The sequence below is a fragment of the Monodelphis domestica genome, chromosome 5 (assembly GCF_027887165.1).
Source record: "Monodelphis domestica isolate mMonDom1 chromosome 5, mMonDom1.pri, whole genome shotgun sequence".
NCBI lineage: Eukaryota > Metazoa > Chordata > Mammalia > Didelphimorphia > Didelphidae > Monodelphis > Monodelphis domestica.
The window spans coordinates 37,529,098-37,661,790 of NC_077231.1; the positions used below are offsets into that span (position 1 = coordinate 37,529,098).

The 132,693-nt window shown below is 42.4% G+C and overlaps 3 protein-coding genes and 1 long non-coding RNA gene across 7 annotated transcripts; 3 read left to right on the plus strand and 1 right to left on the minus strand.

Annotated features, from left to right (window-relative positions):
* The first annotated feature begins 41,992 nt into the window (after positions 1 to 41,992).
* On the plus strand, positions 41,993 to 48,975 carry RND1 (Rho family GTPase 1). Its single transcript, XM_056798348.1, has 5 exons — positions 41,993 to 42,239; positions 42,923 to 43,010; positions 45,641 to 45,750; positions 47,101 to 47,235; positions 47,850 to 48,975. Exons 1-5 carry the CDS (start codon positions 42,120 to 42,122, stop codon positions 48,093 to 48,095), a joined length of 699 nt encoding a protein of 232 aa, XP_056654326.1. The 5' UTR covers positions 41,993 to 42,119; the 3' UTR covers positions 48,096 to 48,975.
* Positions 48,976 to 58,672: 9,697 nt separating this feature from the next.
* Positions 58,673 to 77,941, plus strand: DDX23 (DEAD-box helicase 23). 2 transcript variants are annotated; one of them, XM_007506522.3, is made up of 17 exons: positions 58,673 to 58,869; positions 67,180 to 67,388; positions 68,450 to 68,554; positions 69,920 to 70,013; positions 70,101 to 70,166; positions 71,144 to 71,282; positions 71,495 to 71,628; positions 71,734 to 71,846; positions 72,052 to 72,195; positions 72,270 to 72,495; positions 72,739 to 72,884; positions 74,027 to 74,204; positions 74,661 to 74,903; positions 75,290 to 75,441; positions 75,759 to 75,867; positions 76,444 to 76,618; positions 77,077 to 77,941. In XM_007506522.3, exons 2-17 carry the CDS (start codon positions 67,180 to 67,182, stop codon positions 77,298 to 77,300), a joined length of 2,457 nt encoding a protein of 818 aa, XP_007506584.1. In that variant the 5' UTR covers positions 58,673 to 58,869; the 3' UTR covers positions 77,301 to 77,941. The 2 variants fall into 2 exon arrangements, with proteins under 2 accessions (XP_007506584.1, XP_001381629.1); XM_001381592.5 differs by lacking the exon at positions 58,673 to 58,869 and adding an exon at positions 58,955 to 59,122.
* Positions 77,942 to 79,124: 1,183 nt separating this feature from the next.
* Positions 79,125 to 99,878, minus strand: CACNB3 (calcium voltage-gated channel auxiliary subunit beta 3). Of its 3 annotated transcripts, none has more exons than XM_056798349.1 (13): positions 99,757 to 99,878; positions 85,531 to 85,653; positions 85,261 to 85,383; positions 83,674 to 83,789; positions 83,495 to 83,553; positions 83,213 to 83,232; positions 82,738 to 82,818; positions 82,433 to 82,491; positions 82,151 to 82,260; positions 81,570 to 81,721; positions 81,171 to 81,266; positions 80,772 to 80,921; positions 79,125 to 80,414 (listed from the first exon to the last, which is right to left on the minus strand). In XM_056798349.1, exons 1-13 carry the CDS (start codon positions 99,760 to 99,762, stop codon positions 80,100 to 80,102), a joined length of 1,410 nt encoding a protein of 469 aa, XP_056654327.1. In that variant the 5' UTR covers positions 99,763 to 99,878; the 3' UTR covers positions 79,125 to 80,099. The 3 variants fall into 3 exon arrangements, with proteins under 3 accessions (XP_056654327.1, XP_007506583.1, XP_001364465.1); XM_007506521.2 differs by lacking the exon at positions 99,757 to 99,878 and adding an exon at positions 98,156 to 98,593; XM_001364428.4 differs by lacking the exon at positions 99,757 to 99,878 and adding an exon at positions 92,253 to 92,559.
* Positions 92,551 to 107,204, plus strand: LOC107650500 (uncharacterized). The gene is made up of 4 exons (XR_008912076.1): positions 92,551 to 92,682; positions 93,141 to 93,257; positions 97,691 to 97,814; positions 106,542 to 107,204. It is a non-coding gene; the product is annotated as an uncharacterized LOC107650500 (long non-coding RNA).
* Positions 107,205 to 132,693: the final 25,489 nt, after the last annotated feature.

Below are 132,693 nucleotides of genomic sequence, written 5' to 3' on the forward strand. Positions count from 1 at the left end.
TTCTTGTAACCAAGGAATAATGTTCTAAATTGTCTAAATAACATTTTCAAAAAAAAAATATGTAGCCTCCAGGCAGATTATTTCCCTTCCAGAATACTCCTAATCTTTTCCTATTCATCACAATCACCACTACCACCAGAGCATCATTGGAGTGGTGACTAGATTTAGCCAAAGATCAAGCACAGGGCGAAATCTTCCTCACTCGAAATGCCTCCCTTCTAAATGTTATTTCTAATATTTCTAATTTCCTAGAGCAACCAGGTGATGTTAGGTTCTGATTCTGACATGCCTTGTTGGCTTGTACCTTATGGTGTTCCCTCAAGAGAGAAGCAAAGAGCCTGGACACTATCCCAAATTCCCTTAAAGGTACTGGAGAACCCTGAGGAAAGGAGTGGAATGTACTATACCTGGTCTTGGAGCAGAAGAGGCCAGAGTAATCCAATGTTTCATTTATAGTTTTTTCCCCAGATTACATGTAAAAATAGTTTCTATCATTTCTAAAGAATTTTGAGCCTCAAATGTTCTCCCTCCTTCTCTTCCCACCCCCTATCCCTGACTGGCTCAGATGGTAAAAATTCTAATAATGATTTTACATGTACAATCATGTAAGACACATTTCAATATTAATCCTTTTGTAGAAGGAAACTGAAAAAAATTAAGGAAGAAATTGAAAAAAGTTTGCTTTGGGCTGGATTTAGACTCCATCAGATGTTTCTTTGGAAGCAGATGGCATTTGAAACTTTTTAAATTTTATTTTTCTTCAATTATATGTAATAACAGTTTCCAACATTTTTCACAGATGGCATTTTTTAATCATGAATCCTTTGGGGTTGTTTTGGATCATTGTATTGTTGAGAATTGCTAGGTTATTCAGAGTTGTCCATTGTACAGTATTGCTGTCATTGTGCTTAGTGTTCTCCTGGTTCTGCTTACTTCACACTGCTTCAGTTTGTGTTGTCTTTCCAGGATTTTCTTAGTTCTTCCTGCTCATCATTTCTTACAGAATAATAATATATTCCATTTTAACCATATGTTATATACTCAGCCATTCCCCAATTCATGAGTGTCCCCTCACTGTCCAGTTCTTTGCCCCAACATCAATAGTTGCTTTAAATATTTTGAACATATAAATCCTTCCCCTTTTCCCTTTTTTATCTATTTGGGATACAAACCTAGTAATGGTATTACTAGGTCAAAGAGTATGTACTGTTTTATAGCTCTTTGAGTAAAGGTCCAAATTGCTCTCCAGAATGGTTGAATCAGTTCCCAACTGAGGAGTATATTACAACAGTATGTTAGTGTCTCAATTTTCCTCATTTTATAGATGAAGATAATAACTTTTCTTCTCCAAGTTTTGTCATTTTCCTTTTCTCTCATAACAGCCAATCTGATAAGTGTGAGATGGTACTTCAGAGTTGTTTTAATTTTCATTTCTTTTTTTAAATAGTGATTTAGAGCATTTTCCCCACATGACTATAGAGAGCTTTACTTTCCATTTTTCAATTGAGGAGTTACTTGTATTCTTTTAGATATAACTCATTTCTCTATGTATTTGAGAAATAAGGCCTTTTTTTTTAGAGGCACTTATAAAAAATACTTTTTACCATTATGATTATTGTGTATTACTCTCCATTCTATTTCCCCCTGTTTAGCCTCTGACCACCACATCCCCATTTGCCCTCTTTTTTATCACCTCCCCAACCTTTCTCTCATCCCCTTCCTTTCCTGTTTTCTAGTAGGGTTAGATTTATTACTATGTCCAATTGGCTGTATATGTTTTTCCCTCTTTGAGACAATTCTAATGAGTAAAATTCAAATGCTTCCCTCTCCACCTCCCCATCTTCCCCTCTACTGTAAAGTTCTTTCATGTTTTTTTTATATGAGATGATATCCCCATTCTATTTTTCCCTTCCCCTTTTTCCCAATGCATTTTTTTCATGCCTTAATTTTATTTTATTTTTTAAATATCATCCCATCATTTTCAACTCACATCCTTGCCTTCTGTTTATGTATACTACTTCTAACAGCCCTAATAATGATAAAGTTCTTGGGAGTTAAAAAAAATCATCTTGCCCTATAGGTAATAACTTTATTGAAGGTCTTTTGATTTCTCTTTCCTATTTAACTTTTTATGCTTGAGTCTTGATTTTGAGAGTCAATTCTTCCATTCTAGTGTGTTTTTTTTCCATCAAGAATGTTTGAAAGTCCTCTATTTAATTGATTATGATGTTTTGCTGAAGCTTTGACTTCTTGGTTAAAGCCCTAGTCCTTTTGCCATCTGAAATATCACATTTCTGGCCCTCTGATCCTTTCATGTAGAAGCTGTTAAATCTTGTATTATTGAACTGTGGCTTGATGTTATTTGAAAGATTTCATTTTGACTGCTTGCAATGTTTTCTCCTTGACCTGAGATTTGGCTTGACCTAGAATATGACTATAATATTCCTGGGAGTTATCATTTGGGATCTCTTTTGGGAGGTGATTAGTGGATTCTTTCCATTTATATTTTACCTTCTGGTTCTAGAATATTAGGGCAGTTTTCTATGATAACTTCTTGACAGATGATTATCTAAGCTCTTTAAGATTTTTAATCCTGGATTTCAAGTAGTCCAGTAATCCTTAGATTATCTCTCCTGGATTTATTTTCCAGGAGAGTTTTTTTCCCCTCATATTTCATATTTTCTTCAATTTCTTTGTTATTTTGATTGTTTGATTTTTTTTTGATGTCTCATGAAATCATTAGCTTCCATTTGTCCAATTCTATCTTTTAAGGCATCTTGAGTGAGTTTTTGTACTAGCCAATTCTACTTTGTAAAGAGTTCTTTTTCTCAGCAAATTTTTGGATCTCTTTTTCCATATTGCCAATTCTGCTTCACTTCAGTGACTTTTTGTATATCTTTTTCCACTTGGCCAATTCTGCCTTTTAAAAAGTTCTTCTCTTCAATGGATTTTTGTGTCTCTTTTACCAAGTTGACCTATTATGATTGTTTTAAGGTATTATTTTCTTCAGTATTTTTTGGGTCTCCTTTACCAAGCTGTTGGTTCTTTTTTCCATGATTTTCCTGTATCACTCTCATCTCTTTCCCCAATTTTTCTTCTACCTCTCTTATTTGATTTTTTAAATCCTCCATTAATTCTTCTGGGGCTTGAGACCAATTTATATTTTTCTTGGAGGCATTGGATGTAGCAGTATTGACTTTGTTATCTTCTTTTGAATTTGTATTTTGATCTTTCCTGTCACCAGAATTACTTTCTATATTGAGTTTTTTTGTTGCTGTTATTTGCCCATTTTCTAGCCTTTTTTCCTTTCTTTTAACTTAAAAAACTGTTTAAGTTTGGCTCTGATCCTGTGGTAAAAGCACAGTTTCAAGCTTCAGGTTCTTTATGCAGCTGCCTTCAGAGCTAGCTCTGGGGAATCTATAAATTTTCAGTTCTTTCTAAGTGGTATGATCTAAGGAGAGTTATGATTAATATTATCCTGGTCTGTGAGCAACCAGAAGCACTGTTTTCTGCCTTGGAACTGTGACCTGAGTCCCCTACTCCCTTGCAGCCACATATGTGCTAATGCTTCTCCTAACGTTGAGTCTACATCCTAGGACTGCAACATAGATCTGTATATGGGCAATGCAACAAGATTATTGCAACCGTAGCTAGCAAAAGGACCTTTGTATCTCCAGCTGAGCAGTCGTCCAATCTTCTTTACCGTCTGTGACTGAGAGTTCTAGACGTAATTCAACTGCTTCATTGCTGAGCCTGCTTTGGTATGTTGCTTCATGCTCCACTTCTACCCTGGTACAATAGATTTTTCATATTGGCCTTTTAAATTGTTTGGGGCTGAAAAATTATTTCACCCTGTCTTTTGTGCTCCAGAATTTGCTTTGAAGTCTTATATCATAGTCATTTGGAATAATTTTGTATTGATTAGATGGGTCTGTGTACCTTTGTTGCCATCTTGTCTCCACCCCTTACATTTACATTTAGCAAAAGGAATGTTTGTTATTATTATTGTTATTGTTATTTGACTCATAGATTCATTTATCAAAGATCTGGGGCCACTGAATAGTCAGATTGGCTTTTACAAAAGAATATTTACTTCAAACAATATAATAATAAAGCTTACTTCCCCAATATGTGGGGCTTACCCCCACCCTGAGCATCTGGGGAGAAGAGAGAGAATAAACATTTATATATAATGTGACATACATTTTTAAACAAATATTATTTCATTTTTTCTTCATAGTAACCCCTGATATAAGTGTTATTATTATCACCATTTTGTAGCTAGGAAACTGAGGCAAACAGAGGTTAATTGACTTTCCTAGAGTCACACAACTAGTAAATGTCAAAGGCCAGATTTGAACTCAAGCCTTCCTAACTCCAAACTTAACACTATCACTATACCACCAGTTAGCTGCCTAGAGCACATAGAGCATAGTCCCAAGTTCAAAACCCATTCAGAAAAAAAGTTCCAAGGATTCCCAGATATCCTGGCTTCTCTGAACTTTCCTGCCAGGCTGATTGGCTGTAAGCCTGGAAGTTGCAGGGTCACCAAGTATGGATAACCTTGGCCTTTGAAATTGAGAAGGACAAATGAAACAGAACAAGAGAAATGCCCTTGAGAGAGATAGAAGGTAGCTCCCTTCTCGGTTCTATTCATAACATCTGTGCTGTGGGTCTCAGGAAAGAGAGAGACTCTCTCAATCTGTCCAGTTTTTTAAATGCAACCAATTTTTAAAAATTAAAGGAGCAGCTAGGTAGCTTGGTGGATTGAGAGCCAGGCCTAAAGATGAGAAGTCCTGGATTCAAATCTGGCCTCAGATACTTCCTACCTATGTGACCCTTGACAAGTCACTTAACCCCAATTGCCTAGCTCTTACCACTCTTTTGCCTTGAAACAAGTATTGATTCTAAGACAGAAGGTAAAAGGTAAAATAAAAAAAAATTAAACCAGGATATACAGGAATCCCTAGGAACAGGTCCCTATTCAAGGAGACAAACACACCCAGATTAAGAATAATAGAATAAACTCTTTCTTCTTTTCACAACTTCCCCAGCCATGCCCAGTTTTAAAAATATTTTATTTTTTCCAGTTATGTGTAAAAACAATTTTTAATATTCATTTTTTAAAATTTTGAATTCAAAAATCTTTCCCTTCTTTCTTCTTTTTGCTCCTCCCTAAAACACCAAGCAATTTGATATAGGTTGTACGTGTACAATCATGCAAATCTCTAACCCTATTTCCATATTGAAAATGTGAAAGAAAACACAGACAAGTGAAAAATAGTAGGTTTCAATATCCATTCAGACTCCATCAGTTCTTTCTCTGGGATGTGGATAGCATTTTTCATCATGAGTCCTTTGGAATTGTCTTGGATCTTTGCATTGCTGAATATAGCTCAGACATTCAGAATTGATCATCATTCAATATTGCTATTACTGTGTACAATGTTCTCCTGGTTCTGGTCACTTCACTTTTCATCAGTTCATGTAAATCTTTCCAGGTTTTCCTGAAATCTTCTTGCTCATCATTTCTTATGGCACAATAGTATTCCATTGCAATCATATACCACAACTTGTTCAGCCATTCTGCAATTTTTTAAATATATTTTATTTGATCATTTCCAAGCATTATTCGTTAAAGACATAGATCATTTTCTTTTCCTCCCCCCCACCCCCCATAGCCGACGTGTAAGTCCACTGGGCATTAGATGTTTTCTTGATTTGAACCCATTGCTTTGTTGATAGTATTTGCATTAGAGTGTTCATTCTGCAATTTATAACTAGTAAAAGGATATAAACAGGCAGCATTCAGAAGAAATCAAAGCTATCTATAGTCATCTGAAAAAAAATTCTAAATTACTATTTATTAAAAATGCATATTAAGAGAACTCTAAGGTACCATATAATACCTATCAGTTGACTAAAATGACAGAAAAGGGAAATGATAAATAGTGGAGGAGATGTGGGAAAATTGAAACACTAATAAACTACTGGTGGACTTGTAAACTAATCCAACCACCCTCAGCAATTTAGACCTATGCCCTAAGGGCTACAAAACTGTGCATCTAGAATTACCACTATTAGGTCTTGATCCCAAAGATATTAAGAAAAGGACCTATTTGTACAGAAATGTTTATAATAGCTCCTTTTGTGGTGTCAAAGAATTGGTAATTGAGGAGCTGTCCATGCCCAATTTTGGACAAGAATTAAAAGACAGACTCGACCAGAGTATTTCCCAGATTAGTAAATGGTAAGGGTGGCCAAATACAGATATAAGAGATCTGGAGAAGCTCTAAAATGTGTGTGTGTGTGTGTGTGTGTGTTTACATATCCAGACAACTAGCAGAACTCTCTGCTTGGAGTCAGAATGACCTGAATTCAAATCTAGCCTCAGACACTGACATGGAAAGGGGACAAGAAACTTGCCCAGGATCCCACAGCTAGCAAGTACATGAAGTCAAATTTGAAGCCATGCTTTCCTAACTTCATGCCCAATGCCCTATGCACTGTGCCTCCAGTTGCCTGGTTTTGGCACCTGCCCTCTGAATAAAACCCTGGTCTTGGATTTAAGTCCTGGTCTACAGCCAGAAGCTGGATGCAGCTTTGGTGCCAAGTTCCCTCCACTGCCCCATCTACAGTTTTGCTCTGTTTTCTGGGGCTTTTCTCTTAGTAGGACTGGCTGTGTCCATTTTCCTGAGCCGCCACCTGCCAAAAGTCTGCAGCTTCAGACCTGCCCAGGTAGTTTTCTAGCTTGACCTAGATAGGGCTGGGTTCAGTCTGATCTTTGGGAGCATCTCCAGACCCAGCTCACGGCAGCAGCACCTGCTCGCCTGTGTGGTCTGTGAGCTCACCAGAGATGGCGATTTCCTAGAGGGGTCCCAGGTCCCAGACATGCTGGATGAGCCTCATTTTCTCATGTCGTCTCCTGGAAGTTTCAGTCCCTCGGGCTCTCTTTGCTTCAGATGCTACCTCCTTGTTTTGGGATAGAAGGGCTGATTGATGCTTCTTGGGTGTCAGTTTGGGGGCAGTTTTTCTTCATTATAAATAGGTGTTCTTCAGGGATTTGGATCTCCTTAGAACCCTTCATACCATAACCTTTACTGCAAATCTAGCTGATTCTGAGTCTATGGCTCTGGGGGTGGGTTGTTAGATATATGCACATATATAGAGATAAAAAGCACCAAGTGGTGCTGGCCAGCAAAGGAGGCTGAGCTGTCAATCGCCCCTTTTCTTGGCCTAAAAGCCTCCCTGCCTCCTCCTCCTCTTTCATGAAATCTGGCTTTCTTTTTATAACAAGCATTAGGTGCACACACAGAATACCTCTGACAGTATCTACCCACATGGAAAGCCTTGAGAACATGCGCGCAGGAGAACAGCGCCTTGAAGAGATGGCAGAAGAAGAGTAAACATTCTATAATTAACCATCTGCTGAACAGGGGGCTCTTGGATTGGCTGGAAAAACATTCAGAGTGCTTTGAGTCAGCCTCGCCACTTTCCCTTCAGCTGTGCCCTGGTGCCTCGGCTCCTCTGCTCAAGGGGTTTTGTGACAGGCAGGGCTGCCAGGGGAGCACCCTTGGGAGCCTCCTTCCCTCTGAGGCCATGTAGAACTCTGAACCTAAGTCTGGATCCTTAATCTTTCTCAGCATGTGTGTGTGTGTGTGTAGGTAAAGGGAGGGCTTCATCCTACATCCCTGAGTTTCACAGCCAGTTTATATTACTGCCCCAAGGAACAAAAAGTGGACACCCAACCCACTGGTAATCAGTATAATGGGAACTAGCATTTATATATCATTTTAAGGTTTACAAGGAATTTTACAGATATTTCACTTGAGGTAAGTACTATTATTATCTCTATTTTACAGACGAGGAAACCAAGGAAACAAAGTAAAGTGACTTTTCCAGAGTCATACAGCTAGTAAGTTTCTGAAGGCAGATTTGAATTTAAGTCTTTTTGACTCCAGGTCCAGCTCTCTGTTCACTGTGGTACCTAGCTTCCTCTACCTGAGGAAAGGGTCATCTTAGCCCCAATGCTGCCTTTGGACATGGATTTGGTGGAATCGATGCTATGTAACAATTAAGCTTGAAACCAACCTTTCCAGAGAAAGGTGAGATAGAGGAGAATGTATCCCTAAACTATATGTAGACAGGGGAAATGTTTTATACTCCTGTTATGATTATATCTTCTAAGTAACTATTTATGGGGCAGCCAGGTGACTCATGGAATAGAGAGTCAAACCTAGATACAAGAGGTCCCGGGTTCAAATCTGACCTTAGATCCTTCCTAAGCTGTGTGACCATGGGCAAGTCACTTAACCCCACTTGCCTAACCATTACCACTCATCTGTCTTTGTATTGATTCTAAAACAGGAGGTAAGAGTTTCTTTTTTAAGTGACTATCTCTTTATAAAAGTTAATCAGTATTAAGTGTTTAAGTGGAATTGAGGCACTCATCACTGAATCTAGGTAGCCATGGAGAAAATACAGGCAGTGTGGATGGACTTAAACTGAGAGCGTTGGAGAGGAAATACCCCCAAACCCTTCAGACCATCCCCTAGAAAACCGAGGAACGATGTATCCAACCGCACTTAGAGTGGGGCCAAGGGGCACCCAAGCTACATGTCCAAACCCAGTGCACCAAAATGGTAGCCCCCACCTCCACTACCATCACATTCACTTGTTCAACCGTTTGGGGACTTCTCCTGTTTCTTTAAATTTCTCATCAGCAGGATCAGAGATGTTGCACACTGTGAGGAGCTAGCCAAGGCCAGCCATGCAGAGGAGCCTCGTGTCCAACATCAAGGCCACGCCTGTTAGAGAACTTTTTCAGGACAGTCCCTAAGAAATAGATAAGAAGCAAAGCCTGCAGTTTCTGGATTTTGAGTTGCTCTGATCACATATGCCTCAGGACTGTAGTATTTTTTTAAACCCTTACCTTCTGCCTTAGAATCAATACTGTGTATTGGTTCCAAGGCAGAAGAGTGGTTAGGGCTAGGCAATTGGGGTTAAGTGACTTGCCCAGGGTCACACAGCTGGGACATGTCTGAGGCCAGTTTTGAACCCAGGACCTCCTGTCTCTAGGCCTGGCTGTCAATCCCCTGAGCCACCCAGCTGTCCCCAGGACTGTAGTATTTTAAGGAGGTACCTGATTCTCTTCCATGGACACTGTGCATCAATGGGAGAATAAAACCCAGGCTTACGGGGTAGAATCTGCACAATTATTCTTATTTTATCTTTTTAGCAAATACCTTATTAACAATTAAATTAGTCAGCTGGCTAATTTGTTCATGGAAAGCACACTAGTGGGAGGCCAGAAGCTACGTACGCAGGATTAGCCTTAGAATCCTTATAGTAGCCTCCTCCTTCTCCGGGGAACCCTAACCTGCCCAGCACGGGTGCAGCTTGGGAGGAAGTGAGCCCACAGAGAGAGATCCTGAAGAAGAATCCATGTATGCATACACATATAAATATATCTGTATACACATACTGCGTGCGTGTATATGCACACACATACAGTAGGATACAAAAACGAAATGGACAAAGTAAAATAATTGAACATTAACATACAATACATTTAAAATGTTCAATGTGTAATATGTCCACTCATTTTGCTGCAATCACTTTTTTTATTTAAACCCTTTTCTTCCATCTTAGAATTAATACATGGGGGCAGCTGGGTAGCTCAGTGGATTAAGAGCCAGTCCTAGAGACGGGAGGTCCTAAGTTCAAATCTGGCCTCAGCCACTTCCTAGCTGTGTGACCCTGGGCAAGTCACTTGACCCCCATTGCCTAGCCCTTACCACTCTTCTGCCTTGGAGCCAATACACAGTATTGACTCCAAGAAGGAAGGTAAGGGTTTAATAAAAAAAAAAAAAAAGAATTAATACAAATAGAGTTTCCAAGGCAGAGTAGCAAGGGCTAGGCAAGAGGAGTTATACTATCCACACAACTAGGAAGTTATCTGAGGCCAGATTTGAACCTGGGACCTGCCTTCTCCAGGGAAGGACCTCAATCCATTGAGCCATCTAGCTGTCCCAATCACTTAAAAAAATCAATTCTTATTTGTATTCTTTTATAGTTATCCATAGGAACCCTCCTTTTTCCCCTCCCATAGTCATCTCCTATGACAAATAGTATTATTTAGAGAAGAAAAAAAAACACAAAATAATGGATACCCTGGAAAAATTCAGAAACAAGTGCACTGTATAACACCTGTGAACCTCCCAACCCCATGAATATGTCCTCTTATAGCTCTCCATTTGAATCCTGCTTGATCTTTATAATTTTGTCATGTTTACTTTGATTCGGGATATTATTCTGTCTATTTACATTGTTGTAGTGACTGTATATGTTGTTTTGTTGGCTCCACTTACTTCATTCTGCATTGGTTTATATAGATCTTTCTAATTGCTCTGGATTCATCATATCTATCATTACTTACAGCACCGTAGTATTTCCTTACATCCATGTACCACAGTATGTTTAGTCATTCCCCAGTTGATGAGCATCTATTGTTTCCAGTTGTAAGCTATCACCAACACGAGCTGCTCTAAATATTTGGAATATAGAAGGACTTTCTTCTTATCAGTGTTTCCTTGGGGTATAACAGGAAGGGAGCCTCTGGTTCAAAGGCTATGGACAGCCTCAACACTTTATTTAAATGATTTCAAGTTGATTTCGAAAGTGTCTGTTCCGTTTCACAGCTCCACCAACAATGTGTTAGTGGTTGCCATAACTCTTTAATCATGATTTGGCATTGAGCTCACCAGATTTTGAAACACGTCCTTTAGTTTTTCATCATGAAACGACACAATACATTGACTATTAAGCATACCTTTGACAAGCAATCCATTTTCCTGATTCCAACCTTTATTATACTGCATAGTTTTTCTTTGGGGATTAAATCAAGATAGTTCCCAGACCACTTAAACATATTTCTCTCTATCTCTTGGGTAAAAATTTTAAGCTTTCATGACTTGTGGCACTATGCAAAGTTTATGCAGAATTCTATCTCCATTGGAAGATGTTGGAACAATTTTACTTTCCAGTGTATCAATAGATTTCTCAAACTTCTTTATTTCCTCCATGAGGACAAGATTTCCAAATCCATTGGAAATAACCTCTACTCCCAAAGGATGCTTGAGAGTGAATGGATGGCTTATAATCCATTGAAGATACTTAGAATCTGCAGACTCAGCTAGACTTCTGACAATAATTTTCTTTTTTAATGTAATTCTAATTAAAAAAAACAACAACATGTTTTTCCATGGTTACCTGATTCTCCCCAGTCCTGGAATTGACAAGCAATTCCACTGGGTTATACATGTATTATCACTCAATACCTATTTCCATACTATTCATTTTTGTAATAATCTTATAAAATCAAAACCCCACATCATATACCCATATAAACAAGTGACAAATCATATATTTTCTTCTGCATTTCTACTCCCACAGTTTTTTCTCTCAATGTGGTTATCCACATTATTCTTGATGTTTTCATTTTCAATAGCTCTTTCTTTGGGCTTTGGTGCAACTAATTTGGATTCATTGTATTCTTAAATGATCCTTGAAATAGTTGATTTACTCATAGAGATAGCCACTGCCATATCTCTGGGTGCTGCTCTTTCAGCACTACAATTTTCGCATATTTCCTAGAAATAATATCTATTCTTAAAAACTACTGAATTAAAAGCCCTAAAAGAGAGCAATGAAATACAGATCTAGGTTATGGAACACAGCATTCAATTGACAGAGAACTAAATGTGAGGAAATCAACTCTATCCAGTTTTTTCTATTCAATGTGAAATATTGAGTCAGCCTAGTGTTAGTAGAAGTACAAATGCTTGACCCCCCCCCCATATCAAAATTATTGCTTCGAGATGGTACAATATTTTGAGTGCAGAGCCTGGAATCAAGATCTTAGTTCAAATCCAGCCTCAGACACTTCCTAGCTGAGCAAGTCTCTTAAAATCTGGATGATTCAAAATGGTAAAAGGGGATAATAAAAGCAGCTACCTTGCATGGCTTGTTGTGAGGATCAAATGAGATAATATTTGTAAGAAGCACTTAGCAGAGTGCCTACCATAAAACAGATGGTTCTCCTCTTCCTCCTTCCCTTGCCCAAGTAGTAGATCTATACACATACACATATGTTTATACACATATATGCTCCAATGGACCTTCTCACAGCGATTATAGATACTATTACTCCATTTTGAAGCAGGGATTTTGGAAGAGAAGCCGTAATTTTGGGGAAACTGTTAGCTGGCATAGCTGGAAAAAAAGCTGTTTGAGGTAAAAAAGATAAGTCTGAGAAAAGTTCCTTCCTGAGAAACTGATCTTAATTCTTCTTCTCTGGAGAAGATATGCTTGGAGAATAGAGAGTAAAAAGAATTCTTGAGCAACTTTGACAGCTCTAAGAGAGAGCTGAGTGATAGGGCTCTCTTTCCAGAGAAAAGATGTTTGGAGTTGTAGCTGATGGTTAGATCTAGCTGTGAGGATTTTTACTGTGATACATTGCTGAAGTATTTAAATATGGTTTTGTATGTATTGTTTGTTATGGTCTTAATATATTATAATGCCAGTAATATTAATGTTTATTTAAGCCTACAAGACTGGGTGTGTGTCTTTAGAAACACTTTTTTTTTGAGGTAAAAAAATTTCTCCAGTTTATTCAAATAAACTAAGATAGGTGTCTGAAGTAGGTTTTGTTCTAGGTCCTCACCCTCTCCCCCTTTCCAAGTCTTAGTTGTTTTTCAGAGTTGTTTGCAGGGTAAAGAAGTACAGGTAGGATGGTAGAACAATGGAAAACAATTAAAAAGAAAATTGTTAAGTAGATGAAGGGGAGAATTCAGAGACAAGTAGTCGCAAATAATATAAACCCTGTTTTGGGGGCAGCTGGGTAGCACAGTGGATTGAGAACCAGTCCTAGAGACGGGAGGTCCTAGGTTCAAATCTGGCTTCAGCCACTTCCCAGCTGTGTGACCCTGGGCAAGTCACTTGACCCCCATTGCCTAGCCCTTACCACTCTTCTGCCTTGGAGCCAATACACAGTATTGACTCCAAGACAGAAGGTAAGGGTTTAATTTTAAAAAAAATATATAAACCCTGTTTTGATAGTTACCTGAAATGACTCCAAAGTGATTATAAAATAAAGTATTTTGGGGAAAGAAAATCATTGTTTTTTATTTTTTTAATTTTATGTTATTTTTTATGTTAATTTTTATGGTTGGACTGAATATGTAATTGATCACCAGGGATTAAATTTCTAAATCCCAAAAATGAATTACTAAAGTAAAATGGAATTTATGGTAGTTTATTTTTACAATAGAGGGAAGATATTAAGGAAGAGAGAAAAGATGAGAGAGAGAGAGAGAGAGAGAGAGAGAGAGAGAGAGAGAGAGAGAGAGAGAGAGAGAATGAGAGCTTCCTCTGAGCCAGGTAGAAATTCTAAGGCCCCAGCCAGGGAAAAGGTATCTTAAGACAATGGGTCTTTCCCAGAGGCTCACGCTTCCAGAAAGGGCAAGGAAAGAAGTCAGCCTTTACACTCACCATGTTGTCAGTTCAATAAGCAAATTCTTTTATCAGCCTCAACTCCAGTAGGCTCCACTCCAAGTCTGTCTCTTTCAAACTCCAAATGTCCCTCTTCACTTCAAGTAACTCTCTTCACTCAAAGTGTTTCTTCATTCTAAGAGACTCTCTTTGCTCTAAGCGAGTCTATCCTCTGTGTGTCTCTGTTTCCACTTTTAAAGACTTTTTCTCTTGTGTTACTTCCCCTAAATTTTATATCTACCAATCACAGCTGATGCTCCACTCCAGGACTGCCCACTCTTTCACACGCTCTTTTCACCTGTGGATCACAGACCTCCCACTCAATGTATGAAATGGGTGTTTACACCTTTTTGTGGTTAAAATCCAAAATAGATAGATCTCCATACTCAACTTTAAGTACTGTTTATACTTTGGGAATTAAATCTAAAAATAGAAAAGGGATTACAATTTAATCTTCACAATCATGGAAGAGCTAAGTACCTTCATTGTTACAATCAGGGGAGCGCCAAATCCAATCTTCCCAATGTCCTGGCAAGACACTCACCATTCATGTGAGCTGCATCTATCAATACCCAGGACAAGCCTTTTTTCCCCCCATAGTTACATCATTCACATTGTCTCCCTCTCCTCTTCCCTCCCCCATCCCAGAGTTGACAAACAACTTTACTTGGTTATACATATATTTTCACTCAAAATCTATTTTCATATTATTAATTTTTGTAATAGAGTAATCTTTGAAAACCAAAGTCCCAAAACATATACCCATATAAACACATGAGAGATCACATGTTTTCTTCTGCATTTCTAGTTCCACAGTTCTTTTTCTAGATGTGGATAGCATTCTTTCTCATAAGCAGGACAAATCTTTTTGAGAGACTTAGAGAGAGATAAGAAAAGCCAACAAAAATAATTTCCAACTTCACATCTCACATCCTTAATCAATGTTTTTCCATATCCTTTGATGATTTTAGTAAAGGTTATTGGCATTTTAGGGAAAGGGGCAGTTAGGTATGGAGGTGGATAGTGCTAGACCTGACGTCTGAACACTCAAAATTCTGAATTCAAATCTGGTCTTATATGCTTACTAGCTGTATGCTCCTGGAAAAGTTGCTGTTTGCCTCAGTTTGCTCTTCTATAAAATGAGCTGGAGAAGGAAATGAAAAACCAGTCCAGTATCTTTGCCAAGAAAGCCCCACATTAAGTCACAAATAGTCAGACCTGACTGAAATGACTGAACAAGAATAAAACAAACAAACAAACAAAAAACCTAGCATTATTGTGGCCCAAATGAGGATTCTTTGCTAAATCAGAAATCCAAGTTCCTTCAGGGAGAATTGAAGAGCTCAGAGCTATTTGATTAATTAACATCAGAGTTTGTGCATTTCTATTACTTTGTGTGGCAATACTGAACATACCCCTTGATTGCCTATAAGGTGAGAGCTGAGATATGGTGTGGGTGTTAACTAGTGTACTTTACAATACAGGCCACCTGACTTCATGATAGGTTATAAAATATGTATGTGTATGTATTTTGTATGTATGCCCATATGTATGTGTTTTTATTTGACTACACCTGTAATTTCATTAGTATAGAGAGCTCCAGGTGAGGAACTTCTTCCATCAGTTATCCAGCACCATTAGCTAGCTCTCTTTCCTTTAATGGGTATACTTTTTGGGAAGGTGGTTTACTTCTTATTCATACCTAAATCCTCTGCAATCTGATTTCTACCTCATCTCTTAACTAAAACTGCTCTTTCTAAAGTCGTCATTGGTCTCTTAATTGCCAAGTCCAATAGCCTTATCCTTATCAATCCTTATTCTTCTTGAGCTCTCTGCAGCCTTTTACACTGCCAACCACTCTCTTCTACTTATTATCCTTAATGCCCTCTTCTCTCTAGGTTTTCCTGACACTGCTTATCTTTTGCTTCTCCTCCTAGTTGTGTAACTGATTCTTCTCATTCTCCTGAAGATCAGCTAGGTCTTTATGCAAATCACACTTACTAACTGGGTATCCCACAGGGCTCTGCCCTGAGCCCTTTTCTCTTCTCCCTTTATACTATTTCATTTGATGATCTCATCAACACTCATGGATTAAATAATCATTTCTATGATTTACTTGTCCATACCTAACATCTCTCCTGATCTCCAGACACGCATTTACAGTTGCCTCTTGGACATCTCAAAATGGATGTTCCACAGACAAATTCAACATATCCAAAACTGAATTCATTATCTTTTCCCTCAAAACCCTTCCCTTTTATTAATTTCTCTATTTTCTCCCAGTCACTCAGGCTCTAAACCTAGATGTTACCTTTGATTGATACCTCTCTCTCATATATACCACCTTCTTCTCTCTTCTAAAACTGTTGAAGTCTCATCGCCTCATGCCTGGACTATTGCAATAACCTGGTTGGTCTCCTGGTCTAGCCTCCATCCAGATGGAACTGATTTCTCTAAGTAGAAGTTTGACCATATTTGACCTCTACCACCCTAATTCAATCAATTCCAGTGGCTCCTTGTTGCTTAACGAATCAAATATAAAATCCTCTATTAGACTTTTAAAACTTTCTATAACCCAACCCCATTCCACCTTTTCAGCCTCCTTCTTTCTTACATTCCCTCCCCTCCATACTCTTTAAGCCAATGATACTGACCCCCTTGCTATTCTCTATCTCCCATCTCAGCATTATTGCTTGCTGGGCTCCACTGCCTGGAATTTGCACCCTCCTCAGAACTCCCTGGCTTTCTTCAAGCCTCTACTTACTTTTTATAAGAAGCCTTTCCAAATTTCCCTGAATGTTAGTGTCTTCTCTCTGGTCAGTTTATCCTGTTTTTAGCTTGTTTTAACCTGCCCATTTCAGTCTGGTGGCAACAGCCAAAACACAGAACAACCTGCCTAGCTCATTCCAGCAACACAGCAGAAAGGCCAGCCCAGTCAAATAACAGTTACCCAGAGACCAAGCAAGTGATTTATTCAATCAAGGTCAGCAACAACAAAACCCATTGAAAAGCCAACTCAACAGCTGAATGGCTTGTTATGAGAATGTGAGCTTGGAGGCACCTTAATGGTTCAGTGGATTGAGAGCCAAGCCTAGAGACAGAAGGCCCTAGATTCAAATTTGTGAAGTCTTCCTTAGCTATGTGACCCTAGGCAAGTCACTTAACCTCATTGCCTAGCCCTTACTGCCCTTCTGCCTTGGAACTAATATGCATTAGTTCTAAAAGATTCCAAGAAGGAAGGTAACGGTTAAAAAAAAAAAAAGAATATGAACTCCTTGAGATCAAGGACTAGTTTTTCTTTCCTTATATCACAAGCCCTTAACATAGGACCTGGAACACAGTGAGTATTTGATAAGTATTTGTTGATTGATTCACAGTTTGGTCTTACCCAAAAATGGACTGGCTCATCCATTAGAGATAGCAAGCCCAGCTAAATTATCCAGCACTTTGCTGATACAAAAAACTACAAACAATTTTTCAGTGCCCTCAAGACTGTCTATGGGCCATTAAAACCCACCACCACTCCCTTGCTATCCTCTGACGGTGACACTCTCATAAAAGATAAAAAAGGCATCAGCAACAGGTGGAAAGAAGACTTCAGTCAGCTTCTCAACCGACCCTCTTCAGTCGACCAAAGCGCCCTTGACCAGATCCCCCAAAACCACACCATTGAACAACTTGACATCCCTCCTTCAATAGAGGAAGTCCAAAAAGCCATTAAACAAATGAGTGCAGGCAAGGCACCCGGTAAAGACGGGATCCCAACCAAGGTGTACAAGGCCTTAAATGGAAAGGAGATTCAGGCATTCCACATAGTGCTGACCAGCATATGGGAAGAGGAAGACATGCCCCCAGAACTCAGAGATGCCTCCATCGTAGCCCTATACAAGAACAAAGGCTCACGAGCAGCCTGTGACAACTACAGAGGCATCTCACTACTCTCCACTGCCGGAAAGATCCTCGCCCGTGTTATACTCAACAGACTCCTGTCATCTGTTTCAGAGCAGAACCTGCCTGAATCACAATGTGGCTTCCGACCAGATCGCAGCACCATCGACATGGTCTTCACAGTGAGGCAAATGCAGGAAAAATGCCTTGAGCAGAACCTGAGTCTCTACATTGTCTTCATAGACCTGACAAAGGCGTTCGACACAGTGAACAGGGACGCATTGTGGGTGATCCTCAGCAAGCTCGGCTGCCCAGCAAAATTTGTCAAACTGATCCAGCTCTTTCATGTCGACATGACAGGGGAAGTCCTATCTGGTGGAGAGACTTCCGATCGCTTCAACATCTCCAATAGTGTGAAACAAGGCTGTGTCCTCGCTCCGGTACTATTCAACCTACACTTCACCCAAGTATTACGACATGCTGTGATGGATCTAGACCTGGGCGTCTACATCAAATACTGACTGGATGGCTCACTATTCGACCTTCGCCGCCTGACTGCAAAAACAAAGACAACAGAGAGACTCATCCTGGAAGCTCTCTTCGCAGATGACTGTGCTCTCATGGCCCACTAAGAAAACCATCTCCAAACCATTGTGGACAGGTTCTCCACCACAACAAAACTGTTTGGCCTGACTCTCAGCCTCAGCAAAACAGAGGTGCTGTTCCAACCTGCACCAGGGAGGCCAACGAACCAGCCATGCATTACAATCGATGGCACGCAGCTTTCTAACGTCAACACTTTCGAGTACCTGGGCAGCACCATCGCCAACGACGGGTCCCTAGACCACGAGATTAATGTTAGGATCCAAAAGGCCAGCCAGGCACTCGGACGGCTGCGCTGCAAAGTCCTCCAACACAGTGGTGTAAGCACTGCGACGAAGCTCAAAGTGTACAACGCAGTGGTCCTCAGCTCGCTCCTGTATGGTTGCGAGACATGGACACTGTACCGGAAGCACATGAAACAGCTGGAGCAATTCCACCAAAGCTCCCTCCGGTCAATCATGAGGACCCGATGGCAGGACCGAATCACCAACCAGGAAGTCCTCGACAGAGCCAACTCCACCAGCATCGAAGTCCTGGTCCTCAAAGCCCAGCTACGATGGTCTGGACACGTCATCCGCATGGACCCACAGCGAATACCAAGACAGGTATTCTACGGTGAACTGTCAGCTGGACTCAGGAAACAAGGCTGGCCAAAGAAAAAATTCAAGGATCAGCTAAAGTCCAACTTGAAGTGGGCTGGCATGACACCAAAGCAACTAGAACTCGCTGCCTCTGACAGAAGCAGCTGGCGAACCCACATTCACCATGCCGCCACCACCTTTGAAGATGAGCGACGTCGAAGTCTTGCCGCTGTGCGTGAACGCCGACACCAGACCTCACCCGCACCTCCCGTAACAACTGGCGTCCCATGCCCCATGTGCCACAAACTGTGCGCCTCAGCCTTTGGACTTCAAAGTCACATGAGGGTACATCAAGATGATAACGCACAAAGACAATTGTCATTCTCGGTCACCGAGAGACTACTACTATTCATCCATTAGAGATAGCAAGCCCAGCTAAATTATCCACCCAATGTGGTGTAGCCTTGCAAGAGGCCAGCCTGGCTGAACTGTGCAGTGCTGGGCTGGGTAGGGCTCAGACCAGCTAGTCCAATACATCTGAAACTAACACCATATCCTAGAGTGAACTTTATGAGGAACTTCCAGAAAAAAGAAAAGACTTCAAGGACCCGCAGTGCCAGGGTTATGAGTTACCCTTCCCAGTGAAAAGAGGTTCAGAGGGAAATACAGCCAAGTGAGATGGCTTTAGAGCTCGTGCAATGGAGATTCTTAGCTTCATGCATAATTCTCTTTTTCTTTACTTCTTTACATAAGGAAATGTTCATGTTTGTTGACATTTATCAAGTTCAAAATAGTAAATAAATTTAAATGGTTAAAGAACAAGCAAACACATTAGTTCATATGAATCTAAAAGTCACACTAAAAACAGACACCACATATAGGGAAACTGAGGCTCAGAGCAAATAACTTATTTAAGGTCACATATCTAGAAGGAGTCAAAAGTACAATTTGAACCACATCTTTCCTAATTTTGAGTCCAGCTCTCTTGCCTTTGTACCACACCAATTCTACAGCATATCAAGAAAACAATCAACAACTATTTAAATGCCTACTATTTGCTAGGGACGGACTATGGTGCTAGAAATACAAGCACAAAGAATAAAATGATCCTTACAATGAGCTTCTGTTCTCATGGACATAATGTACTTTGTTATAAAAACAATTTTTATATAGCTCCTGAATTGATTAATTTATGAAAGTATAAATTGGGGACAGGCATGCCTGGTTCTTCGGGTATTCACCAGGAAAGACCACAACTGGCAGTAGGAAATAGGGTGGCAGTCACACTTTAATTAATCATACAGGGAATGGGGCCATAACAGCAGAGCAGAGACAAGTGACAAAAAGGGTGCTGAAGCGGACAGCATGGGGACAGGGGATGGGATGGTAAAGAAAGGCAGGTGGTGTGAGGCAGAGAATGGGGAGGGAGAAAAGCAGAGAGAATCACTCACACACCACAGATTAGAGTTGGGATCACTAACCAGCATAGACCTAATGGAGATGGAAGAATGCTGGGAGGGGGAAGTAGGAGATTGGGATCTCATTTTTATAGTTTTTAGGGGGGAACAGACCAAGTTTTACCCATGCCTCCTTAGCATGAATTCATCAACATATCCAAGTCATCTCAGTTATTGGTAAAAATGTAAGGTTAATACATTCGTATCATTTCAAAATGATAATCACTTTTTGGTGTTCTGTTGTTCTTCCTATGGATGTCTAGAACTTGTCCAAGATTTATACATTATAGGACCAAAAGACCCTGGCAATGGAGTCTAGATGTCTTCCCCTGATTCTGCACATATTTTCAGGATGTTATTTTTGGCTAATATGTCATAAAAATTATAAATTATGCTCCTTTGATCCTTGGGACAGTGCCCCTTTGCAATCATATTTCATGCCATTATCTCTTAATACTGCCCAGAAGGTTCAGGAAGATTACTCAGGAGGGCCACAAAAAGATACAATTTTAACCGAGTTGCCATTTTGCCTGAAACAGCACATCAGGGACTTAGTGTTAACTTTGGGGAGTATAGCCAAGACATCCAATTGGATAAGGATAAAAGTATTCCTGGATCGACTTTATTAATTTTATTTACTCATGATCAACATTTCCTGGCTAGTTGTAAATTCCAGAACAGATTCCCCTATTGTTTACTGATCAATTTACAAAAAGGCCTGCAGTAAATTTTCCCCCTCTGCTATCTTTGAGATATATATGTATATATAATAGATATAAGTAAAAAGTTAATAAATACTTCCATATATACATATACGCAACACCCACAAAACACAAGGTAGTGGGGAGGGAAGGCACTAGCAGTGGGGAATATTAACACAGGTTTCAGTACAAGATGGTGCCAGAGCTTTATCTTAAAGGAAGAAAGAGATTCTGTGAGTAAGAGGTAAGAGACTTGTAGGATGATCACTGCAAAGGCATAATCACTGGTAGAGCATCCTGGGTGAGGGCAATTTGGCTGGATCACAGAACGCAGAAGAAGGAATAATACCCAATGAGACTGGAAATATAGTTTGGAAATACAGGTTGAAGAGAGCATTCAAAACTAAACAGAAGAGGGGGCAGCTGGGTAGCTCAGTGGATTGAGAGCCAGGCCTAGAGACGGGAGGTCCTAGGTTCAAATCCGGCTTCAGCCACTTCCTAGCTGTGTGACCCTGGGCAAGTCACTTGACCCCCATTGCCTACCCTTACCACTCTTCTGCCTTGGAGTCAATACTGTGTATTGGCTCCAAGATGGAAGGTAAGGGTTTAAAAAAAAAAACTAAACAGAAGAGCTTATATTTTATCGAGGAGTCACTAGAGTTGTTTAAGTAATGGAATCACATGGTCACATCTACACGTAAGAAAAATTATTTTGGCTGTAATGTATAGGATGAACTAGAGTGTAAAGAAGAGGCAAGGGGACCAGTTAGGAGACTTGTGCAATAATTTAGATGAGAGGTCACGCAGGACCGAACCAATGAGTTCCAATGAGTAGAGAGAAGGGATCAGACGCAAAAGATATTTTAAAGGTAGTAATAGCAAGATTCAGAAACTAGTTGAATACATGGAGTGAAGGAGAGTGAGGGGTCCAGGAGAATGCCAAGTCTGGGAGGCTAGAAGGGTGGGGGCACCTTCAGCAGAAATAGAGAAGTTTGGATGAGGGGAGGAATTAGGAGAAAAAGATAATGAGTTCAGCTTTAGAGCTGAGTTTAAGATATCTCCAGAACATAAATTTGAAATAGAAACTCAGGAGAGAGAATGGGGTTGGATTTTTAGAATCATCTTCATAGAGATGATTGGATAAGTGAAGAAGGCTTAGGGCAGGTCCTTGGAGAACATTCACAGTTAGGGGAAGTAATGTGACCAACAAAGGAAACTGAGGAGTGGTCAAACAGATAGGGAGAGAGTAGATTCACAAACCACAAAGAGAAGAGAATATTCCAGAGAGGCTGGTCGTCAGTGTTAAATATAGGTGTTAAATCAAGAAAGATCAGGATTGAGAATATCATCAGATGTGGCAAGAGATCACCAGTAACTTTTGGAAATGATGGTTTAAACTGAGGTCAGAAATCAAAATGCAAAGTGTTAGGGGGTTAGTGGGAGGAGAAGAAATGGAAGCAATGGTATAGATAACTTTTTCCAAGAGTTTGGCTGAGAAAGGGAAGAAAAATAATAATATGATTACTTGAGAGGGTGCTAGAGTCTAGCCCCATCATAGAACTCATAGATACAGACGCCCCTATTCTGCTGTTGTAAGTAAGAATGGCCAGGACTGTTAATATAGGAATGTTAATGGGGGGATATTGGATATAGTATCTTTTTTTAAACCCTCACCTTCCGTCTTGGAATCGATACTGTGTATTAGTTCCATGACAGAAGAGTGGTAAGGGCTAGGCAATGGGAGTTAAGTGACTTGCCCAGGGTCACATGGCTGAGACGTGTCTGAGGCCAGTTTTGAACGTAGGACTACTGTCTCTAGGCCTGGCTCTCAATCTGCTCAGCTCCCCAGCTCCCCTGGATACAGTATCTTTTTACTATTTGTAGTCAATCAGGCAGATGCCTAATAGCTTGCAGCCACTGAAGCTCCATGTAATTATTTTGGGACTACAAAAGGATAACTACTGGAGACAGATGTAAAAAACAACAACCCTATTTAATTAATAGAGAAAGGTAGGGGCATCTGGGAGGCTGGGCAAGTCACTTGACCCCCATTGCCTAGCCCTTACCACTCTTCTGCCTTGGAGCCAATACACAGTATTGATGCCAAGACGGAAGGTAAGGGTTTAAAAAAAAATTTTTTTTAAATAAATAAATAGGGAAAAGTAATGAAGGTTGAAGATTGGGATTGATTCCCTAGTCTTAAAGGGATCTAAGCTTTTTCCCACACCACTAGTCTGCAAAGGCTAGCTTCTTGCTCGAGAAACTAGAGACTCCTTAAAGCTGGCCCCATCATAGAATTCATAGATACAGACGCCCCTATTCTGCTGTTGTAAGTAAGAATGGCCAGGACTGTTAATATAGGAATGTTAATGGGGGGATATTGGATATAGTATCTTTTTTTAAACCCTCACCTTCCGTCTTGGAATTGATACTGTGTATTAGTTCCATGACAGAAGAGTGGTAAGGGCTAGGCAATGGGAGTTAAGTGACTTGCCCAGGGTCACATGGCTGAGACGTGTCTGAGGCCAGTTTCTCAAGGTCTATACTAAATAAGCTATGCCAATTACTAATCCTCTCAGTTATATAAGTAAGTTTACTGTCTCCTTAGATCTCTTTCAGATTTAAATCAGTTTGTTATTCACTCTCTCTGCCAACTGCCAACCCTTCAGGATCTAGCTAGGCTTTTTGGCCAAGCCATTGCTTGGCCTCTCAGCAGCCATACAGAGGAAAAACAGACTCTCTCTCTTTCTCTTTTTCTTTGATTTCCCCCACAAAATTTCCAGAAACTCTAACCTGTTCTCCTCCTTCACCTGCCACTGGTTTTTTCAGTGTTTCAGAGAACAGAAACACCAGCCTCCTCCTAGAGAAAAAACCTCCAGGAAACCATTGGCAGTTGGAAACCCAACTGACTCAGGCTACCCAGAATTCCAACAGGCAGCCTTCCCAAGATTCTGTCTGGTCTTAAAGAAACCTTACCCCACTATTCCTTACCCAGTCCTTAGCTGCTAAGATCCCAATTACACCAACTGGTCCTCATTAGCCCTATGGCTTAATTAATCCTAATATTTTCCCCCTTGATACCCATTTGAAGGACTTGTCATTTGAAAGACTTGTCTTTCCAAATGGATCTTAGTAAACATGCTATCTTAATCTATACCTAAACCTATTCTATTCCTTAAATATAGTCCTTATCTTAACCATATTCTGTTTTATCTCTATACTAGACTTATCCTAACTATACTATACCTATTCTATACTACCCTATGCTAAAGATAGGAAATAGAAATTCAAGAAACAGACATTAAAGACATTAAAGAAAATCCTTGCACAATTGCAAGTCAAAACATTACAATTATAAAAATTTCAAAATGGAAACATTTGCAATAACACAGTAACACAATAACAAACTGTAGCATATACTGTTACAGAAAGCAAAATTCTATCTAAAATAATTCAAAATGCATCTTATAAATACTATGGAAGAAAATTCAAGCCAAACTTTTAACTAAGCTAATACTGGAAAACAAGAACTATCTACAGGTAAAACTAAAAAATAACTTGTAATACTAAGAAAATAAAAAACTTTATAAGAAACTTATTACATATATACAAATATTTATACTATTTACATATTATGTAATACTATTTACATATTCCTTCAAACTCACCTATTAGCAAAATATAAAGTCCCCCTTGAAGAGGATATAAAACCTTGAAGATTTACTTTACTAAGGATATAAATTTTCCTTTGATGTAACTTTACAGGAATATATGAAATCCTCCTCTGAGATAAGAATTGTACCCTAAAATCTAATTGTTATACCTATTGCAATATTTCAAGTATATTTAAATACCTTTTATTTATTATTATTACTATAAATTCTAAGTCCTAAGTTATATAGTGTTGCAAATTATGTTATGAGCTATTCCTATATGACTAATCATTTTTAAACTAGACAATTTTTCCTATAAAATTTTTTATTGATTATAGCAATGTGTTTTTAGTGTTATGTAAATCAATGCATTATTCTTACAATAGTATCTATAGCTAGTCCATTGTTCTTCTATTGTTGTTGTGCAGTAGTTCTTCTCACCTTGATCGTTGTCTCCTCATTCTTGATCAACCTCTTCACCTGCGGACATCTTCAACTGATATTCAATTCTTCACCTGCTGTCACCTTCTTGACATGCACACAGTGAATCCAAGATGTCTTCTCCTCACAGTGGGTGCTTGATAAGAACCTTCCCAAGCTGGTTATATTGCATTTGTTCTGCTAAAAAGTTTTTGATATATATGGAATCACCTGGGTGTATGTTGTATAGTGTGAAATCAATTGGTCTTATTTACACTAATGTCCCCATTTCTTATACTTCTTTGACCCTTAGGTATTCAACTATTTTTACATTTCTTCCCAGCATAGATGTAAAAACTGGAGTAAATGTTTTTGATTGCATAGGGGTGTGTCCATATAGCATTTCATATGGTGAAATGTGTAAGTCACCTCTAGGCCTAGTTCTTAAATAGAATAAAGCTAATGGTAGTACATCAATCCATTTTAGATGAGTTTCTGTGCACAGATTTCTAATCATTGATTTAATTTCTCAATCCATTCTTTCAACCTGGTCAGAACTCTCAGGATAGTAAGGGACATGGAACTTTGATGCTATTCCTAAATTTTCCTAAATTTGTTTTAATACTGAGTCTGTAAAATGTTCACCTTTATCTGAATCTATCTTCCCTGCTATACCAAATCTAGGTAGAATCTCCCTTAACAGTACTTTTGCTGCAAAGCTTGATGTGTTTTTGTTGGATGGAAAAACTTTTGGCCATCTTGTTAGCTGATTCACAATTACCAAGCAGTATTTGTAATTCCCTGCTTTAGTCATGTTAATGTAATCTATCTGTAAGTTTTCAAATGGTGTATAAGCTAGAGGCCATCCCCCCAAAGCTTTTTGTTTAAATGTGTGCTGGTTATACTGCTGGCAAATTGAACAAGATGAACAGACCTTTGAAGCAATGCCGGTAATACCACGTGCAACCCACATTTTCTTCACTGTATCTATTATTGCCTGTGTACCAAAGCAACCTTTTGTATGTATGGCTTGGCAGATTTTATTATAAAATGTTCTGGGGAGAATAGGCTTTCCTACTGAGGCAATCCATACACCACTGTGTTGGTGGGCTTTAAATTTTTGTTTTCACTTCTGGACCTTTTTCTCTATGTATGCTTTTTCTAAATGTTTCAGTAATTACAGAGAGGTTTAATATGAGTTCAAGATCTTGTTCTGCAGAAAATTTAGCTGTGACATCCACTCTATGATTTTCTCATGTGACAAAATCATTATTGTGAGTATGAGTTTTGCAATTGACTATAGCAAGTTGTTTAGGAGGCTGCAAAGCTTACAACAGTTCATGAATTATTTCTGCATTGGCAATAGTTCCTCCAGCAGATGTTAAGAATCCATGCTGAAGCCATAAAAAACCAATTGTGTGGTATATGCCAAATGCACATTTTGAGTCAGTGTATATTGTTGTAGTCTGATCTTTTGAAATAACACAAGCTTGTTTTAATGCAATTAATTCTGCTGCTTAGGCACTCAAATTTCTAGGCAACAAAGCAAACCATAGAGTTTCAAATTCAGTCACTAATGCTGCACTGGTGTATATTGTGCCTTCCCTCATATAGGAAGAGTCATCAGTAAGCAAAATTAAATCAGGGTTGGTTAGGGGTGTGTCAGAGAGATGTTCTCAAGATCTTTCTGCTAGCTGAACTATTGTCTCACAGTCATGTGTGAGGTACTACTCTTCTTGTGTAGGTAAATCAGGTAACAAAGTTGCAGGATTTAAACTGTTATATCTTTTCAGTGTAATATCGTCATTACCCAGTAAAGTGATCTTATACTTTGTTAGCCACTGGTCTGAAAAGACTTGAGTTCTGTGTCTTAACATTAACACTTCAACTTCATGTGGACACATGACAGTCAAAGGCATCCTAACACAAAGTCAGCTGCTTTTGTCACTAACAAGGCTGTTTCTGTAACACCCCAGAGACATGGGGGTGAATCTAATTGGGATGAATAATAAGCTATAAGCCATTGGAGTGGCCCTAAACATTGGGTGAGGACACCAGATACTATACCTCTCCTTTTGTGTACACGTAGGACAAAAGGTTTTTTTGTATCCAGGAATTCCAGGAGCAGGTGCAGATAAAATAACTTCTTTTAATTTAGTGGTGGCTTGCAAATGTTCTGGTGTTAACTTCAGTAGCTCTTTAACAATATCTCTAGTTAGCTCAGTTAATGGCTTTGTAATCTCCCCATATCCTGGAATCCACTGCCTGCAAAATCCTGTGGTACCCAATATTGCTCCTAAATACTGCAATCTAGTTTTCTCCTATCCTACCTCACAATGCAGGGATCCATCACCAAAATAACCTGGAAAATAGATCAAGGAGAGATATTAGCAACAATGATGTCAAAAATTGAAGACCTCTCAAATTTTAAGAAATGCAAAGTATTAGGACAGCTAGATAGCATAATGGATAGAGAGGCAGGCCTGAAGATGGGAAGTCTTGGATTCAAATATGTCCTCAGATATTTCCTAGCCCTGTTACTGTTGGCAAGTACTTAACTCCAATTGCCTAGCCCTTGCCACTCTTCTATATTAAAACAGGTAATAACATAGAAGGTAAGGGTTAAAAAAAAAAAGAAATATGGAATAGAACAGAAAGAAGTTTAGATGGAAGCCCAGACAAGTAGGACACTTTTGAAAGGAATTTATGGAATTGATTATATACTTACTTTTGTTCAAGATTTTTCTGGTTATTGTGTTTCTCTATGAGACTAGCTCCTTAATGAGCAAAGTATCATCAGTCTTGCTTCTCTGAATTCTTCTGGTCTCATGGACTCTGCTAGTCTCACAGTCTCAAGGCCAGTTCATCCCTCTCAGTTTCAGTCTGCTTAGCTATGTTAGCTAAATCTCTAACTGATAAGGACAGACTTTTAGTTCTTTAATCATAATCTTTAAGCATAGCCACCATACCCAGCTAACAAAACAGACAGAGTGCCCCTAGGGTAAGATTGAGTCTTTGCTTTTCAAAAGCTTATGTCTGAGCTGGAGTGCAAAGCCTTAAATTACAAATTACTTAGTTTAAGCTTCAAGCAATCTAAAGTATTCCTAAAATTCTCTCCAGTTTAAAATGAATTTGATTCAGAACCAAAGATAGAATGAGGCAAAGTCAGTGTTCTCCATCCATCTACCCTTATTCCTGGTTTTATTGTCCACCTCTGTCAGTAAGAAAGCCTGAGTTCTTTGGTACTTTATTTTTGTCAACAAAAATCTCAGTTTTTCTACTCTAAAATTTGGTGCCTAAAGTTGAACATTATAAACATATACAGATGTGGTCTGGCAAATAAATGCAGAGTACAGTGGGACTATTGCCCTTCCTAGAATTGGATGCTATGTCTCACTGAAAAAAATCAGTGTAACATCACATTCTGTTTGGAGGAGTCAGATCTACCATACTCAGAACTTTCAGTTCATTACCAGCTACTGTATAATCATATCATCTCCCATCTTGTACTTCTGAAAATGATTTTTTTCACTCAAGTGTAAGACTTTGCATCTTTCCCAATTGTTTTTTTTAATCTCATCATATCTGAACCAACATTCTTAACATGTAGCAGTCTTTTGGGATCCTGATTGTGCTAGTTTTCTTTCCTAACTCTGTATCATCTGCAAATTCAATAAACATGCCTTTATCTAAGACCCTGATAAAAAAGAAAACTTCCCAGGACCTTCTAGAGATCGCTGGGGTACTCCACTAGACTCGGTGGTATACTCCTTGAGTCCAAGGATGGTTTCTTCTTTACCTTTGCATCTACTCCCCATTGTCCTTAACAAATGAATATTGAATGAATTATTAGGGGGATCCATAAGGCAGAAATATTTGGAAATGAATTATGATAGTGATATAGGGCTATATCTCAATGTCCTTAATGAAGTTTGGGGAAATAGAAACTCAGAAAACCTAAATAGTGAGAGGGACACTAGATAATCCCTTCCTCTGAATATTATCTTCTGCTGCCATATAAATCCAGCCATTAAAGATTCACTGTTTTGGGTCTTCCATGGTTTTGTAGAGTGCCTTATTGAAATGCAAAAAACCTGGGTTATTTCTTTGGCAGGGGACTGTGACCACTAATTTGTCCAGGCTCAGAGCAGTGCAGACATAGCAGTGCCAGTCATGGGTAGCCAGCCATTGCTTTAAAAGTTGGTGCTTAAATGGGTTCAAATCAAGAAAACATGTAATGCTCAGTGGATTTACGCGTCGGCTATGGGGGGTGGGAAGAGGAAAAGAAAATGATCTATATCTTTAATGAATAATGCTTGGAAATGATCAAATAAAATATAATTTTAAAAAAGTTGGTACTTAATAAATATTTAATAATTGATCAATAAAGGATATTGTCTTAAATTGGAATCTTTGCATGAAGCAAACAGCAATTTAGAAAAACTTTATGCTCCTCACTCCCTGGTGATTATGTACTGATTTCCCTTCAGCTTTAGAGTACCCCTCTGGTTTCCCTTCCATGACTCCTGATGAGCTTTCTTCGTTTTTTTACTCCAGTGAACTATTTCGTTTGACTTCTGCTAGGCATTTAGTTTCTAGGACAATGGTCTTACTCCCCCCTTCTTCCCAACAGGTGTGCCCTCTATCTGGGCCTATTAATCACCCTTAATCATAGGCTTAGTCACATAAGGGCAGGGACTTTACAAAGCTAAGAGTAAAGTCTAAATTTCTGGCTAAGACTAAAGGTCATAAAGGAGACCAGCTATATATATCTCTCTCTCTCAGGTTATTCCAGCAAATATCTAAAAAGGAGACCAGATAGAGCAATGTTCAAGAAAATTGGAGAAACGTAAAGAATCTGATCCAAGACTGAACAAAAAGATTGTCAAAAGCCTAACGGTGCTAAGAGAAGGGTCATGTCAGGAAAACTAGCTTGAGAACTGCTGCAAAAACAAAAAACCCAAACCCTGAAACTGTGGGTATCTGAACACCGATACTGGAGGACGGGGGAAGATGAGAGGTGGAGAGAATGTCATGTCATCACAAGCTCTTATAATCTCTAAGTATACTTATTCTGATAGCAGTTAACCAGCATGATTTCAGTCCCGGCTTGTCAGAATTGAATGAAAAAGATCTATTATGGTCCAGACACAGGGCTTAGTTATATACTCTTCAGAGCACTAAGAACCACCAATCCAGTGCCTAGAGTGCCAGGAGCTTGGGTGGAGTGGGGGGGAATGGGGGGGAGGGGGCTGCGATCAGCATCAATGAAATGACTGACCAAGATTCCAGGGAACCAATAATGAGGCATGTGGATGGAGGTAATGAACTTTGCTACTGAAGTAATGGAATTATTATTGCTGTTATTGAGGAGGATGCTGTGATAAAATGCTTTGTTTGATGATCACAAAAGTATCTTTCAGCTCTCCTCACTGAAGGAAAACCAGGAGTGACTTCCCTTCTCTGGGCCAGTATATGTTTGTTTGGAGACTAAATCTTTATAGAAAAAAATCTATTTATTTATATTTAACAAATATAAACGTAAGGATTAATAACAAGGAAAGCCTTAACACTAAAGGGAACTGTGTCCACCCACTTTCCTCTTCTGTTTCTTGAACTGAACTGCTTAGCACTTACTTACAAAAACCCCAAACGCCATCTGATTAAAACCTAACTAGAATCCTCATTAATAGTAGCTTAATTAGTAAAGGGGTCTCAGAGTCAGCTAGCCCAGTCTCCATGACTAACTGCCTGAGGGCAACTCTGAAGTGGCTCCCAAAGTTCAGGCCAAACAGTCTTTGATCTTTCTCCTCCAAAAGAGTTCTCCACCACAGCAGTGATGGCAGCTTCTTCTCCATGGTGACAACACAGGGTCAAGGTCAGGCAAGTGGAAACCTTTGACATAGGTTTGATTTCTCTCTCTCCTCTAGCCACGCGAGGACAAGGCTCCACCAACTAGAGACCAAGTCGGAGCTGTCAGCTGACCAGCTGTCAGATTGGATCCGCTTCTCTCCTTCCAAGTTCTCACCTCATGCACAGAATTCCATCTCGCCTGCAGTCTCTGAAACACCTTTCTTAACGTTATCTTATCTTATCAACACTGAATCAATGTTTCTTATTCCATTCCTTCAGGACAGAAAAGCAGTTTTGTCCATGATGAAGAAAATATTCCAGTGCAAAGAACTCCACTAAAAACCATATACAATACTGCTAAAATTGCTGTAAGAGCTATGACATTCTTGAAAGCCCAAAAATAAGGGCGTGCAGTCTTTATGAACAACTGACCTTGCAAAACCCGAGTAAAATCCCTCAAGCTTTGAAATGCAAGCCCAGGAGTCCAGAAGAACCTAGAAAGGTAAATGTTTTAGTAACTAACATTTAGGGGCTAAAGGATGATCAAGGGCTTATATTCTAATGGGGGAGGAGGCACAACTGTCCCTCCGAAATCTCACTGTCCACAAGGATCACAGAGACACAGGGGCAAGGTGTAGTTCTGCTCTGTTTTGTTGATTTGAAGAAAGGAAAGGGGGAAAGGGGAAAGGAGTCCACTACAAAAGATGAGGAAGAAGAGGAGTGAATGAAATGAATATTTCTCATAATTGGGATGGGTAAGAAGAGTTTACAATTATAGAAGAAAGGGTAAGGGGGTAGGCATTAATGAACCCCATTTTTTATTTATCTACACACACATACAGAGACTGGCTTACAGATATTATTAGAAATAATGTTGCAATGAATGTTGCAAAAAAGAACGACCAGAAATGTTACTATAGAAGTGTGTGTGTGTGTGTGTGTGTGTGTGTGTGTGTGTGTGTGTGTGTGTGTGTTAGGGAGAGGGGAGTTGGATACATTATCTTTTTCCTGCTTATAGTCAGGCAGGCAGCTGAGAGTAACAATACTTGGAGGCAGTTTGTAAAACTAAAACTCTATTTAATATGTATTAAGGAAAAGGTTTGAGGAAAGGTAAGGAAAAGTAATGAAGGTTGAGGATTAGGATTGATTCCCTAAATCTAAAAGGTGATCTAAACGTTTACCCACTCCCACAGGAGCCTGGTTTTTTTCAGTGTTCCAGGGAACAGAAACACCAGCCTTCTAGGAAGAAAAAAAAAAAACCCTCCAGGAGACCCCCTGCTGTGCAAGTTGGTAGTTGGAAAACCCAACTGACTCAAGTTACCCAGAATTCCAACAGGCAACCTTCCCAAGATTCTGTCTGGCCTTAAAGAAATCGTACCCACTCTTCTTTTCCCAGTCCTTAGCTGCTAGGATCCCAATTACTCCAATGGTAATTGGTCCTCATTAGCCCTATGGCTTAATTAATGCTAATGATATACTAAACTCAAAAGTCAGGGATGGGCAAAAGGGTTTACAAAGGGAGATAGGTAGGAAATAGATAAGAAATAGTCATAAAGAAACTTTATCACTTTAGAGAATGAACCATATAGGAAGGATTAAAAGGAGAGAAAGAAAATAAAAGAATCAGAAATCAAGGTCTGGCCTTGGATTTTTTTTTTTGTTTTATTTTATGGTTTTAAGAAAGAACAGGAAGAGAAGTAGAAACATCTCTCTCTCTCTCTCTCTCTCTCTCTCTCTCTCTCTCTCTCTCTCTCTCTCTCTCTCTCTCTCTCTCTCTCTTCCTCTTTCTCAACTATTACTTCCTGTCCTGGTAATAACTCAAAGATAAAAGGGCAAGAACTAGGCAAATGGAGTTAAGTGACTTGCCCAAGGACACACAGCTAAGAAATTTCCAAGGCCAAATTTGAACCCAGGTATTCCTGATCCCTCTATCTACTGTGCCACTTAGCTGCCCCTAGAAACAATATTTCAATAACAGATGAATATTGTTGATCAGTTCTGTATTTGATCTTCTTTGACAGGAAGTAGGGTGGAGACAGGATGAGGTACAAGAGAATATCATGTGGGGAAATACAAAATGAATAATTAGAATTATGAACATTAATGGGAACTCTCTTTCCCTCTCTTTTGAAACTCTCAACACTGCAACCATTGCCAATTTTTTGTATTTGTAATCAGGAAGGAGTTGACACATCAGAGACAGAAAAACAGTCAAACTATGGCTTCACAAGCCACATGTAAGCCCAGATGGAGAATGTTTGAAGCCTTTGTCCCTCTTCCCCTCTCCCTCCCAGGCCTGTAGTCTGGAGGATCTGGGTTCAAATCTGGCCTCAAACAATTCCTAGCTGTATGATGCTGGGCAAGTCATTTAACCCCAATTGCCTAGCCTTGGCCTTTTTATGTTAAGAGTTGTTACTAAGACAAAAAGTAAGGGCTGAAAAAAAAATTTTTTACATTAAAATAAAACCAACAACTAACATTATGGCAACTGGTCTCATCACTTCCTGGCAAATAGAGGAAGAAATGAAACAGTGTGAGATTTCATACTCTTTGGCTCAAAATCACTACCAACTACTGTAATCATTAAGTTAAAAGATGCTTGCTCCTTGGAAGGAAAGCTATGGAAAATCAGGACAGCGTACTAGAAAACAGAGACATCATTTTACTTGACAAAGATACATTTAGTGAAAACTATGGTTTTTCAAGTAGCATGACCATGAGAGTTGAACTACAAGGAAAACTGAGCACCACAGAATGGATGCTTTTGAATTGTGGTGCTAAAGAAGACTTTTGAGAGTCCCTTCGACAGTAAGGCAGTCAAATCTGTCAATACTTAAATTAATTCATTGGAAGGACAAGTACTGAAGCTGAAGCTTAACTACTATGGCGACATAAGAAGAAGATAGGACACATTGAAAAAGACTGATGTTGGGGAAAATGGAAGGCAAAAGAAGAAGGGGGTAGCAGAGGATAAGATAGATAGTGTCATAGAAGCTATGAACATGAGATTGGACAGACTTTGGGAGGAATGAAGGGCCTGCCTTGTTATAGTCCATGGGGTCATGAAGTATTGGACTTGTTAGATTTAAATTAGTTTTGAGCATTAAATAGTTGTAGATAAGAGAGTGGGAGCCATAAACTGTGATAATTGAAATGTTTGGGAGCAAGGGAAATATATAACAATTATGACCACTGAAATATGTTTTCTACTGTGTCTTGGTTTTATATAAATATAAGATGGTCGCCAGGGAATATATTCCCAATTTATGAATATGCCCAAGCCAACTGGGTTTTATAGAGAAATTTAATGTATAATACACTGATTAATCAATAGAAAAAGAGAGAAAGTAAGAAAGGAATAAGAATGAAGGGTCTCAAGCCAATAAGGCCTAGACCTCAGTCCTAAGAGATAAATCAGTCAGTTGGTTTTATCACTCACCCAAGATCTCTCTAGGTAAGGCTTCTCATGCCAACCTCAGGCTCCACCTTCAAGAGAGCCTCCCTTCAAGAAATGTTTCCAGAGAATTCTCCTCCTGACTCCTCCTGTGATCACCTTCTACAGCCTCCTTCAAGACCTCTCCAGCAGCTCTCCCTCCAGGACCTCTCTCCTCTCACACCTCCTTCAGAGCAAAAACTCTCCTCCTCTCAGTCCTCAGACCTGCTATCTTTAAGGAAACCATCTAAGTTCCCTCCCCTCAGTTCTCACATCTACCAATCACTGTCGATGTCTCCCCTGTGCCAATGGTGGCTCTAGCTTAACCCAGGACTGCCCATGTCTGTTGAAGGTCATATTCTCAAATAATTAAATCTTGATCTTTGCTGCAGCCCTTCCTAAATCCTGTTACTCTGAGTAGGGTGGAGATTGTAGTTTCCAAGACCTGGTTCTGTCATTCCAAGTATCTCTATTGTATCAATTCTAAAATCAATCATGACTCAAAGAACTTCCTGTTCTATGCTTAAGCATAGGTCAAAGCCCTTTCCATTGTTTAGCAAAAGGTTTCTGTCCTAAAGTAGTCTTAAGTAGGAAGGAGAAGGATTCTCCCATGCCAAGGAGTTTCACATTCCAATAGAGTTCTTACTATCAGTAGGAAATTTTTTCAAGTATGAAATTTCCCAATGGGGAAATTTCCAACATTCATAAGTCTAAGAAATTTTAAGGTTTACAGACTTCATGAAGTGTTTAGATGACTAAACAACAACAGAAGATGACAGAAAAGGAAGATGATAAGTCCTGGAAAGGATGTGGGAAAATAGGTATACTAATGCACTGTTGGTGGAGCTATAAACAAGTTCAACCATTCTGGAAAACAATATGGAACTTTGCTCAAAAAATTATAAAACTATCCCTACCCTTTGACCCATAAATACCACTACTAGGTTCATATCCCAAAGAGATAAAAGAAAAAAGGAGAAAGACCCATATGTACAAAAAAATCTATAATGGTTCTTTTTTGTGGTGGCAAAGAATTAGAAATTAAGGAGATGCCCATCAATCAGGGATAAGTCATGGTATATGAATGTGATAGAATAATATTGTTCTGAAAGAAATGTCAAAGAGAATGGTTTCAGAAAAATCTAAGACCTGTGTGAACTTATGCAAAGTGAAGTGAATAGAACCAGAAGAACAATCTACATAATAACAGTAATATAGCAAAAATAATCAACACTGAACGACTTAATAACCCTAATCAACATAATCACCCATCCTAATTCCAAAGGAATGATCATAAAATATACCATTCATCACTAGAAAAAGAACTAACACACTCAGATAGCAAATTTTAAAATGTTTATTCTCTTTCTCATTCTTATTTTGTTTTTTTAAACATAGCTAATGAAAAAATTTATTTTGTATGATGATATTTATTTGTAACAGGGTTGAGAAAGAGATAAGGGAAGGAGAGAATTTGAAACTTTAAAAAGACAATTTGAAAAAGTCTCTGTGCTTTAAAAGAAATACACATAATTTAATTTAAAAACAAAATATATGGCACCTTATTGCCTTTAGGATCAAATATAAAATCCTCTGCCTAAAATTCAAAGCCTTTTATAACTTGTCCCCCACCCCTTACTTTTCTAGCCTTCTTATACTTTACTCACTCCCATATCTTTTTTGATTCTTCCTTGTTGAAATAAAACAATCCATCTCTTAATTCTAGGCATTCTCTCTGTCTCTCATGCCTAGAATTCTCTCCTCCTTTTCTCTGCCTCTTGGCTTCCCTTGCTTCCTTTACATCCCAACTTCTATACATCCTGTCTTCTATAGAAGTGTTTCCTGATTCTTCTGAATTCTAGTGCCTTTCTTCTAATTATCTCTGACTTACCCATTATATATTGTTTGTAGATAGTTGTTTGAATGCCGATTCTCCCTTTAAACTGAGAGTTCCTTGAGAGTAAGGGTTGTCTTTTGTTGTTCTTTATATTCTCAAAATTTCACACTGTACCTAGCACAGAGTAGGTGCTTAACAAATGTTTATTGGCTGATGGATGACTAACTGAAGGGGACACATGATAAGCAGGACAGTGTTAAAATTACTATTAAATTTAACATGTGCTTTTCAAAAAGCTACTTGATATAAAGACTTGTGGTTTCATATACAGTCATCCATTTCTGTTCTTTATATGTAGAAATGTTTGTGTTGACATTTATCAACTTCATAATGAAGTATTATGTTGCAAGCTCTACTGTGGAGATGAACAATTCAAGTAGTCTATCTCAGAATTCAGCAGCTGGTGACATGTTGGAACTTAGATTTTTGGGATTTTGTAGGCCTTTGAGAAAAGAGAAGCCAGAAACTGGAATAACTAATCACTTATGGGGAGAAAGGCAGGCAATGCCCATCAGGTTGCCCAATCTCTGGCTGCTAGCTCTTCTCTTTGAATAGGAATCAGAAGACTCCCCCACACTCAAGAATTAGTGAGCAATATTCAGAGGGAAGTGTGCATTTTCCTAAACTTGCCTGTTAAAGCAGTATTATCTGAAAACTCATCAATCTCTTAAGTTGTTAGGCAATTTCCTCCCTCAAGGAAAGTCAAGATGATGGAGCAAGGGGAAGTATTTTAGCCTAGTTCACCAGTACAACTTCTCCTCAATGACCTAGAATATTCATCAAAATTAACTCTGCTCAGAAAAGGTCAGGAAAAGTCAAGAAAAAGTCACAATAAATCATTCTTCCATCCCAGGGGAGCTTGGGGAGACAAATAGAGGAGTCTACAGACACCAGCATTGTGGTATGACCATGAGCCTACAGTAATGGGAACAAAATGGGCCAACATGAAACACTAGGGCAGGAAGCATGGGGTGGGGAGGAGTGATATCAGAGGATCTCAGAACTAGTTCTAGGTGCCAGAATGGGTACCATCTGATAGCTTTGTTGTCAACTATACAGTTCTGGATCGCAGATCCAGGTTAGAAAGGAGTGAACAAAGAGTATGGGCCTTTGCCATGTAATGAACAAGAAACAGATTCCAAAAAATGTAGCTGTGTGGCTCTGATCCCAAGGAGCAGATTAGGAATTCTGTTCTAGTCTGTGATCCAACATGTAAGCCTATAGTGAAATAATCAGGATAGGAGTCCTAGTCCAAAGGGAAGCCAACAAGTCAGTCATTTTGAATCTGCAGAACCATAACACCCCTATACACACACACCTGCCATCTGACTAACAGTGACTGAATCCAGCAGCAATTTACCAAAACTCAACTATATACAAGACTATCTAACCTGGGTCAGGAACTAGCAGAGTTCAGTCCACACAGTGAAGATACTTTCCTCCAGATCATACCCTTCTGGGAGCATTGCAAACTTGTGACCCCCAGACTGAACTTTGAAAGCAGCAGAAAAACATAAAAAAACAGGAGCTGAGGGTAGACAGTCTCCCAAGAAGTATACAGGACCCAGCACTAACATAGTCCAATGTTAAGAAGTAAGCTAGAAGTATGAGCAAAGTAAAAAGCACCTGACCCTGAAGAGCTTCTATGGTAAGAAAGTTGTGCAACATTCAAACACAGAAGAAAATGACTTGAAAACAAAGTCTCAAAGAAAAGTGCAGATTGGACACAAGTCTAATATGACTTCCTAGAAAAGTTAAAGAATGTATTTTTTTTAAAGAGAAAGATAATTATTTGAAAACCAAATGAAAGCTGTAGAAGAAAGTTATTAAAAGAGAATTCACAGCTTTGAAAAAGAGGTACAAACCTTATGGAAGAAAATAACTTCTTGAAAATTAGAACTGACCAAATGGAAGCTAATGACTTCAGAAAGTGACAATGTCCTCTCCCTTTGGGAGAAGATGGAACTCAGGAGGAAAAACTGATTGGACTTTTGTAGCTACTAGTTGATTTCTATCCATTATTCACCATCCTTTTATAGCTATTATTTTGGCTCTTTCATTTATAGAATAAAGTCTGAAAACCTCTAATCCTTGTTGGTGTGATTAATTACAGTATCAGTCAGTCAGCAACAAGTATTTATTAAGCAGTTACTGTATATCAGGTAACTGTGCAAAGCCCTAGAGATATGAAGAAAGGCTAAAGCTTCCTCAGAGGGGAGAGAAGCTTTAAGGTAGGAAGATAGAGACAGGATAGAAGTTTTAGATACCAGGAGGGGGACGACGGAGTCAAATTAGAGATATGAGGTGGCAGGAATGAGTCTTTATTAATTATCCATAAGCCACAGCCAAGCTTTGATCAAAGGACCCTTCCAAAGGCTTTTACCAGTCCAGAGATCCACATTTAATACCACACAGGTCGGAGAGATGAAAGAGAGACAGAGAAGGTTTAAAGATGGAGCTTGGCCAGAGGCCACGCTCCTGCCAGGACAGCCATCAGCTAGCCTGAAAGAGAGAGAGAGAGAGAGAGGCGGAGCTTGCTGGGCTATATATAATCTTTGATATGCAAATATACACAGTACATAGGGATGATTCTCATTGGTTAATGACAAGGTATAGGTGTGGTTTCTCTTAACCAGGTGAGCACAAAGAAACCTGTGTTCCCCCCTAACCTGGGAGAAGCTGGGGTCAAAGGTCAAAGGCTTTCCCAGCCACATACAATACTGAGCATGCTCAAAACTGAGCATGCTCTCTTCTAAGGCAATCTGTACATACCAACTGTTCCCCTTGCCCATAGCTAGGGGTGGACTGCTACAAAGGCAAAACTAGTTCCTGTCCTCATGGGCCTCACATTCTATAAACATAAATAAATAGGTGCATGTATATGTCATATATAGGCATATTATGTATGTATATGCATATATATTAAATGGACCGTACTCTTGGAGGGAAGGTATTAACAGTGAAATGAACCAAGAAAGGCTTCCTGGGGAGGATGGGATTTCAGCTGAGTGTTAAAGGAAACCAGGAAAGCCAGGTGGTAGAGATGAAGAAGGAGAGCATTTCAGGCATAAGGGAGAGCAGTGAGAAGACAGAATTAGGAGATGGAGTGCTATGTGTAAGGAACATCAAGTAGGCTAGAGCTGATAGATGATAGGTTGACTGGAAGTAAGTCCAATTTCAGAAGACAGGAACTGTAAGAACAAATCAGGTTACAACAAACTTCAAGTGCCAAACAAATGCTAGAGGTAATGTGTTAAATATTACGTATATTTGGTCCTGAAGGTAATAGGAAGCCCGAGAATTTTACTGAGCAAGTCAGACCTGAATTTTTGGAAAAATCACTTTGGCAGCTGACTGGAAGATGAATGAAAATAGAGAGAGACTTGAGGGTTCTGCTTCAATGAGAAGATTATTAAAAGACCAAGTGTGTGCTGATGAGGTGTCCGGGGTAGTAGCTTTGTGAATAGAGAGAAGGGGACATATACTAGAGATGCTATGAAAATAGAAATAAGACTCAACAATAGATAGGGAATGTTTTGGATTTTTAAAATAGAGATGTTTCCATTGAGGTTGAGACCTAGCAAAGGAGGAAGAACAGAGGCTAATTCTATTCAGAAGTCACAAACTCAGTGGAGGCACATTGAATAGCACCCCCTCAGTAAGCATGTTTCCATAATCAGGAGAGATTTCCATAAGCATAGAGAGATTAATAACTTAAATTTAAATTGATTCTCTCCCCACACCCAACAGGCCTAGAGGTAAGCTTTTGAGGCAACATCAAGCTAAGGCAGGAAAAGGTGGCAGCTGTGCTACCTGTGGGATTCATACACCACCTCCCTCCAAATAAGAAACATCTCCATTCAAATATGTAATGATCCTATACAAAGGCTGGGTGTGGCTATCTCTCAGTGCTTTCTCCTTTAAAACATTCTACTTGGGAAATCTTTACAACTTTTCAATTTTAAAATAATAATTAAAATGTTTTTAAATGAATAGTAATGATCAAAAATGATTTAAAATTCAGGAATATACTTTACAAAATAAAGGCGTATTTTTTCCCAAGGATAACTAAAGCTCAAAATTAAAATGTTAGCAAATTAGAATCTACAAGTTTTCAAATCTGATTGAAGTTTCTTCTTATGATATTAACATCTAAGTTCAGATGTTAATATTTAAGATGTCAGTCAAATTTATCATCAGTTTCAAAAAGTAAAGTCCCATAGAAGTGGGACACAGAATCTGTACAGAACAGATAAGCTGTGCCTTGATGGAAGCTGGGATTTTTCCCTATTTCACAATTTTTCATAGGCTCAATTTTAAAGCTGATAATCAGGACTTTAGAGATCAGATGCTCTTACTTTCCCATTTTCCATCACTTAGCAAAATGCCTGGCACATAGCAGGCACTTCAATGTTTGATGAATTGAATTGCAGATGAGTAAACTGTGAGTTGTATGAGGTCACAAAGCAAATTAATGGCACAGTTGGGTCTAGGGTTCAGGTCTCCTGATATACAACCCTCCTCAATGGCATGACTCATTTATTTAGCCTTTGTAAAAGCTCATGATAATTTAAAGGATCTTTTCAATCAAGCTGTTTCCATAGGAAGGTTGAGTAAGGAAGATTTGACTGATTCCTTCCATGTCTAGAGCTTATGACAGAACAGTGTTTGGGGTAAGGTTCATGAATCACCTTGGTGACTTTTGGCCTATAACTCCTGACTCTCTGAAGTCCTTGGCTCAGGCTTCAGTCAGACTTTATTCAAACAACGTCACCTTGATTTCTGTGGGAACTTTTCAATTGAACTTGGCCCTGACTCAGACAGGAAGTTGAGAGTAGTATGTTAGAACAAACATGGTGTGCAGTGAGGACTGCTTGTTACAGGTGGGAGATTCATTTTTTGTAGCTACAGAATCTCAGAATCGGAATGGACCAAAAGAAAAAAATCCATTCCAGCCTGTACCTAAACAGGAATCTCCTCTTAGTAGGATGGCCGTCTGGTAGAGAGAACCCGGGTTTGAATCCTGAATAGCTTTGATCCTGACTAACAGTTACTTAAGTTCTCTGAATATCAATTTATTTATCTATCAAAGGAGGGGATGGGAGCCTAAAATCTTTAATGTTGATCTTTAAAATCTCTTGCACCCGATTTTATGTTCTAATTCAGGATATCCCTGATAATCGTTCAGCTTCCTTTTGAAGATTTCTGGACTTTCCCCCCATCTTTCCTGACCTTCCTCTCCCCTCCCCCCAAATCATTTGTGTTGTTTTCTCAAATGTGTCTTTTTAGTTTCTCATTGTTGTGTGTGTGCAGTTTTTTGGGGGGGAAGATCGGGGTACGGAGGGGGGATGATCCTATGATTTTCATTAATACTGGGAATTTCCAATGAGGAAACTCCTTGTGCCAGCTTAGTTCGTCATGTTTGGTAACTTGTTTTTGATAGTTTGTTGCCCGGAGCAATTGGGAGATTAAGTTGTGAGATGGTGTGTTTTCCACCGGTGATTCCAGGAGGGCTTCCTGGAGAAAGAAAAAAAAGCTGGGGAAGAAGCGAGGGGATAAGAAGCGGAGCCACGTGGAGAAGGACTAAGGGTTGTTTTGCAAGTCGTCTCTTCTACCTCTGGGGCAAATTTCAGTACTTTCAAAAGTCCAGCTTAATAACTTCCTGCCTTCCGGGCTGGCTCGTTCACTTGCTTCCCATCAATACCTGGGTTCATCTCCTTCCCTTTCCCCCCACTCGTATGTAAATACAAACCGAAGCCCGGGAATCCCCTCTTTGGGGGACCGGGAGGTTGCAGCTTTAAGGAGAAAAAGAGGTGGAGGGGGAGGAAAGGCTCTGACTCAGCTCCCTCTGCCATTGGTTACTGGCAGGACGGAGAAAGGGGAAATCTCGTTTCAGGGATTGGCTCTGAGGGGGACCACCTCCTCCCATGATTGGCTGAGCCGTCGGGATATAAGGTGGTCATACCAGCCTCTCCATCAGTTGGAGGGAGGCCGGGGAGTGGTTTGGGGTTTATTCGGAGCTCTTGCTGGAGGGTTCCCCTCTCCCTGTTCGATCTGTGTCCCGGTGGAAGCCGAAGAGACCATGAAGGAGAGACGGCCCCCCCAGCCAGCTGTGGCCAGATGTAAACTCGTCCTGGTAGGGGATGTGCAGTGTGGGAAGACAGCGATGTTACAGGTGCTAGCTAAGGACTGCTACCCAGAGGTGAGCTGACTGATGGAGAGAGCGCCCACCAACCCCTCCCTCCCCGGCCAGCCCGACCGGAGCCCCGGTGCCTTCTGGCCCCAGCCACGACCCACTTACCACCGGGTGCTGAGACGAGGTCCCCCTGAGACCTGTCCAGCTGCTGTCATCCCGCAGGTCTCATTCTTGTGCTCTTCATCATCAGTCCTCCTTGCCTAGAGGAGCCTCTGCATTGCCCCTTTCGCACCCCTCCTCCTTTCCCCAGGGCCGAAGGAATTTTTTTTTTTCAGTTTCCCAAGCGAGACTTTCCTCTTGTCTGTAACCCACCCTTTCCTTTCCTAGGGCTCTGCTTATGAGCAGTGCCTCAGCCAGGCATACTGTTGTCTCCGGCTTCTACTGTTCCCTCCTAGCGGAGGTAATTGTATTCAGCCCGGTGATGGGGAAGAGAGAATTGGGCTCCCACCCTAAAATGGGGAAATGGAATGAAGGAGAATAAGTGCATTTGTCTTTCGCCCTAGACTAAGGGCTGCTCTGAAGAGTATGCCTTTCACCTGGGATTCCCTTGCCTCCCACATCACCTGACATTACAGGGAGGTGGGAGAGTGAGTGGCACTGCCCATAGAGGCTCAGCTAAGGACTGGGAAGCAAAAGAGCCTTGGGCAAGGGTACAAGGGTGGCTGTTTCTTCCCTTTCTCATCCCCCAGACTTATGTGCCTACTGTATTTGAGAATTATACCGCCTGCCTGGAGACAGAGGAACAAAGGGTGGAGCTCAGTCTCTGGGACACCTCAGGTAAGAATGCTGATTCCATATGTTCTGTCCCTACCTGTAGCAGCTGTTTTCTCCCTGGAGATGGCCTTCCCTTTAGTGGAGTTAGGGAATGGAGAGAAAAGGGATGTTCGTTTTGGCTTCAGAGTCATGCCAGTTGGATGGTCTGAGGAATACAAAGTTGGCAAACCTCAGAGAGTTCTAGGACTGAGAATCAGCTAATTGACAGTGCCTGTGTTGGTGCTATAGGCTGAGCAGGCTAGACATAGAAGGTCAAGGGTTGTAGCATTTGGATGTGGCATTGCTGGGGCCCCTCTCCCCTCCTCCCTATCAAACTCAATGAAACAAATAGAATTAATTCCTTTAGGAGACAGTTAAGAATAAAAGGAAGGGAATTAGCTTGTTGGGGGTGAGAGGTAAGAATTATATGAAAGAAGTAGGTTAGGAATGTAACTGGGAGTGTGTGTGTGTGTGTGTGTGTGTGTGTGTGTGTGTTTTGTGTCTGGTTTATTGTTTTTCCCATACTCCATTTCAAGGATGGCAGCAGTAACACAGCATTAGCTACTGCAGTTCATGGGTGAGGAAATGTATTATCTGGTATTTGGGAGGATGAGGAAATGGTAAACATTTAATGTACAGAACTCTTTTCTGTGGCAAATGGAGGGAAGGGAGGGGATGGCTCTAAAGATGCAACTTACTGGAGGGGGGGGGGAGACAAAAACAGACACCCTGTTTTCCCAGAATGTGGAGAAATGACGTCTTTGCAGCCCCATCACAGATTCTAAGAGCCATGGCCTCTGCGCTAGAAAAGCCTTTGCTTTGCTTCTGACCATCCTAAACCTCCAAATGACTCAATGGCTGTTTTCTTTTTCCAAATTGGGCCTAGAGCCATTATCCAGGATTAAAAACAAGGAATAGGGAAGAAACAAATCTTTTTGCCTCCTTCCCCCATGCCTCCCCCCCAAGTGCTTTTCAGGTGGAGTTTAAAGGGGAACTCTGTCAGACAGTCTCCTGTTACAGAAATATAATGCCCTACTCACCCAAAGCCCTATTGTTTGGTCTCTCCCCGGGAGCTCCTGGGAGAAGAGGAATAAATGGGAAAAGTGGCAGGTGGTCCAGATAGGGAGCCTGGCACTGCCCTATACTCCCAGCTGACCTGAAATGCAGAGGGGCTGCAGGTCTGGATTATGTATCTCAGCACCTTCTCTCACACCCCTCTGACTGCAGCTCTAGTATCCTCATAGAGAGCAGGGGAGCAATGGGAAAAAAGGGTTTTCATCCTTTCCCTACCAAGTCCTGAAAAAAAAAAAATTCCTCCCTTCCCAACAGTCCTCACACTCCCCTTCTCAGCTAGGTATCCATCAGGAAGGAGGAAGAAAATAGAGAGGGCTGTGGGACAGGGAGCATCCATGTTGAGGAAGGGGTTTGAAGCAAAGACTTGTTCCACTGATTTCCTTGTCAGATCTGGAGGAGGGGGTCTGACTGAAGCCAAAATGGAGGCAGTGCTTTCAATCCTGCTCCCCCCCCCATTCCCTTTGTGCTATAATATTCTCTCTTTCCCTATGCTGCAATGATATGACCCTACCTCAAAAGGAGGCGGTGGTGCAGGGGAGAGAGTTGTCGTCCTTTCTCCCCTTTTTCTCAGCTCCTGTCATAAGCTTGGATTCCCCCCAGTTTCCATGGTAATTGCGGGTGCAGGGAGAAAGGCTGCTTGCTATTCTCAGCACGGAGTGTCTGGGTTCCAAAGCTGATACTGTTCCTCCTCCTGGGGAGGAAATGGGTAGGCTGGCCTGATCCCATCGGTCTCCCATGCTGGACCACCCAGACTAACAGCTAACCCCCTTTCCCTGGGACCTCTTCCCTGCCATCCACATCTGGGCAGCTGTTGGCATTATTAAGTGTCACATAGGTCCTGGCGATTTATCTTATCCATTTCTGGAGATGGGGATTTTAGAAGTTGGGGACAGAGGTACTGGAGACTTGGGGCTTTCCTTCCTTCCCTCTCCCCCTTCATGCCGTAATTCCTCCAGCTTTGACCCCGTGGCAGGGGAGCTTGGCAGCTTGTTATGTAACCAGTAGAGTCATTTCCTAAGGGGGGAGACACTGGAACTGGAGGGAAGGTGAAGAGGATGAGCACTGAGGAGACTAGAAATAGATCTGGGCCCTTTATGAGCCCTAGGTTTGGCGACATGTTGGCCTATGAAGAAACTGGCTGGATTTTAGCAGCACTTCTACTGTTGAAACTAAAGGAGCCCCAGATGGGGTCAGATTTCTTTATTTCTCTCCCCCTCCTTTCATCTCTTCTTATACTCTAGGTTCTATTGGATTTGGGGGACAAAGGCTATTGATCTTCCCCTCATTTGTCTCCCTCCCCCCCTTCTGCCTTTACATTTTTACAAAGGACTAGCTTAACTGCTCAGGAAAGACCAGGGGGAGGGGAGCAGACCGGCATATGGGGGCCAAGAAAATGTGTGCCTGGTGGGCTTTTCACTATAGAAAGGGAAAGGATTTTATTTTTTCTTGTTGACTACATCTAAGTAGAAGAGGTCTTTGCTCTGATGCTGGCTGGGATCATGGTGGCAAAGGCAGGGACAGCAATTACCTAAATTCACCGACCCCTCTTCTTCCTTCTCCTATTCCCCTTCCTACTCCAGGTTCTCCCTACTATGACAATGTCCGTCCACTGTGCTACAGCGATTCAGATGCAGTATTGCTATGCTTTGACGTCAGCCGGCCTGAGACTCTGGACAGCGCACTCAAAAAGGTGAGCGAGACTCCAAGAACCCTGGGATATTTGGGCTGAAAGGAACCGGAGAGGTCTTCCAAGCCAGCCCCCTTCATTTAGAGATGAGGCAGGGAGACCCAGATTAGTAAAATGCCTTGCCCAAAGATGGATGTTGCCATGAACATCTAGGTCTCTTGATGGTTAATCTAGGATTCTTCTCCCCTTAAAGACCTAGCAAACTGCTGTCAGTCGGAGCAGGGAATGTTGTAAGAAACCTGAGAAACTTCTCAGTAAGGGGGGCACAGGATAGGCAATAAAATCGTATTCATAGGTACCATTTTGGAAGCAGTTTGAAACCAGGTCACCCTGGAACTGAGGGCCCCTGACTGACATAGACTTAATCTGCTACCGAAGGGCTTTTTTTTCTTTTGCCAAGGAAGTACAGATTACTTACTGCCTTGCAAGGTCCCTTGGGAACTTGCTTGTTCTGACTTCAGGGTTCTTTCCTTGGGTGCTTGGCTTGTTGACAAGAGGGAGAAGATATACATCTCCATTCCCTGGAGAAAGGGAGGGAAGGAGAGAGAGGGAGAGAGATGAGAGAGGGAGAGAGAGAAATCAGAGAGGGAGAGGGAGAGAGAGAGAGATGAGAGAGGGAGAGAGATGAGAGAGGGAGAGAGAGAAATCAGAGAGGGAGAGGGAGAGAGAGAGATGAGAGAGGGAGAGAGAGGAAGGGAGAGAAGGAGAGAGAGAGAGGAAAGGGGAGAGAGAGAAGGAGAGAGAGAGAGGAAGGGAAAGGGGGGGAAGGGAGAGAGAGGAAAAGAGGGAGAGGTCACAGAGATGAACTTTCTCTGATAAGGGAGTCACAGAATCCATCCTTGCCTGGGTCATAAGATCTCTATTTCCTGTGATGTCGATTATAATTCCACTGGCCTTGTTCAGGTTGTTCCTCTTTTCCCCCATTTCTCTGTCCCTACTTCCCACTCCCATCACCTCTGTTTTCTCCAGGGAACACTAGAACCCAGTGCCCTTGATATGGAGAAAGAGGGGGGAGAGTGAGTCATGGTGGTAGGCCTGTGAGTCCAATATTCCATGGGCCCCCCCGGAGGACTGAGGAGGAGGGGGGAAGCAGGCCTCCTGGATAACCATTTCAGTGGCACGTAGGTAATAGGCCATGTTTAGCCACATGGAGATAATGGAAAGTCTGATGGAGAACAGGACAGCCAATGAACTTGGTGTGATATAAATCTCCCATGAGGAATTCTCCTGGTTCTGGTTCTGGTTCATTCCTTAGTGATGTCTGTCCTCAGCATAAAGCCTGGCATATACTAAGTGCTTAATAAATACATGTTCCCTTCCCTTCCTGTCCTCTCTGTCTACCTGGTCCTTCAGTGGAAGATGGAGATTCTAGATTACTGTCCCAGCACCCGAGTGCTGCTCATTGGCTGCAAGACGGACTTGAGGACAGACCTGAGCACACTGATGGAGCTGTCCCACCAGAAGCAAGCGCCCATCTCCCATGAACAGGTGTGTGTTGGAGGGGGGGGGGGGGGTTGTAACTTGCAGTAAGAGGCTACCTGGGATAGCTGATGAACATAGCAGTCCTGGGAACAGCGTGACCCCTCACAGGATGACTTTACCCACTGCCTTTAGAAACATAATATAATAGTGTTACTATGTTATATAATGACGTATTATAAGTTACATTTTATTATAATATAATATAGCAACATTATATTACAATAAATCTATTTATTTTATGTTATAGACATATTTATAAATCATAATAAATGCAGTGATTTATGAATTATAGATATGATATATTATATTAGCATATTAAATTATATTAGCATATAATTCCATTTTATATGTATGTAATATATTATCATGATATGTAATATAGTATATATAAATTTATAACATATATAATATATAATAATAATAATATAAATAATGGGTGGAAAGTGATGGGGTAGCTACAGTCCACAAAGCAGTCACCCACATGGGCGATTCACATGTTTAGTGTAAACAAATTTTACCAGAAAACAGCCGAGCTGTTCTTTTGTGGTGTCAGAAACCTGGAATCTGGACCAGGAAGACATTGAGGGTAAATCAAATGAAGGTGGTTCATGTCTCCGCAGGGATGTGCCACAGCCAAGCAGCTCGGTGCCCAGATTTACCTGGAATGCTCAGCTTTCACTTCAGAAAAGAGCGTCCACAGCATCTTCCGGACAGCGTCGATGGTGTGTCTGAACAAGGGCAGCCCTCTGCCGCCCAAGAGCCCCTCGCGCAGCCTCTCCAAACGGCTCCTGCACCTCCCCAGTAGATCTGAACTCATCTCTTCTACCTTCAAGAAGGAAAAGGCCAAAAGCTGCTCCATCATGTGAAGGGGAGGTCTGGGGTGGGGGTGACCTCCATTTCCTCCCACTTCCTCTCCTGGGGAGAGGAGGCATGGGGAGAGGGAGGATGAGACATTTTAGGACACCAGACATGAGTTTTTTCAGATAGCCATGGTGAGGGCTTAGAGAGTGATGGGGATGGCACGGGCCCAGGACGAGGATCTGATCCAGAGGGAGAATCATCACACCCCAGGCCAGGCAGTAGAGTCGTGGAGAGGGGCCGGCATGCTCCTGGGCCTCCTGCCCAGGAGGAAGGACGTGCGAGGGGGTGGGGGGTGCAGGAGGTTCTCTGGCCTCATGGGCCCAGGGTCAGGTGCCTCCATCCTCAGCATCTTCCATGCAATGTTTCCATGCTGTCTGGGAGGCAGATGGGGAAAGCCGGGCCCCCCTGGCCCCCGTTCCCCTCCCAGGAGCCAGCTGGGGAGCGGGGATGCCTCGGTGAGTAGCGGAGGGATCTGCCCCGGCAGCTTAGCTCGGGGACTTCCTCCCTTAAGTCAGAAGGGCTAAAGTTTAGACAGAGCCCCCGAGGAGGAACCTCATCTCTTTGCACAGCCCATGTCTCATCTAGAGGTGACATTCAACATCCACACGCTTCTCACCCAAGTCCCTAGGGTCCGAGGGAGAAGCCCTGACCCCTTTCTCCTGCCAGAGCATGAGGCGGGGGCTCGCTGCCAGGGGCAGGGGCAGGTGGGGGCACAAGTTTTCTCAGTCCTCTGCAGGGGCAGCACGGGTGGAATTTGTTTTCTGGACTTTTGTCTTTGGAGGTGGTTGGTTTGGGGGGAGGGAAGGAGGAGTGTTTCAATCTGTTACATGTTCCATGTTTAAAGAAAACTTATTTATTATTGAAAATATAACATATGAAATCAGACTCCGTTTTCTTGGTTACTTTCTTTTCCCTTTAATAATCTTCCCATTCTCCTTGCTATTTCCCTTAGAAAAGGGAAGTAGCTGGTCTAGGGGCCTTCCTTAGATATTTTCTAACTCCACCTTTTTTCTTTTTAAACTCTTACCTTCTGTCTTAGAATCAGTATTAAATAGCAGTTCCAGAGTGGAGGAGGGAGAAAAGGGATAAACTCCTGGAGTTATGTGACTTATCCAGGGTCACACAGCGAGGAAGTGTCAGAGGCCACATTTAAACCCAGAATCTCTCATCTCCAAGACTGACTATCCACTAAGCGCCCTTCCCTAACTCAATCTTATTTAAAAATTCATCTTCTTTTTCTCTCTTCCCAACTCCAGTCCTTCCTGGCAAGAATTATTGCACTGGCAGAAGTCTGGCATTTTTTCCTCCCCTTGGAAAATTGTTGGTATCCATCACTCTTCCTCTTCATTTCCTCCTCTTGACTCCATGGTTTCCTTTAAGTCCCAGCTAAAATCACACATTCTACAGGAAGCTTTCCCCACCTCCTCTTAATTCTAGTGGCTTCCCTCTGGTAATGACTTAGAGCTTGTTTGCTTGTTGCCTCCCCATTAGGTGGGTGAGGGCAGGGTCTAGCTTCTCCCTCTTTTTGTCACCAATCCTTTTGCATCCAATAATTCATTCAATGAACACATATTAAGGGCTTTCTATATGCCAAACACTCCAGTGTTTCCCACAATGACTAGCATCTAGCATAGGTTTAACCAATATTTTTGACTGACCTAGGGACATTATTGTTATTTTTTAAAATTATTATTGAAGGAGCTCAGAACAGAAGGAAACCACAGCCCAGCCATAAGTGTAAGGGCCCAAACACCTTCATCTAAGTCGAATTCTTGGTGCGGATGGAGAATGAAGAGAGTGATTGTTCATTCTGATCTCTCTAAGTGATAGAAAGAGGGAAGTGAAAGCTCTTCCCTGCACTTATCCTAGTGATCAGAAACCAGAAACCCAGACCTTCCCTGAGCATCAGTGCAGAGGAGAAATGGGCATGTGGCAGTTTGTTTATTTTTTAAGCCCTATTTTCTCTCTCAGACTTGATGTTGAATATTGGTTCCAAGGCAGAAGAGCGGCAAGAGCTAGGCAAGGGGGACTAAGTGACTTGTCCTGGGTCACCCAGCTAGGAAGTGTCTGAGTCTTCAGGTCTGACACTATCCACTGAACCACCCGGCCATCCCTATTTGGGGGCTGTTGCTGCTGAAATGAGCAGGATCCCTGTGTTCCAGACCAGCCATTTACTCCCACTTTCCCCTAAAAAGCATGGTCCAATAAAGACCATGAGGGAGAATGTTGCTTTCCCCCCTCTTTATTTCAACCCTGCCTCTCTCATCCCTCATCCTCCCTGGGCTGGCTCCCTTGGCCCCCTCCATCCCACCTCCAAGCTCTTACTAACCTCCAGGCGCCTGTGGCCAGGGTCTAGTTTGGGTTTTTTGTTTTGTTTTTGGTCTAACCACCTCATTGGGATGAAAAGGGAGGGGCCCTCTGCTGGTTACCAGGTTAATTACACCCCCCCAGCCACCCTTTTGGATGGACAGTTATGCAAGGTTTGGCTGCCCTAAAAGTGGCTTCAAAGAGAAAAAGATAATCCAGAGGAATAGCTGCCTAGTGAAAGAAACCTTGGTTCAAATCCTGCCTCAGCTTTTAACTTGCTGCATTACCGTGAGCAAGTCACTTCTTATTATTTCTTAAAATCCTTACTTCTGTCTTAGAGTCAATACTGTGTATTGGTTCCCAGACAGAAGAGCAGTAAGGGCTAGGCAATGGGGGTCAAGTGACTTGCCCAGGGTCACACAGCTAAGAAGTGTCTGAGACCAGACTTGAACCTGGTGTCAGTCACTTAATCCCAATTGCCTGACCTTTGCCACTCTTCAGTCTTAGAATTGAAACTAAGAAAGAAGGTTATGGGTTTCAAAGAAAAAAAGAAAACCCCAAATGAAGTCATGGAGAGAGTGGATGAGAGGATCACAGACTGCATTTCAAGGACTTGTTGAAAAAACATCATGCAGAAAGAGGATGGAATTCTGCTGTCAATGGTGGATGGGGCTAGAACCTCTAGCCAAGAAAGGCAGATCTGCAGTTGGAAACTGGGTTCTTTCTCTTTTGAACAAGAAGAGAGAAGGAGCATCCTGCTGAGCTCAACCTTCGTGGTCCCTCAGTTATATGAAAAATCAGATTAGTCAACATCTTTTCAGTAGTGGCTAGAGACTTTTTCCCTGTGGGGAACAGAAGAGACTATCCACCCAAGAAGATCTTCAATTGACTCTAGATCAGGAAAATCCAATGGCTTGGCTACAATTTCTCCAGGTCCCCAGACCCGAGCCCTAAACCTCTGGGGGGAATTTAGGATAAAAAGTAATTAGGGATTTCCTAATTTTCCTACCATTCCCAAATACTCCAAAGAATAAATAGATTTGGTTAATCCAGAAGAGACTGATCATCCTTTCCATCTGATGTTCTAGGAGAAACCAGGACAACCATCTATTAGGGAAGGAAACCAAAAACCAGAGTTTCAAAGCAAATTTTTCCTTCTTACCTTTCAGCTCTGGACCTTGAACAAAACCTCTCCTCTTCCCTTATTGTAGTCTTACCTAAGAGAGGAAGTAGTGCTTTCTTTTATCTGTCCCCTCTCTCTCTTGGACCTTTCTAACTTTGATTCCTGACCCTCCCCCCTCCATAGTACAAGAGTTAGGCAGGACTAAAACGACTGAACAAGAAATAATAAAGTGATTAATCATTGCATAATTACATGCCTTTTAAAAAAATTTTCCTTTCCATCTTAAATGCAACATTAAGAATTAGTTCCAAAGCAGAAGATCAGTAAGGGCTAGCAATTGGGGTTAAGGGATTTGTCCAAGGTCGCAAAGCTAGGTCACAAAGTTTCTGAGGCCAGATTTGAATCCAAGTCTTCTGGACTTCAGACCTGGTACTCTATCCACTGTGCTACCAAGATGCCCCATCTGGGGTTTTCTTGGCAAAGATACTGAAGAGGCTTGCCATTTCCTTCTCCAGCTCATTTTACAGATGAAGAAATGAAGTAAAAAGGGTTCAGTTCAGATTTGAACTTGGGTCTTCTTGTCTCTAAGCCCAGCCTTCTATCTACTGTGCCACTAAGCTGCCTCACTCATTTTAGGATCGTATATTTTAAGTTGGAAAGGATCTAGTCCCAAGACTCATTCTTTTGATAAGGAAACTGGGACCCAGAACATTTAAGTGCCTTGACTAAGGTCACACAAGTAGTGAGGCTCAAAAGGAAGGTTAAAACCAGGTTCCATGACATGGTAAACACTCTTTCTACAAGGCAATGCTGAACTTAGAATATAGGTAGATGAATTTTTTATTGCTGCTCTTTTTTGTATTGGCAAAGAATTGAAATTGAGGGGATGCCCATCCACTGAGGAAGGGCTGAACAAATTGTGGTACGTGGGGGTGATGGAATACTATTGTGCTGTAAGGAATGCTGAATAGGATGATTTCAGAAAGAGCTGGAAAGACCTACATGAACTGATGCAGAGTGAAGTAAGCAGAACCAGAAGAACATTATACACAGTAACAGCAATATCGTGGAATGATCAACTTTGCTACTCTAAACAAGGCAGCGATCCAGGACAATTCTGAGGGATTTAGAACAAAGAATGCTCTTCACCTCCAGAGAAAGAACTGTGGGAGTCAGACTACAGATGAAAGTATGCGACTTTTCAGTTGGTTATCTGGGTTTATGTTTTGGGATTTTGGTTTTATGAGATTACTCACAAAATTGATCAAAATGGGAAAAAATAAAATAAATGAAATTTAAAAAAAAAGAATATGGGTACACCTAAATGTGAAAGTGTCCAGCTGCTCAGTTCTGAAGTCCCTGTGTCTTTGTCAGTTTTCAGTAAAATATGCATTCCCTGAAGCCAAAAATCGTCTTCTTTGGTTTTTGATTTGTTTTGGTCTTTTTGCCTCGCATCCAGTATGCATTGCACATGTGAATAAATTCATTTTTAATTGAAATAACTGTGGAATGGTATAACTATTATAGTGATGCAAAAAAAAAAACCCAACTAAGTCGAACTGATTGCTATTTCTCGATGTTCAGAATGTATTAAGTGCTTTAATCTTGGAGCCTGCTATTTCTTCTCTAGCGGCTGTTCCCTAAGTTGCAGTTAAACAGCAACTATTTATCAAGGGCCTAATTAATGAATTAATGTGCTTAGAACTAAGCTAGATAGAGGAAGGAGGGTAAATAGAAAAGTAGGCTCTATGGTAAAAGTCAAGTTCCCATCAATCCAGTGGGAATTTACATACTAGGGGGAAAATAAGCCTCTACCACAACATAAATAGTTAAGGAGAGGAGAAGTGAAATTTCATAAAAGCTGAAGAAAAAGAAAACACAACAATTTTCTCTTAGGTGGGAAAGAAGAAAAAGTAGGTTTTCTTTTTAAATTTTCTTTTTAAACCTATACCTTCTGAAACAGAAGAGTTTACTACTCTTTACTACAAGGCAACAGGAGTTAAATGACTTGCTCAGGATCACACAACTAGGAAATGTCAGAGGTCACATTTGAACCCAGGACCTTCCAACTCCAGGCCTGACTCTTTCCACTGAGCCACCTAAGCTGCCCCGTCGACCCCGATTTTGGAGGTAGGGAAGGAATTAAAATACAAAATGATACACTTATTTGTAGCTGTGGCTTCCTTGATTTAAAAATATAAAAATGTATTTGTTATGACTTTGTCCATAATATTATTTCATACAATTGATTTAAGTGTAATTAGATAATTCCAAATGTTCTTATTCAGTTTGTTTGGGGATTTTTCCTCCAAAAGTTCTACTCAAGTCTCTCATTAAAGCCTGGAGGTGACCCGGGCTTCTCAAAGGGTACATTAGTGAAGAATAAAGTCTGGATGAGTCTACTGTCTGGGTCTGCTGTGGGAGTTCTCTTTGGCCATGGAAACCAACGAAAGAAAGGAAAGTTTCTTAAATGGTCCTCTTCTGATTCTGTGGTTTCTGGTGCAGTGCCAGGGGAGAAGGCAGAGAATGCCAAGTCTCAAACAGTTGTTGCAGACGACTCTCATGGCCAGTGAATTATTAGAAGAACTGAACCATCTCAATACTCATGTTCTCCAGACAAGCGAGGCCAAAAGAGAAAATAAAGGTCCAGCTAAATGGACATTTTTTAGAATGCAAATATTCACTCCTTAAACTTTTATGCATCCAATTTTTTAAAACCCTTACTTTCCATCTTAGAATCAATACAGCATATTGGTTCTAAGGTAGAAGAGCGAGGCAATGGGGTTAAGTGACTTTCCCAGGGTCACACAGCTAGGAAGTGTCTGAACCCAGGACCTCTGATCTGTAGGCCTGGCTCTCCTAGCTGCCCCCCACCCATCCAATGTAATTTTTTCAAGTTGTAATGTTTGTCATGTGATTATATTCCTTAAACAAAAAAGCACTAAGCAAATATGGATTCCAAAAATGTCACCCTATTACAAGTGCATTTTGTAGAGGTTATGTTTCAGTTAAGTTAATCCATTGTGCAAATGCCTTTCAACTGATTTACTTTCAAAGAGGATTATTTTTTAAAGGTTGCTGGTAGGTTTCCTAGAAATATTTATTTCCCTGAAAACTATTATTCAATTCATAAAATGCCAGTTTATGTTACACTACTATTAGAATGGATACATTACATAAAACAAGCAACCTATTATTAGTAACAATAAAATTTCTAACTTATAAATTTAATTTCAATTAAATTTTAAACTTAATTAACTCCTAAAATATTCTAGATAGATTTTCCAATCTTTTACTATAAAAAGGAAAGAAAGAATCCAAGAAGTTAGTTTTTCTTACTTTAGCCATTGATAAGTTGCTCAAATTTAGTGAATTCTTCTTACACTCTACACAGTGAAAAGCTTGAGTGGGGGTGGGGATAGGGCCGCCATCATCAGACAACAACCATGATATTAGATAAAGGCAGCTGGCACCATACAAGGAACCACTTATGACCACTAAATCAGTCACAGTTCTTTGAGCCTCTGTAAAAAGGGACAGCTAAGTAGCCTGATGGATAGGAGAGTGCCTGTTCTGGAGATAAGAGGACCTGGGTTCAAATCTAACTTCAGATACTTCCTAGGCATGTGACCCTTAACCCAGATTGCCCAATCCTGGCCCTTCTGTCTTAGAATTGATGCTAAGGAAGAAGATAAGGGTTTAAAAAAATAAGAAGCAAGCTAGAATTGTTGGAGAGGATGAATGCACTTTTAGTAGATATGTGAACCAGTGCAACAATTTGAAAAAGCAGTTTGGAATTATAACCAAGAATTCACTTTGACTGAGCAAAACCACTAGCAATCAACAAATAACAAGCATTTATTAAACTACTACAGGATAAGGCACTGGGGATAGAAAGGCAAAGAATGAAATAAACTCTACTCAGAAGAAGCTAATTTTCTGCTACAAGGCTCATATCCCAAAGTGTCCAAAGACACAGAGAAAGGACCCATGTATTCAAAACTATTTACAACAACACTTTGTAAAGAACTGGAAGCAAATAGGATGTCCATTAACTGGGAAAGGGATGAATAACTTATAATATGATTTTTTTAATGAAATGGTTTTAAGTGAATAAAAATCCATATTTTCCCTTCCCTAACCCCTTCCTATCATTAAAAAAGAAAAAGAAATAAAACTCTTGTAATAAATATGTCTAGTTAAGCAAAACTAGTTCTCATATTGGTCATGTCCAAAAAATGTCTCATTCTGAGTTCACATTACCTCTCTGTTGGGAAGCTGAATAGCGCTTCACCACTGATCCTTGGGGAATCATGGTTGGTCATTGTATTGATTGATCAGAGTCTTTTTAAAATATATTTTTATTTTGATAAATATTTCCTAATAATATGTTTTTTTTTAAATTTTAATGCTCATTTTCTAACATTTTGAGTTCCAAATTCTTTCCCTCCCTTCCCCCTTCCTCTACTTCTTGAGAAGGTAAGCAATATAATATTGACATGAACTCATGCACACTATTTTTCCATAATCACCACGTAGCCAAAAACCAAGAAAAACAAAGAAGGTGAAAAAAGTTCAATCTCCACTCAGAGTCTATCAGTTCTCTCTCTGGAGGTGATTAGCATGTTTCATCATGGATCCCTTGAAATTCTCTTGGATCATTGTCTTGATCAGAGTAGAGAAGCCTTTCTCAATAATCTCTTGATTCTGCTCACTTCACTCTTCATCAATTCACATAAGACTTCTCAAGTTTTTCTGGAACTCCTGGTGCCCTCATTCCTGCTGCAATACACGGATCTGATTTATTTAGCCACATTTGTTCTTTATCTTTTCATTTGTAAGATCTATGTGTGTCCATTCTTCTGACTTCTTCTGTGTGTGTTTGTTGCAGATCTGTTTCTAACTATGTCATTTTGTTAAAAGACTTTGTCCCCCCCCCCTCAAAACTCTTACTTTCTGTTTTAGTAAAAACTCTAAGATAAGAAGCATCTAAGATCAGATTTGAACTTAAGTGGTCCCAATTGCAGACATAGTGCTTTATCCACAGTGGCACTTAGCTACCCCAAATTCTTTGCTTTGTTAAATAATAATTATGCCCTCTGCCTGACTAGAGAAAATGCAAACACATTGATGGGACTTGTGAGTTTTAGTTTTAGGAATTCATATTCATCTTGAACCAGGGATAGTTTCCCCCAGGGGATCCAACCTACAAATTGAGTTGGGAGTATGATGGCATGCAGGGCCTTTCAGAGCCTGGGGAATCTTCATCTGGGGTTTATCTTGCATGCTTTATGCATTTGCAAGAACCCACTGGAAAGAGCCTCATCTTAAATCTCCTTCTTAGATGCCTTAGGTACAGGATTACAACTGGAGAAAAATCAGTAGTTTCTTTTTTTCTTTTTTACTTTAATTAGTTTTTTATGTCTGTCCTTTCCAAGCCAGTCCAGTTGCTTTGAGATAATTTAAGCTGAGTCCCACAAAATAACAACTTCCCCTAACTCACCAAAAGGCTTGAAGACTGTTGGTTACCTTCAGCCAGGTTTATCCCACCTGCCATGATGGTTTTACTGAGGTGTAGCCAGTGTGAATGCTACGGCTTTTAGGAGCCACAGGTGGACACCAAAGGTGGATCAGCAGCAGCCTTGAAGAGGACTCAGCAAAGGTGTTTGTCCTTCCTGAACACCCCTGTGCACTCCCAATAACTTGTCCCTCCCTGTTGTTTTCTGTCAGTAGTAGTATGTGGGTGTAGGAGAAAAGATGCTGTGCCCAACAGAAAACCTGCAAGGAGTCTAGCTCTAGAGTATAAAAGAGTGAACAGGGACAGGGAGCAGAAAGTCCATGCATAGTAGTATCAGATTAAAAATTGATCCAATGGCAAAGAATTGGAAATTGAGGGAATGTTTATCAATTTGGGAATGGCTGAACAAATTGGGGTACATACTGGTAACGGAATATTATAGTACTATAAGAAATGATGAACAAGATCATTTCTGAAAAAGCTAGAAAGATCCGCTGGGACTGAGGCAGAGTGAAATAAGCAAAACTGGGAGAACATTGTACATAATAACTAATATTGGAAGATGATTATCTGTGAAATCTGGATTACTATTATTTTCAGCAATGCATTGATCTGGGACAATCCTGAAAGACTTATGAAGGAGAATGCTATCCACCTCCAAAGAAAGAACTGTTGGAGTCAGCTTTCCCATCAGTGTATCTATGGTTTTATGTTGGGGGGCTGGCTATGCATGAGTGTGCTCTTACAATATTTACCAGTATGGACGTGTGCTTTATATAACCCCCCCCCAAAAAAAAGTTGATCCCCAAACTGGAGGCAGTGAAAACCTCAGACGAGCATCAAGACATACACTGAAGATTAAGCCCAGGAAGCCCTTCCTATCGACTTTTGAGCTTTGAAAAACATAGACCCCAGCCTCTCTGCCCCCATTTTCTTGCCCTCTGGAATGATTGAAATTGTAGAGTTGTATAAGGGTCTTCTATAGCTCTTTATCTTCATTACTCATGTAATCATAGAATTGGAGAGTTGGAAGGGACCTTGATGACCCTCTAGTCTCACTCATCAGGAAAAAGAACCCCGCTATAATATAACAACAAGGTCTAGGAGGTGTCGTGGAGGTGCCGAGGCTGAGAGGATCAGTTCCCACCCCATTGGGTCCATCCCAAAAAGGCAGCTCTGTATTTTATTTTTTGAGGGCTATTTAAAGTGATGAAGACAGCAGCGTGTGCGAGATCCAGAAATAAACGGTGCTTTTGGGGAGAGCTGAAAGTACTTGAGGGATTTAGCACAATGCTTAGAACCTGAGCGGTTAATAAAGGCTGGTTTCCTTCGTTCCCTGCCTCCCACAACAACAGACGAGGAAAATAATTCTCATCCCTGTACTTCCACAAAAAGTGTCTTTGGAAAACAGGTGGCCTGGCAGTTTTACCAGTCCAGGAAAATTTAATGGCCTCATTTTCTTCACCGTTAAAATGAAAGCCTGGGACATCATTAAGTCTTAAGATCTCTTCCTGCGCTAAAATTCTGCGATAGGAGAACCCTGCAAACTAGCTCCGTGTCTCCAGGACACCACCCCACCCTCTAGGAGGCGCCAATCCCTGGGAGAACAATATTGCCCTGCGATCCTGCATTCTCAACCGGTCGGGCGCGCTATGCACCCTGGGAACTGTAGTTTCTTGGTTCGCATAATAAGCCCGGGCCCGAGAGGCCGGGGACTCGCTTTCCCAGCTTGGCGCGCGGCCCGAGGCGCCGTCTGGGTGATTAGAAACCGGGAAAAATGGCGGTCTCCCTGCGACGTTGAGGCCGCGTTGAGCGGTTCAGCTCCGGTGTGGTGAGTCCCGGGCTCTCTGGGAGTGAGGACGAGATGGGGACTCCAAGGCCCCCACCCACGGGGGGGTCAGGAACGGGACTGGGGCTCGGGAGGGCGGGGATGGGAGGCAGCTTCCGCCTCGGACGCGTGCTGGACTCTGCGGGCCGCACGAACGGGGCCCTGGATCGCCCTGCCCCCCTGAAGCCTGCTGGCGTTCATCCTTCCCGCGGCATGCGGAGCCGGGGAGGTCTGCTAGGCACTGGCTGGTGCGGAGGTCAGAGTTCGTATCAGAAAAGCCCCCCACCCCCGTAGTGTAGTCTGCTAGGTACGGCGGCCCCTAGCCCTGGTGACCAAGCCTGGCCAAGTGCGTTAGATGCCACTTCCTAGGTAGATCTTGGAAGACTTAAGGAGGACGCACTGCTCTCTTCCAACTTAAGCAAGTTCGGGTACTTGTCTAAGGGGTGCCCCTGTGGGAGGGGAAATTAAAACAAAAGGTTTTTTAAAGTCGACTTAATGCAGAAGCTCGAACACTAGGGAAGAGTGTTGCAAGAAGACTTAAGAGCCTCTCTAGGGGATGTCACACCGGCCTGTTTGGCAGGAGCAGAGAGTATGGGATCCTGGAAAGATATATATTACCGTTGTAAAAAGCGAAAAATTCCGCACCAAGGAGTTTGAGCATTATTTGTTAGATTGCATTAGAGAGCCTTTGAAAAGTAGGGGAAATACACTCTTATAGAAAGTGGCAAGTGTCAGGCTAAAGAGTTTGAACATCATTTGATAGGTTGCAAAAGAGTCTTGAAAGGTTTTGAGCAGAGATAGGGCCCCATCAATGGGAGCAACATAAAGAATGAATTTGAAAGAAGTGAGAAAAGAGGAAAGACAACTTGTTAGGCTGTAGCAATAGCCTAGGTTAGTGGCTCCAGTTTTTTGTTGTTGTTTTTTAATTGCACACTTTTATCAGTAGGTAACTGAAGGATACACCTCTAGTATATGTATATTTATTTTAAAATGAAATCACAAGGCCAACACCTATCCTATTTATAAATTACTTTTATTATATACTTCTTGTGTCATGTATTAAATACAGATGCATTATATATGTAGGTATAATAATAAACAGGCAAAAAAATTAGAAAAAAAAATTTTTTTAAACCCTTACCTTCTGTCTTGGAATCAATACTATGTATTGATTCCAAGGCAGAAGAGTGGTAAGGGCTAGGCAATGGGGGTCAAGTGACTTGCCCAGGGTCACACAGCTAGGACGTGTCTGAGACCAGATTTGAACCTACAACCTCCCATCTCTAGGCCTGACTCTCAATCCACTGAGCTACCCAGCTGCCCTCAAAATAAAAATTTTTAAAGGATGACATGATACCAAAAAACCTTTTAGTTCTTACTAAAATATTAAAGTGACATTTTTGGTTACTGAATTGTGATGTTCTCCATTAGAATATTGGCTTAAAACTTTATAGTTTTTGGTTAAAGGTTTGGTTCTAAGTTTAGTGTATTTTTAAAAAATTCTTGCCTGCTGTCTTAGAATTGATCAGTTTATAGGCAGAAGAGCCTTAAGGACTGGGCAATTGGGGTTAAGTGACTTGCCATGGGTCACACAACTAAGAAGTATCTGATGTTAGATTTGACGTAGGACTCCCATATGCAAGCCTGGCTTTCACTGAGCCTCCTCTGAGTTCAATATATTCTAATACTCTCAGTCACCCCTGGAAAAGAAACTTATTAGCAAGATGTAGAGATCCACATGGAAGAAGTGCATCACTGGCTGAATTATGATACATATTTTTCAGTCTCTTCCACCAATCTTACACATATTTTTGTTAGAATTTGGCTAGTAGATTTCCATCTTGCTTGATAGTAGTCACTTTTTACAAGCTAATCAGGAGTTATCCTTTGCTCCTAATGCTCCCTTTCCCCATGACTTGTTTGTTCCTTTTTTAAATGTAATTTTAATTTTATTTTAAAACATTTTTCCATCATACCTGATTCATGTTGTCTCCCTGCCCTTTTCCCTCTGTATTCCCGGAGTTGATAAGCAATTTCACTGGGTTATACATATATTATTACTCAAATCCTATTTCCATATTATTAATTTTTGTAATAGAGGAATCCTTTAAAACCAAAACCTCAAATCATTTCCCATATAAACAAGTACTGAATCAAATGTTCTACTCCCTCAGTTCTTTCTCTCGATGTGAATAGCATTCTTTCTCATAAGCCCCCACAAAATTGTCCTGGATCATTGCATTGCTTTTATTTATTTTTTTATTGTTTTTTAAAATTTATTTATTTAATTTAGAGTATTTTTCTATGATTACATGATTCATGTTCTTTCCCTCCCCTTTCCCCCCTCTCCTAGAGCCCATGAGCAATTCCACCGGATTTTACATGTATCGTTCAGAATCTGTTTCCATATTATTAATATTTGCAATAGAGTGATTATTTAAAGTCAAAATTCACAATCATATCCCCATCAAACCATGTGATCAAGCAGTTTTTCTTCTGTGCTTCTACTCCCATAGTTCTTTCTCTGGATATGGATAACATTCTTTCTCATAAGTCCCTCAGAATTGTCCTGGATCATTGCATTGCTGCTAGTAGAGAAGCCAATTACATTTAATTGTGCCATAATGTATCAGTCTGTGTACAATGTTCTCCTGGTTCTGCTCCTTTCACTCTTCATTGTAAGGGGAGAAAGGGGGTTAATTTTTAAAGGGTTGGACTGGATTGTTTTAAGAGTGTGGTCGTCAGGAAATTAATTTATTCCAAAGAGATTTATTTACAATTTATTTACAAAATGTAGAAAGAGTGAAGTAAGAAATTCAGAGAGAGGATAAGGAAAGATATCTAGCCTAAGCACTAAGTAATTTACTCCGGGCCCCTGACTCAACCCAGGCAGGGAGAGTTAGTCCTAAAGCCTCGGCAAAGCCAAGGACCTGGGGAATTCTCTCTCAAGAAGTAAATCTCTCCTGAGGTTAGTTTTTTCAGAAAATTCAGCAGTTAAGTGACAGATTTTCACTCACCACGTGTTGGTTCAAAGGAAGAAATTTTAGAAAAGCCTCACCAGGAACAGGGTCTCGGGTTCAGCCTCCACTCCAAAGAATGAAAAATTGTCTCCAGTCTCCACTTCCAAAGAATGAAGAACTGTGTCTCACAGGAAATGACAGCTCCTTTTAAAGACATTTCTTTTGTATCACTTCCTGTGAATTCCCCTAATTTTACATGTACCAATCACAGTTGAAGCTTTGCTTTAAGACTGCCCCAGGGCAGTTAGTTTAATTCTGATTCATCCCCCACTATTGCACACGTGGGTCACAAACCTCCCACTTAATGATTAAATGGAATGTTTCCACTTTTGATGATTAGACCTAAAAATGGGTAGGTCTCCATACTCAACTTTTAAGTAGGGTGTTTACACTTTTGGTGATTAAATCTAAAAATAGGCAGGGGTTATAATTTTAATCTTCACAGTCAGAGGAGAGTTAATTTTAATCTTCACAGCATCAATTCCTGGAGGTCTTTCCAGTTGATTCCTCCAGTTCATTATTTCTTTCAGCACAATAGTATTCCATCACCAGAAGATACCACAATTTGTTCAGCCATTCCCCAATCGATGGACACCCCTTAATTTTCCAATGTTATGCCACCACAAAGAGTGTAGCTATAAATATTTTTGTACAAGTCTTTTTCCTTACCTCTTTGGGGTACAAAACATTTTAAATTTAATATCATCAAAATTATTCATTTTACATCGTATAATGTTCTCTATCTCTTACTTGGTCTTAAATTCTTTCTTCTCCACAGATCTGACAGGTATTCTAGCCTCAGGCTTGGGTGAAGCTTTTGATCTTACTCTGAACTTGATCAGGTTATGCACAAGCAGACTGCTCTGCCCTTAAGCCTTTGATGATAGGCTCAGGGGGCCCAGGTTTTGGTAAACCAACTGCCCCAAACTGGGATCTGTGTCCTCACAACAAGCCCTGGCTGGGACTCTTGGCCTCCCTCTGGGCCCACACAGATCAAACTGCACAGCACAGATTGCCCTGGGCTGGAATTTCAGACCTCACTGCAGATTTGCTTGGAACTTTAAGGAGTGTGGGTTGGCTTGGACCACTGTTTGCCCAGTCAGGGTCTTAGGATCTGAATGTTGGCTTGGTCTTAGGTTCTGAACCTGGGACAACAGATGTGGGGTGGAGATGTGTGACTTGATCTTGACTTGCTCTTCACTCCTTGCTATAGTCTTACTGATTCTTCCCCTTCTCCTCCCAGTACCCCAGATATTCTCTGCCTACTTTGGGGGTTTTTTCTCTTCTTAAAAGTTGTATTACTCTTATCTCCTTGATTGTTCTTTCACTATTGCATTCATTTTGTGGTGTTCAAATCAACAACACTTGGCAACTTGTGGTTATGAAAAAGGGAAAGAATCAAGGAGTCAGTGTCATTCAGGAATGTCTGTGGGTATCCTTATGGCCCTGGAGAAGGCTGCTTAAAAGCTCTTCTTAGGGGGAAGCTAGGTGACTCAGTGGATTGAGCCAGGCCTAGGGATGGGAGGTCCTCAGTTCAAATCTGACCTCAGACACTTCCTGGCTATGTGATCCTGGGCAAGTTACTTAACCTGCATTGCCTAGCCCTTACCATTCTTCTGCCTTGGAACTAATACATAATATTGATTCTAAAGCAGAAGGCAAGAGTTTAAAAATAAAAATAAAATCTCTACTTAATCCAGGACCCATTTCCCCCTGACGTGTTCAGAAGCAGTATCACCCAGAAGGTTAAGAAAGTTTGAGTGCGGGAGGGCTTTCTTAGGGAAGGGATCCTGCCTGAACCACTGTTGAGTCACATGGCCCTGTGGAGCAGAGGCTACTTCACTTCAGACAGGGAGAGAACTCTCTGGACCAGAAACTACCACCAGAATTTTTCTTGAGGCTACATAAAGCTAGATCTGAAAGGGAGCTCAAAGACCATCTTGTCCAACCCCCCTATTTTACAAATGTGGTGTAGAAGATAGGACAGGCACCAGCATACCTCTTTACATTGTTAATAGATTTAGTGTCATAGACCATGTGGGGAATTATCCAAGCTAAAAAATATCATCAATATTATTCATGATATTTCTTTTCCTTGCCTACTACATTTATTTGTTCATTTATTTATTTATTTATTTATTTTTAGGTTTTAATTAGTCAGTTTAGAACATTATTGCTTGGTTACAAGAATCATATTCTTTCCCTCCCTCCCTTCACCCAGCCCTTCCCATAGCCGACGCACAATTCCACTGGGTATTACATGTGTCTTTGATCAGAAACTATTTCCATGTTGATGTTTTCACTAGGATGTTAATTTAGAGTCTACATCCCCAATCATATCCCCTCGACTCATGTAATCAAGCAGTTGTTTTTCTTCAGTGTTTCTGCTCCCAGTTTTTCCTCTGGATGTGGATAGTGTTCTTTCTCATAAGTACCTCAGAATTGTTCTGGATCATTGCATTGCTACTAGTGGAGAAGTCCATTACATTTGGGTGTACCACAGTGTATCAGTCTCTGTGTACAATGTTTTCCTGGTTCTGCTCCTCTTACTCTGCATCAATTCCTGGAGGTTGTTCCAGTCCCCCTGAAATTCCTTCACTTTATTATTCCTTTGAGCACAATAGTATTCCATCACCAACATATACCACAATTTGTTCAGCCATTCCCCAATTGAAGGGCATCCCCTCATTTTCAAACCTTTTGCCACCACAAAGAGCACAGCTATGAATATTCTTGTACGTGTCTTTTTCCTTATTATCTCTTTGGGGTACAAACCCAGCAGTGCTATGGCTGGATCAAAGGGCAGACAGTCTTTTATCGCCCTTCAGGCATAGTTCCAAATTGCCCTCCAGAATGGTTGGATCAATTCACAACTCCACCAGCAATGCATTAGTGTCCCAACTTTGCCACATCCCCTCCAGCATTCATTACTTTCCTTTGCTGTCATGTTAGCCAATCTGCTAGGTGTGAGGTGATACCTCAGAGTTGTTTTGATTTGCATCTCTCTGATTATAAGAGATTTAGAGCACTTTTTCATGTGCTTATTAGTAAATTTTGATTTCTTTAACTGAAAATTGCCTATTCGTGTCCCTTGCCCATTTATCAATTAGAGAATGGTTTGATTTTTTTTTTGTACAATTGATTTAGCTCTTTATAAATTTGAATAATTAGACTTTTGTCAGAGGTTTTTGTTCTGAAGATTGTTTCCCAATTTGTTGCTTCCCTTCTAATTTTGGTTGCATTGTTTTTGTTTGTACAAAACCTTTTTAATTTGATGTAATATCAAAATTAATTGATTTTTACATTTTCTGATTTTTTTTCTAACTCTTGCTTGCTAAAATCTTTCCTTTCCCAAAGATCTGACATGTATACTATTCTGTGTTCACCTAATTTACTTATAGTTTCCTTTTTTATATTCAAGTCATTCACCCATTCTGAGTTTAACCTGGTGTGGGGTGTGAGATGTTGATCCAAATCCAATCTCTCCCATACTGTCTTCCAATCTGCCTAGCAGTTTTTATCAAATAGTGGATTTTGGTCCCAAAAGCTAGGCTCTTTGGGCTTATCATAGACTGTCTTGCTGAGATCACTTACCCCAGGTCTATTCCACTGATCCTCCTTTCTGTCTCTTAGCCAGTACCATATTGTTTTGATGACCACTGTTTTATATTATAGTTTGAGATCTGGGACTGCAAGTCCTCCTTCCTTTGCATTTTTTTCATGATTTCCCTGGATATCCTTGATCTTTTGTTCTTCCAAATGAAATTTGTTATGGTTTTTTCTAATTCAGTAAAAAAGTTTTTTGGTAGTCAATGGGTATGGCACTAAATAAGTAAATTAATTTGGATAGGATGGTCATTTTTATTATGTTAGCTCATCCTACCCATGAGCAATTGATGTTTTTCCAATTGTTTAGATCTAATTTTAATTGTGTGGAAAGTGTTTTGTAGTTGTGTTCATATAATTCCTATGTTTGTCTTGGTAGATAGATTCCTAAGTGTTTTTTATTATCTAGGGTGATTTTTAAATGGAATTTCTCTTTCTAACTCTTGCTGCCTGGATGTGTTGGAAATATATAGAAATGTTGATGTTTTATGTGGGTTTATTCTGTATCCTGCAACTTTGCTAAAGTTGTTGATTATTTTGACAGCTTTTTGGTTGATTCTCTAGGATTCTTTAAGTAGACCATCATATCATCCGCAAAGAGTGATAACTTTGTCTTCTTGTTGCCTATTTTAATACCTTCCATTTCTTTTTCTTCTCTTAATTGCTACTACTAGTGTTTCTAGTACAGTGTTAAATAATAGAGGTGATGATGGGCATCCTTGTTTCACTCCTGATCTTATTGGGAAGGCTTCTAATTTATCCCCATTGCAGATGATACTGGCTGATGGTTTTAGATATAGATACTGTTTATTATTTTTAGGAAAGGCCCTTCTTTTCCTATACTTTCTAGTGTTTTCAATAGGTTTCAATAGGAATAAGTGTTGTATTTTGTCCAAAGCTTTTTCTGCATTTATTGAGATAATCATATGGTTTTTGTTGGTTTGCTTGTTGATGTGGTCAATTATGTCAATGGTTTTCTTAATATTGAACCATCCTTGCATTTCTGGTATAAATCCTACCTGATCATTATGAATAAACCCTCATGATCACTTGCTGGAGTTTTTTTGCTTGTATTCCATTTAAGATTTTTGTATCTATGTTCATTAAGGAGATTGGTCAGTAGTTTTCTTTCTCTGTTTTTGCTCTGCTTGGCTTTGGAATCAGATGGTACTGTTTTCTTAGTCTGAGCTAAGGTGAGTTCTAATATCCAAAACCAGGTTTTTTTTAAAATCAACAGCATTATTGATTTTAATCCTAAACCTCTTAAGTTTTTCTTTAGATCTTGGCATTTGGTTGGTAGGATTAAGTGCTGAGCTTGGAGTCACACAGACTTGAGTTTAAATCCTGCCTCAGACACATTCTAGCTATGTGATGACATTTTTTTCTCATCTTTAAAATAAGGACAATATGTAAATTCACCACCAGGGGTTGTCACAAGAATCAATTGAAATTGTGTGTGTGTGTGTGTGTGTGTACATTTCTTTGTAAACCATAAGGCATTATATAAATGTTAACTGTTGTTATTGCTATTTTTTTCCTCTCAAGCATTCTCTTTGGACCTTAGACATGTATTTAGATTTGAGTAGAGCTAGCAGATGCAACATTGTTCTTGGATGTTTGATTTGAGATGTTTTTGTGGTTCAGTAGTACTCTTGTTTCCTCACCACCGCTCCTTGTTCATCAATAGATGGCAGGAGAGCTGGCTGATAAGAAGGACCGTGATGCTTCACCTTCTAAGGAAGAGAGGAAAAGGTCACGATCCCCTGATAGAGAGAGGGAGAGGGACAGAGATCGAAAGTCTTCCCCATCCAAAGATCGGAAGCGTCACAGGTCAAGGGACAGACGACGAGGAGGCAGCCATTCTCGTTCACGTTCCAGGTCCAAGTCCACAGAGAGGTAAATGAACGCTTTGTGGGGGGAAGAAGAGGAGATCCCAGCTGCAACCCAGCCTAGCCCTTGTAATGGCTCCCATGACTCCGCATTGCATTTGAATATTCAGGCCTAGAATAAGCACCAAAGGCCTCCTACTAGGCTGTGACAGAAGGGGATGAGGGGCCTTTTTTAACATTCTTTTCTATAAGTGCACATTTTAAGGCTAGAAAATATAGTTGTTTCAGAGGCCCACAGGTATGGTTATTTTGTGTGAAATTTAATTATACATGTTAAAATGAAGATTCAGTACCTCTTGTGGAAATTAACACCAGTAAGAATTTAATTCTATTGAACTCAATAAACATTAAGAACCTGCTATGTACAAGGCACTGCGCTACATATAACAATGATATCGGACGTCGTTCCCTGTCCTGAGGCTGTTTAGAATAGAGATTTCTCTGTTTGATGCTGCGCAGTACAAATGAAATTATGATACAGATGTTTCTGTAAATTAGATTTTGTTGCCATGTGCTTTGTGTATAGACAGAGTAATCATTGATACAGAACTACAAAGTGTATTTGTGTCAATAATGTGACCGATAATTTTGCAGCCATTAATACAAAGTATAGTCATCATTATTAAAGATCTATAAGTAACATAATTTTGTGCTATTCTTGTTGCTACTCTAAAATTGAAATAAACTACTCTTAGCATGTAAGATTGTGTTTACACTTTCATTAATAGAAAAGATGAAAAATTTCAAACATGCCTACAGTGCATATATTCCTTAGCCCAGTTCTATTTCTACACATTCCCTTACTATATCATCTTATAGTCATGGCCACGACCAATCAGTTGTTGCTTGTTACTCAGCAAATTCTCAGTATAACAACAGATCCGCATAATTCCTTCTGATCTCCTTTGTGACCTCCATGATGGTTGTATCTCCCAGTTTGAGAAAAATTTCTTTAGGATAGTAAAGAGGGGAAATAAGGCTTGAGGTAGAGGAAAAGAAAGAGGAAAAGGAGACTCTTGTGATTAAAGTGGGAATAACAAGTGATCTCTTAAATTTGTTGTCTTTTAGGGAAAGGCGACATAAAGATCGAGATCGGGACAAGGATAGAGATCGAAACAAGAAGGACCGGGACAAGGATGGACATAGAAGAGATAAGGACCGTAAACGATCCAGGTATCTGAGAGGTGGAAAGGGGGCTTCAAATGAATTCACCTGGCCCTTGCATTTTGTGATGAATGGCCCTGAGTTCACAGAAAAGTAGATTTAAATTATTAGAGTGTAAGCTCCCTTCTTTCTTTGCAGAGTTGGCAATTATGAATGTGGAACATTTCCTATACGGTCAGGCTTAGTAGATGTTTTTCTTTTCTTTGTAGCAAGGGATGGCTTGCTGGGTTAAGGGAGTGGGAGGAATAGTTTCAGAAATGGAAGTAAAAATTAAAATATAAATTATCAACAAAACTATCAAAAATGAAAGAAACATTTACGTGTTACTTTTTTATTAAAAATAAATTAAAATGAAAATAAATCAGTGTTTAGAGAGCCAAGCCTAAAGATAGGTGATCCTGAGTTCAAATTTGCCTCAGACACTTCCCTAGCTATGTGACCCTGGGCAAGTCATATAACCCTAATTGCTAGCCCTTACTGATCTTCTGCTTTGGAACCAATTCTTAGTATTGAGTTTAAAACAGAAGGTAAGAGTTTTTTTAAAAAGACACAAAATTGTGCAGTGGCTGCTACTAAGCTTCACTAATTTAATCTTTTTGGTGTATATGGGAATATTTATGATTTTGACTTTCTTTGGATATATATCTTGTATTGAGATCTCTAGATCAAAGGAGGGGAGGGACATTTTATTCACTTTCTTTGCATAATTTCCAATTGCTTTCCAAAATGGCTAGACCAATTTGCGACCAATTTGCAATTCTACCAGTCTTTCCATAGCTTCTTCAACCTTGACTTTTTCCATCATTTATTATTACTGTCAATTTGCTGAGTGAAAAACCACAGGGTTGTTTTTGTATTTCTCTTACTTTTAGCAATTTGGAATAGTGTTTCATATGGTTGTTAGTAGTTTGAAATTCTATTTGTTCATGTCCTTTGGCTACTTACCTATTGAGAAATGGCTCTTGGTCTTGTATTTTTGTATTAGTTTCCTAAAGGTCTTAGAAATCTGATCCTTATCAGAGATATTCAATGCAAAATCTGCCCCCCCCCCCAATCCATTGACAATCCAATGACTTTTGGGTCATTTACAGTAAAATATAGGGTTTTTTTTTTCTCCTACCAATTTGGAGAAAATAGCTTTCATGTTTATAAAAGTCAGTTGAGGACTTGTTTCCCTCAGGAGAGAGGAACTTGAAGGAGAGCTGAGGTTTAGTCCCTGTTCAGTTGTAGATAAGCTGTGATTCCCTTAAGAGGTGGTGATCTGGCAGGTCTTGTTACATTCTGACTGTCATTTGGCTTTTCTGTCATGCTCTCTCTGGGGCTCTGTCAAAGGCAAGGCATGATGTGGGATTTTTCTCTCCCTTCCCCTTGAAGTTTATCCCCTGGCCGAGGCAAAGACTCTAAATCCCGGAAGGACAGAGATTCCAAAAAGGATGAAGACGATGACCATGGGGAAAAGAAGCCAAAAGTAAGATTCCTTTGCATTCCCTAGCCATTAGATCATCAGAGAAAGGAGAGTTTTGGGTACGAGTAATGGTGCTATTTGTATCTCCAGGCCCAGCCCTTGTCTCTGGAAGAACTTTTGGCTAAGAAGAAGGCTGAAGAAGAAGCTGAGGCCAAGGCAAGAACTTAAATATTTGGATTAATTCTTTCTTCTTGGAGGTCTTGGAGTCTAGAGCTCTGGGTTGACCCCCTTCATTTCTCTGCATCAGACAGTTTTGTGCCTTTTTTTTCCCCATTTGAATTAGTTTATTTAGTCCATTTAGAACATTATTCCTTGGTTACAATAATCACATGATTTCCCTCCCTCCTCTCCACCCACCCTTCCCACAGCCCATGTGCAATTTCATTGGGTATTACATGTGTCCTTGATCAGAACGTATTTCCATGTTGTTGTTTGCGCTAGGATGTTCCTTTAGAGTCTACATCCTCAACCATATCCCTTCAATCCATGTATTCAAGCAGTTGTTTTTCTTCGGTGTTTTTACTCCCACAGTGTTTCCTCTGAATGTGGATGGTGGTTTTTCTTGTAAATACCTCTGAGTTGTTCAGGATCACTGCATTGCCACTAATGGAGAAGTCCATTACGTTCAGTTGTGCCACAGTGTATCAGTCTCTGTGTACAATGTTCTCCTGTTTCTGCTCCTTTCGCTCTGCATCACTTCCTGGAGGTCGTTCCAGTCTCCATGGAATTCCTCTACTTTATTATTCCTTTTAGCACAATAGTATTCCATCACCAACAGATACCACAATGTGTTCAGCCATTCCCCAATTGAAGGGCATCCCCTCATTTTCCAATTTTTGGCCACCACAAAGAGCGGAGCTATGAACATTCCTGTACAAGTCTTTATCCTTATTGTCTCTTTGGGGTACAGACCCCGCAGTGCTGTGGCTGGATCAAAGGGCAGACAGTCCTTTGGGCATAGTTCCAAATTGCCCTCCAGAATGGTTGGATCCATTCACAACTCCACCAGCAATGAATTAGTGTCCAGACTTTGCCACACCCCCTCCAGCATTCATTACTTTCCTTTGCTGTCATGTTAGCCAATCTGCTGGGTAGTTTTGTGCCTTTTTTGACTGGGCTCACTACTCTTACAGCCCAAGTTCCTCTCCAAAGCAGAAAGAGAGGCTGAAGCACTCAAGCGGCGGCAGCAGGAAGTGGAGGAGAGACAGAAGCTGATTGAGGAGGAGCGGAAGAAAAGGAAACACTTTCAAGACCTGGGCAGGAAGATGCTGGGTGAGGGTGCTGCATGGGGGTCAGTATGGCCATCAGGGAAGTAAGAGAAGGGGAGAGGAACCTCATGGGTCTTGATAGAAGGGTATGATAAAGCAATTGATCTGCCCAGAAGCTAATGCTCCCTGGGCTGGGACTGTGTTCTCCTTTTTTCACTAATCTGTGCTTATTTTCCTACTCCTTTCCCCTTCCTTTTGTCTTCTTCTGCCCTATAGAGGACCCTCAAGAGCGGGAGCGTCGAGAACGTAGGGAGAGAATGGAGAGGGAAACAAATGGCAATGAGGATGAGGAAGGGCGGCAGAAAATCCGAGAGGAGAAGGACAAGAGCAAGGAGCTGCATGCCATTAAGGTACAAGCCCCAGCCCTGGCTTCGTCACCCCTTCCAACCCCGGGCAGCCTCTCCTAAGAGGGTGACAGGAGCCAGTGAACCAGGCCTTATTGTCTTCCTGGGCAGGAACGTTACCTGGGTGGCGTGAAGAAGCGGCGCCGGACCAGGCACCTCAATGACAGGAAGTTTGTCTTTGAATGGGACGCCTCTGAAGATACCTCCATCGACTACAACCCGCTGTGAGTGACTTTGGGCCAGACCCTGGGTGCGTGTACATGAAGATGCTTCTTGGAGCAGTGATAATGGAGGAAGGAGGGCTGAGGGTGGTGGTGGGAGAGAGAGAAGAGGGGAAGGGAGAAAAGGAGGGAAAGGAGGAGAGAGACAGAGAGGGAAGGGAGAGGAGCTGACGCTGTCGCTCTTCCTGGCTGATCACCCACCTCCCAGGTACAAGGAAAGGCACCAGGTGCAGCTGCTGGGCCGTGGTTTTATTGCTGGCATTGACCTGAAGCAGCAGAAGCGGGAACAGTCACGCTTCTACGGAGACCTGATGGAGAAGCGGCGCACTCTGGAGGAGAAGGAGCAGGAAGAGTAAGTGGCTGGTGGGGGGTGGGGGCATGGCGCACCCACAGAGGTGTGGGCCAACATCCCGGCTCCTCCCCCAGGGCTCGCCTTCGAAAACTCCGGAAGAAAGAAGCCAAGCAGCGCTGGGATGACAGGCACTGGTCACAGAAAAAGCTGGACGAGATGACGGACAGAGACTGGCGCATCTTCCGGGAGGACTACAGCATTACCACCAAGGGTGGTAAGATCCCCAACCCCATCCGCTCCTGGAAAGACTCTTCACTGCCCCCCCACATTCTGGAGGTCATTGACAAGTGCGGCTACAAGGTGAGTGGAGCCAGGGAGACCCTGCATGGCGCAGTCACTTAGCAACCACGAGCTCAGCCCCTCCCCTACCTGTTGCCTCTTTTGACTAAGGAGCCATTGTCCTTCAGAAAGCTTTGGCCTATGGGTATTCTCTTTCCTAAGCCCCCTGACCTTAGACCCTCATGTGGTGAGTGCAGCCTCCACCTGAGCCCTAGCCCAGTGGAGTGATCCTGGGCCGACTCACCGATCCCTGGGTCTCTGCAGGAACCAACGCCCATCCAGCGCCAGGCGATTCCTATTGGGCTGCAGAATCGTGACATCATTGGTGTGGCTGAGACCGGAAGTGGCAAGACAGCAGCCTTCCTTATCCCCCTGCTGGTCTGGATCACCACCCTTCCCAAAATTGACAGGTGGCATCAGATGGAGTGGGCGAAGCGGGATGGAAGAGGGCAGAGGCAACAAGTGCACTCTCTGAATTCTTCTTTCTGCCTCTTTAGTGAGCAGGCCCCTCTTTAAGCACAGGCCATTTCAGTGAGGTCTAGAGCAGAGGACTCGCACTGCAGACAGGGTCACAGAAGTACAGTAGGGCCCCGTTTCTGCACTAGATATGTTCCAAGACCTACCTCAGGTGGCTGAAACTGCAGATCTAGGCAAGCACCCACTGACCCCCATGTATGTGTTTTCTCTCCTCACACCTGCCCCTCAGTTTTGTGGATGCTTTGTGGTCTTCCCCAACCCCCCAAAAAACCCTAGAAAGTGAAAATGGAAGCAGAAGAGACCACCACCTGGGCAGACTTCCTGTACTTGGAGGCGGGGAGGGGGACCAAGAGTCTTTTGGGTTGACCTTGTATAAATGAAACTGTGGGAAGCAAAACCTCAGATGAGGAGGCCCTACTATGTAGGATTTTCTTGTCCTAATTTAGTCCAGCTCTTTTTTCTTCAGATAAGGAAACTGAGGCCCAGAGGGATTAAGTAGATTATCCAGAGTCGCATAACTAGTGAGAAGAACTGTATTTTTCTACCTCCTAGTTCAAGACTCTTCACGACAGCCCACTCAGGCATGGTGAAAGGGACTGGACTGTTCACCCTGCCAAGGGATAAGTTAATAATTGTTTTCTAGTTTGTGAAGGGATATTACACAGAGGACGGTGCACAGCTGGTTTCTATTTCTTCTAATAACTGAACAAGGAGAAATAGGCTTCAAGTACCACAGGAGAGATTTTAACATGAAGGAAAATTTCTTGACTTTGTAAGGTGTGAAGCACTGGAGTAGTTGATGAGTAAAATGTTAGTATCTTCTGTTCCAGTGACCTCAAGAATAGGAGAAATTCCTAAGGTAGGGCTAGGCCCATCCTGCCCAAAGACAGGTGAGGAATTAAGAGTTGGAGAATCTTGCTGGTCTACAGCATGACCCTTAATCCCCTTACTCTCTAGCTTTCCTTAAGGATGATTGTACATCCTTAAGATCTGCCTCCTGATCAGGGAAGAAGGGAAGTAATTAATAGAGAAAGGACCAAGGCGGATGACAATGGGGTGGTTTCATTTGTCACAGGATTGAAGAGTCAGACCAGGGTCCCTATGCAATCATCTTGGCTCCTACTCGAGAGTTGGCCCAGCAGATTGAAGAAGAGACCATCAAGTTTGGGAAACCGTTAGGTATCCGTACTGTGGCTGTCATTGGTGGCATCTCCCGAGAGGACCAGGGCTTCAGACTACGCATGGGCTGCGAGGTTGGTTTGTTCAGCTAGCAAGTCATCCAGCTGGTGCAGAGGAATCTATTGTATGAGACTTGGGTTCTCTTTTGAGAGCTCCTTCTAGGGGTGTTTGTTTAATGGAATTAAGAGTAATACAGCTTATCTGGCTCACTCTGGGACTAAGTTGGCAGATTTAAAATGTGGAGAATCTTGTGTCCCCAGTGCTTCTGCCTTTGGTTGCCTTCCTCTCACTCTCTTTATAGAATTGTCCCTTCATGTGCCCTGGATCTTATCTCTGCTCGCCCTCCACACATAGTCAGCCCGTTCTTTCTTGGAGAGATCTGAGGTGGCCGTGGAGAGGCATAATCTCTGATCAGCTTGCACTGCCAGATATGGCTTGGGCTGGAATGCAGGGCGAGCAGATGTCCCAGGATTAACGCACCATTCCTCAGAGAGACACTATGTGAGAAACAGAAAAGTTTCTTCTTGCAGATTGTCATCGCCACCCCTGGGAGACTGATCGACGTGCTGGAGAACCGTTACCTGGTGCTGAGCCGTTGCACCTATGTGGTCCTGGATGAAGCTGACAGGATGATTGACATGGGCTTTGAGCCAGATGTGCAGAAGATCCTCGAGCACATGCCTGTCAGCAACCAGAAGCCAGACACGGATGAGGCTGAGGATCCTGAGAAGATGTTGGCAAACTTTGAGTCAGGCAAGCATAAGTACCGCCAGGTAAGGCCGGATCTCTGGACAGGGCTCAGGGGGTTTGGGCACCTGCCTCAGGGTACTTTTTGCCCAAGTCGGAGGCAGAGAAAACTATAAACCATGCATAATGCCATGGTGGTGAGGACACAGTTAAACTGTGGGTTGTGAACTAGAGCATTTAGGGTTTTTCACAGCATCTAGCAAATACTGAGTTGTCTGAAAGTCCCACAAGAGCCATGAATCTTAAATAAGCCCTTAAAAGGACCTTAAATGGGAGGCAGAAGACGTTTTTCCATTTTTTGGCATAAATGTCACTTTGAAGTGCATCTTTACACATACAACAGTCCCACATCCTAAGTTAAACTCTCGGTTGGGAGTGACAGGATTGAGATGGTAGCCTTGTGTTCCTACAGACTGTCATGTTCACTGCCACCATGCCTCCAGCAGTGGAACGTTTGGCCCGTAGCTACCTGAGGCGTCCAGCTGTGGTGTACATTGGCTCTGCGGGCAAGCCTCATGAGCGTGTGGAGCAGAAGGTGTTCCTCATGTCAGAGTCAGAGAAGAGGTACAGAGGGCAGCCTGGCTAAGGCACGTGGGGTGGCAAAGGGCTCTGGGAAGCCTCTTGTCCCATCAGAGTGGAGCATTGAAGGCAGGTGGAGTGAGGAGGGACTGGGATAAGGAATTTCAAGAACCAAAGTACTAAAAGGGGTTGCTTGCTCTGCTATTTCTCCTTTGGCGGCTGTTAGTGCCAGGGAGACTATATGGGAGTAGAGTAAGTTGTTCCATTGTAGGCACCTTTCCTGGGACTCTGGGTGTCCAATTGGTGGGTTGGAAAGCTCAGTTTCCGAATCCTGCCTTCTAATCTTTCTCTTTTTAACCCAGGAAAAAACTCTTAGCCATATTGGAACAGGGCTTTGACCCACCTATCATCATCTTCGTCAACCAGAAGAAGGGCTGCGATGTATTGGCCAAGTCTCTAGAGAAGATGGGGGTGAGTGCAGAGGGGAAGAAAGAACCCTAGACTTCTGGGCACCGGCCACATACTTTGGGATTCTTCTCTAACCCCTTCCTGCCCCTTTTTTCAGGATCCTAGGAGCCAAAGACAGGGATGGGGGAATAATCTCAGGTCAGCCTAGCAGTGGCAACCACAGCAACCTCTAGATGAGTCTCGCTCAGATTTAATAGGACTGGGGAAGGTTCTTTGCCATTCTACCTGTCAAGAGTCTGGGGATACGAATAGAGGGAGCCTCCAGAGTGTAGAACTAACTTCCACTGAACACTGAACTGTCATTACCTCAGCCACTCCAGTATTTGCTTTTCCCATCCCTCGTCATTCTTCTGCTTTTCTTCCTGTCTTCACCCCTGCCCCCTTCCGCTGCTTCTCCTGGCTTCTCCTCCACCTATTCTGATTTTGCTGCTCTCTGGTCACTCCTTGTCCCCCCCCCCCCCCCCCAGAATGCTCAGGTATTCGGTTCTACCGCCCTGCCCTTCTCTAGGCCCCTCCAGCAACTCCTCCGTCTTTTTCTAAATGAAGTCCTTTCTCCTGACCGTCCTTCTCTCTCCACAGTACAATGCTTGTACACTGCACGGTGGGAAGGGCCAAGAGCAGCGTGAGTTTGCACTCTCCAACCTCAAAGCTGGTGCAAAGGACATACTAGTAGCCACAGATGTGGCTGGTCGTGGTATTGACATTCAGGATGTCTCTATGGTTGTCAACTATGATATGGCCAAGAACATTGAAGGTAAGGAGGAAATCAGGTGGCCTCGATCCAGGTTATACCACCGCAGTCTCCCGAGTCCTTTGTTCCCATTTGGCCCGTTGCTTTCAGGGCTAGCATTCAGTATCCAAAGAAGCTCCTTATCTCCAGCTTGTCCTTCTGAGACCCTGCGTGTGCTCCTCACCCTGACAGGGCAGACATGCGGCCCTTTTGCTTTCAAGTCGCAGTGATCTGTGCCTGTCCCTCAGGGAGCAATAAAGAGTCTGTAGGCTGTTGGGAGAAAGGATGGAGTGGGGAGTGGGATGTGGGAACAGAAAAATCCAAGGAGTGACCCCTGGGGCAGTCAGAGCCAGAGGTCAGGAAAGGGAGCCCTGGACAAGGCACCGCCACGCCCGCTGCGGGGAGAGGGTGTGACTCGGAAGCTCACAGACATTGCCGAGACCTTCTCGGACCTAATGATAACCGTCTCTCCAACCCCACAGATTATATCCACCGTATTGGGCGTACCGGGAGAGCAGGCAAGAGTGGCGTAGCCATCACCTTCCTCACCAAGGAAGACTCTGCTGTCTTCTATGAGCTGAAGCAGGCCATCCTAGAAAGCCCAGTGTCGTCCTGTCCCCCAGAGCTGGCCAACCACCCTGATGCTCAGCACAAGCCAGGCACCATCCTCACCAAGAAGCGCCGGGAGGAGACCATCTTTGCCTAACCCCAGAGCCCTCTCCCCGGTATCAGAGATGCCCTGTGGCTGCCTGCTCCTTTACATCTATGTTCAGCTTCCCTCTGGGGGATGGAGGCTGATGGACACATTTAAGATCATCCTGCTTCACCCCTTGGACAGTCCCCAGGCTGTGACTAGGGCCATAGTGGGAGTGAAGTAACGACTGCGTCTGTGAGTCCTCCTCAGATCGTGGAGGCTTCCCTCTGGCAAGTTGGGCATCGGCTTGGCATTTCCTCTAACTGAACAGGACCCTGGCTGCCCGGATGGAAACTTCTTTGGACAGCCTTCTGCCTGCACTAGCCATAGCAGCGTAGCCTGGAGTGATCTGGGGGGCTTGAAGGCTTCCTGACCTTGGCAGCCTCTCTTCGGGGTCACTTTCATCACCTTTTCCCATTTGGCTCATAAAGCGAGTTAAGAGCACTTGACCTGTGTATAGCTGCTGTGCCAGGGAGAAAATGTTCTGCAGACTCGGGCCACTCCTGGCCCTGGGGAGTATTTTTTTTCCTTAAATGCTGTGGGGTCAGCGTAGGACTGGCTGTCTGTCTCTCAATTACTAGCTGTAAACAGTTCTGTTTTCTATTCTCTGAGATGAAAATTTGTATGTTCTGGGAATAAATATATAGACATTCTGTATGTGTTTGGTCAGTCCCAGGTCCTGGCTCACATTTCAAGGACAGACACAACAGAACCGAGTTTCTAGATGTGTGTGGGAGAACAAGGCGCGTTTTTTACAAAATTCATTAGGGTAGAAACTTGGGGCCCCTGGAGATCCAGAAAGGCAGTGGGGGGCTTGCAGGGTGAAGCATGGAGGACAGGAAGCCGGGGAGCACTGAGCATCCTGCGGGGAGCTTGGCAAGGTAAGGGGACAGCCAGCTCGTTGGGGCACCTGGAAGATGGCTGTGATCCACACTTGTGTCCTTTTAGCCTTCATGGGCACCTAAGAGTTCAGAGCCCACAGGGAAGGTGGTAGAAGGGGGAAGCAGGGGCACAACTGCCTTTTCTGGCCAATAATGAATTCCATGTGCTGAGAGGCAGACCTGTACCGGTTCCAGCAGTCCAAGGTAGAAAGGTGTGACATACAAATTAAAACTGAGAACCTAAGCTAGAGCCTCAGTGTCACTCCCTCCACACAACTGTTCACCGTTATCCTTGCCATCGGAAGGGGCTAGTCAGGCAGCGAGGTGGCAAAGTAGGAAAGCCCAGAGATACGAGATCCTGGGTTCAAATGTGACCTGAGACACTTTCTGGGTGAGCTTGGGTAAGTCACTTAACAAATCGCCTAGTCCTTAACCACTCTTCTGCCTTGAAACCGGCGCTTCGCATCAAGTCTTTGGCCAAAGTAAGGTTTTTAAAAAGGTGGCCAACCTTCTAGGAGGAAATGGAGGCATGCCTAAGGGACTTCTCGAGAAGTCTAGTCAAAATCTCAGTACCAAAATGCACTTTGGAAATCATCCAACCCAATGACCACGTTTTGAGGCCCAGACACACAAAGTGACTAATATTGTCAACCCAAGAATCCCGGCCCGGGACTCATCACCGCGCTAAGCTGCTTGGCATCTACGTTAGACGTGGATCCTAGAAGAGGAAGCGGATCTCGGAGGCCACCCAGAGTCTGGGGATCCTGAATCCCCAAAGGAAAGGGAAATGGAGCCCGCCCGGACCCAACCTCCTCCTCCCCATCCCTTGGGTTCTGTGGAGTGGGTGGCCAACGTAAGCCTCCTTCCTGGGTTATTGGAAGGGAAGAGGAAGGCCAGGTAACCTCTTCATTTGGGCGCGACAGACTCGTACAAAAGACACTGACTCTGGGAAGGATGGGGTGGGTGCCGTGGGGCGGTGCGTGGCATTTATTGGTGATGACAGCAGGGTGGGAGCCACGACCATGGCGGCCATGGGCTCAGCCTGGCTCAGCGACAGCCATGTGGGGCGGATGCAGTGAGGATGCCCAGGAGCCAGAGGAGTCCCCACCCCTGCTCCTCCTCTCTTCCCCCAGCCTAACTAACTTAAAATCGTGGTGCGTACGAGGCAGGAAGAAGCCGGGGGTCCGTGGCCCACGGAGATCATGGCCGTGCCGAGAAGGACTTCAAGGAGCTGTGGGAGCCGACGCGGGGCCCGCAGAGGCGTGGGACCTGCTCCACGCAGCTACTCCCCCTCCAGACCCTCGTTGGCCCCCACCTCCCTCAGAGCCCAGTTCTGGGGGGCGAACAGATTGGGGGAATCCTGTCGACTGCACCCCAACATTTCCGGGTGGTCCCTGCTCCCCAACATAATTCGCTGATGGCTCCACTCCCACCTGACCCCACACCTTGCTGACTGAATCAGGTGTGGATAGGGGGTGATTGTCTGATTTCTCGTGTGTGGTTTCAGGACTCCAAGACCCCCAAGACTCCCTGGCCTTGGCTTCTCCCCATCTCCCAGTCACCTGGGGGGGGGCCTTCCTGAGCCTGGAAGAAATGGAAAGCCATTTCTACAGGAATCTCGGACTGGAGGGTGCTGCCCAAGGAGGACGGCTTGTGCAGGAGAGAAGACGAAGGTGCCAGGGGTACAGAACTGTATACGGCTAGTACTTGGAAAGTGGAGAGCCTGGGGGTCCTTAGCCCAGAAGGCCAAAGGGCCCCCTCGAGCTCCTGGAGCACTGGGGTCCAGAGCTGGCCAAGGGGACCTGGGGGCTACGCCTAGTGCCAGCCTACTGCTAGCTTCACTCCAACCTGCCAGTCAGCTCGTGCCCTGCTCTTCCTAGTTCCCATCCCACTCCCTTGGACAGACCGGGGCAGGGCGTGAGGAAGGAGCTCAGTAGCTGTCCTTGGGCCAAGGCCGGTTGCGTTGCCAGTTCCTTTCATTGTAATTATGCTCCGAGTTCCGAGCCAGGAGCCTGTCTTGAGGGTCCTGTCCGTTGGCACTAGGCAGCCCCGACGTGTGCTGACGGTGTGGCTGGTACAGGTCTTGATAGACGTCCGTGTACTCGTCCTCCAGGTGGTGAGAACTGCGCTGGGAAGATCCCGTCCACGCTTGATGGGAGCTCTCGCTGGCCTCGTCCGAAGGCATCAGGCTGTCCCGCTCCAGGGGGGAGCACTCTCCTCCTCGCTCCCCGAGCAGCTGCTGGTTCTGGCAGCAAAGCACAACCAAGCTGACTTCCCTCCCGTCCTCTCCCCAGACCCAGCCTGAGGACGAGTTTCGTCCTGATCACACTTGTTGGAGACGGGAATCTCCTCCCATCACTTCCATAACGCCGCGCCGTCTATGAGGAGATGGATGCTACGTTTTCTTGCCTTCCCCGCCCATCAGAAAGCCCCTTTGTCCTGTCTTGCTCCACCTCTTCCCACTACCCATAGAAATAAAACAACTCGCCATCCCTTATCCTCCAGAGGCTTGAAAACGAGTGCATCTGCCTTGGCAATATTTGGGAAGGGAACGGCAACTAAGGCATTCGGGCTGAGGGGAGTCCACTGAGTGTCCGCTTACCTGAAGGTCTGGGATGGCACTGGGTGGGCCCAGCAGGCCAGGTCCTGGGGCTGGGTAGTGGGTAGCTCTCCAGTACACTTCCAAGTACTCAGCCAGGTGCTCACAGGCGTCTTCCAGCTGGTTTTCATCCAGGATCACATCAAAAGATTCCTTGGGGTTTGGGGGAGGAAGGAGAGGAAGGGAGCAAGCGAGAGAGATTTTCATTCTAGAGCTAGAAGGGACCTCAGCTGTCATCTACTCCAAGTCCATCATTTTACAGATGAAGAAACTGAGGTCCAGGGAGATGAAGCACCTTGCCCAAGGTCCCATGAAGATCCAGCCTGCTGCTCCCATACTCCCCACAGTCCATCCCAACTGGCCCCCACAAAGTAGAAGGGAGAGCAGAGCTCTGGCACTCACCGGCGGGCATTGTACCAGCTTGTCGTAGGCCATCATCTGAACATTCACATGTTTCATCTGTGACTTTCCCCGGGAGCGGATCAGACGGTGAAGCACCTAGGGGACAAATAAAGATGGGCACGAGATCTCTTGGGAGGGAAATGAATAAAGTTGGGCATGATGTCATTCAAGGAAATGGGGGAGGTTCTGGGTATGCTGTCTTCAGGGACATGAGTGGAGCTGGGTATGGTGACTATGAAAGGTATAAGGGAAAATAAGCCCGGCTACCAGTGGGCTGGAAGAGAGCACAGCTGTGCTTCAGACTCAGGCTGTGAGAACAAGCTAAGCAGGAACATCCCTAGTAGATTTGGGGGACCCAGATTGGCACCATCCCCATCCCCCTTGCACCTCCCTGCTGACCTTGGGTGAGGACACTTTGACATATACGATGATGGGGGCCAGAGAGGTCTTAGCCAGCTGGGCAGGGTGGTTGATGGTGTCGGCATCCAGCACTACCAGCTGCAGGGACTTGGCCAACTCGAAGATCCGCTCGATCTCACTCTGCACCTCAGCTGTGGGGGGAGTGGTCAGCAGGTTCCCCCCACCCCCAGAGGGGGGAAACTCCAGGGCTTTGGGAGGTCCAAAAGTCTACCTTCCCCCACACTGCCTTGTGACCACAAATGTTCTTGTCGATCATAAATTCTTTGAGGGCAGTGGCTATCTAATTTCACACGTGAAGCTCTAGTACCAAGCCCAATTCCATGTACACATAAATATCTGTCGAGCTGAATTGAAATATTTCTCAAAGACATCATTCTGTTTCAGCTTGCCTAAGGACTCAGAATTAAGGTGCCTTGGTGGGGATGGGTAATGGGGTGGCATCGTAGCATGGGAGGAGCAGCAATGGGATGTGATGAGGTTGGGAGCAAATGGAGGGGGTAGAAGGAATAAGGCATCTGGAGACTAGGAGGGGCTTGGTGTGTGCTGGGAAGGGTTCTCACCAATGCTGGATCGGGCTGTGGAACGTTCAATTATAGTTCTCTTGCCTGGGTTGTTGAGCACTGAACGCTTAGCTAAAGAGAGGTCAGCTGTAACTCGAGTAATGGAGATTCTAGAGAGTAGGGGAAATGAAGAAGAGGGTCATGACTGGACTCTAACACCAATATGGCTTGACTTCTAATATCTCTCCAAGTCTAGCTACCCAATTGTCTCCTCAAAAATGACTTCAGTTCAGGCACAATGGATTAGAGAGTGTCTAATCTCACTCTATAGGGGAGACTCACCTGCCATCAAATCGATGCTTGAGGAAGTCGAAGAGTGCCTTCTGCATCATATCTGTGACCTGAAAGGGGTAGAATTAGGGTATGGAAATACTTTGGTTGGAGGGAAAACCCCTTGGAAAGGGATAGCAATAACATGGTCCCTTCTCTACATGTATCCATCATTCCCTTGGATGGGGACCAGATCTACTTGTTGCCTTTGGCATTCCCCGAGAGCTTGCCATGGGATACATGATGATAGATATCTCCAAGGGGCTTGGGGCACATGGTTGAGGTAGTTGGACTGGAAGACTACTAGCTCTACTTACCTCATAGCCTTTCAAGGAAGGCCCTACAAGCACCACAGGTCGCATGGAGGGTACCACATCATATGGGGGCACATGTTCAGCCTGAAGAGGACACAGAACATCCCATCGTTCATAAATGGTCACTTCCTCCCTACTGCACTATGTATGACTATTTATTGGACATGGATAGGATAAATAGGGTTGGGGATAGCAGCAGAGAGGTATTGGATGGCAAGTAGAAAGTCAGGATGCTTTGATCCTTCCATACCTCTCTGGTCCTCAGTTTCCTTCCTTGCTCTGCCCTAAGTTCTCAGCTACATCCTCACTATCCTCCCCTTCTCAGAGAGCTCCTGGGTTACCCTCCCCCTAAAATCTCTCCTGAATTGGACAGCTGACTCCACTCCCACTTCCTCTGTTCTGGCTTGGAGGAGAGACTCTTAACAGTTCCCCATAAATTCTGAGCCTCCCTAGCCCACAACCCCATCCTTGCACTCACCTGCTTTTGCTTCTGTTTGGCTTTTTGGAAAAGGAAATAAGAGACTGAGGTTGGTGAGGGGGGAGGGAGCCCTGGGAGAGACATGGTGGCCCCTGTCTTCCCCACACCCACACCCACAAGACACAATGGGGTGAGGATGGCCCCACTTTGTGGGAGAGGTGCCAGCTTCCCCCAGTATTATGCCTTTCCCTCCCCCCATCCTATTCCCAATCAGTCATTGTGGAAATCTCTCCCTCCCCTTACAGGCCCTTTATCCACCTGAGATGGGAAGGGGGGAGTTACCTAGAGACGGGGGAGGGGAACGGCGGTTGCCAATGTCACCAGAGGGGTTCCCAGATCTCCTGAAGTTAAACCCGGTTTAGAAGAGTGGATGGATAGAGAAGAGAAATGGAGAAAGTGAGTGGCTCCTGCCTTTCAATGCCCCCCCCACACACACACACACTTTACTACCTGCCCCATACCTAGCCTTCTGCTCCTGCTTGAGGCGGATGGTTTCCAGACGCTGAGGGCTGGGGATGAAGGCAATGTCCCCACCCTCCTTCACTAGTCTCCCAATCCACCAGTCATTGCTGTATTTCTAGAAGCAGATAGGGAAGGTAATTCAGGAATTAGGAAAAGGGTGAAGGAGAATGGGGTAATTCTTTCCTCTCCCCATAGTTTTAGGTCCTAAGTTTGTAGGCATAGGGTAGGTCAGTAATTTGGCCTAGGCAGAACAGAAGAAGGTAACAGAATTTATAATAAGAGCTAGCACTTTAAGATTGTAAAACTGTACACGTTACATCTCATTTGATCACAGCATTCATTCTAGAAAGTGTTTTTATTCCCCATTTTACATATGAGGAAACTAAGGCTGAGAAATGTTAAGTGATTTGTCCAGGGTCACACAGTATCTGTTAATCACCTCCCCAGGCTCTCCCTCCTTTGTATTACTCCCCTCTGCACCACTCCTTTCTTTTTCCTCTTCTGTTTCTCTATTGGGTAAGACAGGATTCTATACCCCAATGAATCTGCACACAGCTAGTATCTGAAGTCACTGAACTCATACCTTCCTGATTCCACGTCCCTAGCTTATTCCCCTGAGCAATCTAGCAGCCTCCAAGGGAAAATGAGGGGCTAGGAGGTTTGCCCAGAACCTTGACCCCTTCTCATCCCAAGAGGAGCTCAGGGTTCCATCACCTTAGCCCTGACTCATTCCTCAAAAATGGGGAAGAAACTGAGGGGTATGCTCCATAAGTCTTCCCTAGGAAGTAGGAGAGGAGTAAAGAAAAAGGAAGGAAGGAAGGAAGGAAGGAAGGAAGGAAGGAAGGAAGGAAGGAAGGAAGGAAGGAAGGAAGGAAGGAAGGAAGGAAGGAAGGAAGGAAGGAAGGAAGGAAGGAAGGAAGGAAGGAAGGGACAATAGTAAGAGTTGGTAAGTTTGAGGACCTAGTCTGGTGATGGTGAACCTTTTAGAAATGGAGTTCCAGGCCCTGTCCCCACCCTACCCCCCAAACCAAGTGCTGTGCCCCTCTACCAAGTGCTGGGCTGGCCCTGATCCCTCCCTTAACCCCACACAGGGAAGGGAGAAAGTGCTCCCATTGGGCTGCTGGGAGGAGGGGTGGGTGAAGTAAGGAATGTCCTCAGGGAGTTTAGAGAGGTTAGGGAGAGTGGCCCAACCACTCTGCTCCCCTCTAGCTCTGCTACCTGTGAGGCACCCACCTTCCCCACCCCACCCCCCACCATGTGCCCCTATTGGGCTGCTGGGTAGAGGGCAGAGGATGTGAAAAAATTTCATCAGGTACAGTGGGGAGGAGGAGGGGATCAGCTCCATTCGAGTCCCTCTGCCTTTCTAGTAACCAGTTCTGAGAGGGAGAGGGCAGCTGTGTGCCCACAGAGAGTGTTCTGCATGCCATCTTTGGCATCCATGCCATAGGTTCACCATTGCTGATCTAGTCTCTGGATATTGGAGGGTTAAAGTCAGATGGTCATTTGAAAGCATGTAGGGGCTGAAATCTTAGAGGGAGACCTAGGAAACTGAGAACACTCAAGATTGTGAATAGGTCAAAGCTCACCTCTTTGATATGCAGGAAGTCTCTGGCTTCAAAGTTGACTCCAGAGCCCTGGACCGGGCACTCCTCATCCAGCACCCCACAGTAACTGACATTGGTCCTCACAGCAAATGCCACTGGTTTGTGCTAAGAAACAGATTTGCAAAGAACTCATTTGAAAAGAGGGGCAAGGAAACCCTGAGTTACCCTCCTTCCCTAAGTAAAGAGTAAAAGTAAGGTGTTTGGGGAAGGCCAAAGAAATAGGAGTGACAGGACAGGTGGACACCTGGATACCTTGGCCCTCTCCAGCTGCTGCTGAGCCTGGCTCTCCACCTCTCGCCGTGCACTCTCCCTGTCCTCCTCCAGGGAGACGTCGGAGTCCAAAGATGGTCGGCTAGTGTAGGAATCTGCTGAACCCTGGTGGGGAAAGAGGCAGTGATCCAGGGTCAAGCACAACCAGAAAGCGTATGTAGACACTTTATAAAGGTGGCATGGAGACTGCAGAAGCTAGGAGGGTACCCTGAATTTGTTATGCTCTCCCTCTTACCTCTTCCATGGGGAAGGAGGAGTGGAGAAGACCTCCAGAGTTCTACTATCTTCCTATTACCATGGCTGGGGCATTAATGCTTTAGAAGCTGGTCAAAAAGTCACCAAAATCTGTGTGTGTGTGTGTGTGTGTGTGTGTGTGTGTGTGTGTGTGTGTGTGTGTGTGTGTGTGTGTGTATTTAAACCCTTACTTTCTGTCTTGGAAACAACTCTATAATGGAAAGGCAATTAGGATTTAGTGACTTGCCCAGGATGACACCTCCAGGAAGTATCTGAGGCCAGATTCGAATCTAGGTCCTCCCAACTCCAGACCTCCAGGATCTATCCACTGAGCCCCCTAGCTGCCCCACAAATCTGCATTTGACAGGATCAAGATCCACTGTGTCCACCCCCCACCACAATTGGACTTGAACTGCTAAGCTATCCTATTAGTACTATCTTTATATGATTCCTGCTATACTTCCTTTTCCCCCTTTCCTCCCCTGTTCATCCTATCTTCCACAGTAAATAGAAGAATCCCTGGACATAGGGATAACACCCAGAAATCTTGTCCCACTTCTGATTGAATAATGTCCTTTCAAGATACATGACAGTCACAGAGAGTATAGCAAAAAGAAAGAAAGAAAGAAAGAAAGAAAGAAAGAAAGAAAGAAAGAAAGAAAGAAAGAAAGAAAGAAAGAAAGAAAGAAAGAAAGAAAGAAAGAAAGAAAGAAAGAAAGAAAGAAAGAAAGAAAGAAAGAAAGAAAGAAAGAAAGAAAGAAAGAAAGAAAGAAAGAAAGAAAGAAAAATCAGATACGCCTGGCATTGGCCCTTACTTGTCTACTTATACCCATCCTGTCCCTGGGCACTGAGATCCCCCCTCTTCAACTCCTGCCTCCTCTCAGGTAGAAAAGGAAAGTAATGAGTGCCAGCAGCTGGTAGTCACCTCTTGGTGTCTTCTCCCCTACTTGCTAGGACAAAAAAGCTGCTCCAGACTAAGATGGTAACCTAAAGCCGTCTCTTTTGGCATCAGCTCCTAAGCACCTGTAAGGAAAGGCCCTGCCTATCCACCTGACCCTCATTGGCCCACCCCCTTCTCAGTCCCAGAGGATGCCAGGCTCTAGAGAACTATGCTGGTGCCAGGCAACTTGGGCAAGAATCAGGACCTGTTTGAGGAATTGAATCACTTCAATTCCATGAGATTCTAAATGCAGCATCTCCTTTCTCTAAAAGCAAGGGTTCTTGAATGTTAAGGACACTGAGTGCAGACTGTTGAGTGTACAAAATTTCTTCTTGGATGTAAGAAAGAAACAAGGAATGGAGAATGGGAGCTAAGTGAACTCTGGAACAAGTGCCAAAAAATCCTTCTAGATTAGTTTTCCCCTTCATGAAGGGAGCCCCTCATAAAATGTTTGAATAAAAAACATTAAATAAATAAAAGTTTGTTCAAGAATTTAAAACTAGTATCAATAATCATAAGAGAAATGTTCTAAATTCCTCTTGATTAGAAAAATGCAAATTAGAACAACCCCGAGGCACCCCCTCACACCTATCAGATTGACCAATATGACAGTAAAGGAAAAAGGTAAATGCTGGAGGGAATGTGGCAAAATTGGGGCACTCATGCATTGCTGTGAACTGATCCAATCATTCTGGAGGACAATTGGAACTACGCCCAAAGAGCTATAAAACTTCATACCCTTTTGCTATTGCAATACCACTACTGGGTCTATCATAAAAAGGGGGGAGGGGGGGAAGGACCTACTTGTACACAAATATTTATTGTAGCTAGTTCTATGGTGGCAGAGATTTGGAAATTGAGGGAATGTCCATCAACTGGGGCATGGCTGAACAAATTGTGGTCTATGGTGGTGATGGAACACTAGTGAGCTGTATGAAACCATGAGCAGGGTGATTTCAGAACAAGCTGAGAGATCTGCATGAACCAATACAGAACAAAATAAGAGGAACTGGGACAACGTTGTACAGTGATCAGCGGTGAAAGACTTAGCCACTCTCAGCAATACAATGATCCAGGGCAATTCTGAAGGACTTATGACAATGAATGCTATCCACCTCTGGAGAAAGAACTGTGGCAGTCAATGCAGATCAAAGCAGACTGTTTTTCTCTTTAGTTTATTGATGGTGTTATATGAGTATTCTCTTACAACAATGTCTTGCATGATAATACATGTATAACTCAGACTGAATTGCTTACCATCTCCAAGAGGAGGGAGGAAAAGGAGGAAGAGAGACAATTTTGATCTTATAATTTTGGAAAACATATGATGAAAATTGTTATTATATTTAACTGGGAAAATAAAATATCTTAGAATTTAAAAAATTAATTTAAAGCTGGAAGGGACCTTAGTGATTACAGGACCTAGAACTGCAAGGGACCTTATTCCTTACCTCCATATAATACAGATGAAGAAACTGAGGCCCAAGGAAGAAACAGTCTATGGTTACATTGATAGTAAGTAGCAGAGCTGTTAACTGAACTCAGACCTCTGACTCTGAAGCCAGTGCTCCTTGCTTTACACCATGTCTCCCTCTCACTACCTTGAAATGTTTCTTTGTATCTAGAAGACATGAAATCTTGAGTAATTCTAGCCAAAGGATGGAAGTCTAGATAAGAAAGTTTGTAGAGAGAAAAGGTAGAGGGGAGGCATCAGATCAGCTTCCTGGATAGTCCAGGCTCATAGACATATCCTCAGGACTCCTTGTCCACCTTAACAACGACTCTTACCTTCCGTCTTAGAATCAATCCCATGTTTAGTTCCAAACAGAAAAGGTGGCATAGGCTTAGCAATGCCAAAGTTAAGTGACTTGCCTGTGATCGAACAGCTAGGAAGTGTCTAGTAGGCTTGGACTCTCAATCCACTGAGCCACCTAGCTATCTGCTCAGGTCTACCTTTAAATCTAAGAGTGTTTTTGACAGACAGAGCCAGAGTTTTTTGATTGGAGACAGAAACCATCTAAGCATGAGAAGAAACCACACTTAGGACACAAATTTGCCCTCCCACGAAAGCTCTCCATTCCGTCCATATTAGGGAAGGTCAATCTTGGCACAGTCTCTAGTCTTAAAAAAAAAAACAAACAAAAAACAGGTGGCCTAGAACCATGGAAAGAGGATGATGGAGAAGTCTGATTTTACATAGAAGAGCAACCTGCTCGCTATGGTCCACTTTCCCTGAGAGGAAAATAATAGACTGGAATTCCCATTTGCTCATTCATGCAATAACCCTTTATTATATCCCTGGCTGTTAGATGTGTTCCAAGTTTGAAGGACTGTGCCAAGGGTTGAACTATGGGATTATCCTTCAGTTTTAGCTGTTCTAAGGCTCTCTTCTATCCACACCACATCCCCCAATTCCCATCTAAGTTCTCTTCTCTCTCTGCTCCCTGGGCAGAATCAGGAAGAATTATTTGGGGGTTCTTATTGAGGGTCAGCTCCATCATTTCTTTCACCCAGCCTCAAGTGTGAAGTGACTTCTCTATCTTTTATGGCATCTGTCTTGTCATTAGACATCATATAATATTTATCTGCTGCTTCTTCCCCTTTGAGAAGATAAGCAGGGATGATAAAGCATTTACATCGTGTGCCTCCTCCAGAACCCAATTCATATTTGTGTCACTCCTAGCATTCAACTCAGTGACACAGTAGATAGCACATGATTTATATGTTAGAGTTTGGAGGATTGTTGTTACTGGTCAGTCATTTTGAGTCATGACCCCATTTGGGGTTTTTTGGCAAAGAAACTGGAGTAGTTTGCCATTTCTTTCTCCAGCTCACTTTACAGATGAGGAAACTGAGGCAAACAGGGTTAAGTGACTTACCAGGGTCATAGAGCTGCTAAATGTTTTAGGATTAGTGGATTCTGATTCATCCATGAAAACTCCCTCCAAAATGCAAATCAACAATTCATCTACACCCAGTCTCTGCCTATCTACCAGTTTGGGGCATTGAGATTCAATCATATCTCTTCCTCCCTTGCCCCAACTTATGGAGAAATGAATTAATTTATGTTGACTTAGTGTTATGAATGTTTCTGACCAGACAGGATCATAGATCTAGAACAGGAAGGGGCCTTAGAGGTCATCTAGTCCAACTCTCTCATTTCACAGGTGAGGAAACTCACTTGTCTGAGGTCATTCAGGCAGTACCAGAGGTAAGATTTGAAGCCAGGATCTCAAACTTTAAAGACAGTTCCTTTTCCCATGTCCCATGTCAGAGGCAATATGGTGTAGTTTAAAAAAAAAAAAGAGTACTGGATAGTTGGTAGATCTGGGTTCAAATCCTGAGCTTGGGCAAATAATTTCATCTCTTTAGGTCTTTAATCTATAAAATGAGAGTGAGACTAGATGTTTTCTAAGATCTCATCTAGGATCCACTCTTAGCACACAGACCTAGCATCCTGCCATTACCTTGGAGAGGGCAAGGCAGTTCTGCCAAGCCAAATCTTGGAGACCCAAGTTCTTTCTTTCCCCTCACACAAGGCAGCCAGAGGCATAGTGCTGTGGAGCTGCTGGGAGTTGGCATGATGCCCTGGTGGTGCCCCCCTTGCTTGGTGAGTGTGTGGGCAGGCTGCAGCACCGCTCTTTCCTGGCTCAGGGAAGGGAAAGAAGGAAGATGAGCCTGTGGATTTATTTAGAGCCCGGATCTGCCTCCTACTGCTTCAGTGGGGACCCTGGAGAGAGGGAGGATTGAAGTCGGTGGAGGGCACTGGGGGAGGAGGTGATAGATCTAGGAACCAGAGTGGGGGAAAGAATGGGCGCAGAGCCAGAATGGCCAGGATAAAGGCTTCTTTCCTTACCATCCGCACCAAGTTCTCTCCCTTCTTATTTTTATTCCTCTTTTCTGAGTGACATTTCTCTGCCACTTGGCTAAGCTTCTCAAAGAAATCCTCTGCTTATTCACCAGGGATGAGAAAGACCTGCCAGGTCCCTCTGGGCCTCAAACATCCCTTCTCAGGCACAAGCTGACACCCTGGGTAGTACCAGCTGCCCCCTCAACAAACATAACAGATGAGACCCATAAGGCCTTGGACAATGAATCAGAATGCCAGACAATTAGCCCCCTGTGGTGCAGCCTAGAACAAAGGGAGCCCCCAACTGGGAGCATCTTGGATACCCCTTGTAATCTTACCTCTCCTACCAGGATGTACTCCCTGGTTCCCTTAGGCCACATCTAACCTAGGGTTTGGCTGGGTCTGGGATAGATGGGAGAAGGCTTGCAGGTTGTCCCTTCAAAAAGCTCTTTGACTTAGACCCTAAGTATCTGTTACCTTCACCTAGAATTCTAGAGACACCTTTTGGGACATTGAGGAATTTTCTCCATGGGATCAGGAGAGAAGGGAGGGGCAAGCATCCAGGGGGCCCAATAGCTGCTACCAAACCTTTTGCTCTGTCCTCCCCAGCATTCTTCACCCCCCCCTTTCCCCCAATCGTCCCACCTCCCTCTGATCACCAGAATTCTTGCCTAATGAGCTGATTTGTCTCCAAAGAGTCAGGAGATAAAAGCAAAGATGAAAATTAAATATTTATCGGTCGCCTGTTTCCCTGAGCAAAAAGCTTCCTCCATCCTCAGGCCCTCCATCCTCTGGCTCCCTCAGCCCCATCACCCAGATTTTTTTTCTGCTGAGAAAGCAACGGAGTCATCTGGCACCAAAGTGGTCATGTGTAGGCAATCCCAGGAATCTGGTGGGCAACTCAAGCTCTGGCCCACTTAGCCCAATTGTGTGTGCAGTGCTCAGGTCTCAGCCTTTCCCAGGAGTTGGAGCAGGAGGTGGGGAAGTTTGGAAGGTAGGGGAGAAGCAAAGACCCTGGGGGGAGGGCAGGAAAAGAGTTGTCTACTTTGGAGCCCCTTTGGGAGAATCCCCCTCTCAGGAGGCTCCTGACCACGTTTTGGCCAGAGGGGCCAAAGCCCCAGGAACTCCCTGCCCCCCCCCCCCCAGGTGTTTCATATCCAGCAAGTTGCTCCATCTCTCCAAAATTCATCCAGAACCCGATCCCACTGATTTCTGACTTGAGGCTCCCGGGTCCAAGCAGTTGCGAGCCCGTTAACTCTTTCCTGGTGTCCTGTTATTTCTCTCGAGTTCGTCCTCCCAAGCCTCGTCTTGCCCCACGTTAACCCTATCCCTAACGCCTCTGACTCTAGTGGCATCCCTCTTCAGGGGCTGCTGACCACTCGGAGCTTCCTTGCCCCTCCTCCCCCTGGGATCTCCACGAGCTTAACTGTTCCGGTCCTCACGTTCCTTCCCCCACCCCAGCGCCAACCCCAGAGTTCGCAAGCCCTTCGAGCCAGGTGGGGGGGAGAGGGGGGGAGAGGATGGGAAAACAGTAAGCGGGAAAATCGCCCTCCTTCCTTTCCGACAGTCCCTTCCCCTCTCCCACAGTCGAGATGTTTTTCAGCTCTCAGAACGGGAGGCGGAGGGGGAAGGGGTGATGATGTCCCCAACTTCCCCACCTCCACCAGCATGGGCACTCACCGCCTCCGAGTCCTCAAACCCGGGCACGTAGGAGTCGTCATACATGGGGGAGTCCGGACTGGGGAGCGCTCAGGGCCTCAGGGGGAGGGAAGGGACAGCCCGGGGCAGGGATCGAGGGCAGCGCCCGGGCCTGGGAGATGCCACCGAAGCCGGGGAGCCGGGCAGGCGATGAGGGAGCGAGCGGAAAAGACCAGCTGCCAGGAGCTCAAACCTCAGCTCTCTCTCCCCGACCACCCTCTTCCCCTCCCTCTTCCCAGCCCTCTCCACACACCAGGCTGGTCCCACCCAGAGCGCTGCCGAGGAATCCGGCTCCGGCCCCTACAACAATAGCGCCCGCCCACCAGCCTCCCCCCTCCCCCAGCTCCTAGGAGGGAGGGAGGCTTGGGCGGGGTGGGGGGTGGAGGGGAGGAAGACAGAGTGGGGTGAAGAGGTAGGGTGGATCCCTAAGCACCTATCCCGCTAAAGGGAACGTGGGGGAGTGGAAGGGTGGAGGAAGGGGAGGAGGGCTTGGGAGAGAATTGGGCGGGGCGAGGAAAGATGTGGAGACAGACACACAGAAACCCAGGAAATACTCCTCAGGGAAACAAAGGGCTGAGGGGGAAGGGAGGGGAGACAGAGAGAGAAAAAGATGCAGCTAAGCAGAGGAGTAGAGAAATATCAGAGGAAGAAAGCGGGGAGGCTGAGGGAAAGAACAGAGCCACGAAGTGGAGAGGCCTAGACAGCACAAGAGGAAGGGGTGTGCTCTCGGGGAGGGGAGTGGATGGAAAAAAGGGTAAAAGACAGGAGGAGGGAAAGACAGCAAGAAAAGGCATGTGAAGGGGTTGGGGATCTCTTGAGGACTCCAGGTCAAAGCCTGCAGGTTTTGCCCTTTCTCCACCCCTCCCAAAGCTCAGCAGGTGTCTGAAGGATGAGGAGCTGAGGCAAAGGACCACACTTCCCAACCCAACTCGAGGACTACTGAGTGAGTGGGCTGGGCACTGCCCCTCGGAGAGGATACTTTTCTGGGTGAGAATAAACGCCCCCCCCCACTCCCTTTGCCCACCCAAAAGTGGAACAAGAAGTATGTAGGGAAATGGGTCATTTGGTTAGTCCCTGAGCATCCTCAGTACCTCGGACAGAGCTGAGGGTTTGATGGGAGGCTGCCCAAGGGGAGAGTGCTGAAACCACGTGTTGAAGTCACTTTTCCTTCAAGGCCCAATTTAGGGGCCTCTTTCTCCAAAAAGACTTTACTTCTTGCAGCTGCCCCAAATCTGAAAAGTGATCTCCTTTTTGTTAAATTTCCCATAACACTTTGCCTGGTGTTCTTCTTTGAACTTTTTACACTTTCCCTTGTATCACAATTATCCCTCTGTGGGTTTGTATGGGTGCATGAATCTAGCTTGCTAGCTCCCCTTATTTTAAGAGTTTTAAAAACTGTTAAGCTAGGGAGCAACTAGGTGGCTCAGTGAATGGAGAACCAGGCCTGTCGATGGGAGGGAGGCCCTGGGTTCAAATTTGGCCTCAGAGACTTCCTTGTCACTTAACCCCAGTTGTCCAGCTCTTACTGCTCTTCTGCCTTGGAACCAATAGATAGTATTGATTCTGAGATGTAAGATAAGAGTTTAAAAAAGAGCAACACAACCCTGTTTTAAGAGCCTAGTTGTATCTATCTTTACATACCTATTACCTAGAATTACAGCTTGTACCAAGCAGCTGCTTAATAAATGGTGTTCAGTTGGATGATTAAACTCTGAGGAAGAAAGCAGGAATATAGCTTTGGGTGGGGGACCTGGAATGAATGTAAATCAGCATGCCCTGTGAGTATCAGGGGTGAGCCTCCTTATCTCCATCCAGTCACTGGTACAGATGTCAAATTCCCTCCTTCCCACAGAAATTGAGGGAGGTGGGCAGCACATCTCTGAAAATATTCCTCAACCTCAAAGCATTTAAGAGCTCTTCCAGATCCTCTGTGATCTGTCATTTTTGGCTCTGTCCTCTCCCCATTCTCTGGGAAGAATAAAGAGGAAAAATCATTTGGATTTGCCTAGACACAAATTGAAAACTGTCATATTGAGGGAGTCTACCCTAAGGGGACAAACTAAGCCAGAGAGGGAAAAAGAACTAAAAGAGAAACCCAGGCATTCTGACCTCCAGATCCTTGACTGAGAGTAATTGTTCACTTTCCCATTTTCCATTTCTCCCAAGGAGAGTGCACTAAGGAACCTGTCAATCCAAATCAGTCTAAAAAAGCATTTATAAAAAGTCTACTGCTATGTCCTTCCTCTTTCAATAGTGGAAAGGGGAATAGAAGTCTAGGGCTGGGGGAGGAGAAGGAGGCAACAATGAATGTATCAGCATTACAATTTTTCAGCAGAGGGGACAGGATTTCAAAACTAATGGGGGCACTTGAGAAGCAGGATTGGAGCAACCCTAGGAGGCTGAGAGGAGACATTATGGCATGAGAAAATGAGTAGTGAAATGGGAATCAGGAGAACTGGCTTCTAGTTTTGCCTTTGTCTCTAACTAGTAGTTGACCTTGGCTGAGTCACTTAGTCTTATCTGTGGGCCCAAATCTCCTCATTTGTAAAATGTGGGGATTGGATGAGATGACCTTTAAGGCCCATCCAACTTGAACCGTCCTAGTCTGAGAGTTTGTGAAACAGGATTCTGTGTTTTAACTTCAACTCTGTCATTGATTTCCCTTTCCATGCTTCAATTTCCTTGCTCTGTAAAATGTTCTTGAGCTCTCCTCTCATATTCTTTTAGCAGAATACAGAGAAAGAATTGAGGTTAGAAGTAGAAAAGCACCCTAAGAGAAAAGCAGGAGGTAGCATACATATGCTGGGCAAGTCAAACTAGCACCAGCACCAGTCTGACCACCATCTTCACTCAGGCCTGACAGAATCAGCTCAGGAACCTGGGCACAAGAGTCTTGGGAATAGTGGTGCTGCACCCTCCCCAAAACCACCAGACCTGCTTCCAGCCCAGCCTGCATAGCCATTGATATGGTGAGAAATCATTGTAGACAGGTGGCCCACCTTCCTCCTCACCACCAGAGACAGCTGCTGACCAACTGCCACCAACAGGCAGGGGAAATGGGAACCCTGAGATTGGTGATCCCCCCAGACCACCAATCCTGCTTGCAGCCAAACCTTCAAAGCCATCATCTGGGAAGGTACCTCCTATGGAGGAGAGCTAATCATCCCCAACAACTGTCCATTGACTCTCTCTCTCTCTCTCTCTCTCTCTCTCTCTCTCCCTCTCTCCCTTCTCTCTCTCTCTCTCTCTCTCTCTCTCTCTCTCTCTCTCTCTCTCTCTCTCTCTCTCTCTCTCTCTCTCTCTCACACACAAACACACACACACACACACACACACACCCCACAGCTCACCCTCAGACCTGGCAGGCAAGCCAGTCAAGTGGGAGTATCAGGGCACTCTGAAAGAAAGAGAGGAAGTTGTGTGTATTTGCCAGGCAAATCAGACCACCACCACTACTACCTTGACCACCATCTCCCCTCAGAACCTGAAGGCCACAGCCCAGGACCTTGAACCCAAGAGCCCTGAGAATAGCACGTCTCGATTCCAGCCCAGTGCCCACAGCCATCATCCTGGGAAGCAACCCCTGTGGAGATGCAGCCTGGCAACTGCTCCTGTAGGTGTTACAGCCACAGCTACTAAAGACTCAGAAAGCAAAGTTCTTGCCGCCTTGGCACAGTCAAATAGTTCAACATCAGAAACTGATAGGATTATATTGATGGAAATGACATTAAAGAAGCATTAAGATCTGTTTTGTTACTAGACCCTTAGGACTTTGGAGCTGAAATCTTCCAATGTGCTGGCTCCTCCATTAGAATGGGAGCTCTTTGAAAGCAGAGACAGTCTTACTTTTCTGGGTATACCCCCAGACTGAGCACAGTACTTTGCACATAGCGAGTGCTTAATAAATGTTTTATTTCTTCATTCAAAGAGAAATTTTGCCAGGTTCTCTGAGCTAAAGAATGGGCCTATCAGAACAAGATCTTTCCCTCTCTCCCTTGAGCCCCTTCCCTGGCCCTTTATTTCTCCTCTTGTCTCTAGGGAATAAATAACATATTCAGAGGCAACAAAACATCAGGGTATAGCCAAGGTCTGTGAGTGTGAGAAGGCAAGGACTAGCCACAGCTTAAATACTGCCAAGGGCATTTGCTTTGCTAGATTTGTAGTGTCATAAACTGTCCTGTCCCAACTTGGTTTTTTTGTTTTGTTTTGTTTGTTTTAAATCTTTACCTTCTGTCTTAGAATCAGTTCCAGGGCAGAAGAGCAATAAGGGCTAGGCAATTTGGGGTTAAGTGACTTGCCCAGGGTCACACAGCTGGGAAGTATCTGAGATCATACTTGAATTCGGGACCTCTGATCTCTAGGCCTGACTATCCACCGAGTCAACTAGCTGCCCCTCCAACATGTTCTTAAAAGTTGGCCCTCCCCAACTCAGAGTATTGGGGACAGAAACTTCCCTCAATGCATGGGTTATCATTCTAACCATTTACTAGATCATAGGTCCATGCCCTTCATACCTACACCTATCTTACTGGCTTATCCTACCTAAAGCTGTGCCCCATCCTCTCTCAAGCCTACTCTGTGCCACTCCAGGAACATTAAAAAGTCACTGAATGATGCAATTTTCTAGGATCATAGGATTTAGAATTGGAAGAGACCTTAAAAATCATCTAGTCCTAACCCCCTCATTTTACAAGAAAGGAAACTGAGGCTCTGGGTTAAAGTGACTTGTTCAAATCACAAAAGAAAAATGACAAGCCATAGACCTTGGATTTAAGCCAAAGCCATCTCACTCCCAAACTGATGCTCTTTCTAAGACATTAGACTTCTTGGAAGTACATTTTTATGATTCCAAGTTGCATCTGTTACACTGAAGGCTCAAAATCTGGGTACAGTAACACATCAGGTGGGAGGAGGAGTGACAATTTTCAAACAGGAAAAGGATGTTCAATTTTCACAACTTGCCTAATGCACCTAAATGTCCAGGATCTGCCCTGGTTTGCCAGCCTTTTTACCATTTTTACCCTTTCGTTCTCCTCAGTTTCCCACCACAACACCATGTCTGCCTGATACAAACCTAACATCTCCCGGTTCCACACTTAGGCTATTCCTCTAAGGGCTCACTTTGCTAGCAACATCTATTAGAATATTCTCCATGGAACAGCACAATTAGGAGGAGAGAGTTGAAGGCATAAGAGAACCAGGGATCCCCTTCCCCAAAAGGGAAATGGGCTGAAGGAGGGGGGACAAACTCCTGCTCTTAACTCAGTAATAAATGACAACCGACCAATCACAGCTGGTGAAATGCCACCTACCAGCTTTTCAGACATCAAAAAGGGCAAAGCCCAGGACTGGGGGAGGGAGATGCAGGTGAGTCCTAGGCATACATAGCTGGCCCTAAAAAACAACCTATCTGCCCCCAGGTGAACCGGAGAGCAGAGCAGGATACCACCCAGAGCACTGATAAGGTAGAAGCTATTGGCATCCCTGGACGCCATCCTACTCGGCTGCCTCCAGGATCTGGACGGAACCCCCAGCAACTCCCAGGTGAAATTCGGAGCCAGAGGGGGGGAGGGGAGCGGCAACCGACCATAGTCCTCCCCTCCCTTTCCCAGGCAACTCTGACTCCTGCCTCTTTCCCCTTTACATTCCGTCCTCCCCAACCTGGAACTCGGTACCAGTCCAGTACAAATACCCACGTTTCCCTCTCCTCTGGCCCCTTCCTTTCCTCTGCCCACACCAGTGACTGATTCTGCCATCTCTTCTCTGGCTCCCCATCGCTACTACCTTTCCCAACTGAGCACGTCCACCCTGCCGGGGGCAGCTTGTGCCGAGATACCCCCTCCCAGACCTGTCCATGGAGCCCGCTGGCTTAGGGCCGTGGTTACCTCGTTCAGCAGAAACGTTGCACTGGAGTCAGAAAAAGACATAGACAGGGTTAGCGGCGCCCCCGGGCCGGCAGCTCAGAGGCGGAAGCAAGACCACCGCAGTCAGCCGCCAGGCACAGGCACACAAGCTCTCGCTTGCTTGCCTGGCCTCACCCAGCACCAGTCGGGACCTGCTTCACCAGCCTCCTCCGCTTTCGGTTCCCTCCCCTTCTCCTCCCTTTTCCTCTCTCTCTCTCTCTCTCTCTCTCTCTCTCTCTCTCTCTCTCTCTCTCTCTCTCTCTCTCTCTCTCTCTCTCTCTCTCTCTCTCTCTCTTTCTCTCTCTCTGTCTCTCTCTCTCTCTCTCTCTCTCTCTCTCTCTCTCTCTCTCTCTCTCTCTCTCACACACACACACACACACATTCTTCATTTTGTGCTCCGTCCCATGTCCCTCTTAGTCTTGTCTATTCTTTTCAGGTCCACTCTCCCTCTGCCCTTTTCTCCCTCCCTCAGGAAACATCCCCATGCAGGTACTCCCAAGAACACCCAGGTGGGGGGCGGGGTGGGGGGCGTGGACGTCATTCTCATTGAACATTATATAGTTCCAATGAAATGGTCCTTTTGATCCTGACCCCTTAGTGCCTGAAAACTAGCTGCCATGCTCCCATCTCCTGCTATATTACTTTGGGGATAGCTTAGCCTGGGGTGGGGTGGGGGGGATCAAGGGGAGAAAGAAGAGAGGGTGACGGAATTAAGACTATAGGAAGCATCTGGGGGCGCCCACAACTCCTGAATCCCACCGGTGAACAATTCATCCCGAGTCACCTACTTCCAATAGCTCTGCAAACTAGCTAAGCCTTTGCTTCCAGAAAGGAAGCGTCAAGGCTGCATGCAGCATAGCTACAAATAATAGCAGAAACCATTCAATTGGCATGTTACTTATGAACAATTTTCATGGCTTCTTCTTAATGCTGAAGTCGACTGCAATCCCATTTTGGTTCCCCAGTTTCCTGCTCCTTCCTCGCTGTCACCTCCCTTCTATTCCCAATCCCCCTGCCCGCCCCCAGCTTCTTCCGGATCAGTCTGGTGACAACCCAAGTTACTTCACGTGGGTGCTCCCACTTGGCCACCCGTTTGTTGCCTCTGGCCTCTTCCTACCTCTCCGGGTCCCAGGGTTTCAGGGTGGCCGTCCAGTCCTTGTTCCCAAACCAGCTGCACTGTGTACTCTCCCCTCAACTGCTCTAGACCAGAGGTCCTCGGGGATACTGGGCGGGGTGGAGTGCGGCTGGCCGGGGAAGCTCAGAGGGACAGTTCATCTTTACCAGTGTTTTGGAATCCCTCAGCCCGGAGTGGGTGGGGACCTCCGAGGGCTAGAGTGGCCCTAGGCCAGCAGGAGGCGCTGCCTTGGGGTTCTAGATGCGGACGTTAGCAGTAGGCAATAATATACCTAGCCCTTCCCGGTCCTTCTTCAGTGGAACCAATCCTTCCTCCTTCCTCTGGTTCTATCGCTTCCAGCCACGACCCCCCTCTGGTTCCTTCTCTCCAGCCTAGACCCTCTAGATACCTTCTCCTTCTCAACTCCCCTCCCCAGCCCGGGATGTCCAGACCATTGGGACTGACTTACCTCCATCCTGCCGGCCCCGCCGCCCCCTCGGAGCACGCCCGTCCTCTCCGTTCCTAGCAGAGCCAGACCGAATCCCGGGACGTTGTTGCCAGGCTAGAAGACAGGAGTGGCCGGAGTAACCCGGACCAGTCCCCGGGTCAGCGCCCCCCCCACCCCCTTTCGGCTGGCACGTCAAACAGGACAAGCCCAAGTCCTGACGGGGGGAAGGGGGGAGAGAAAGGATGGGGGCAGGGTGGTGGTAGTAGTGTTTCTTCTGAAGCCCAAGTCTAGTTGTCTTTCTGCCCCCTCCCCGCCAAGAGCTTACCCAGTCCCTCTTCATTTCCCCCATCTTTCCCCACCCTCTGAGTTTCTGAGTTTCCACCACCCCCCCTCCCTTCCGAGGTCCTCTACTAGCCCGGAGGGAGCCCAACCTCCCCCAGGTATAGAGCAAGCAGACAATATGAACCAGGACCTTGGTTTCACCCTGAAACCAAGATTTTTCCTCTACCCCAAGTCAACCTGCTCCTTCACCCTTTTCCATCCAATCACATCACTTCCCAATCTGGGGATCTGAGAACTTTCCACTTGCCCAAGAAGTCAAGGCTTCCTCCGCCCCCCCCCCCCATCCACCCAGCTCCAACATCCCACCCCTCCCTTCCATCCCCGGGGGAGCTAGGTTGTGAGAAGAATGTCATTGCCAATGCTAGATCCTTGTTTGACCTCCTTTCAGGCTGTCCCCCTACCCTCCACCTCCACCCATATCTCCAGCTAAGAAATCTGAAAGAGGAAGGTGGCCATGGGTTTTTGATTGTCTCATCTACCTCCCCTCCACCAATCGAAAGCATTGAGTGTGTTCTCCCCTCCCCACTCCCCCCCCCAATTATTCAGCTCCAACTATTCAGAGGAATGAGGTTTTGTGTGTGTGTGTGTGTGTTTCCCCAGGGTTTTTACTTTGTATAGGTTTGGAGTGAGCAGGGATAGTGCCAGCCATTTGGCAATGTGAGCTGGAGGAGAATCGCTCCCCCTTCCCCATACCACCTGCTGACCACAGCTAATGGAGTGGCTCCTTTGGGCCTTGGGGCCATCTTGAGTTACCCAGGGAGGAGCTTTGGGGTGGGGGCTGGCCTGGTTAGAGCATTTGCCCCCCCTTTTCTCTCTCACTCCTCTCCCTCTCTCCCAGAGCCTATAGTCCAGAGAAATGCCATTTCCACTTCACCCCACCCCCTTGCTTTTAAATAGAAACGTCAATTGTTTCTTTCTGAGCCTGAAGGTGTGTGGGGGGGGGGGAATTGGGGTAAGCAGCTAAAGAACTCTGTCTCCTCCACTGTTCTCCTTCCCCCATCTCTACCTCAGAAGTCCCGTTAGAGATACCCTCCTTCTGTCGTAAAGAGGGGTAAATGGAAACCAGCCTAGAAGCCTGGCCTTGAACTTCCCCTCTCTTTAGGGTCTCCAGTGTAGGATTGCTAGCAGTTCCTTCATCAACCCTCCCCCCAACTCCATCCTAGATCCAGATTCCTTTCTGCCCACCTGGAATCTTTTCTTCCTCCAGACATCCCAGACCCTGGCCCCGGGCACTGACCTCCCAGATCTTGGGATCTTCCAGGTACTCCTCTAGCACTCCGGGGGGGGGGGGTGCTAGAGACTGGGGTAGGGGTGCTGGAAAGGACTCTCAACACATCCGTGTTCTTACTGGAACCAATAAGCTCTTCCCTCTACCCCGCCCCCCATCTTCTCAGCAACGAGACTCCGGAGTGTCTGGAGGCATCAACGTGCCCTCCCCTCTACTTCCTTTAGTCTGTCCCAAATCAAGACCGCAGGGAATTGCAATCAGTACCAAAAGGGCATCTTAGGGCAGAGAATGGAGTTCACGTTGTCCATCCCTCTATCTCTAGGAAGAAACAGCCCAGGCTAAAGCAAAGCTCTGTTTCTTGAGTTCGGAGAGGTCTTTGGGGAGGGATCCTCCCTGACCAGCTACAGAATATCAGAGTGGGGAAGTTCTTCTGAAATCTAACCTCAGTCCTTCCTGTTGTAAATGTATCCTCTCTCTTCTGGGCTCCTCCTCTGGGCCCACGATGTTATTCAATGCTTCCAGGCAGTTTCAGGCTCCATCCCCTGACACAGCACTTGCTATAAATATGTCTGGAGAGGTTCTTGCTTATGGACCCAGCATCTGGTGAATGCTCCCATCCCCCATTAAATTCTCTCTGGGGGACTTGGGCTGTGGCTTAAAGACCCTCTCTGCTGGTTTTGTGGCTTCCAGTCTGCTAGTTGGGGGGGGGGGGCGGCGGTGCTCCCAATGTCTGAGGACAGAGACAGAGGAGGTACCTGGATTCTTCTCCCAAGTATCCTCCTCCACTTGCTGACTAGACTTTGCCAGAGGCCTAAATATTCCTTAGCCTCTTTCTATTTTGTGCTCTGGGTTGGAATGATGTGATGTCTGCTCTACCGATTGCAAGATTCTTGAATTTGAAGAAGCAGAGAAAGAACAGAGATGCCCTTTGGTCAAAGTGCTAGTAAGAACACTGGGTGTGGCCTTCAGGGTTTGCTAGATGAAGGGTCCTCTTAAGGGGATTGGAGAATTCAGCTTGACAACTGCCTTCTCTACTGTTAACATTTACCTAGTTTAGCCTAGTCTTTGGGAGCCCTTTTGGCACTTCCTGAAACTCAGAACTGGAGGAGAGGCAATAGTTTTCAAATTTTTCAGGCAATCTGAGGCACTCTGTGGTGACCTGGAGTCAGGAAGACTTGCCTTCAGATTTGAGTTCAGACACAACTATGTGACCTTGGCAAGTCACTTAACCTTAAATTGCTTCCATTTCCTCATCTGTAAAATGGGGATGATAAAAGGCTGTTAAGAGGATAAAATGAGATATGTTATTATTATCCAAAGCAGAATAGATGAGGGCAAAGCAGATGAAATTGAAACCAGGGATCCCAACAAGGAACAAGGAGTGGGAAAGGGGACACCAAGAAAGGGAGAGGTCAGACAAAAAAGATAATGGGTTGGGGGTCTGAAGGATAGAAATCTCCTAGGGAAAGGATTTTCCCAGGGAAGGGAACAGCTGGGACCTCCAAGGACTTGTAAAGAGGAGGGCTGGATCTGGGGGATTAGAGGCTCCAGTCTTGCTCCATAGGGGTTGTGGTACTGCTGATGGGAAGCAGATAGTTTGGAGAAGATACAGAGATCCTGTGGGGAGATTCTGGTACTCTTTCAGCTAAACGTGTGTTTGTGAGGGTGAAGAGTGTTTCTCTTGATTCCTTATCTGTTCCCTCCTCCCTCGGCACCATGGATCTCTCAATCAGCAGTAGCATTAGCTCCATATCACCTTGAGGGCTCTTTAAAAATTGTGAGGCTGGGTTGGAGAGTCCACAAAGGCCAGGTACCCTCCCTCCACCTCAATATTAAGGATCCTGGTTGCAACCTCTCCAGCTCAGAATGAGGGCATGGTGTTGGCTAGCCTCCTCAGGCATGAATTATTAAAGAGGGTAAGGGCATCATGCTCACGGCCCCTTGGGTCCCCCATTGCCTTTCACTTCAGTTCTCACAGTGTTCTTCCAGCTCCTTTGCAGACTGTAGGGAGCATGAGCACAGTGGGCAAAGCAGGCAGAAGCCAAGAGGGGAATTGGGAAGCATGGGGGGAAAGGGCCTGGAGGGTGAGTGAGAACAGCTATTACCAATGCCATTCACAACGAGAGACTCTTTAAGATAGAATATGGAGGCAACTAGATAGCACAGTGGATAGAGCACCAAGCCTGGAGTCAGGAGAACCTGGATTCAAGTCTTGCCTCAGACACATCCTAGTTGCAAGTCTTAAAACTGATGCTAAAACAGAGGGTAAGAGTTTAAAAAAAAAAAAGATAGAAATGATCATCACCTAGGAGCTGAACTGAAGGGAGAGGCAACAGAAAAGGTTTATTGAGTTTCCCAGATTATATTAGCATACAGCCCTCCCAAATATTTCTGCATAGTAACTCAAGTCCAGAAGACTTCTGGGTTCTGCATTTTCCATTCTTTGGAGACTGGGATTGAACATGTGGTTGAAATCTTACAAACAAGAATCCATTGTTAGAAAACAGGTGTTGTTTTTTTAATGGTCTCTTATTTGTAGGAAAAGTTTCTGATAATTAAACAAGTTTTTCTAGTACTTGAAGGCAATCCAGGCCACCTAGAATTTCCACTAGAAATTGGGACGGGGGACACCAAGAAGTTATCGTGCCAGATTAGTGATGATGTCCTTGTTCAGGAACTCTGGAATTCTGCTGTCCCAACACAGAATGGGCCATCTGTTCTAGAGTTATTCTAAGTGTGTCCTTACAAAGCATCCCAAGTACCTAGTACAATGCACAAATTATTCCACTCAAATCCCTGTTGAAAGAGGTGGAATGTGATGAGATTTGAAAGACACTGTAGTATAATGGAGAGGGCACTGGTTCTAAGCAGAAAGACCTAGATTTAAATGACCCTTCAGGCACTTAATAGCTCTGTGAGGATCATATGACCTCTCTGGGTCTTAGTTCCCTAATTTTTAAAATGAGGGAGATGTATTCAATGACCTCCTAAGGGTCCTTCCAGCTCAAAATCTGTTGCTTAAGTAGTCAAAAAGATCTGCAATCTCACCAATTTGTATGTTTCCTTTCCTCTCATCCCTGCCCTCCTATGGAACTCTTCCCCATGTTCCCCTCTATGTTTGCCATGGTAGGTCTGCCAAGCATGGCAGGGGGCTTTCCTCAGTTTCTTATATTATCTCAAGGATACCAGAGAAGCTAGTTGACATCTCTAGCTGTTTATCTGTCATCCCTCACCTTCATCAAATGATCAGCCCATCTTCTCTGGGTTCTTTCTGATGACACCGTTTACTACTAATTTTTTTTTAAGTTCCCCCTTGATTGTTTTAGATTATTCACATCCATCTTTTGCCCTCTGTATGATATTCATTTCCATTCTTTGGAGGCTATTGTGTTTGAAATTTTATAGTCAAACCACAAGAAACCATTGATAGAAAACTGTGGTTTTAAAAAATGGTCTCTTGTTTCTAGGAAAATCTTATGGTCATTAAATGAACTTTACAAGTACCTGAAGGCATTCCAGCCCATTCCTCCTCCTGCTAAATTCTAGGCTCAACTCATCCATTTCATTTGTCTGTTCCATATATATACACAATACAAACTAATGGACATAGTCTAGGTTGTTCAATCTAATCGAATCATAATCTGACCAATAAACATTCTTCATCCTTTTGGTATTTCCTGTGTGGATAGTCAGACCAAATTTTTTTGAGTCATCGTGGATCTTTTCCAGGAGACACTGCAATATTTCAGGGCTTGATATAATCAGTACAATGCCATCCTCAAAAAATTGTATTTGAGAGACCTGATCATCCAGAGGGAATCCCCTCTTTAACTTACTCTACACTGGATTCCTACTATCAAAATTGCAAAAACTTTTTTTGTTAAGCCCTTACCTCAGACATCTTAGAAACAATACTGTGTTGGGTCCAAGGCAGAAGAGTGATAAGGGCTAGGCAATGGGGATTAAGTGCCTTGCTCAGGATGTCTTAGGCCACATTTGAACCTAGGACCTGTTCAGACTTCAAAACTGATTTTACAAAACAAAATAAGGGTTTATTTTGAACTACAGTAAGTTGAAAAGGAGGATTAGGGAATAGGATACCCTGATCTAAGAATTGTAGGGGTAGCTGGGTGGCTCAGTCTTAGAGACTGGAGGTCCTAGGTTCAAATCTGGCCTCAGACACTTCCCAGCTGTGTGACCCTGGGCAAGTCACTTGACCCCCATTGCCTTGCCTTACTGCTCTTCTGCCTTGGAACCAATACACAGTATTGATTCTAAGGCAGAAGGTAAGTGTTAAAAAAAAAAAGAATTCTAGCTATACCTCTCCCTTCTAAGACCCTGTAAAGGAGTTTCTTCATGTGCCTTCCAGCTCCTTAGAGACCTATACTGACTGTCTAAAAATCCCAGCTGTCTCACTACCCTCCCAGATAAGTTTTGACAAGGCATATAGTTCTTCAAAGTAGTTTTCAGTTCAACCCTGGCCTGTTAGGCCCAAGATGGCTGTAGGCCTTTCCACAACAGACAGGTTTACTGGTTGGACACAGATCTGTAGAGCAGCTGGAAACACAACTTGATCACAAGGTGTTGAAGGATTTCTCCAAAACAGGACACCAGAGTTGGTAGCTTCGACTTCAAAGAAAAGAAAACCAAACCCCTCCTTGGCTCATAGAGATCCCAAGCAGGAGGAAGTTGTAGCTTCAGGCTGTCCCAGAAACAGGAAGTCCAAAAAGCCCCCAGTCATTCCTACTGTCCTTTTTTATCTGCTCCCCAAATTCCAGAACACAGTCTATGCAGTTGCACAGCATTCGATCTTTGCAAACTCCTCTCTGTTACCTTCTTGCAACCCATTTCTCTTTTCCCCCATAACATTAGATCTGGCTCTCAATCCATTGAGCCATCCAGCTGCTCCCTAAAATATTTTTGATGAACATAAGTCTCTCAGTTTTGTACCTTAGTATTTATGATTAGATAATTCTTTTTTATTTAAAAATTTTTATTCAAACATTTTATTTTTCCAATTACATGTAATAACAATTTTCAACATACATTTTCCAAAATTATAAGATCCAAATTGTCTTCTTCCCTCTCTTCCCTCCCCTTCCTCAGAGATGGTTTAAGGGGTAAAAATTAGGGGTTGTTGATTGAATATATTATACTGGTGGTCACAAGAGTTAAAATTCAATCCCAATAAAATACTCAAGTCAGTTTGGGATTTTATGTGGTTTAATTACAATAGAGGGAAGAAATTAAGAAGAGAAAAATAGGGAATTGGACTGCTCTGGCAAGCCAGATAGGAGTTGGAGGTCAAGGAAAGGAGGAAAAGAGGAATCGGTCACCTCACCAAGGTCACTCAGGGAAGATGCCTCACCTAACCCACGCTACAGAGCTTCTCCCAGTCACCACCAGCAAGCCACAAACGCCAAAACCCACCAAGCTGCCAAGAACGTCGCCATGAGCTCCCAATGCAGAAAAAAAAAACGTCTCCAACTGACAGTGAGAGAGAGACCGGAGAGAGGAGGTGACATGAAGTACACTTCATAGACAGTTCTTTACATCACTTCCTGTGTCTCACATGTATCAATGGTAGCTTAAGCTTGACTTAAGACAACCCAGGAGTCTGTCAGTTGTTTCTTATTTGTCACTTGCTAGCACATGTTGGTCATAGGCCATCCTCCTCAACACTTAATCCTTAAGTAGGGGTGTATATATTTCTGGTTGCTAGAATTCTAAGACTAAGCAGGGTGGAGAAAATCTAAAATTTACAATGGTAAACAACCTGATCTGGGTTATACATATATTATTATGCAAAACATACTTTTATATTGGTCATTGTTGTAAGAGAATACTCATATAAAACGAAAACCCCCAAATAAAAACATAAGTAAACTAAAGTGAAAAATGGTATGCTTTGATTTCCATTGACTTTGTAAGATTTAAAATTAATATCAAACACCTCCAAGTATTATATTTTATAAGGTTTACTAATAACTTGAAGTATAGGAAAGTAAAACCTTCAATAAAGAGCAGTTTACCTAGACCAACAAAGTGGGAGAAGAAAGAGAGAGGGTGAAGTTACAGAAACTTTTATCTACACAATGTAAGGATGTAATGTGGGGACAAAAGAGGAATGCTGGGAAATGTAGTTCAAGGGTACAAAATTCTAATTACACAATCTCCCCTGTGATCCTTTGGGAGACTAGTCTCCCTAAGGGAACATTTAAACATAACCAGCTTATAGCTCTAAAGATTTTAAACTAAAGGTATATACAATCTTGCGGTTTCTAAGGGGAAATTATAGTAATTTGGGCATAAGAGGGAAATAAAAGAGAAAAACAAAACCAATGATTGCTACATTGACAAAAAAAATTGGGGAGCAGTCCCCTTGGCATAAAAGTGTACATTCAAAACAAATGCATTCAAACCCCCTCAGTTCAAATCACCACATTCCAAAGTTCACTTTGGATCTTTTGGTACAGCATGTGGTTTCCGCATACATCTTCATGGCACCTTCTCCAAACAGTTCACTTTCCGGATTCAGGGAGGTAGCAAGTTTATTATCCTAAGATTACTCTCAAAAGAATTTAAACTTTGCATTATAAGATAATAATACAATCTCCCCTTAGGAGGATATTTACAAACACAGGGATCACTCAGGGATACATGGCTGAGTTATGAGGTATATGAATCAATTGTCAAAAGAAATAAAAAACATCAAAAAATCCAAATAAAAGAGAAAAAAACTTTTAGATGAAATATAAAATATCAAAGTCCTATGTGTAAAAATTCTAAGTAAGGAAAAAGTACCAAGTCCTTAAATCAGGGCCCGATTAAAGTGATTTATGTCCCACAAGCCTGTTGTAGCAATTATGCACTTTTCCTATCAGCAGCCAGGACTATAGAAAGTTTTCACACTATGAAAAACAGAAGACTAGATTTTATCAGCAAATTGGGAAATAGAATTCCCTGGTCTGATTTTACCTTTTCTCTCAGGGATAGGGGAGCCAGGATGGTATCCAAAGTGATAGAAGTGTGGCCTGGGGAAGACCTTGACATATGTCAAACAGCCACAACCTCGAACCTCAAACAAGTTCAAGACCTCTTGTCTTGGTGCAGAATCTCATCAATCCCACTGGGATTGGTTGGTCTCTTTGACCTTATGCTCATTGGTACTATGTAGAGGCTCTTATGTGTTCCCTTCTCATGGAATCAGACACAATCATTAAGCAAAGTTCCATAATTTTTAAACAATTAATGGCACTGTTTCTATAGTCTAAAGCTTTTGGGTATGCATTGACATTAGGGCTAATGGACATTTTAAACTTACCCTAGTGCAAAATAAAAAAACCATACTACTGGTAACATATGCTCCGAGTACAAAAAAAATGAGAGGGGAAAAAAGTCACATACTGAGGAAAAGAATAATAAACTATTTAAAAATCAAAAATATATATTTCACAGTTAGTGACACACTGTGTCAGCCAAGGAGAGGTAGAATACAAAGGTTTCTCTCCCAAAAATAAGATCCATTTCCTTTTTAACTTGGGGATTTTCACCAAGTAACAGCTTTGTAAAACAGTAGTACAACAGGTAATGCACATTCAAGAAGTGCCAAAATTCCCAAAATCACAATAGCCCATTTAATGACAATAGCAAACAAACCCACTATTATTAGGATTCACATAAGTTACTGTATGACATTTAAAAACTTATGAACTCATGGATACTTGTCACAAGTTCTCCAGATGTAGCCAATAGTTCAACCTTGGCAAAGATATTTTTAACAAAGTCTATTACTGCCATGATTCCAAAATTTGGCAGAGGAGCTCAGAAAACAAAACAAAACAAAAACAAACAAACAAAAATCCTTTGTACTAGTGACGAAAACCTTTTGGGTCTAAAAGGTCACCAACAATTTAGATCATTCTGGTGGAAGGGTAGAGTAAGAGTACAAATATAAAAACCATTCAGAAGCTACTAGGCTTCCCAAGAAAATCCTTCCCACCTCCCAGATGAGATTATAACCCACCATGAGGTAACCAAGTCCCTTTGGGAAACCTCCCTCCCTCTGGTATGAGACAGTAACAATCTAAAAGACCTGTCAACAATATCTTCCATCCATTTCAATGTGGATCCAAGGACTAAATAGTGAAAATCACTTCAGATGTCTCTTCCATTACATTTTTTAACAAATGAAGAAATGGGGAATACAACAGTGCTATTGCACTTCACTTCATTTAGTAGTCTAAATGGACCCTTGCCTCTTGTTACAAACAATTCAGAGGCAAGAAAATGATCAGTCAGAGGTAGGGATGCTACTAGATATCTGAAAATCACTTCTGAAAACCCCTTAAAATCAATTGAGATAATTAGCTCATTAAATTATCTAAAGATTGTATACAGGTTGTGTAATAATGATACTTTTTTCACTATATTTGATGACACTTTAGTGGAGTTCAAAAGGAAGTTTGTTGGGAAGGTAACAGGGGATGGAAGAGATACGAACCTAGGTGAGTTGACTCCTACTCTCTTCTCACCTTCCCTGAGTGAGGTTGTTGAGAGGTATTGCACAGGTTTAGGGAGATTCCCTGGTGTAAAAGGGTAATGAATAGTTTAAAGAAGATCTCTCCTATCAAATTGACCCGGGGGTAACCCCAGGTTCCCTTGCATGGAGAGAATCTGGAGACAAGCTTCCCTGGTGACCTTGTCTCAGTGGGGGATGGTTTTTGATTGCTCCTTGTTAAAGTTGATTTCAGATACCTTTTCAAAGGTTCCCAAACTAAGTCACTTGAGAGAAAATCTGACTTCATAAATAAGGTTTAATGACTTGAATAAAAACAGGTAGGGCAGAAGAAAAGAGGGACTCAGTGACCCTAATTTACTTCCTAACCATGGTCTTTCACTCAGGTAGCTGTATAGCCAGCCTGAGTTTTGCCATCCCAAACTCAACTAAATTTTCACAAACTATCTTTATATATTTAGCTAGGAAATGGCAGAACAGGTGCAAGAGGGCTGCAAGGGGGGGATCCAGGCTCTCCTTGACAGTGAGTCCACAACTCCCTCTCTTGAAGGGGTCTGATCCTCTTTTGTGATGTTCTTTGAGGTATCAGACTGGTGATATCGTTAGAAGAAACCTTGAATGTTGAACAGATAAGTCTCCTTATGGCTCTGGGTGACGTCCTCAGCAAGGAAATTACATCCTGCTCAAAAGGCCAAGAATTCCACATGGATCTCTCCCAGGTCTCTCCTCCTCTCCCAGGATGCCTTGCTTTCCAACTGACATTGTCACTCAAGCTCTTCTTGCAAAATTCCATTTTTCCTTCTTGAATCCTTCCTTACAGTTATAAACAGTTTGATGAAGTCCATCCATCATCATCTATGTGACAATTAACAAAGGCAAATGGGACAAAAGGCTGTTAAGGCAACATATGACCTCAATGGATCTGGTGACAAACCCAGAATTCATAAGGACCTATGGTTTTGCCACTGAAAAGGGTTTGTTCAAGTTGACTATGGGCTTTTACAATGATATTTTCTCCAGCCCAGTCATAGGGGAGGTACAAATAAAGGCAATGTAACAGAGCATATAGTTAATAGCCAAAACACTAGTAGCTTAAAATGATTCAGTATAACAGAAGATATTAGATTAGGTTAATATGTGAACTTAACAAACAAAATTGAATTTCAAAGCAAACACTCAGCAACTACAATATATGTGACAGGATGAATTCAAGAGCCCTTTTCTCCAATTCCAGTAGAGTTCACTATTTGGAGGGGAACAAAACTGAAAGTGTTAACATCAATAAAACAATGGAGTATGAAAAAGCTTAAAATTCACCTCCAGATCTCATTAAGGATCCTTCTCCTCCCCAGTATCATCATCCATTTAGATTCCTTTGGTCATCAGTGGTTGCTAACATTAAAATTAATTCAGGTCCTTCTATGACTGCTAGCTTTGCAGTGGTATCTGCTCGGTTATTTCCCTTAGTGACAGGATCAGTTCCACCTGTATGGGCAGAGCAATGAACTACAGCTAGGGCTTCAGGTAGCTGGAGAGCAGAAAGAACTTCATTAATAATTTCTGTATTTGCTATAGTTTTTCCAGCTGAGGTTAAAAATCCTCTCTGAAGCCATCTACTGCATGACAACTTCCAAATGCATACTAAGTAGGGGTACTTAAGTTAGTGTTAACTCAAGTTAGACAATAGAGTAAAGAATTCTCTTTCACAATCCTCCCTGTGGTCCTTTGGTAGACTAGTCTCCCCAATGGATCATTTTAAACTACAATAGTTACAGATAAGAGGGAGATAAATAAGAGAGAGAAAGAACAAACCAATGTTTGCTAGGTGAATTGACAATAAGCCAATTAGGGGGAAGTCCCCTTTGGCATACAAGTTTACATTCAAAATACTTGTGTTCAACCTCCCAAAGTTCGATCAATATACTGAAGTTCATGCTGCTGATGCTGTGGAGGTTTATTCAGGCATCTTCATGGTGTCTTCTTCAAACAATTTGTTTTCTTAATGCAAAGAGTTATCAAAGCTCTTTTTCCTGAAAATTTTTCTCAGACAATTTGGAGTTTATGGCAATTATACACCACACTGAGCATAGTGTGGACAAATCCCATATTGGGTGTGTTGCAGAAACTGGGCAGGCCAAAATAGCAAGGGGCTTTAGGGAGATGAATCTCCCCTCTGAACTTCAAGAGTACCCAAGCTAATCGAAAGGACCAGTACACTGAGTAACAGGAGGAAGAAAAGACATCATAAAACAGAGTTCTTTGAGCTCAGTAAGGCTCTCTGAAAACACTGTTTGAAATAGGCAGTAAACTGGGCCATGCTTGCAATCTCTGCTTCCTGTTCATAGGTGGCACTACCCTGGTAGCCACTGACTAGGAGTAAAAAAAAGGAATGTTTGGGAGAAGTTCTTACCCTTCCCACACACAGGAGTAAAACCACTGGCCCCATGTTACCTCAATTTCCAGTCAGCTTAAAAATCTGCTTGGAAGCTAGATAGAGTGGTGCTGGGTAGCATGGAAGGGGCTGCTCTTGAAATTTTTATTTAAAGTCAATTTAGAATAATATTTTTCCTTGGTTACAAGAATTGTGTTCTTTCCCTCCTGAGAAGAAAGCCTCCCCCTCCGGTAGCCAACACACAATTCTACTGGGTTTTACAGAGGGGATGCTCTTGGGAAAAAAAGGGGAAAAAAACCCTTGGTTTGGGAAGCCACAGCAAGCAAGGGGAAAGGGGGATTTAGATCTCACCCTCTGTGCAGAAAAAATAAAGGTGCTTCTAAATGACTCTCAAACCTTTGGGCAATCAGGTAAGGATTGCAATAGCTCATGGACAACAGAAACAGCAAGGACCCGAGGCAGTGTCTGGCCAAACCTGGGAGTCAGCAGCAGGGGCAACAGCAGTAGCAGCCAGAAGATCTGGGAGAGCACAGGGCAGGCAGAGAGACTCAGCTATCTGGCTCCCCACTGGGAAAAACTGTCTTTACTGAAAGGCTGTGTAAAAAAAAACTTGAGAATTCATTTCCTGAAGTGGTAGCCAAAAATGTAAGATTTAAAATTAATATCCAATACCTCCAAGTATTATATTTTATGATAACAAAGTAGAAGAAAGTAAAACCTTCAGTAAAGAGCAATTTACCCAGACCACCAAAGTGGGAGAAGAGAGAGAGAGCAGAGTTACAGAAACTTTTATCTACACAACACAAGGCTATAACGTGGGGACAGAAGAGGAATGCTGGGAAGTAGTTCAAGGGTACAAAATTCTAATTACACAACTCCAACAGTTCTTTTTCTGGAGGTGGATAGGATTCATTGTCCTAAGTCCTTCAGAATTACCCTGGATCATTGTATTGCTGAGAATAGCTAAGTCTATCACAGTTGATCATTGTACAATATTTCTTATTCTGCTCTTCATCATTTCATGTAGGTCTTTCCAGCTTTTTCTGAAATCATCTTGCTTATCATTTCTTATAGCACAATAGTATTCCATCACCAACATGTACCACAGTTTGTTCAGCGTTTCCCCAATTAATGGACATCCCCTCATTATCCAATTCTTTGCCACCACAAAGAGCGCAGCTATGAATATTCTTGTACAAGTAAGTCCTTTCTCTTTTTTTATTATCACTTTGGTATACAGGCCCAGTAAAGGTATTACCAGATCAAAACATATGCATTGTTTTATAGGCTTTGGGGCACAATTCCAAATTGTCCTCCAGAATGTTTGTATTAGTTCACAACTCCACCAACAATGTATCCCAATTTTGCCACATCCAACATTTATCCTTTTCCTTTACTGGTCATCTGATAGGTGTGAGGTGGTATTTCAGACTTGTTTTAATTTACATTTCTCTAATCAAGGGGGATTTAGGACATTTTTTCATAAGATTATTGATAGCTTTGATTTCATCATCTGAAAATTTCTTATCCATATCCTTTGACCATTTGACACCTGGAAAATTACTTGTATTCTTATGAATTTGATTTAGTTCTCTACACATTTGAGAAATTAGAACTTTATCAGAGAAATAAGCTATAAAAATTTCCCCCAGTTTGTTGTTTCTTTTCTAATCTTGATTACATTGGTTTTGTTAAAGCCAAGTTAAAACTCCTATCCTTTAACAATCAGCCAGTAGAAACAATCAGCTCACAAAATCTGAGAATTAGAAAAGACTTCAGTAGCCATCTAATCCAAGACATTCATGAAATAAAATGTTACTCCTGTAACATCTGGCAAATAGCCACCCAGCCTGTATTTGAAGATCTCCAAGGAGGGTCAACCTACCTCCTCTTGAGGCAACTTATTCCACTTTTGCACAGCTCAAATTATTCAGAAGTTTTTCCTGACATTAAATCTGAATTTGCTTATTTGTTATTTTCACCCATTACTCCTGATTCTGTCTTCTAGGGCAAAATAGAACAAGCCTAATCCCCAATCACATGACAGCCCTTCAGATACTTGAAGACAGATATCTTATCCTTTTAGAGTAAACATATCCATCTTATTCAACTGATCCTCATGTTATGGACTCATGTCCATTCATCAACCAGGGCATTGTGGTTGCTCTCTTCTAGACACTCTCCAATATATATTGATAATTCCTCCTTTATCTATGATGCTTAGAACCGAAACAATAGTCCAGGTGAGATGTCATGAATTCAAAGTACTATCATCTAGGGAAATATTCCTAAAAGCTTTCTCTCTCTCTCTCTCTTTTTCCCTCTCTCTCTCTCTCTCTCTCTCTCTCTCTCTCTCTCTCTCTCTCGCTCTCGCTCTCTCTCACTCACTCACTTTTAAAACCTTACCTTTCATCTTATAATTAATGCTAATTATTGGTATTATATTTACCTATATAAAATATGTGTGTATGTATATATGTATGTGTATATATGTAGAGTGGTAAGGGCTAGACAATTGGGGATAAGTGACTTGCCCAGGGTCACACAGCTAGGAAGTATCTGAGTCCAGATTTGAACCCAGGGCCTCCCATCTCTAGGGCTGACTTTCAATCCACTGACACAACTAACTTCCCCACCAACCTTTTCTATCCATTGTGTAAATTACTGTTTTCCACATCCTCCACAATCCAAGGACACTGGTTTTCTTTCTGTTTCTCATAAATGACATTCTATCAACTCCATGCTTTTTCAGTGGCTGTTCCCCAGATATGGAATTCTCTTCTTCCATACCTCCACCTCCTGGATTCCCTAGCCCCACCCTCACTACTCAGTTCCAATTCCGTCTTTGGTAGGAGGTTATTCTTGATCCTTTCCGCTGCTTTTTTCTGCAATTACTGTGGGGTTGTAGGGAACAGCCTCAGCCACTCATTCTATTTTCAGTTGAATTACTCTCATAATCTTCTCAGATATAAAGATATTTTCCAATGCTATCTACCACAAAAATCTTCCAAGATTGATGAGAGCCAACTCCCTAAACACCTACTCCTAATGAGGAAGCTCTAGAGAGTGATCTGTTTTCTAATGGTCCTTTTCTAGGGGTTTTGGGGAATTATTCTTAAGGAACCCCCTAAACATTCTTCTCTCTCTTAAAGTAAACCTCAAACTCTTTCCCTAAGCTGGAAACCTCTCCTTCAAGCAGAACCATTCTTTAATTAATCTAATTAACTAATTAATAACTAATTTATTCTTATACAATTTACTGTGTATTTGTATCTTTCCACTTAATGTGGTATCTCTTACTAGGAAAATATTTCTGCTGCTAGATGCTTTGCAACTTTTTTTTTTAACCCTTACCTTCTGTCTTAGAATCCATACCAAGTATCAGTTTCAAGGCAGAAGAGCAAAGACTTAAGCAATTGGGTTTAAGTGACTTACCCAGGGTAATGCAGGTAGAAAGTGCCTGAGGCCAGATTTGAATCCAAGTTCTTCCAACTCCAGGCTTGGTGCTTTATCCACTGAACCACCTAGTTGCCTCTAGATGCCTTAAATCTTGATGTTTCAAACTAATGAGAGAAGAGAAGGGGAGAAAAATCACCTCCTTCCCTCCCAGCTGCCCTCTGGTAGAACTGAAATGATTTTATCCTATCGAGCTTTTCCTGGTCCTGTACTACCATGACTTCAAGTGTCTCCAGGGCTTGGTAGGCTTAATTTTGTTAAAGGTCTTCAGGTAAAATAATTTAGAAATATGCTTTCCTCAACTTACCAAATTGTGTATATTTTTTGGCTCAGAAATACCATTAGTAGGCAGATAACCCACAAGGAACTTAAAAAAGGAAGGAAAAGATCCATATATAAAAAAGGCATTTATAGAAGCAATTCTTATAAATAAGAACTGAAAAGTGGAGATATCACTAAATTGACAGATTTCCAATTAAATTATTATAAATGAATGGAATGAAATATTATTGTGCCATAAGAAATGAATAGCACTAATGCACTGCTGGTGGAGTTGTGAATTGGTCCAACCATTCTGGAGAGCAATTTGGAACTATGTGCAAAGGGCTTTAAAGGAATGCTTACCCTTTGATCCAGCCATAGCACTGCTGGGTTTGTACCCCAAAGAGATAATAAGGAAAAAAAACTGTACAAAAATATTTATAGCTGCACTCTTTGTGGTAGCAAAAATTGAAAAATGGGGGGGTGTCCATTGATTGGGGAATGGCTCAATAAATTGTGTTATATGTTGGTGATGGAATATTATTGTACTGAAAGGAATAAAAAACTGGAATGACTTCCAGGAACTGATGCAGAGTGAAAGGAGCAGAACTAGGAGAACATTGTACACAGAGACCAATACATTATGGCACAGTCTAATGTAATGGACTTTTCTACTACCAGCAATATGTGAAAGGGAATTTTTATTCCCATTGTCTATTTTAAGATAATCAATCAAGAATTTAAAGTACCCCTACTTAACACTTAGTAATTCACTAACAAAGAAAGCGTATGCCCTAAAAGGCCAAGCACTGGCCCCCCACCACCATGGCAGTGCTAGGCAAAGAGAGATTGTATTTTGTTTTGCATGAGTTTGCATATTTGTTATAAGGGTTTTCTTTGTCCTTTTCTTGCAGAAAATAAAATAAACACTTATTAATAGAAAAAACTTAATTTTTAAAAAAGTATTTGATTCAGTTAAGCAAAATGCTATCTTAAAGGTTCTCATCTCACTAGGTGTATCCCAATACCTCTTGGCTCTTCAGATTTCAGTTTCCTGATCTGGACTTTAGATTCTTGTGAAGATTTGGCTTTCTGCATTGGATACTCAGGCTGAAGAGGGACACTTACTCAGGTAAGACTCTTGCCTCCTTGGTGTGAGAGACTGCCCTTTGTGGCTCACCCTCTCTCTCTTTTTTTTTTTTGGTTGTTGGAACACCTGACTAGAGACACTCTCCTGGACTGGTGAGATTCACATTTGTAGTCTGGAAGTACTAGGATTAGGACTTGGAGTAGTTTTTGTATCCTTCCTATATTTCCTACCTTAATATCTCTACCTTGCTGTAAATAAAGCTACTAAACAGCCTACTGACTCATAGTGTAATTTTTATAAATGGCAACCACAACAACCTTTTTTAACTCATAAATTTAGTCAAACCAATTTTAATCCTTACAAATGCAATGATCCAGGACAATTCAGAAGAACTTATGAAAAAGAATGCTGTCCACGCCCAGAGAAAGAACTGTGGAAACAGAAATGCAGAAGAAAAATATGTGATCAATCACATAATGTGATAGGGATATGATTGGAGTTTTGATATTAAAGGATCGCTCTATCACAATTATGAATAACATGGAAATAGGTTTTGAACAATGATACATATATAACCCATTGGAACTTATTGTTAGATTTGGGGTGGGGTGGGGAGGAAATAGAGGGGTTGGGGGGATCGTGAATCATGAAACCATGGAAAAATATTCTAAATAAAAAAGGATAAAAAAAAGAAATGAACAGTATAGATTCTGTGAAACTTGAGTAGATTTATATGAAATGATAGAATGAGTGACAGAACCAGAAGAACTATTTATGTTGTGACCACAACATTGTAAAGGAAAATCCTCTGAGATTCTTAAGAACTCTGATGAATGCAGTCATCAAGGCTTACTCCAGAGCACTGATAATGAGTCAAGCTTACTATCTCTTGCTGGAAAGGTGATATATTGTAGATACAGAATGAGCTATATATTTCCATACCTGACAAAATCAATATAAATTTGACTATACTTATGTAATATCCCATTTTAGTTCACTTCCCCTAGCTCTCATTGACACTGGTAGGTTGGATCCCAAAAGAAGAGGCTGCTGCTACTTTTCGGATTTTAAGGGCATCTATATGAATTGCTATTCTCTTAACATTATCTTTATGAGCACCCACCACTGTGCTTCCCCTTAAAAATCAATCATTATTCAGGTTTTTTTTTTAAACCCTTACCTTCTGTCTTAAAGACAATACTAAGTTTTGATTCCAAGATATAAGAGTGGTAAGGGCAAGGCAATTGAAGTTAAGTTATTTGCTCAAGGTCACACAGCTAGGAGTCTGAGGTCATATTTTAACCCAGGACCTCCCATTTCCAGGCCTGACTTTCTAGCCACTGAGCCACCTAGCTGCCCCTTTAGATTCAGGTCGTCAGCTAAGTCATTTATTCAACTGATACAACAAAAATACTAGTTTAAAAAGTATCCTACGTGAAAAAAAAACCAACGAAGGTTAACCCAAAATCTATGGAGGAAGAATGGGAATGAATTTAAAGTAAATTGTTAGTGAGTCAAAAATGTAGAGAGTACACATTGCCAAGATAATTTACAACTCCATTGCTGAGCCTTGATGTCATTGCTTTCTCAGGAAGGTCCTTGTGAAATTCACTGTAAGGTATGGCATCTGTGATAAATAATTCACTCCTCTGCTCACTTGGATCCTCTTAGGAACTGGTATCTTTTCTGGGAGTAGTTCTCCTGGCATGCTTATCATAAAGCATGGTGTCTTAGCTGAACATGACAATTTACTGCTGGGTTGGATCAAACAAGTTGTTTAAGCTGCTGTATTGCTTCCCCACTGAGCTCTCCTGATTTGGGACTGGTCCAGTTGGGTCATCCAGTCACCTGACAAGCTGTTGGGCCAGACTAAACAGCTATTGGGCAGCTGCTGTTTGACTAGTCAGGGTAAGAAGCTCTACCAATGGGAAGGAGCTTCTGGGTGGGCCAATCAAGTCCACCATTGGTCAGCTATTGCTAGGTTGGATCAATAGTCAATAGGCAAGGTCAATAGTCAAGATACTTGACTAAAAATCTCAAGGCAAAGCATCTTTAGTAAATTGTTTGCTCAGCTGGGTTCCCTACACTCTTTCTTCCATGGGCACCTGTAGTTTTTTTGTACATTTAACCACTAACTAGGCTGGGTGGTGCTATGTTTTCTTTAGGAGGATTGTTACTGTACTCTTTTCAACTGGAGTGCTGATCATGCTATTTCTGCTGGGACAATGGCCTTTAATCTAGTATCAGCAAAATGTCTCTTCTGTTTTATTCCCTCAGAGCTTCAGCTCTGAGGATTGTAACCTCCAAAAGTAAAGTAAGAGGGACTAGCCTCTCCTATTCAACAATCTTTCCAGAATTAAAAGTCTCTTCCTTTGGAAAGGGATTCTACCTTGCCTTATAGTAATAGTTACTCTCAATTCAATCATCAGTACTTCCCAAACTCCATTTGAGATCTTATGCAGATGAGTGACTTGGGACAAATTTATGAATGCATTTGTTCTCTAGAGGCAAGTTCATTGTCTCAGTAGAGTGTTCATATGCATTGAAATATTCAAGCCTCATATCCTTTCAAAAGTGTAAATATGTTCATTTTGCATCTGAATGTCTTCCCATTTCAATGTCTCTGTCTTTTAATTTCAATGTTTCTGTCTTTTAGCCCCTCTAGACTATCAGTTATATTTGGGGAGACCCCTCTTACATTTATTTTCTATGTAATTTATTTATTTAAATGAGCATCCTTTCTTTCTCCCACTGCCTGCCTTCATGAAACAATGAAAAGAAATTAAAAATAAAATCCTGATAATAAATTTGTGAGGTCCAACAACCCTGATTCCTTCATTTGGCCCAAAGCCAAAAATGTGTCTTACTCTCCATTTTAAATTTTTCACTTAATTGGCTGGAGGTGAGTAGCACATTTCTTCTTTAGTCCTCCAGTCCTCATGATTTATTATTGCATTGATTAGTTTCAAAATCTTTCAAAAGTTTTTTTCTCTTTATGTTGTCATTGTATAATCTATCCTCTTAGTTCTGCTTCATTCACTCTGTATCACTTCATATAGATATAATAAAGAACTAATTGTATAGGACTCTCACCTCTTTGATGGAGATTGGCTATTAAATATCCCATCCCTAGTTAGTAAGAATAACATTTTACAATTTTGAGAAGACATTTGTTTCTTATCCTCTTTTATCATGTAATTATCATGTAAATAATTCCTTCCTATATATTCCCTTCCAAGCAAATAAATATGAATGCCTTTCTATGTTTTTCTTGGTGCCTGTGTTTCCATTTCAAAATGTCTACTCAGTAGATCTTTTCATCAGACATGACTAGAAATTCTCTATTTCACTAATAGTGAAAAAGAAAGAGAAAACTCTATTTCACCTCCATAAGATTACATTTAATTTTGATAGATTATTCTTGGTTTTAGTATTTTACCTTTAGGAATATCGTATTCCAAGCTTTCCATTTCTTCATAGTGTCAGCTGCCTAGTCTTTTAAAAATCCTTATTGTGTCTCCTTGGTACTTCAACTTTTTCTTTTAAAAAACAACAACCTTGGGGGCAGCTGGGTGGCTCAGTGGATTGAGAATCAGGCCTAGAGATGGGAGGTCCTAGGTTCAAATCTGGCCTCAGACACTTCCCAGCTGTGTGACCCTGGGCAAGTCACTTAACCCCATTTCCTAGCCCTTACCACTCTTCTGCCTTGGAGCCAATACACAGTATTGATTGTAAGATGGAAAGTAAGGGTTTAAAAAACAAAAACAAAAAACAAAAAAAAACAACAACCTTACTTTCTTTCTTAGAATTGATACTAAGTATTGTAACAATTAAAAGTAGTGTTTGGTATAAACTGTGACCGCAGAAACATGGTTTCAGGATATTGTCTTGAGTTAAATCAAATATAAAGTGGTCGCCAGGGAAAAATTCCCAAATCTGAAATATGCCCAAGTCAGCTGGGTTTTTATGGAGATTTTAATTAATACAAATTAAGGAATTAATGAAAGGGAGAGAGAGAGTAAGAGGAAATAATGAGAAAAGGGATAGGCCAGCCCAGGCCAGCCTAGGCCAGCCTCGGCCCAAGCCCTAAGAGAGATCAGTTAGTCTTTAATCCACTCACCACAAGATTTGTCCCAAGCAAGATTCTAGTGTTCAGAGATACCCAGCTATTCCAACTAGTCCAAGCTCCAATTCAGCTTTGGCAAACTGAATTTTCAGCCAGCCACCCAGTTCTCTCAGAGAGAGTTCCTTTTAAAGAGAATTTTCTCCTATGTCACCTCCCCTAAGTTCTCACATCTACCAATCACAGTAGATGTTTTCCAAAGTACAGACCATTCTTAATTCACACCTGAGTAGACTAAACTTTTGAGTAATTCACACCTGAGTAGACTAAAACTTCTGAGTAAGTTCACACCTCTTTGCCCCTTGCAAGTTTGCAAGTTGCTTGACCTTTTAGTGATTAATTTGACCTTCATAGGTACTTAGCACCTTTTTGTATTAGATCTAAAAATAGAATTAGCTTAAAGCTTTTGCTTCACTATAAGTATGAGTTAAGTACTTTTTCATTGTTCAGTAAAGAGTTTACAACTTTATCTTCCCCTAAAGTATGCTTAAGTATGGGTGGAGTAGAGTTCTCACATTCCTGACTAAATCCCTTCATTGTTTAAAATGGGGGAATGGTCTTAACCAAATCTTATGAAGTAGGGTCTGAGAATTTTTAAGATTCACAGTCTCAGTTCCAAAGCAGAAGAGCCATAAGGACTAGGCAATGTGGATTAAGTGACTTACCCAGGGTCACACAGCTAGAAAGTGACTGAGGTCAAATTGATCTATTCTGCTTTTTAAAAAAAGTTCTTTTCTTCAGTGAATTGTTATGTCTTTTTATCATTAGGTCAATTCTGATTTTTTAGGTGTTATTTTCTTCAGTATTTTTTCTGCCTCTTTTACCAAACTGTTAAATCTCTTTTCATAATTTTCTTGGGTCACTCTCATTTCTTCACCCAGTTTTTCCTCTACCATTTTAATCTCTTTCTTTAACTCTTCCAGGAATTCTTGCTGAACTAAGTTCCAATTAGCATTTTCTTGGAGACTTTGCTTGACACTATTTTCACATTATCTTCTTCTAAGTTAAACTTGCCACTGTAGTAGTTTTTTTATAGTCAGATTAATTTTTTGTTGTTTTCTCATTTTCTCAACCCATTTCTTAATTTTGAATTTTCTGTTAATTTTAGACTCTGTCCACTTGGGGGTGGGAAGGTATTGACCCAAGCTTCAGGTTCTTTTTCTGTTGCTATTTTCAGAGCTAGTTCTAGGGGTCTGCAAGTTTTTGGTGCTTGTATTATCCTGAGAGAGGTGTGGTCACTTGCTCTCCTGGTCTGCATTTTGGTGCACTCTGGTCTATACCAGGAGGAAACACTGCTTGCCTATGGCCTCAAGTACCAGTGCTCCTCTTGGTCCTTGAACCAGGGCCTTTTCTCCCTTATGATCAATCATAAGTGCTTCTCTATTTGCTGTAATTACAACCCAGAACTGCTTATGGGCAACAGAGTTGCCAATCAGTGCTTGATGCAAACAATACCAGCAAAGGGTCTCCTATAACTTCTTTCGGATCAGTTGTCTGAGCCTCTTATCATATCTTGGAAGAGAATTCCCAAAGCTGCTGCTGTAACATGTAAAAATGGAGATTTGAACCCCAGATTTCAGTTCCCAGGAGCCCTTGCTCTAGTTCCCAAGATGCCCTCTAATCTCACTGAGATCCCCACCTGGGTGAGATCAAAATTTCTATTTAAACTGGCTGTAGAAGCCTACTGAGTCTCTCGGCTTCTGCTTCTAGGGACACGTGTCTCCCAAGATGTGGTGAGTGAAATTAAATGGGCCTTTTGGCCCTCCTAGCCACATGCTTTCTTATTTTGTATTTTCTTTATTTTTTAATCCTCAATAAACCTCATAAAAATATAATACTTTTAGCAGAGAGACTAAATTTTTAATCTTAATACATAGTTGCCCCCAAAGCCCACTGTGAATTTTAGATTTACTCCACCCTGCTTAGTCTTTAGAATTCTAGCAACCAGGAATGTATACACCCCCACTTAAGGATTAAGTGTGGGGGAGGAAAGTCTATGACTCCCATATGCTAACAAGTAACAAATCAGAAACAACTGACTGACCCCTGGGCCATCCAAAACCAAGTTTAAGCCACCATTGGCACATGTAAGACACAGGAAGGGACATAAATAATTGCCTTTATATTTCACATCACTACCTGTGAGAGGGGTTGACCAAGGGATCAACCATGGATAAGCTTGAGTGTGAGACCTCAGAGTGCTTCTCTTATAGACGATCACGTGGTGAGTGAGAAGACTGACTCCCCTTTCCTTGGATTTTCTGGAGGTACCAGCCTCTGGAGAGGCCCATCTCTTAGAGGAAACCTTGGAACTCTTGCCTATTTCAGTCCAGGCTGGGGCAGTTCTCCTTCAGGCCAGGGAGTTCTCCTTCTCTCTCTCTCTCTCTCTCTCTCTCTCTCTCTCTCTCTCTCTCTCTCTCTCTCTCTCTCTCTCTCTCTCTCTCTCTCTCTCTCTCTCTCTCTCTCTCTCTCTCTCTCTCTCTCTCTCTCTCTCTCTCTCTCTCTCTCTCTCTCTCTCTCTCTCTCTCTCTCTCTCTCTCTCTCTCTCTCTCCCCCTCCTTAATTTCTTCCTTCTATTGTAAATAAACCACCATAAAATCCCATTCTGACTTGACTATTTCATTGGGATTTAGAATTTAAACCCCTGATGACCAACTAAAAATATATTCAGTCCAACCCTAAATTTTAACACCACCATTGGTGCTATTGCCAAGCTCCAGGTCTGCACCTATCTGAGTGTTACAGACATCTCCTACAGTTCTCTTAGGCAGGAAAAATGTCTCCTTCTGACCTTTTTTTGATTTTGCCACTCCAAAATTTGATTAGAATTGATATTTTAAAGTTGTTTTTGGAAGGGAATGCTGGGAGAGTTCAGCTGGATCCACCTCTGCTCCACCATTTTGGCTCCACTTTCTAACTCTTTACTTTTCTGAAATGATATCACCTGGGAGAAAACCAAATTTATTCTAGTAGGGGAGAAAATACATATAAGGGGTCTTTAGCTACAAGTAAGATAGAAAGGACTAAGGGTCCTTATGTTGCAAGGCATAGTAATGGCATGTAATACATCTTTTATAATGTCATTTCTATTAATAAAATCATATCAATTTCTGATCTTGAACTATTTAACAGTGCCAAATATTTTTGCAATAAGAACTTTCTTTTCTGAATCTTCAGTAGCTATAGGTTCTAACAAGTCAGTGATTAAAGTACCTGCAGAAGAAGTTTCCAGGTCTCATCTCCAAAGAGTTGTATCATGATGACTGCAGGGGATGAGCTGGAAGCAGAGTCACTGGTTTGAGGGGCACCGCTATTAACAGGACTTTTTCATATACCTTGGGACTTTTGACAATTGTTTGATCAGTTCGGTTGGGGGGGATATCAAAATGCCAGGGAATTCACAAGTGACAATCATAACTTTAAATGTGAATGGGATGAACTCACCCATAAAACGTAGATGAATAGCAGAATGGATTAGAATCCAAAACCCTACCATATGTTGTCTTCAAAAAACACACATGAGGCGGGTTGACACCCACAAGGTCAGAATTAAAGGATGGAGTAAGACCTTCTGGGCCTCAACTGACAGAAAGAAGGCAGGAGTGGTAATCATGATATCTGATAAAGCCAAAGCAAAAATAGACCTGATCAAAAGGGATAGGGAAGGTAATTATATTTTGTTAAAAGGGACTTTAGACAATGAGGAAATATCATTAATCAACATGTATGCACCAAATAATATAGCGCCCAATTTTCTAATGGAGAAACTAGGAGAATTGAAGGAAGAAATAGACAGTAAAACCATATTAGTGGGAGACTTAAACCAACCATTATCAAATTTAGATAAATCAAATCAAAAAATAAATAAGAAAGAGGTAAAAGAAGTGAATGAAATCTTAGAAAAATTAGAATTAATTAGAGTCCCATCACTTTTCAAGGGAGATTTATTCCTGCCAACAAGGAAGGTAGAAGGTTAGGGCTGGAGGTTGAACACTCTGTTCTCCTCAGAGAAAGGTGCTATTAGGCTAGAACTATTGTCTATCTGCTCCCTTAAGTATTGCTAATACAGGGGAAATAACCTGCAGTTTCAGAGCTTCCAAAAGCTATTGCTCTACAGGAAAAAGAATAGCTCAAGTTCCAAGTACCCAAGGCTTGATTCTTCTTACTAAGTGCCAGATTGATAATGAATTCACTGATCAAATAACAAATCTGAACCAATGGAAAACAGAAATCAGAGAGAACACATCCACACCTTTTACCAAGATAAGGTCAAAATTGGCATATGATTCAGATAAAAAAGCGTGATATTATAAGTAAATGGGGAGGGCAGCTAGATGGCTCAGTGGATCAAGAATCAGACCCAGAAGATGGAGGTCCTGGGTTCATATCTGGCCTCTGACACTTCATAACTGTATGCCCCTGGGCAAGTCACTTAACCCCCATTGCCTAGCCCTTACCAGTCTTCTGCATTGGAACCAATACTTAGTATTGATTCCAAGACAGAAGGTAAGGGTAAAAAAAAAAGGAAATTAGGGGAACAGAGTATAGTTAGGTCTATGGAGAAGAGAAGAATTTATGACCAAACAAGAGATGAAGAACATTATAAGATGTAAAATGAATCATTTTGATTATATTAAATTAAAAATGCTTTATACAAATAAAACAAATGCTACCAAGATTAGAAGGGAAACAACAAACTGGGGAAATTTTTATAGTAAATTTCTCTGATAAAGGTCTAATTTCTCAAATTTATAAAGAACTAAATCAAATTTATAAGAATACAAGTCATTTTCCAGGTGACAGATGGTCAAAGGACATGATAAGCAATTCTCAGATTTCTAACTGAGAAACCAAAGCTATCAATAATCATATAAGAAAAGTTCTAAATCCCTCTTGATTAGAAAAATGCAAATGAAAACAACTCTGAGGTACCACCTCATACCTATCAAATTTACCATTATGCTAGTAAAGGTAAATGATAAATATTGGAGGGGATGTGGCAGAATTGGGTCACTATTGGTGTGTTGTGGATATGTTGTGGTACTGGTGAATTGTGAACTGATCCAACCATTCTGGAGGGAAATTTGGAATTATGCCCAAAGGGCTATAAAACTGTGCATACCTTTTGATCCAATAATACCACTACTATGTCTATATCCCTGAGAGATCATAGAAAAGGGGAAAGGCCTGACTTGTACAAAATTATTTATAGTTGCTCTCTTTGTGGTGGCAAAAAAATTGGAAATTAAAGAAATGTCCATCAATTGGGGAATGGGTGAACAATTTATGGTATACCATGGTGATGGAATATTGTGCTAAAAGGAATAATTTCAGAAACAATTGGAAAGATTTTCATGGACTGATGTAGAGTGAAATAAGCAGAACCAGGAAAACCTTGTACAAAATAACAGCAATATTGTGGAATGAGCAACTATAATAGACTTAGCTATTATCAGCAATACAATGATCCAGAATAATTCTGAGGGACTTATGACAAAGACTGCTATCCACCTTCAGAGAAAGAACCATTGGAGTCAGAATGAAAATTAAAGCATATGATTTGTTTATTTGGGTTTATATTTGGGAATTTTGTTTTTATAAGATTACTCACTTATAAAAATGAACAATATGGAAATGTTTTACATAATAATACATGTATAATCCAGATCAAATTGCCTGCCAGCACCAGGAGGGGGAAGGAAGTGAGATAAGTTCAATCATATAACTTAGGAAAACTTGTGTGGAAATCTGTTATTGCATGTAATTGTTTTTTTTTTTTTAAAGAGAGAATACATATATTCAAATTGATGTCAGATGATACACAGAATGAATGAGCTATCCCCATTAAGAATTCAACTCTGAGAATCCCAGATCTTACTCAAGGGGAAATTCCTCAGTCTCTAGTATAACAAAGTCAGGGATAGGGACATAATCGAGGTGCCAACACCTCCACATATCAGCTTCTTTCCAGGGTCTCTTTTCCTTCAGGACCTGAAAAGAATCTGGAAATGCTTGTCTTCTCTCTCAAATCTAGAAGCCAGAAGACTAGGATCACTTTTCTACCTTGATGTTTCCTTCTTCCTTCATACAGGTGTGGATCATTGAGCACAAGAAATGCACAATCTCATTGATGAAGCACTATCTCCACTAAAGAGAAGAATTTTATGCAAATAGCCTTTGAAACTTTCCTTTTGATACATTCTGATCTCCTTTGACCATTTTTCCATAGCTCTTGTTTTTTAAAATTTGAATCTATTTCTTGTATTTCAGATAAGATCTTCCTCAGAAAAACTTGCTACAAAAAAAATTTCCCCCAGTTACCAATTTTCTTCCATTTTGTTAAATGTATTTGTGGTTGAACTCTGAATATTTAATTAGGTGGTCACCAAGGATTTAATTTCTAAATCCCAAAATGAATTACTAAAGTAAATGAAACTTATGGTAGTTTATTTACAATAGAGGGAAGATATTAAGGAATGAGAGAGAGAGAGGAAACTCTGGCTTCCTCTGAGCCAGATAGAAATACTAAGGCCCTAATCATGGAAAAGACTCTCAAGGTGATGGGCTTTTCTAGGAGGTTTAGACCTCCAAGAAAGACAGGGTCACTAAATCAGCCTTTCACTCACCAATGGTGACCATCTAAAATGGAAAGAAGTCTGGATGTCTGTCTTCCAGTCTCTCCTCCAAGTCAGAGAGCTCTTTGATCTCCTCAAATCAAATATCTTCTTTTGGCCTCTGGTTCTCTTTTTAAAGATCTTTTTCTCCCCTAAATTTCATGTCTACCAATCCCAACAGAGCTCCTCTCCAGGACTGCCAACTCTTTAGTTCACACCTTCTTTGGTTAGATTATACCTTTTTGGGTTACTTAACACCTTTTTTGATTAGTTTACCTTTTGTAGTTACTTAACACTTTTTTTGTAGTTAAAATGGGTAAATCTACTTAAAATACTGAGTTATCACCTTTTTGTAGATTAAAATCTAAAAATAGATTGTGGATTACAATTCAATCTTCCCAATAAAGGAAGAGCTAAGTACCTTCATTGTTACAATTAGGGGATTACAATTTAATCTTTACAATAAAGGAAGAGCTAAGTATCTTCATTGTTACAATCAGGAGATAGCTAAATCCAATCTTCACAATTTTTAGCTTCATTAGTTCTCTTGTAGGTAATTTTCTATAATCCTCACTATCTTTTCTTTAGGTATATATTCTTTTCCTATCCATATACATCAGAAGTAATTTCTTCCTTGCTCTTCTAATTTATTTATGATGCCACTTGTTATAACTAAGCTATGTTTCCATTTGGAGCTAATTTTGGTGTGAAATGTTGCCCTATATCTAATTTCTGCCAGATAGCTTTCCATTTTCTACAGATGTTTTTATCAAATCATCATTTGGATCCTTGGGCTTACTGAATATTACTAGTTTTCTTTTTTGACCTAGTCAAACCTTCAGGGATCTTAGTTTATGGGTAAGACTCACCATTCTTTTATTCTATTCATTCTCCTTCCTTCCTAGCTATCATTTCCTTTGCTTTTGCATTTTGTATTTCTTAATTTCTTTCAGACAGTCTAATATTTCTTGTGTATAGGACATACATTTCTCTGAGTCACTATTTGGACTCATTGTAAAAGGTATACTTTTTTCCTTTTCTTTCCTTTTTTAAAAAATAACCCTTATCTTTTGTCTTAGTGTCAGTTCTAAGAGAGAAGAGAAATAAGGGTCAGGCAATCGGAATTAAGTGACTTGCCCAACATCACACAACTAGGAAGTTTCTGAGACCACATTTGAACCGAAGTCCTCCTGACCCCAGGCCCCATATTCTCTCTACTTCACCACCAGCTACCTCCCAAAGCTTACTTCAATTTTTCTTTGTTTTTCTTTTTCCTTTCTTATCATTGCTCCTACTCTTTTTAGATGTTTGTGGGAGATGTGGGCATCTCCACAACTTTTCACATGACCATATGTCATACATTTATAAGCTAGAATAGGTTTCCCTAAAAGAAAAAGAAAGTGTTCTCACAACTTGATTGGTCCAGGAAATTAAGATTCAAGTCATTGACAGCTTCCTTGTCACCCAAGTCCAAAAGTTCAGCATGTAAGGAATCCCTTGTTCCTCAGGCTCAACACACAATTTTGACAGGCAAGCTGCCATGGCCAACAAGAAGGAAAAGAGCCTGTGCCCAGGTGAGTTAATACTGTATTCTTGCCCTTTCTGGGCTGTTGTTAATTAAACGTCTTTTTATTAGATGATACGTGGTCTACAAATGTCTCGTTTCATTATAATTCCAAACTGAAACCACTGGACTTGCCCATATCAGACTTGGTCTAGAACACCATCTTAACTTAAGGTTAAGTATTAATGTTTTTTAAATCCTTACCTTCTGTCTTAGTATTGATTCTAAGACAGAAGAGTGCAAAGGCTAGTTAATTAGGGTTAAGTGATTTGCCCAGAGTCACACCTCTAAGAAAAGTATTAACTTTTGAGAATATAATTTCAAGTGAGACAAACAATTAATCAATAAACATTTAGTAAGCACCTACTATGTTTCAGTCACTGGGCTAAGCACTGAAGATCCAAAAAAAGGCCAAAGACAATTCTCAAGAAACTCACAATATAATGGAGGAGACAACAAGCAAACAAATATCTACAAATCTGGTTTCAGGGTGTTGTGAGATGAGTAGTGAAGAAGTGGAGACAGGCAGCCTTTTCCTGCCCTTCAATTAGTTTAGTAGTGAAAGGGAGGAAATGGCACTGTAGCTGGAAGACCAGGAAGGGTCAAGTCCTGCTAAAAAATGAGCATGTGTGCAGGCAGGTCTAAAGGGGCCACTTGTAAGTGAGAAATTTAAAATACATAAGAGAGAAGGGTGACTGCAAGGTAAAGGTCCTGAAGAAGGCCACAGTAAATGGGATCAAGGGTTCATACAGAGGAATTAGCTTTTTTGTTCTATCTAGAAATGCACAAATAAAGAGGCCAAAAAATTAGAAAAATATTAGCTTCTCATGGGTAAGTCAAACTAATATAATAAAAGTGACAATCCTATCTGAATTAATTAACTTATTCAGTGCCATACCAATCAAACTACTGCAGAATTATTTTATAATGCTAAAATAGAAATAAAATTCCATTTTACAAAAGGGAAGATAAAAATTCCAAGGATAATAACAAAAAGAGAAGAAGAAAGAAAGGAACCCCATAGTACTATAACTCAAACTACACTGCAAATCAAAATTATTTTGGTTTTGGTTTTGGTTAAAAAATAGCAGAGTTGATCAGTGGTAATCAGATTAAGCATGGATTAGGCACCCAATTTACAGAAGCAAATTAATACAGTAGTGTTGCACTGGACAAACTCATTCCAGTTACCAGGATAAGGACTTACTAGCTGTCAAAAAAAAAAAGTTGGGAAAACTAGAAAACTGGCAGAAATTCGGTAAAGGCCAACATTTCATACCATATACCAGGATAAACTCCAAGAAGATTAATTACATAGACATACAATGACATCATAAGCAAATCAGAGGAGCAAGGAAGAAATTACCTTTCAGATCCATTGATATAGGAAGATTATTCATGATTAAACAAGGGATAGAAAGGACCACAGAAGATAAAACAGGCAGGGTTTTTTTATACCTCTTCTGTCTTACTCATCAATTCTAAGAAGAGTGGCAAGGGTTGGGCAATTGAGGTTAAATTACTTGCTCAGGGTCACACAGCTGGGAAGTTTGAGGCTAGATTTGAACCTGTCTTCCCTACTCCTGTGTTACCTAGATGCCCCCAAATAAGCAATTTTGATTACAAAAAGAATTAAAAGCTTTGCACAAATACATAGTTAAAACTATAAGGGAAACAGGTAACTAGGGAGAAAAGTTTGCAGCAAGTTTGTCTAGTAAAAATTTCATATCCAAAACATATAAGGAATTAATTCAGATTTGTAAAAACAAGATCCACTGCCTAATGGATAAATGTCCAAAGGCCATGAACAGAGAGTTCTTAGAGTCCACTGAAATATGGAACTATCATATTGACAGCATATGGCAATTGCTTGAGTTTGAGAGTTTGGTGGCTTGGTGGAGAGAAAGTCAAGCCTGGAGTCGGGAGGTCCTGGATTCAAGTCTGACCTCAGACACTTCCTAGCTGTGTGACCTTAGGCAAGTCATTTGACCCCCATTGCCTAGCCCTTACTGCTCTTCTGCCTTGTGGCAGATATTTAGTTTTCAATCCTGAAACAGAAGTTAAAGGCTAAAAAAAAGAAGAAAAGAAAAGGAGTCCTGGTGACTATTACTTGTTTGTCACCTATAAGCTAACTATATGGAAGTCATTTAATTTCTCTTAGCCTCAGTTTCTACATCTATAAAATGGTTTAATATATTTGCACTAACAACATTTGTACAACCCAGTGCAATTGCTTTTCTGCTCTGGAAGTGGGAAGGAAAGAGGGGAGGGAAAGAAAATGAATCTTGTAAACCTGGAAAAATATTCTTTAAATAATAATAATAATAATAATAATAACAATAATTGCACTAACTACCTTTACAGGACCTGACTGGGAAGTTGGGGGAGAGGGAGGAGAAGAGAGAAGGGAGCATGAAGCATTTTGAAAACCATAAAGCTTTCTGAATCTATATGATGTGAATTATTTACATTCCTTGAACTGCTTCTTCAAGGACAGACAGGATTGAGGATTGAAGAGTATCTCTCCTTGTGACAATTCAGTAAGCATTTTTTAATGGTGGGTACATCTTATAAAAGGTATTGTGCTAGGAATAACAGCTCCTGTGTTCCGAGTGGGCCTGAGGCCAATACTCTGTTAGTTCACTTTCGGTTGAGGACAAAATGAGACACACAGAAGTCATTGAATGGTCAACAAAGGGAGGTTTACTTAGTGTGAGCAAGGATGTCCAACCAGGATACAGAAGCACTTGGCTGTTATAGGTATAGTCAGCAGGGCTGGTATGGTAATTTTCACATATCTATTAAATTAGAGGGGTCCCAACTTCCCATGGGGGTGGGGGAAATGTCCTTGGATGGCCAGGTTGCTGTTTCAAAGTCCAGTCAATTCTGTCGCTATTTCCTCTTCTCCCAATTTTCAACTTTAACACCAAATGTTAAGGGTGAGCCTAAGGCCAATAATACCCCATAAGCTCAGTTTCAATTGGGGACCAAATGGGATACGGAGAAATCACTGAAAGGTTAACATAAGGAGATTTCTTTAATGCTAACATAGCAAGGATATGCTACAAGATACAGCAGCACTTAGCTTCCATAGCTGTGGCAATTCTCATCTTTATAAGGAAAGCCCTTTGGTCAACAGGATAGACTCCAAGCACCTAGATGGATCTTTTACACCCTTAGATGACCAAGGACAAGGCCAATCAGAAGCTGTCGTCCAGTTGTGTTGCCTTTTTTTTTAACCCTTACCTTCCATCTTGGAATCAATACTGTGTATTGGCTCCAAGGCAGAAGAGTGGTAAGGGCTAGGCAATGGGGGTCAAGTGACTTGCCCAGGGTCACACATAGGAAGTATCTGAGGCCAGATTTGAAC

What these genes read in the sequence shown, in the direction of transcription:
- CACNB3 (XM_001364428.4), bottom strand. Translation starts at nt 92,297, where the DNA reads ATGTATGACGACTCCTACGTGCCCGGGTTTGAGGACTCGGAGGCG. An exon ending in CTTCCTTGAAAGGCTATGAG is followed by an intron (nt 82,492 to 82,737) that starts GTAAGTAGAGCT and finishes TACCCCTTTCAG; the next exon opens with GTCACAGATATGATGCAGAA. An exon ending in GTGCCATCCCAGACCTTCAG is followed by an intron (nt 80,415 to 80,771) that starts GTAAGCGGACAC and finishes CTTTGCTGCCAG; the next exon opens with AACCAGCAGCTGCTCGGGGA.
- RND1 (XM_056798348.1), top strand. Translation starts at nt 42,120, where the DNA reads ATGAAGGAGAGACGGCCCCCCCAGCCAGCTGTGGCCAGATGTAAACTC. An exon ending in CTAAGGACTGCTACCCAGAG is followed by an intron (nt 42,240 to 42,922) that starts GTGAGCTGACTG and finishes CTCATCCCCCAG; the next exon opens with ACTTATGTGCCTACTGTATT. An exon ending in CAGTCTCTGGGACACCTCAG is followed by an intron (nt 43,011 to 45,640) that starts GTAAGAATGCTG and finishes TTCCTACTCCAG; the next exon opens with GTTCTCCCTACTATGACAAT.
- DDX23 (XM_007506522.3), top strand. Translation starts at nt 67,180, where the DNA reads ATGGCAGGAGAGCTGGCTGATAAGAAGGACCGTGATGCTTCACCTTCT. An exon ending in AAGGACCGTAAACGATCCAG is followed by an intron (nt 68,555 to 69,919) that starts GTATCTGAGAGG and finishes TTCCCCTTGAAG; the next exon opens with TTTATCCCCTGGCCGAGGCA. An exon ending in AAGAAGAAGCTGAGGCCAAG is followed by an intron (nt 70,167 to 71,143) that starts GCAAGAACTTAA and finishes CTACTCTTACAG; the next exon opens with CCCAAGTTCCTCTCCAAAGC.